This window comes from Mercenaria mercenaria, chromosome 7, assembly GCF_021730395.1.
Source record: "Mercenaria mercenaria strain notata chromosome 7, MADL_Memer_1, whole genome shotgun sequence".
NCBI classification, from domain to species: Eukaryota; Metazoa; Mollusca; class Bivalvia; order Venerida; family Veneridae; genus Mercenaria; species Mercenaria mercenaria.
Window position 1 is genome coordinate 83,783,354 of NC_069367.1, and position 139,311 is coordinate 83,922,664.

The 139,311-nt window shown below is 33.9% G+C and overlaps 3 protein-coding genes across 3 annotated transcripts; 1 reads left to right on the forward strand and 2 right to left on the reverse strand.

The window, feature by feature from the left end:
- The first annotated feature begins 8,061 nt into the window (after window positions 1–8,061).
- Window positions 8,062–17,038, forward strand: LOC123555257 (uncharacterized). The gene is made up of 5 exons (XM_053547303.1): window positions 8,062–8,168; window positions 10,409–10,578; window positions 12,401–12,547; window positions 13,761–14,017; window positions 17,027–17,038. The coding sequence occupies exons 1-5, from the start codon at window positions 8,062–8,064 to the stop codon at window positions 17,036–17,038; spliced, it is 693 nt and encodes a 230-aa protein (XP_053403278.1).
- A 4,111-nt stretch (window positions 17,039–21,149) lies between these two features.
- On the reverse strand, window positions 21,150–63,546 carry LOC123555193 (uncharacterized). The gene is made up of 24 exons (XM_053548829.1): window positions 63,472–63,546; window positions 61,232–61,369; window positions 60,566–60,675; window positions 59,330–59,459; window positions 58,629–58,691; window positions 58,123–58,358; window positions 57,184–57,273; window positions 55,929–56,064; window positions 54,892–55,097; window positions 54,302–54,411; window positions 51,027–51,096; window positions 44,376–44,582; window positions 43,869–44,077; window positions 43,211–43,358; window positions 41,164–41,284; window positions 40,279–40,445; window positions 36,880–37,136; window positions 30,326–30,446; window positions 28,597–28,705; window positions 25,980–26,110; window positions 25,514–25,619; window positions 23,749–23,845; window positions 21,617–21,753; window positions 21,150–21,438 (listed from the first exon to the last, which is right to left on the reverse strand). Exons 1-24 carry the CDS (start codon window positions 63,515–63,517, stop codon window positions 21,218–21,220), a joined length of 3,366 nt encoding a protein of 1,121 aa, XP_053404804.1. The 5' UTR covers window positions 63,518–63,546; the 3' UTR covers window positions 21,150–21,217.
- Window positions 63,547–103,369: 39,823 nt separating this feature from the next.
- LOC128558840 (uncharacterized protein ZK546.14-like) lies at window positions 103,370–110,830 on the reverse strand. The gene is made up of 2 exons (XM_053549056.1): window positions 110,774–110,830; window positions 103,370–104,731 (listed from the first exon to the last, which is right to left on the reverse strand). The coding sequence occupies exon 2, from the start codon at window positions 104,722–104,724 to the stop codon at window positions 103,813–103,815; it is 912 nt and encodes a 303-aa protein (XP_053405031.1). The 5' UTR covers window positions 104,725–104,731; window positions 110,774–110,830; the 3' UTR covers window positions 103,370–103,812.
- Window positions 110,831–139,311: the final 28,481 nt, after the last annotated feature.

Below are 139,311 nucleotides of genomic sequence, written 5' to 3' on the forward strand. Positions count from 1 at the left end.
ACAGCGTCATATTGACATGGGGTCGCCTGAGTGGTAGTGACAGTGCTTTAGAAATGGTAAATAAATATTGTTAACGTATTTAAATCAATCAGTATGTTCATATCTATCATGTTTTCGTATTTCATCAAAATAGAGTTAAAAATAAAGACATGACAACATTTTTCCAGAAATGACAATACTACACATTCAGATGTAACACTTTTATTTATTTTTCAATCAGTAATTGAACAAAAGTTCTTCTAATTCTTAGCGAATACATTCTTTGTAAATTTGCCGGGGATATTGCCTGCTGGCTTAACCACCATGATTTCCCTGGTTAATCCCACGCCAATCTTCTTAGTACCCTTCCAGACTATCTGTGTAATTTTTCTGAAAAAGAAGAGAATATGAAAAAAGAAGTATTTAGATATTTTGCATTTTGTAAGTTACATATGAATGTCGTTAATCACTATGACAACAGCCCGAACATGTGCTTGACAATGTTTCGTATTACATCAATAAAAATATTGACGGACAATGTTTTACATCAACGCTTTCAATACAATCTATGAAAAGATCATTGCAAGCAAGCAAAATGACTGCAGACTCTGTTCAAGTGCAGCACCCCAAACGCCCCCTCCCACAGCACGTCTTTATTACTACCAAACTGTTGATACTTATTAGTTAATTATTATCGCTTTTCATCTATATAGAGGATATTATATGGGTGTCTTTTCATGCTGAATTTATTAAACGAGTTTAATAAAATAATAGAATGCGAGGCTCTGTCGAGCATTCTATCAGTTATAATCAACGAGTATAATAAATTCAATGTGGAAAGACACAAAATGTAATATTCTTTTTATCATATGTAAGCTTTTCTGCTGAAACATCAAAACCTTTTTCTTTACAAGTGATTTGGACCATCCTAGACCTAAAACGACGTTTTACGTTAAAGCTATACGAGGGTTGTTCGATATGTAATGTGTATTGTACTACAGCACGATAAAAGTATGCACGATTTTAGCGACACTGATGCACATGTATAGCTCTATTCAATACGTTTACAATGGTATATACATGAATCTTTAGTTCAACACAGTTTTAAAATAATCTTCATTTCAGTAGAGCCAGTCGTTGACCACTGTTGTAAAAAATGGTAGGAAAACGTGTTGAGAATATTGAAGAAATTAGAGCCTACATAAAAGTTCGCACAAAACTCGGTCATTCGGTAAAGCAGACTTTTGATACTAGGATGAAGGGGGTTTTGTCCTCCTTGTAAAGAGCAAGAAGGGGGTTTTGTCCTCCCTATAAATAATGCGAAGGGGGTTTTGTCCTCCTTGTAAAATTCAGCAAGGGGGGTTTTGTCCTCCTTGTAAAAAACATGAAGGGTGTTTTGTCCGCCTATGCAAAAATGAGCGAAGGGGGTTTTGTCCGCAGCGGATTTTGTCCGGATCCCGTCCCATAACATATCTTATGAGACAGTTCGTAGGTGGAGAAAGAAATTTCATAGTGGCTTAGAGTCTGTTAAATCTGCTACAAAATCAGGTCGACCGGTGACTGCAACAGGCAAGATCATTGTCTCAAAAAGTTAGGGAAATAATTGAAAAAGATGGCATATATACGATTCGCGATATTGCAAAAGCTGTTGGCATATCACTATCGAGAGTACATTTCATTCTGAAGCGTATTTTGAAAGTAAGAAAGATTTCTGTCAGATGGATACCTCATCTATTGACAGATGAACAAAATAGGTATGCGTACAAATAGCCAAACAATTGCTCAAAAAGTTTCCGAAGTTCAACCAAGGGCAATTTGCTAACATTGGTACTGGTGACGAGACATGGGTGCACTACTTCGAACCAGTTAGGAAAATTGTAAACAAGATATGGCTAACCAAAAACGGTAGACGGCCTGTAGTTGCCAAAACGACAATGAGCACAAAAAAGGTCCTCTATGCTATATTCTTCTCATGCGACGGTATAGCCATACAAGTTCCGGTGCCGAAGGGCAAAAGTGTCACTGGTCGGTATTACCGTGATGTTGTACTAAAAAAGCTCAAGAACTATTATCAGAAAATACGTCCAGTGACAGGATTTCAACATGTTTGTCTACTGCATGATAATGCTCCAGCAAATACATCCGAAATTGTAAAGCAATTTCTGAAGTCGGAGAAGATAACCATCTTGCCATACCCACCGTACTCTCCAGATCTAGCCCCCTGCGACATTTCCCTTTTTCCAAAACTGAAAAAGTTCTTATCTGGTCGTTGATATAACTCCAGGCAAGCCCTTGGCTCAGCCGTCAGTCAGTGTCTCAGAGGTATACCCAAAACAGCATACCGTGACGCATTTCAGAAGTGGATTCACAGACTGAAGTTATGTATTTCCAATTGCGGAGAATACTTTAAAGGGATGTAAAGTTAATTTGATCATTTAAGTCTGTTCTTTCTAAGATAAAACACAATAATACACATTACATATCGAACAACTCTCGTATTTCACTATTTATATAATGGGTTTATTTCGCTCCCACGACGTCAAACATGTGATAAATAATTATATTTAAAGACAGATTCGGAGATTCATGTTTATATTCTCATACTGCACAAAGCCTCTAGCTTTAATAGTTTTCTGTTCATTTTCTTCTTTTCGAAAATGTTCAAGTTATTGACACACGCAAACAACTATATTGTTTTTAGCAATAAGATTAAAGATAAGTGATATAATAAACATTTGCATGTTCCAGGAAACGAAATTGAAACAAACATTTAATTCAATTGAAATGGCTAAATATGTCGAAACATTTATATTATGAAAATTAATCTTTTAATGTTCTTGCAATATTGTGCAATCACACTTTCTTTGTACGTCATCAATAACAAGTGGACATAGGTATATTTTAAGTTCTCAGTAAAACTTTCCTCTTTTGTCACTCTGTCAAGTGTTTCCAGGGGCAGCATGTGTCATAAAATGTTGACATCAGTCTAATAAATAGAAATTTTACCTTCCTTACAGATAATTACAGTGCACATTTTATAAACTGATGAACCAACTTGACTAGTCAAGTATATTCTGTAAACTTATTTCATGTATACAGATCTATGTATTATACGATTATTTATTTACAAATGCACTGAAGTTTGAATAAATTACAAGGCCAACCATACAATATCTTTGTTTCTCCTCGCACGAGCCATGCCAGTGGAAGGCCTGATAGGTAGATGGGTAGTATTTTTTTTGCGGGGGGGGGGGGGGTATATATTTTTATTGAACATATATTTAGAATTACATAAGTGTTGCAAGATGACTAGAATATTTTATTTTTTATATAGATAGACAAAATTTTTGTACATCAAATAAAATATAAAATAACCAATACATAATCTATGTCATACATGCAGCGAATTACATGACATATCAACAAATTGCTACCAATTACATGTAATCCCTTATTTACAATATTGGCCCATTTTTATCAATACAATACTATGATCGGCAGTGACGAATGCTTTTTGTAGGTCTGGAAAGATCACACCCCCAAATTGCCCCGATCAAATTGAAATCTTAAAACATCTGTTAAATGTATAGGGCACGTATCAGTAGAATACCTTATACAGAAACCATATTGCATATGAAATATATTTTTGGTATTTAACAGGCACAAAATGGTTTATTTATTTATACCAATGGAAACGACTGTTAAACAGATGAAAACATAGTGTAGTTTTCAAATAATTGTTTTCTCAAAACCTTACCATAATACTGCAGTGTACCCAGTGGTGGTTCTGATCCGTAGTAGCTGCTGTAGTAACTTTCATGAAAGAAATAAAGGTCGTCTACATGGTCTTTTGCTGAAAATCATCAATTATGTAGTTAAGTTAATTGAGTACACGCAAACACTTGTATAATGAACATTACACAACAGTCTTGGGACACCTTGCCTACTCACTCGGGTTGGTGATCATTTATTTGATGAAGCTATCCATCTGGCTTGTGAACTATCTGTGGTACTACCTTGAAGTAATGCTAAGAATGATACATGGGCCTGCCCCATCCATTACTGCCGGAAAGAAAACATAAACTGTGTCGGATTCAAATCCTTGCAAATATAAACACTATCTTCTATATAGAAAAACGTCATTGCCTCTCAATGACACCATGAAATAATAAGAGTAACAGCCTCAGTTGCTTGCGTTTAATGTACGTCAATTCAGATGCAATGATAACTTTCAGACAAATGTCATATCGCAGGTCACGGCAAAATGGGATACTTTTTAGTTTGTCAGAGGCTTTTATTTTTTAAAACAATTATAGCCTAATAAAAATGGTTTTCTATATCTATTGAACCTCTTGAATTATAAATAATGCATAATGAACTTTGCATGGTTCTGATAAAAAGATTTTATGACATTAAATTCACTAAATGTCTAATATAGGCTTTCTTCATATTTCATTTTTGTAAATGTTGATTTATATGCGGTTTAAATGTGTTCAATGTTTTATGAATAAGGCCTTTGCCATGATGGGCAAATTAATTCGGCACATGAATATATATACCTGTAGCTGGTCCACATCTGTAGGACATGAATATATATACCTGTAGCTGGTCCACATCTGTAGGACCTGAATATATATACCTGTAGCTGGTCCACATCTGTAGGACCTGAATATATATACCTGTAGCTGGTCCACATCTGTAGGAGAGGCTTTCACCGTACTTGCCGTCTGGCCGGCTCTCATATTTGTTATTTTTATTAAGGTAGTTTGCCCATTTCTGTGCATACTTGGACATTTTCTTGCTTTTTACCACTGGGTCGACCTAAAAATTTTAAGTATAGTAACTTGACACAGTTTACTGTTATTTTCTAAAAACAGAAAATGGTTTTATCTGAGTTAAGATACGATTGTTTTTGACAGTATATCTACTAAAATATTGGCATTTTGAAATATAAGGTAGAAAACCAACATCGTGATTCAAACACGTTTCACAATCTAGTTCTCTTTAATTATGCTGTGTGTGTTTTGACTAGTAATACTAAAAGAGAGATTTTATGTTGGCCTTTTTGTTCTATTTTACATCTGGTATGGAGTAAATATAATCATTCCACACCTATATATTTCTAACCATTTGGAAGATTTTCTTTCTATAACGTGACAATACAATAGAAACGCATTCGCATTACATTACAGATTATTTGATCTCAACAGACTTTGTAAGTGTTGAGATGAGCCTAGAGAGAAAATGTTTTTCTGAGAAAATATCAGTGTCAGTATGAAGAAATTAATATTATTACAGATTATTTGATCTCAACAGACTTTGTAAGTCTAAATTCGATAGTATATATCTCATTCGGTATATCGCATGGAGGGATCGATACCGATTTTCGTCGCTAAATCGGTAGGATCGATTTCATGTTACATGTATTTTGTTAAAACCAGAACAAAAATTCTACTTAAAGATACTCTGTAAAAATGTTTATATATTCTAGATTCTATGCGTACGTTTTGTATAAACAAATAAGAGTAAAGAGTAGACCTCGATGTCGGATACTAGTAATCTTATGTGTAGTCTAAAACATGCAAGATATTGTTGTATCATTGCAATATGTTGTACTAGCATGACTGAAAACAATTTTGTTCAGGTAATTTATCATCAGGATATTGTTTTGTACATGTATCTTGTGAAATAATACAGAATGTCATTTGGTAAGAGATTTGCATAGACACTGTTCTGTACGACTATATCGAGTTTCTAGGTTGTGTCGGAGTACAGTTTCTATTACCACTGGAGTATACAGAGTTCACCGTGGTTTCCAAGCTGGAGAAATAGTCTGCTACATAGTGCAGTTGGATCAATTTATGTGCGTATATTTTAAATATTTCATTTATTACCCCCGTTAACGAAACTTATAACTAAAATAATGACTGATGCCGGATTTTGCCTCTACGTATATATTCTGTAATTCATGAAAATAAAGAACAACAACATAAACATTAGAGAGATGATTTCACCAATGTTCGTAAAATTGAAGTATTAAGACTGTCGATATTTTTCTATAAATTAAGTATTTTTCGAAGTAACGTACGTCTGTATTATGGTTAACGAATAAAAAAATGTAGAATGCAAGGCTGATGACTTACAACATTTTACATCAGGCTTATAATTTTGAGTGCGGTTACAATACTTCGAGAATGTCTGTTGTATGAAAATTGGAAATGTTTGTCTGCCTATGCACAAACATGCTTTTGAACAAATATCGCTGTAACGATTCACATATGCAGTTTGTATTCAGTGTTGTTCTGAAAGCGGAACAAAATAAATATTGTACGTTGTCTTTAAAAAAACACGATGCATTTTTCTATACCTGAAATTTCACTTCCTTTCTAAGAGCAAACATGTTTCAATAATACAATCATTGTAAAACTTCACTGGATAAAAGAGCATTAGTACCAGGTGCGTTTTGTTTATTAACTCAAATTTTCAAAAAAGTAGTAAATTAGAATCTTGCCTATTTATCCACAAAATGTGTACGTCAGTCTGTCTGTCAAAGGCCAACAATATTTATGGATTACTTTGTTTTGACACTTAGATAGTAAAACTGTAATGCGGATGCATCCAGCATGTACCCGTCTTTAACTTATACTATCATACATTGGAGTATGACCTCTTCTAGCACCAAAAGCTACTGCAGATTTCAAACTGTATCAAGGAATATAACTGCATTTAATTTCATAGTATGTACTGAGTGTAGGTGCTAGAAATAGGTCGAAAACCTTTCAGATACGGTCATACGTTCCTACAATACCAAATCATCTCCTTCGACCATTCGTCAAAATCTAGAGCTACCCAATTACCCGCTCTTGGTAGGACTCATACTTACATGTTCATGCATTGTATGCCTATATTTCCTTGCAATTAAAAAGGTTTCTCAAAATAATCAAGAAATTACAGAGGAAAAACATTATAAGATAATTTAAGCGAAGTCTGTGCTAACAGTTTAACTAAACGATTAACATTTTAAACGAATACCTTAGTAAAATCACATTCAATGTCCAAAATTCTAAAATCCTAAATCTTGATCGGAGGGCGAATGAAAGTTTAAAGTAGACTGGCCATCCTGGCAGTTCTCTTTATTTTTTGTAAAGATCCGTAGTCGAAATAATCCGTTTTGTTTATGGCAAGAAGCCTCATGTCTTCGTATTAAGCCACTGTAAAATGTATCGTTAATTCTTGTAAATGTACCTAGTATCGCACACGTCAGCTACAAACATGTACAAATTTGCTACAGTAGTGTAGTACTCAAGGACAAGAAACTGTTACGAAAAATAACTAAAAGTTTACTTGATTTCTTTATGTAGCATGTTCACCAGGACTGCAAACCGCGGCTGTATCTCATACACGGAGAAAAACATGTTAAGCCATTACATGACGTTGGAGCTGCCAGGTGACACTGTTATGTGTGAATACATATGGGTTGACTATACAGGAGAAAGGGTCCTTTCAAAGTGCAAATTACTCGATTTTGAACCAAGCACAGCCGAAGGTATAAACTCTAAACACGTTTTGGTCGATTCATGTATTTAGTATACCGCGTACTGGGTTCATAATCATTTATTAATGTGAAAAGATCACACCGGTACACTGAAGGGACGTAAATATCAGATTTATCAACTGACATAGATGAGGACGACTTCTTCGTAAGTAATAAAATTCGCTTGAACACTTCCATTTGCATCAACTGAACGTCAGGTCTAGGCGTACACTGAACGTCAGGTCCCGGCGTCAACTGAACGTCACGTCCCGCGGTCAAATGAAGCATAACCCTTATATACTATATATTGTTCTATCACTCGAACACAGATAGCTCGAACTATAGAACCGTACCTGTGGTTCCGACGATTATATTAGTTCAACACATTTGAAGAGGATTTTCTCCTTTTGAAGTAAATATCTGGAGATAAAATATTTTACTAACAGGTAGTATGCGCATTGAATGTCTTTGAATAAGGAACAAGAGATTAAAAATGGCATATGCTATCCGCCCCCACCCCATGTCTAATTTATATATAGAGTAAAGGAATGACATGCACATATGTCATTAGTGCCAAGGGTGAAAGGATACATTTCTCGGAAGCACAGAGCAAGGCAAACATGGCTGCAGCCATGCATCACAAAGTAGTCCCGCGGCAAGTAGACACTGTAGTGGAAAGATATAGCAGACGCGATGATCCAAACGTTTAACGACAAACCTGTGTGAATCTTTTACTTGAATTAACAAATTTTATTAGATAAATAAACAACAACATCTTTGAAAAGGTGAAAATGTATGACAGAACTAAATTATCATCAAGCAAAGTTAAATCGAGTAGTACCATTGGAATGCATTTGATTTATTTATACACTCCAAAAAATTCCTAATTGGTCAGTTTATATTGTATTACTTTTTTGTTAATAATGCATGTATTTACAAGAAATTTCACATAACGACATTTGAATAGGTACTGCAGGAAATTATTGATTTATTTTTGGCCGACTCACGGCCAGCGTACCCGCATTAGGCGTTTTGACCAATATTGCATATTTTGCACGTGCAGGGCATGCGCACCAATATGCACTTGTTGGTGAACATTTTTGGCATAACTGACGAAAGTCCTACTAGAAAAACACATATCATTGTGAAATTGACACAAGAGCAACGCGCTCGGGCTCTCGGAATTTTACAACAAAACTCAAAATCGGTCACTTCAATGAATTGTCGAGTTAAATTTTGCCAAAAGAGCGCGAATGATACATAACCAACGACTGAAGGTTCTAGTAAACGGAAATAAGGTTAAAATGGAAATAACCATCAAAGTAACAGCTACAAACAAATTATATCAAAATTCCTTTGAAATTGCAAAAATATTTTCACACGTGTCGTAAATGTGCCCCGGCTAGCAACATTCCGACAGCTCGATCGCGTTGCTTTTGTGTCCATTTCACCATGATATGTGTTTTTCTAGTACAGTAGACGCAACTTGGCCGTGATGGTTGACCTTAGGCTGATTATTCATATCGGTTATTTCATTATAGAAATCAAGGGTGTTTAGGGTAGCCGTGTATATTTATATGGAATTAGTTTGTATACAGTGCAGTATCAAAGTATATATACTTTCATTTGATCAATTAAAACTTTCCAATACACTAATTTATATTTACACAAAATTATATTTCCTTTTTCTCGTGCAGCTCGTGTTTTACGTACACTCCTTTTCAATAATAGGTTGTGCCTTAATAGACCTTTCTAACGTAAACGTAATTACGAAACGGAATACTGAATTCGTAAAATTTTAGGCTAATTTGTGGTCTAGGGGAGACAATTTCATCCAATAGTAATGCAATAGTATCTCCCTTACACCATTATTTGAAAATAATATTTACGAATTCAGTATTCCGTTTCCGATTTACGTTTACGTTAGAAAGGTCTATTATGTATTATAATGCAAAGGTCAACCATCGGGGTCAAGTTGCGTCCACTTTTTTTATAGGACTTTCGTCAGTAATGCCAAAAATGTAAACAAACACGTGCATGTTAGTGCGCATGCCCTGCACGTGCAAAATATGTAATGTTAGTCAAAACGCCTAATGCAGTTATTTTGGCCGTGAATCGCCAAAAATAAATCAATAATTAACTGCAGTACCTATTCAAATGTCGGTATGTGAAATTTCGTGTGAATACATGCATTATTTACAAAATAGTAAAACAATATAAACTGACCAATTAGGAATTTTGTTGAGTGTATTTAGTCCAAACATCTGCTACAAGAACGATTATGACTATAAGTTTAATGTTTTCGAAATTATTTTAGGAATACATCAAAGTTTCTTGTCAGCTTTATAGTGAAATTATATACTGTTGAACAAGTGTTTTACTTCGAAATTCGGGATAACCGGAATTTTGAGGTACGCGAGTTTCAGACTGCTTATTAAGTGTGCAAGTCTTTAGATTTACATATTTCGTTATTATCGTAACTTTATTTATTTATGTTCCAGAATGCCCAGTAGGCAGACTGGCGGTCTAACTCAATGTAAAGCCATAATGGACTTTTACCTCTTCCCACGTGCAATCTTCAATGACCCATTCAGGCGTGGGAAAAATAAACTTGTTCTCTGTGAAATTTATAAAAACAACAAGGAACCGGCTGGTGAGTCGTTACGTACAGTCATACCCGTAGAAGATTCGGAATTTTGTGCTCTCTTAATCCTAGTAATTGTAACATATTCATTTGACTCTACTTTATGGATAGCTCATTGTTTTCTGACCTAGTTTTTAGACAATATGAAATTAGTTGTTTATATTCTACGATATTCTAGAATGTTCTACCACAATACTGACCTAGTTTTGAGGCATCATGTCACTAAGTTGTTTATATTTATTGTGTTCCAGAATGTTCTACCACAATATTGATAAACAGGGTGTTACAATTATTTGTTTAGTCTGGATTGCTGTTGGTTTTTCCAGAATCTTCTTTTTATTCTTGGTGATACTTGAAAGTTCTGGAAGCTTGCATAATACTTTAAATAGCAAGCTGTTTGAGGACCGGGTAGAACCTGAAAGTAAGAGCTCATTGAAAAACTGTCCTGTATTTCTTAATAACAAAAATTTTCCAGTTTGGATATTTAACATTTGAAGGATTTACACAAACATTGTGAATTTAAAAAATTAGTTTTGAAGACAGGATTTATATTCTTTGGGCATACTAAATTCAGTTCGGATTGATGATAATATGTTTGGATTTTAATTTGACTAGGACAGGATTTGGACTATTTTCTTTTGCATATTAGATTTGATTTTACGGCCATTTGACATTTTAAGGTATTTGAATTGTTACTTTTATCAATAAAGATTGTTATTGTAAATAGTTGCTGGTTTGTTTTTTCTGTTACTTTTACATACTGTAACAAGGAATTGTTACCCTTAGACGTAACACCTCATAATTATTTTCTGCATCACGATAGCTATTACCGTTACCCGTATCATCATCAACAGCAAAACCGTTATTGATGTCATCATAATTGTCAGATTTTTCTGTAACTTCCCTTGTCAGGACCATAACTTAAAAATGTCCAAACTGTTTTGTTAAGGCATCACGCAATGACAGACGACATTAAAAGAAAGTACAACGTACACGAATTATGACTTTTCATTGCTCACTTTTTCAATGATCTCCCTTTATTAAATTTACTTATCAGGAGCATAACTCTTTGAATACTGAAGATAATTTCTTTTCAAAGTGCATACTAAGATTGATGACAATAAAGAAAAGTGCATGAACCATAACTCCACCTAGCTTTATTTTCGAATTATCTCACACTGGTACTTTAACTTGAAATTTAATAACTTTTTTTCCCGATTATTTACTCCACAACTGTTGAAGGAATTTCGTTAAAACCATTTACAATGATAGGGAACAATAAGAGAAAGTGATATGTACAAGAGTCATAACTCTATTCTTACGTTTTGAATAATCTCCCAGAAGTAAATTTACTTGAAAGTGTTTATATAAAAGAATTTATCAAAGCTTCACGCACAATGTGAAGAATAAGAACCGTGTTGCATATAGACCATTATTGAACTCAGTAGATCTTGGTAACAATCTATCCTCTAATATGCACACGATTTATCATTTTGAAGTATTTCCTCTTGTTAATCACCTTTTACACTAAACACTTTCTTCGTTGGGGTATGGCCATGTCCAACATGCCTCTTCCTATTATCAAGCATTAACTTTGGTACACATTACTTTTTGTTAGCTCACCTGCGCAAAAAATGTTTGGGTTGAGCTATTTGGAACACAAACAATCTGTGGTGCGGTGTCCATCTTTCGTCAAACATATCCTTGAGACGACGTCTCCCCTACAACCGTCTGCTGGAAGAAACTTAGCTTGGACGTTCCTTGGATGGTCTTCTTCCAAAGCTGGTTTTGTTGCATTAGGGTCCACCAGAGATAAAACCAGAAAAAAAATCTTCAAGTGGTTTTCTCTCTTAAACCGCTTGTTTGATTTTAAAATAATTTCAATAACAAGCTACTGTAAAAATGTAAATATAAGAATGAATGCTATTTTTGTGTATTTATACGGATGTAAACCAAATTTAACCTTGGATGTCTTGCAAATCATCCAGCAAGAAGTCCCCATGCGGTTTATACCTGTATAACGCACAGAGTGTAGCATTTAAGTCTTAAATAACGAACATGGCGACATGCCCTAATGATGGCAATGTGTGTGTGCGTGTGTGTGTGCGCGCGCGTGTGTGTGATAAAAAAATATTTCCTTGGACAAAATCTGGTAATTGTCTTTAATCTTTTTATCCGTTGGTCAGTATAATATTTCAGTCACATTTAAACAAATAATTTAAAACGTTGTATTATTATTACAGAATTTAACAAGAGAAAGGCATGTGCTAAGGTTATGGAAGCAGCGAAGGATTATCAACCCTGGTTTGGTATAGAACAAGAATATACTTTACTGGACTTTGACGGCAAGCCGTTAGGGTGGCCGAAGAATGGTTCACCCTGGCCTGAAGGTAATGTTTTACCTCTCTTTCGGCACACGGCTACTTTGGCTTTTAATGCTCATCAAAGTGTTTCTTATATAACTGTTTTAATAATTGTTTATGCGCACCGTTAATGTTTGAAAATACAAGCGATCTTCATGGATTATGAATTCAAATTTGTGAAATTATTGCAGAAGTAATCGTAGAAATTAATGTGACATGTTTTCTCCATTTTTAAATGTTCTCCTTTATGTGTCGTGAATTGTAAATCTTAACAAGTGTAGTTTACTTCTCGCGAGCTTTTATCACAAAAACGGCTAAAATGCTTGAAGCAAGCCTTATTGTTAGGAACAGGTGATTAAGGCAGCGTCCTGGTGCCAGCAGAGAGCGTTAGATTTGTCCTACGTACGACTTACTATCTCCTACGTAGGAGATACTTCTATAAAGCTTATGGAATATCAATGATTTAAACAAAACGCAGTTATGTAGAGCAGTTTCATACCTAGGTATTTATTTAATGGGTTATCGCCCTTGCAGTCCCACCTACAGAACTGGGATTTGTTGTGAAAACCAATTTATCACTTAATTCACAATTCAGTTGTTGCAGCTCCAGAAGGCAATAATTGTACCATATTTTATCGTAATATTCAATTTGACAAACAAACGATAATGAGAGAAATCAACAGAAAACGTGTCATTGTTTATATGAAAATGGAAAATTTCTGGTATTGAGCGAAGTACAAAAATGTGTTTATGTTTTGATATATGAATGCTTTCAGTAAATATCAATAACCTAGATAAACTTGCGTACTTGATAAAGATTTAAGATCTGCGTTCATTGTTCCAAATTAACTTTTTTGATATAATGGATTTTCTATTTTCTGTTGTTGTTGTTGTTGTTGTTACTGATAAATAATGTGTAACTTCATTTTTGACATTTGCAAATACTTTATATAGAAAGTGTGTTATCAATGTGTTTGCTCATGTGTATTTTTTAACTTTAAAAGTTTCGTTTGAAGGAGGATAAAAAAAACGCCCCGATTAACCTCCCTTTTTAGGATATGTTCTAAATAAAGATATAACAACACATATTTAGTTATTTTACACACGATAAAGTAATTTAGCTATGTTTGCATAAAAAACTAGGATGAAGATCCAGTGGGTCAAAATATGTCAAACCTGCGCTTAGTTAATATTGTGTTTAGTGATATTTAGATATCTGACTCGTTTTCCTCTATTCAAGGTCCGAATTACTGTGGTATTGGTGCCAGCGTTGTATTTGGTCGTGACATTGTAGAAGCCCACAACAGAGCTTGTTTAAATGCAGGTGTTAAAATCGCAAGATCTAATGCTGAGGTCATGCCGAGTCAGGTAAGTGAAGAAAAACATTCCATACTGTATCATATTTTTTCTGCTGAAGATGTAATGAATTACAGCACTCCTTTTATCAACAGAAATTCAATAAATGATCTAACCCTATACTATAAGCCGAATTTTCTGGTTAAATATCGAAATGCACATCTATTTAATTCAAAATTTCAATATAGTAAAAACTAGATTTCCTTGAAGCACATGCATCGCAAAGTAGGCCCACAGCAAACAGTACCTGTAACTGGAAAAAATTTTGCAGACGGATTGCTTCAAAAATCCAGCATCAAGTACATTTTTAAACATATACAAATTACCAAAATGGGTAACAGGTAGATGAAACGCTGTTGGGGAAAGTTGAAAAGCCACGCTCCAAAACCGTGGTCTTTCTACACTGAAACAACAGCAGCGCAAACACGCGCACACGCACACACGCACACACACACATATATATAAGCAGAAAAAAAAACACAGCGGAGCACCGCCCAGTAAGTCAAAATTTCGAGCTAGTAGATCTAAGTCGAAATTTCCAATCCTTATCTCAAAAGTTCTACTTAATAGAATACGTGCACCTGATATTTATACTCTGTCGTAGGTACTGGAATCAGGTAGTGTAATTTATTTGCAAAAATACAGTATAAAAGAGAATTTATAGGCTTTCCTTTTCCTTCCCAGATACTTTAACTTTTGTATCAAATTTCATTGATTCGCTGCCATACCGTAGCTTTATATACCATATACATAGTATTAATAAATCTATATTCTATAGTCCATTTCATTGGCCTTGACGCAGTTAAAATTCGTTGTGACTCGTAGGCGGACCCAAAAGCACGTATTGTTCTCAAGCAGTGACATCATGACATTTTGACCTATAAACAATGTGACGTACACAGTGTAGGACAACCGCCTCCAATGTTTGAATTCGATTTCTTTTATCCAGTTAATTTTCAAGATGTTGATTTAACAATAAAACAATTGCTACCTTATAGGTTTCGGTCAGTATCTTGAAAAATGATAACCGCATTGGGCTACATCCTGGGTACACATCACTTTTTATACGCCCGTTTGAAAAACGGGACGTATTATGGGAACGCCCCTGGCGGGCGGGCGGATGGGCGGGCGGGCGGGCGGCGTCCACAGACCTTGTCCGGAGCATATCTTCAACATGCATGGAGGGATTTTGATGAAACTTGGCACAGTTGTTCACCATCATGAGACGGAGTGGCATGCGCAAGAACCAGGTCCCTAGGTCTAAGGTCAAGGTCACACTTAGAGGTCAAAGGTCAAATTCAAGAATGACTTTGTCCGGAGCATATCTTCTTCATGCATGGAGGGATTTTGATGAAAGTTGGCACAATTGTTCATCATCATGAGACGGAGTGTCATGCGCAAAACCAGGTCCCTAGGTCTAAGGTCAAGGTCACACTTAGAGGCCAAAGGATACAAGAATGAAAAATTCAAGAATGACTTTGTCCGGAGCATATCTTCTTCATGCATGGAAGGATTTTGATGTAGCTTGGCACAGTTGTTCACCATAATGAGAGGGAGTGTCATGTGCAAGAACCAGGTCCCTAGGTCTAAGGTCAAGGTCACACTTAGAGGTCAAAGGATACAAGAATGAAAACTTTGTCCGGAGCATATCTTCTTCATGCATGAAAGGACTTTGATGTATATTGGCACAATAGTTCACCATCATGAGACGGAGTGTCTTGCGCAAGAACCAGGTCCCTAGGGATAAGGTCAAGGTCACACTTAAAGGTCAAGGATACAAGAATAAAAACTTTGTCCAGAGCATTTCTTCCTCATGCATTGAGGGATTTTGATACAACTTGGCACAAATGTTCACAAGCATGAGACGGAGTGTCATGCACTGGTCCCTTCTTTTGAATTACTTCCCTTTGCTGTTACTATAAATAGCTTATATTATAACTTTTCATTACAAGTCGTAGGGAAAAATCGAGACCACTTTTCTGTAGTACAACATGCATGTTACATCCAATTCTGAGGTGTATTTTAAGCTACCTCTACCTGGTAAGGGTTTTTGTGTGGACTTGTAATTTTTTTTTTGATTTTTTTTTTCTTTAAAGATTAACTTCCCTTAGTTGTTACTATAAATAACTTACATTGTAACTTTTTTATAACTGACCGTAGGGAAAAACCAAGACCACTTTTCTGTGGTATAACATTGATGTTACTTTCAAATTTTGGGTGTATTTTAAGGTATCTCTACCTGGTAAGGATTTTTTTTGTGGACTTAGAAAAAAAAAAGAATTGCAATAATTTCTAAAAAAAAATATTGTAAACAACTAGAAAATTAAAATTCCATTTGCAAATACAGGTGCTAGTGTAAAGAAATTTGCTGTGACGGGCGTATATTGTGACATTCTGGCACCCTTGTTCAAGGTTGATATACTAAGTATCCTCATATTGACCTCACATTAAGAGAATAGTTTTATGTATTAGCTACCAGCAAGCCTTTTTGCCTATATCCTGTCATGTTGAAAAGCGAATCTCTTTTTATGTGGAATATTTCCAGCGCCTTTGAAGCTGACTTTATTTAGACGAATCAATGTATAAATTCTATGATAGATTCTACCTGTATCTCTAACAACAGTTAGGTACTATATCGTACAGCAATATATTATATAATAACTTATAAAAATTCTTAATTAATTTTAATAACTTAACCTTCTTTATGAAAGAAAATGTGCCCATCGTCCTAATTTTAGACTTTTAAACTGACAAGTGCAACGCAAAGGGATATTAACTTTTGATCCTTAACCTTGCAAAAAGATTGATACATGTCGATTCAACTGCAAGAGAGAATCTCGTATGTTTGAAGATTGAAAAAGGTTTCTCAGTATGATGACCATTTTTCATAATTGAATCAACATTGATTGAGCATTATGCTCCAGCTTGACGCATTGGCTTCCATTAGTCTGATAATTCATCCGTGAGCAAAATCAAGCAAATTTTCTAAGTATTGAAGGGTATGGGTAGTTATTTGTCAGGATATAGGTATGTAGATCTAGTCGGTAATATTTTAGAAAATGTAACACTTTAAAAAGGTTGTACAAACAGGTCGTACAGATTTCATTTATGTTGTATAATCTTAGAGAATTTAACAATGTTACATTTTAGGCTAAAGGTTGACACAATCTTTTGAGTTAAATATAATTCTATGACATATGTGGCTTCAGTAACAGTTGAAACGGATTCTTACCGTGTTTAATGTCAGCGGTTGATAAAAAGGTTGTACAAACAGGTCGTACAGATTCGCCTCTATCGCTGTGTGACTTTTATTAACACTGACCTGTTGTTTTAAAGTTCTGAGCCTTCTTTGTTTCAAATCAAAGGGTTAAATAATATCTCTTTAGTTGAAAGTTAGTAGAAAAAAATTAGTTGTAAATGGTTACCTTTAAACCAATGCTATTTATATAAACGTTTCTTTATGCCTGACTTTCTTTCAAAATCAAACAGAACAATTTGTATGAGAACCACCTTTGAAATTTTGAGCAGTTTAGAAATCTTTATAAAATGTACATTTTTTTTTCTTTCATATCTTTATGTACTTTGTTGAAATTTGGTAGGGTGGAAGACTTAATGTAGGGATAATACACGATTTTTTGTTTTTTAACGTCTGCAGAAACCCGCGGGATTGTTTGTGACCGAGACCGAAGGTCGCTATTTAAAGCATTGTTTTCATATGTGATGACTTTACGATTCCGGTACATTTTTAGTTACCATTCGGTTGTTTTTGGAAACGGGAAACATGTTTTAAATATCCATAACCAGGGCATACATATCAAAAACACCACCAAACGCGTGATTTGAAGGTTTTTGAGCATCTTATTTTTATTTCTAGTTATTACAAACGTTATGTTACCCATAATTTTGCATATAACTTAAAAATTTGATTAACAGGAACACAATTTTAAGAATAATAAATTTACATTCGAATTATTTTGAGTACGAACACATTTAGAGTACGGATGAGTACGAGGGTAGTGACTAGCTTTCAAGGTTTATTATATGAATTCTGCGAAAAATCAGGTAAAAACATACCAACTGATACTAACAAAAATCATAAATATAATACCTAAAAACGAGCAATAGCACAAGTTACAGGCGATACTTATTTATTCACAGTTATTGACAATATCTGAACAGACGCTTTGTAAAGGGAGTGAACTCTAAGAGAAGCTAGTGCGTACATTGATGGGGGCAGTACGTTTGGGGTTGGAAACTGATACAGCTAAACATACTATGGATTACATTGTATCTATAATGCTACAAGAAGAGGTTGTTATGGAAGAAACAAGACGCAGATGCCAAATATCAGTGTGCGCAAAAATACATACATATGTCCCTGGCAAAGCATTTCAAAAATAACAAGAAATATCTTTAAAAATGATGGTCGGCGAATTGTAATAAGGAAAGAAGTTTATAAATTTTTCATCTAACATTCATCTTTCATCTAACATTTTTCAAATTGCAAAACTAAACACCGCACTTTAACAATTTAAATGGTTCTCTTTTAATTTTTTGCAAAGGTTTCGTAGGGTTGCAATTTTGTTTCGTTTATCCTTAGACGAATAATTACAGCAGTAGTTCGATGAAGATTCATAAAGCGGTTCATGAGAAGAGGTCATTAAACGTGTTTATATTTTTAGCTAAATTGGTCCCTATCCCCATTTGTAACAAAATAGCAGGAGACCTTACGATATTGTTACACATAGAGTTTGATAAAAATCCATTACATTTTAGTGGTTAATGCGAAGAAAGGCATATCTACTTTTAGCTATAGTGGTCCCTAATAGGGCCCAAGTTCCTATATAAATAAATTTGGAAGAGGACCTTATAATGATGCTCCAGACCAAGTATGACAAAGATCCACCAAGCTGTTCATGAGACGCTGTATAAAGGCATTTCTAGTTTTAGCTCTAGCAGCCCCTAAAAGGGGTCAAATGTCCCAGCTGAACAAAGTTGGCTGCGGGCCTAATAAAGATGCTACAAATCAAGTTTGATTAGAATACATGAGAAAAAATCAATTAAAGGACTTTTTTATTTATCATTCTTATTTATTTCTAAAATAGGCCAACTGATCCCGCTTTAACAAATGCATATTCGCTATTCGTGAATCTTTGGACAATGACGTCACACCTATAAAAAGTGAAGGTCAAGCAAAACATACAATTGTTATTATTTCAATATTTCTGTTTCATAAGCAAATTTTGACCGCATAAGCAAAGTTTGACCGTAGTTATATCACATAGATAAACTGTATGCAACGTACCTTCATTTCAGTGTAAAATGAGATTCAGTCATTATAAAGCATATATATAATGAAACAGATTTCAACTGAGTTCAATACTTTCATACAATACTAAAAAAATATTCATATATAACAAATCAGTTAAATAATTTGTAACAAATATATCAAAGCAAACAAGTATTCATTTTAATATGCAAACTGAATAAGTCACAAAAGCAAGAAACCTTTTCATATACAGACGACAATTGTTACATGGAAAATCTTTTAAAAGCACTTCTCTACATAAAAGACTCTTATCACACCCTTATTCATGTGATACGCAGACCGTATTCAGCTCTTTCTTTAATTTGATATATGTTGGTATTTGAACAGGTTTTTATCATATTTATTAAACTTACTTATTATTTTGAGATATATCAATATTCTTGCTAAATATACTGAGCCAAAGTTGGCTTTAAAACTGTGAGCAGCGTCGTTTAGGATAAACGCTTTGTCTACATTTCACTCAGCGTAGCACAGTCAACAGAGTGAAAGAAATTGACACTCTCGTCCAATCAGGCAGAGTGTTGCATAAATCTTCCGTTTTGATAAACTATCTATAATGCGTTATCAAGTAGTTTGATTGGCAAACTGGTCACGTGGCATAGGAAAACGAAAACGAATTTAGACGGCGTCGCCGAAAAATCATGTATTAACAGCACGTGGATTGCCTTGTTTGCACACGATTTTTTCTCCCGTTTATACATGAGCGGACCCAGTGAAAAAAGTAGTTTTTATGCAAGAATGTATACTTTAGCCATGGACTTTGGTATTTTTGTAAGAATAACTAGAAGGATGAAAAACAGATTTTTATATTAAGAGAAAATATGCATTTTACGATTTCTGTCAATGGAGGCTATTGCACCATGACTATACATAAGATAGCAAACATCTTTCCTTTTTAACTAATACATGTACATGTTTGTTGTAAGCAACATGGTTGAATTGACCAACAGATAATGTAAATTAGCCCACCCTCTCAGACCACCTCAAAATATTTCGATGTGTCTCTAGGTACATTGAAGATGCCATTGAGAAAATGTCGAAGAAACATAAAGAACATATTCTTGTGTACGACCCGCATCAAGGCAAGGACAACGAAAGACGCCTGACGGGACTCCACGATACGTCAAATTTCCACGTTTTTTCGGCTGGTGTCGAAAAACGAGGTGTTAGTATAAGAATTCCCCTTCATGTGGCGGAAGCTGGATGTGGTTATTTTGAAGACAGACGTCCTTCTTCCAATTGTGATCCGTACTCGGTAGCTGAGGTCATTGTACAGACAACATTATTAGAGTAACTTTCGACATTGTGTGATCGCGCCAGTCTTAAAGCAGTTTCTATTCTGCAAACTTCTTGAATAGCAGCTTACATACATTTTGTTACGAAATAGCTTTATTTGAATGTTTCTGTATCGGTGCAAGCAAGTTTCATTTTACATTTTACTGTGCTCCCGGATTCTGTACCAGTACTTACTTGTTCTCCACAAGTAACTGCCAACTTCTCCACATGGAACAAAGGTAGCACGGTGTTGTGGAGACCCCTTTCATATTGCACCTAATACAGAATTTTGGGGACCTCTTTCATTTTGCACTTAGCAACATATTGTGGGGATTTTTTTCAAATATTGCGCGTAGTATCGTTTTCTGGTAATCTTTTTCATATTGCATTTACCGTGTTGTAGGAAACCTTTTCATCTTGAACTAGTACTGTCTTGTTGGACATTTTTTCACATTTGCACCTAGTACCCTGTTGTGGAGACCCCTTTCATAAATTGTACGTTAACACTGTTTTGTAAAGGTGTTGCGCCTAGTAGCGTTTTTGTGGGGGTCTCTCATATTACTTTTAGCAAGGTGATGTGGAAACCTTTTACATATTTAATCAATAAATCTTTATTAAAATACTCCCGTTAATTTTTTAAACATCATATACCCAAGTTCATAAAAAAAATTATTTCAAAATTTTATTTTCAGCGGAAGCTGGGTTTGAAAACAATACATTTTTCTCTGTTTTTATTCCTAATCTTGAAGTGGTATCGGTGGTCCAAAGAGCCATGGCTTTTTTCCACACTGATCCATGTGTTTGCAGTCAACACACTGGTTTTTGTGCTCAGCGCCACACTGACAACTTTCATGGTTTTGACAACATGCGCAGTTGTACAGGGTGGTGTCATACATGCACGTGCAGTCTGCTAGAGCAAGGGTGTAACCATCTAATCCCATTTCCGGGGAAGGTTGAGCTGAAGCATACAAATATTGAGAAAGGTTAATGATATGCTTTTTTCATTTGATCACTTTGACAGGGGTATATTAAATGATTGAAAGAATATTTGATTCCATTTTCTATTTTGAAAATTTGTGCTTCAATAGCGACCATTTGCATCAATATGTACATATTTGTATCGAATGTTTACTTACGAGTTCCGCACGTAGTCATGTTTCCACAAACAGCGCACTGATGTTGATTTGGAGCTGGACATGGACATCCGCCCTCGTCGCAACACGCACAATTACTTTGTGTTTGGTCATGCCCACATTTACATCCGGTTTTCGATCTAGAATAAACAAAAGCATCTACGTCGACTTAATAAAAAGTCTAATGTGGTATACCGGTAAAAAACTGACTCAATGTGTAACAATTGTTTGTCGCATTAGTGTTAAGAAATAATATGCATTTAATATTCTGTTTCGGCAGTTTTAAGTAAGAAAACTGATCATTTTGACCAGTTCATATTTTCCTCGAACGTATTTGACTAGGAAAGGTGTAATATGATTGGTAAGTTCTTTCAAATATTGCACACCATATGTATAAAATTGTGCTTACAACACAATGCATTTTCTTAATTTAAAAAAATAACTGTCGGATCGATTTTCGCGTCAGACAGCAACAAAGTAAAAAGATAAGGAAGGTCAAGGCAGCAATCTAAAAGCAGAAAACTAGAAGGAACTCTCGGATATCTTTGATTCTTAGCAGAATTCGTCTCAAATGTTCCCACAAAATAATGTAATGTACTAGTTAAGGACATACTAATGAGTAAACTGGCATTTTTTCGTCACTTTTGTTTATATCTTACATAAATTCATCATACTTTCCTCTATCAGAAACAAAACTAAGTTAAAGGTTTAAATATAAAGGATTTATTTGCTGAATTTGCAGGATAAAGTGTGAACTTTTGACATGGGTTTACTATGAACGCCTTTCTGAAAAGACCAAGCAGGCTATAAATTTATTCATGGTATTTCTCGACCATCAGCTTATCATCTAATTATAATGAGGTTATCCAAGACTCTAGAAGGAACGTTAATGACGGTTATATTTCTGTAATGGAACCCATATTATAAGTTTGATAATTTTTTAAATATAACTTATTCTAATGTTAAAACACGCTTACGCTAGAATGACGTCACGTTAACGTGTTGTGACGTCAATGTTGTTCTTGCGACAAAGAAAGAGCGCTACAGTAACTATATTTTATCTACTTTTTTAGATTAAAGGCATATTAGAACCGAAATAATTTATAGCAAAACGGTGTTTTAACGCTATTTTTACACTCATGCGATAATAGTCAGGTCAAGTCAAAGTTTATTCGGCAAAAACATATATATATGTACATGTTCATCGCCAATTACAATTACAATGTCGCGGTACATGGCCTACACATATTACAGAAAAGTATGAGTCACAATACGCCGTACAAATAACGACCATCGTGTATAAATAGTGTTAAAACACTCTTGCTATAATTTATTATTTAATTCTGTTTTGCTGCCTCGGTAAAGAGGCCTAATTATTTGTAAATAAGTGTTAATTATGTTCAAACTGTCGACCTATCAAGGCATGGAATCAAAAAATGATTTAGTCTGGTTCTTTGACACAAAAAGAAAGGATCCAGGAGTAGTATAAGGATAGAAATTATATAATTAATTTTCGTTTTTTTAGAACATAAATTTACAACGTGGTGAAGGGTTTAAAGTGATTCGATTCCTTTATTTATGTAGGAAATTACAAAGAAATTGGCAGTTTGTTTCTTTGAATCTGTAAAAGTGTTTGTATCACAATTTTATAATAAAACATTCTTAAATTATACCACTTTGAATTCAATGGGGGAAGACATTGGAGGCTAAAAATAAATAATTTCTTAGTAACTCTTTTTTCTGACAATTTCGGGAAAAGTTTACTCTCTGGTAGGTTATCGGGCTCCCACACTGCACAATACTTTGAATAATTCGCAGTTAAATATGTTTAAAAACGATAAGTTGAGATTTATATATCATGTCATCTAAACAGATTGATGCATCAAATATCATTGGTACCGTGGCATAACTTAATTGTTCTCTTTTATTGTAGTATGCTACAGTGTATGCTTTTTCTTTGTAAATATGGTAGAAAACCGTGTTAAAGCAATACACTCCGTTGCAGTGTGTCCTTATAACTTGAAGAAACATTTCCTGAGATAATTCACACATTTTAATATTTCATCCGAGTTTTCTTTTTCATTATGCGACCGATAATGATTTTATTTTGTAAACAATCTTGAAATAGAACATACATTGTCCAAATGTCGAACCGTTCCAGGTCTATACCTCCAAGTGGTGCGGTGGGTAGTGAGTCTGGCTTTTGTACAATCGGCGAAGTGTCAGTGGCAACTATATAATGAAATATAGACAGTGTTTTTAAACTGGTATCTATATTATGTGATATTAATAAAATTGTATCATCGATATTTGTGTTATGGAATAAACTACACAAAATGTGACCTATGCGTCACTGGTAGTTGTATTATGTAAAACAGAAAATAGACGGGAAACATATCACAGCTGTCCGGATACGACAATATACTATTAGGTTATTTAACATTGTTCTGTACAATACGGAGATATATTTGGACGAGTACCCAGCTGAGAAAGTCGAGTCCAATATGGTTTTCTCAGCTGGTTACGCGTCCAAATATATCTCGTATTGTACTGTTCAGTGTTAAATAACCTTTTTATTCTATATCTTTTTTATTTTAGTTTAAATTAAAGATTATTCACTGAATATTGTATTTCTGCCTTCCTGATTTCAAGACGCATAATCAAACTCTGTACATAGAGCGCCTACTTTACCCGATTTACATTCAGAACACGTTTACGCGTTTCGGGCTTTACCGTATGTTAAAGGTGATTCTGCACGTTTTGATAAACCGGAAGCGATGGCGTAACGTCATTTATCCGGAAAACGTAGAATAAAGCCTGGATTCGGCGTACGGAAATGAAAATCATTTTATGAATTAATTACAACTTGCGAGTAAGTTTAACAAAATGGCACTGTTACTATATATATCTAAAGTCAAAATATGGTATTAAAACATATGACACGTTAAATAATTCAAAATAATGTCTTAAAATTAGCGTGAAATATTCGGTTCACTTTTAATCATGGTCGAATATCTGAAAAATAAGCACACGGACCTATACATTTTATTTTACCACATTATAGGCCATATGTTTATATACAATTGTGAGAAGTTCATCAAAATCTACATTGTAGAAAATTTTCTATTCACGAAAATGTTTTGAAAGTTATGATTTTCCTATACACTTACATTACGAAAAATTGCGTGAGGTCCAAATTTTTCAAATCAGTCTAGCAAAAACTTAAGCACACGACCCTATTCTTTTTTGCTGAATTTTCTAGGTATATTCTGAAGTTTTTTTATAATCAGAGTTTAATCAAATTCTGCATTATAGAAAACATTTCGATCCAGACGTGCAGAAATACCTTAACATGGGACTTCTTGAACCGTCCAAGTACGAAATAATACAGGTTTTTTTTGTACGCACGTGCGTCAAATAAGGTAATACCTTGTACGGTCACGTGTTGCAAATGGACGTTCACCATTTGGTAGATAAAATAGATATAGAATAATACACAATTAATTGATTCTGTATACGGTAATAAAGTTAACAATAGGTAGACTTTGTGTCACCGGTATCTGTTTCCATCAATATACTACAGAGTAAATGGACAGTGACTGTTGTTCAATACGGCAATATACTACACAATAAGTGGACAGTGTGTCATTTTTTCATGGTATTTTTTCCACCAATATACTACTTAATAGTGTAGCAAGCGTTTTGTATACTGTGATATACTTAACAATAGATAGACTTTGTGTCTACTGGCATTTGATATTGTTTGCTACATTTGTATCAAACGTACAAGTTTGTGCTTTTAATTTACCCTCTATTTAACGACTTCGGTCTATAAATGGTAGAAATTCGTTTACATTATACAGGTGAAACCAGAATTTTTGTATTTGAAAGTTTTCATACTTGTCCAAGACTCTTTATTCTTTGACGGGACACAAATCTGGTTCATACTTCCCGTCTTAAATTCTCCCGCGCGGCGACAATTTCCGTCAATCATACAAGCATGGTCCTAGAAATGAAAGCTTGTAATTGTAATATGATTATATAAATTTATATTCAAACAGTCAGATTAGGGTCACAGAACTTTATTTTAATATAATGCTACCCATTCTGTGGCGACCAATGAATACAGGCTATTTCCAACATAACCCTGCACATTGTCTAAAAACATGTGTCACGGTACGGACTGGGTCACGATAGGGGAGAAGATGTGTCAGGCAGTCTGTTAGCTCGGTCGGTAGAGCACTTGCCCTGTAAGCAAGGGGTTCGGGTTCGAGCCCCGGGGATTCGGGTTCGAGTCCCGGACTGACTGCATATTTTCCCACCCTGTGACACATATATAACTAGAACTTATTTTATATTAAGTTACCATAATTTTACAGGAAACACCAAGATCATCACATGTCATACAGGACGAGTCGATTTTGATGACCTTGACCTCATTGCTGTAAAACCTTCCATCATTAGAAATAGAAACGTTGTAGCCTATCACTGTGTGTCCTAAATAAAGAATAACGAAGTTTAGATTAGAAGCACAAACTTTAAACGGAAAAGTACCTTTTATATTTGCATTTTACATTTTTCAAAATCTGATGTCACAGGACTGCTCTGGAACATTAAACAAAAAATCACTGTTACACTACACAACTTCTTAGCCTTCAATAATTTCATACACTAGTAATCATGCTGATTGCCATTTTGTATTATTTTCACTTATTTGTCCGCTCTGTTGTTTTGCTTTATTTGGGTTTAACGCCGTTTTTCAACAGTATTATTAACAGTGGGCAGAAAAGATAACCATTCCTGGATTCTGTAACAGTACAAGCCTGTCATGAATCAGAGATGGAGGACAAATGATGTCAGACACTCTATCTTTTACCAAATCGCAGAGAATATACGCCTCGCTCGACGGTCGAACTAACGATCCTGCGATCCGTACGTAAATAAACACGCTCCCTCTTGAGCTAAGCAGGCGGGCTTCTGTCACCTCTCGCTTGGGGTGTCATTATGAGAAGTAACCCAGATCCTTTGCATAAGGCTGGTGGTTCTACCAAGTTGCCTGAACTAACGCCCAGGGAAGCACGTTGGGATTTTCCTCCCCAATTAAGGACAAGAACTTACAGAGGTGTAAAATAAATAAATATAGTGCAAAATAGACTGGCTGGAAACTTATTTTGACCAGTACGTATATCAACCAACTTGATAAACAATTAATTCGCAATCATACTGTTGTATAATTTTGCAAAAGCTATTTAGTTAGGCAATTATACACGTTATTGTAGACTTAACCTAGAAATGATAATAACGTGTTAATTCCTACATTAGATTACATCCGACCTTATACATGTTACTGTACAACTCATCAATACTGCATTTACCTCCTACAGAAGATTTCAATTGCAGTTTACAACCAACATTATGTTAATGTATAACTCACCTAGAAGTCAGTTATAATAATGTATTTACCTCCTACTGAAGATTTCATGTTAATGTACAACTCACCTTGAAGTCAGTTATAATATATCCATTGAAAAATTACGCACCTAGAAGTCAGTTACAATAACGTATTTACCTCCTACTGAAGATTTCATTGGCAGTTTACAAACATTATACATGTTACTGTACAACTCACCTAGAAGTCAGTTATAATATTGTATCTACCTCCTACTGAAGATTTCAGTGGCAGTTTACAACCAACATTATACATGTTACTGTATACATGTTACTGCATAACTCACCTAGAAGTATAATATTGTATTTACCTCCTACTGAAGATTTCAGTGGCAGTTTACAACCAACATTATACATGTTACTGTATACATGTTACTGCATAACTCACCTAGAAGTCAGTTATAATATTGTATTTACCTCCTACTAAAGGTTTCAGTGGCAGTTTACAATCAACATTATACATGTTACTGCATAACACACCCAGAAGTCAGTTATAATATTGTATTTACCTCCTACTGAAGATTTCAGTGGCAGTTTACAAAAATTATACATGTTAATGTACAACTCACCTAGAAGTCAGTCATAACACTGTAATTACCTCCTACTGAAGATTTCAGTGGCAGTTTACAACCAACATTATACATGTTACTGTATACATGTAACTGCATAACTCACCTAGAAGTCAGTTATAATATTATATTTACCTCCTACTGAAGATTTCAGTGGCAGTTTACAACCAACATTATACGTGTTACTGCATAACTCACCTAGAAGTCAGTTATAATATTGTATTTACCTCCTACTGAAGATTTCAGTGCCAGTTTACAATCAACATTATACATGTTACTGTATAACTCACCTAGAAGTCAGTTATAATATCGTATTTGCCTCCTACTGAAGATTTCAGTGGTAGTTTACAACCAACATTATACATGTTACTGTATACATGTTACTGCATAACTCACCTAGAAGTCAGTTATAATATTGTATTTACCCCCTTCTGAAGATTTCAGTGGCAGTTTAAAACCAACATTATATATGTTACTGCATAACTCACCTAGAAGTCAGTTATAATATTGTATTTACCTCCTACTGAAGATTTCAGTGGCAGTTTACAATCAACATTATACATGTTACTGTATAACTCACCTAGAAGTCAGTTATAATATTGTGTTTACCTCCTACTGAAGATTTCAGTGGCAGTTTACAAACATTATACATGTTACTGTATAACTCACCTAGAAGTCAGTTATAATATTGTATTTACCTCCTATTGAAGATTTCAGTGCCAGTTTACAACCAACATTATACATGTTACTGTATAACTCACCTAGAAGTATAATATTGTATTTACCTCCTACTGAAGATTTCAGTGGCAGTTTACAAACAGTATACATGTTACTGTATAACTCACCTAGAAGTCAGTTATAACACTGTAATTACCTCCTACTGAAGATTTCAGTGGCAGTTTACAACCGATATTATACATGTTACTGTATAACTCACCTAGAAGTCAGTTATAACTCTGTAATTACCTCCTACTGAAGATTTCAGTGGCAGTTTACAACCGATATTATACATGTTATTGTAAATCACACCAGTGGTATATTGATTCCCTGTTACAACAAATGCCGTGCCGTTGAACTACAAAAAGCAACAGCTATAAGCAATAAGATCAATATCTTTTTACAAAAAAGTAAACCAACAACAACAAAACAGAACTTTCATGTTTATATATGAAATAAAAGATTTCCCACGAGTGTTTTTTCATACTAAATTCATTAAACGATTTGAATAAAATAAGAAAATGCGAGACTGTGCCAAGCATTTTATCATTTTTGTACCTCAACGAGTTTAATAGATTCAATGTAGAAAAATTCTTCATGTAATCATGTAAGGAAGCCACCCAGCTTACGGACGGTCGGTGGTTCTACCCAGGGGACTGCTTAAGATTAAATAATATATGGAGAGGCAACTAGGTCACCTTCCACCATGAAAGCTGGAAAATTGCCGTATGACCTATAACTGTGTCGGTTAACATGACACCAAACAAAATAAATGAATCAAACAAATGAAATATTCTGTTCATCACCTATTAACATTTTTTCTGCAGAAGCATTAAGCTTTCGTCATTCTTAATCTGTAATAGACAATGTCATTGCGGCCAAAGAAACGCGGTCAATGCGGTCAAAGTCAATATGCTATTACATTTATGTTATATAAAATATGGCGATTGATCCCCATGAGGTCAAACGTGAGATTATGATTGTACGACTATTTTCCCTCAGTATCTCTTGTATTGCCTGAACAATCACACTCGTTAGAAGAAAGAATTTACAGGTTCATAATAGTTTCAGATAATACTTCTCTCTAAATACAAAATCGTATAATTGTATGCATATTACAATCCTACATCATTTTCGGAAGTCCGAAAGCATTCAAAAAAACTTTTTGCATTTATTAAATGAACGAATCGCATTTTTAGGTATCGAAAGAGTCAATGTTGACCTTTCATCTCAACTGCATTAGTTTGTATTGCTTTTAATACACAATGACATAGCTCGAAAAAAGTCCATAAAAATTCAAAGAATTTGTAGGAAAACAACATTCATTAAATCTAATGCTTTCACATTATATCTCAGTGAGTATTGTCGTTAGGCAGTTAAAAGGTACAAAGGCGGTTATTATATGGCTAAGTTATCTGGCACAAACCCTATATACGTGTGCATATATAAAGGCATTGACTTTATAATAAGAAATGTTTGCGACGGACAGTATTAATACAGATTAATTTAATATAAGGTATTACCAAAGAAGTATAAAATACATCAAAGAAGTATAAAATACACATAATGGCAACTAGCTTTAATCTCGTGTGATCTCGTGTCAGATCGTGAATCAGCGTTATCTTAGTAAAACCAAACATCGGCAAGCATGTACTTACAATTTGATGTGAAATAGTCTTAAGACACAAAGTACACGTTTCTTGCCATCAAAAGAAGCGTGGTCATACGGTGATAATTAATTTACCGATGAATAATTGCTTTCGCATACAAAATGGCGAGTGGAGAAAGTGTCACTTCCGGTAAACGAGATCTCATTCAGTTATTACGGGATGTTGGCGAGATTTGCTCTATATGCCTTTCAAGTTGCCAGTCTATTTATTTTTATAGCTCTTTGGTAGTACGGAACAATTTGTTTAGATATAAACTGATTGGCTGGAATGAGGCAGCTTCAGACTGGGGATTACAGTTTAACACTAACCTTCAATTCCATAACTTTACACGATAAGCGTGAATTGTTGAAGAAATTATCCCCTGCCATATAAGCGACCTCACATGGTCTCATAGTAACGTCACATAATACCGAGTCCTCGGCTACAGCGCTGTTGATACAATGAATATGACGTTGCACAACAAAATACAAGGGGCAGGACGTGAAGTGGTTGCACACTTGGTTCAAGCGAGCGAAATGGTTGCAAACTTACAAAATGGCGGATATTTTCTGAAATCATCGCGTGTTCCTTGTTTTTTTTATCAGGTAAGTGGGTTTCTATGGTATTTTGAACTCTATGGATATGTGCATGCATCAGTTCTAAGTCTACTTCACACTCGGTTTTGCGTTTCAGCGTTGTAGATTTCGAATTCTCGAAGTTATTGAAATTATAAAATGGTCATGTCCATGTTTTGAAATTTGATCTGCGTCGTTTCCTGCCGTTTTTAACATTCTAATGATCAAACTAGCCTGTTTTGGGGCACTTAAACAAGACAAAACAATTAATTGTGAAGAATTTTATAAACATTTGACTCTGCATGTTTTCGGGATAGTGCTATACCCAAATAAATTTTGTTCAAGCTAGTTTTTGTTGCAAACTTGTACTTCAAGTAATTTCTGTTGCAAACTTTTTCTAAAAAAAATAGTGTCCGACTCTCAGAGAACGTTTATTGTGCAACTGGTTGAACAGGCAAATCATAAATTTCCTCAAAGTTGCAGCAGATAGCGCAAAATTTCATAATTCTATTTCTAATCACGTATAACGACGTTTGGGCACAAAACAAAGACTTCTTTTTAGCTTTTTGTGATTTTGAAAGATCTGTGAAATAATATGGTTGATGTTTTGCTATGGTGTGCACTAGCCTTGTGTGTATCTTGCCCAAGAAATTACTTAATGCAAACCGTGTTATCTGACAAGTTCACGTCTCAATTCTTAGTCCCAATTCTAAGTTTCCATCTCCATTGAACTGTATTTATAATTGACAGAAAATTTGTTAAAGATATTTTACATAAAAGAAATATTATAATCGAACTATAATAGCAAACTTATGTTTTAAGTTCAATTGATCTGAAATCTACAGTATTGTATTTCCTTGTTCAATTTATTTTTCAGGCAAAAACGCAAGACTGAGACAGCGATGGGAATTCTCCTCTGGAATGTGGTATTTGCGAAAAATCCCGTCCACGGTTTGTGCTTCAACGCATTTGTCGTCACATGAAACAACAAACTACCAGGATACATAATTTGTTCACAGAAACTGTTTTTCGTAAAATATTAGTACATGTAGTTTTAATAGAAAAAAACAACACATTTATATACAACAGTGATGTAATAACATAATGACATAAATGCATACGTTATGTTTCATTTCTAGATTAAATGTACTAAAATATATCCCAGTCTTAAGTCTCGAACCGCCTCGATAGCCTAGTGGTAGAACGTCCGCTTCGAGTGCGGGAGGTCGTGGGTTCGCTCCCCGGCCGCGTCATACCAAAGACGTGAAAAATGGTACCAGTAGCTCCCTTGCTTGGCGCTCAGCATTAAAAGGGAAACTGGCCTCTTCTCTCATACCCTCATGGCGATGGTTTCCATCAGGAATGAGGTGTCGAGAATGATTAATGTAAGTTGTAGAACTTCCTTCACAATCGACCTAAAATAAATTCTGTATAAACTTAAGAAATGATTATGATGCAAACTGTTTTGAACTCATTAGAAGTTACAGTATTAACAAAACGCGATAACTGTGGCCTTTATTTACTAATACCGGATCAACCCATAACAATGAAATAGGGGATCGGGTGAACACATTATGTGACAAATATCTGGTCTAGTGGTTAACATGTATGATTTGTAAGCTTACGATACTGGTTGGAATACAGGACGAGCAACTTTTTTTTCTAGTTTTTCCAGCAAGTTTTTACCTGGAGAAGGAATACAGGTAAAACTATTTGTGTCATGATTTTCTCGTGCACATATTTCTCATGACACTGAGTACTTATTGTCATTTTTTAGAGGATCTCATATTACAAAAGACATTGACATGGAAATGTTTTAAAAAAAGAATAAAAGAAACAAAATAAATACTAAAGACGATATAAAAAGGACCTGAATAAAAAATAGAATAAGTAAAAATCGTTTAAAAAAGAAGGGCTCGAACCTACACCATACAAACATAAAAAGAATAGATGTCCGAGACTGTATCCGCTAGACTAGAAATCGTTTATGGTATAACGCACCCTATTTAGAGTTAAAATACTACAATATACAAATTAACACCACTTATCGGATAATACACCTGCTTTACCTGTTTTTGGTTTTTACCAAGTACCGTTAAAATAAAATTATCGCGATCCATTAATAGTTGTTTATCCACCTGCGCAATCTTGTGTCGATATAACATGTCAGATCATAATACGAAACAAGGCTATTGAGTGTTGGTGATAAGATACATGTAAAATACCCATTTGCGGACATGCGGCATAGTTCATATTTTGTTTCTTAAACATAAATCGTCGTCTTTGAAAATCTTATAGGTCATACTACTGTGTATCAAAACAACAAATAATTCGATACTAACACTAAAACACACGGACGGTGTACAATGAGAGTAAAACTGAGATAAAATGTTTAACTCATCTATGTTACAGTGTAAAATCTGCTGAAACATGAATGTAGTTTCCATCATTTTATCACGTGGTTAATTTTGTCGTTTAAAGTTTCTGATTGGAAAATTGAATGGTTTTGAACAGAAAGAAGAAGTACCACAAACAACTTCGGAAAAGGCAAAACCCAAGTCGCACGGTATCCAAAAAGATGTTATCTTGGACACAAGCAACTTTATTAAGGCAAAATTGAAAACAGTAGAGTTGGCATTTAAATTTGTGGTGGCAGTCAACAGAAAACATCATAATTATGTTTGTTCATTTTCAGAGAAGACGGATTTAATCGCAGCCGAACATTTTTTTGTTATAGTTTATCAATTTCAATCCACTGTATACAGCGTAACTGTTGCGCTGTATTTTAATTTGTGAGTTCGCTCAAAATATAGTCTTAGTGGACTCGTCAACTCTGTAATGTGACTTAACTGGTCGAACACCTCTTGATATATCATTCAATGTTCCATACTTTGGTACGCTTCCATTTTCTTCGGTTAAACTCGTGGTCTCTGCAATAAAAAGTAACACTGGTAATTTGTGTAATATATTGCAATGTAATGCAAAATTAACAATATATAATATAAATAATTGCACATTCAACATTATACACTGTTGCACTTGACGCTTTTGTTTTGTTTCTAACAATTAAAGTAAATTTTGCAAGTAACGGCATTTCAATGTTTGTCCTTGCCATTCATTTCTGAGGCAATACTTATATGTCTTCTGTATTATGGCACTACAATTAATTTACTTTTCATTACTGGTTGGTAACCAACATTGCTTGTGTGTACTATAATATTACCCAAAAATGTATCTGACTTTAGGTTGCTAAAATTGTTGGTTCAGAATAGGAATAGAAAAAAAGAATAGGCTTACAAAATTTTATAAATTGTCTTTGATACCAATAACACTTACCTAACTGTTATTTCTGATATACGTGTTTGTTCAACTAATGAAGAATCATGTTCATGCTCTCGGGTCATAATAGCATCTGATGTTTATAGCATCTAGACCTGAAAAGATCTGAAAGAAAACAACTGCATGTTAAAGTCGTTGTCTGTATAGTGTGTATAGATGGACAAGATCCAAAAGACAAAATGTACCTATAGATAATGTCTCCCAAAGTTTAATTTTATTTCTGCTTGCAGTCTAGACAGCTGAATCTATAAACAGGAAAGATGTTAAAATTATGTAGAAACACTAACCCTAATCCTACCAGGTTTCATGAAAACATGATATGGTTTTTTATCAACAGTTATATTAAAATATCAAAGAGCCATTTGATGCTATAAAAATGTACGACCCTAAACAGAAAAGAAATGTACACGAGTTGCACAATACGCATTCTCTGATAGTCGGACACTATTTTTTCAGAAAAAATGTTTGCAACAGAAATTGCTTGAAGTACAAGTTTGCAGCAAAAACTAGCTTGAACAAGATTTATTTGGGTATAGCACTATCCCGAAAACATGCAGAGCCAAACGATTATAGAATTCTTCACAATTAGTTGTTTTGTCTCGTTTAAGTGTCCTAAAACAGGCTAGTTTGATCATTAGAATGTTAAAAACGGCAGGAAACGACGCAATTCAAATATTAAAACATGAACATGACCATTTTATAACTTCAATAACTTCGAGAATTCGAAATCTACAACGCTGAAACGCAAAACCGGGTGTGACGTAGACATAGAACTGATGCATGCACATATCCATAGAGTTTAAAATACCATAGAAACCCACTTACCTGATAAAAAAACAAGGAACACGCGATGATTTCAGAAAATATCCGCCATTTTGTAAGTTTGCAACCATTTTGCTCGCTTGAACCAAGTGTGCAACCACTTCACGTCCTGCCCGTTGAAAATGTATCTAGTTGCTCATGTACACAGATCTATACGAATACACTGTGAAACATAGCGTACCCGGAAAACGTTGAGGATACCGCTTTGAAATGTTGACATCATGACCTTTAAAATAGTGAACTGAGTTGTGCACTCAGCATGTCGACTGGATGATGTTAGTAATTAATACTAGTTTTATGGAAATCATTAGATATGGAGCGGCCACAAATATCGAATTTTTGATCTCGAAATGTGTCCTTTACCTTGGGCCTAGTGACTCAGTCATGCACTCTGCACACGTCTTGATGAGGTAGAAACCTGATGCTAGTTGACGGACAGATATAGACGGACGGACATTAATTGACTCAAATATAGTCCCATATACTTCGGGGGCCGGGAGTGTGTGTGTGTGTGTGTGTGTGTGGTGGGGGGGGGGGGGGTGTGGGCGGGTGCAGTGCGGTTAATATTAGCAGACTTGGTTTGATTGTGTCTATTCATAGTAACAATGGAAATTGCAACACTCTATCACCGGCTGAAGCGGAATCTTATGATCCTGAGAGATTAAATATACTCCATGATTCCCCCCAGGACAAGAAAATATAACAACAGTGAGTCCAAACACAGGGAGACTGTACTTGATAGATGGTGACTTGCACGGTGAGAGTGTACTTGGTAGATGGTGACCTGCACGGTGAGAGTGTACTTGGTAGATGGTGACCTGCACGGTGAGAGTGTACTTGGTAGACGGTGACCTGCACGGTGAGTGTACTTGGTAGACGGTGACCTGCACGGAGAGTGTACTTGGTAGATGGTGACCTGCACGGTGAGAGTGTACTTGGTAGATGGTGACCTGCACGGTGAGAGTGTACTTGGTAGATGGTGACCTGCACGGTGAGAGTGTACTTGGTAGATGGTGACCTGCACGGTGAGAGTGTACTTGGTAGATGGTGACCTGCACGGAGAGTGTACTTGGTAGATGGTGACCTGCACGGTGAGAGTGTACTTGGTAGATGGTGACCTGCACGGAGAGTGTACTTGGTAGATGGTGACCTGCACGGTGAGTGTACTTGGTAGATGGTGACCTGCACGGTGAGTGTACTTGGTAGATGGTGTGACCTGCACGGTGAGTGTACTTGGTAGATGGTGTGACCTGCACGGTGAGTGTACTTGGTAGATGGTGACCTGCAACAGCTACTTGTAAAATATGCGTTTATAAGCCTTGCTAATTTGGAGACAATGTCCTTGCGTATCCGTTTGAACTTTTTCAATTTTGGGCCTAGAGGACCAAGCTTAAACAGTCATGATATGGGACCATTATGTACATTCAAAACTTACCCATAAGCCTCGCATTTTGAAATAGTTCCTTAAAAATAATGACAGTGCAGAACTAAACTGACCACTTTGATAGAATGCTGCACAGTAAGTTTCATAAAACATAAGAGCAACAGTTTGGAAGGAGAAGTGATCTGAATCTAAAAATTGACAACAGACGACAGAATCCCAATGAAAATTCTAAAACGTTTAGACCAATTCGTTTTAGTTCACAGGATCATCAAAGAATATTTTCACGGATTTATTTACTATCACAACAGCAGTATTTAAGTATCGCTTACCTCCAGGTACTCGAACTCAGTGTTGTTACATTTTCTGGGCCTTTGGGATCATACAATACATTCATTTTTACTATAATAAAATTTCGTTTAAGCCGGTCCTTTGGGAGTGAGAAGTGTTGCACATTTAATTACCTCTCATGAACAGACTCAATCAAGCCGAGTCTGCTATTACGTTGCTTGGTTGCGTTCTATGCTTCCAAAGAATCTTTTTACAATTCTTTTTTTTTTCTACTATTGCAAGGTAAATGTATATGTAAAGTTTGAGAAACCACCATAAAATATCTCTATTTTACCGGGAAACTTTGTATCATCTAAACCGTAGAGAAACAGTCATAAGCAATAGTTCTAAATACAATTTGAGAAACTCTTTGACATTTATAAAATTTAACCGTATTGTTTCATAGAACATGAACAGTAACTTTTAAATGTAATACCTCGCATAATAGTACAGATGTGATGGATCACGAGCATCAATTTCACAACTGTCCCCATAGTAGCCAAAGTCACAAAGACATGTTCCACTCTTGCAAGTCCCGTGTCCAGAACAGTCACCCGGACATAGTTCAGTGGTGATGAATGCTGGTGGTTTCCCATGGCTATCATACAATGTTACGTTCTTGAGTATTTGTGAACTACAAGATGTTACAGCAGCATCCAAAGCCATCCGAATGAACGATTTATCGTCAGAATACTGAAATAGTTATGCCATACCGGCATTGTTACAGAAATAAAGGGTAATTGCAAGTTTCCGTTAGCGAGTTGTCGGAGTATACAATATAAATATGGCGACTGATAAAATTATTTAAGTGAAATTTCATACGTATGCCAAATTTCAATATGAAATATACTTCCAGCAACATTCTAAATGCTGAAAAAAATTTATGAGACAAAATGTTAAGTAGTCAAGGTATATTATATAACGAAAACCTTTGACTGAATGTTTATAGCGGAATCTAGATATTTTGTTGATTTAGCTTAATACATTAGTGCTACGGGTGTTGTACTAGTTCCATCTTATACTAACTTACATATTTACCTGCAAATATCCTCATTCAGGGATAGAACTAGCGGTATGTATGTTTTTAACTTTTATATCTGTCTAATGAATCAGCCATGCAGGTTGGTATACATCCACATGTTTTTGATTCAAAATAGAGTTATTTCATTTTATTGAATATTTTTATTTCTCTATGTTCATAATATATATATATGTTCACAAAGAAATATTTTCATTTTCCACACACACATACACACATGTATACCTGAACAAAAACAACAGCAACATAAAAAGCATACACACATCCATACATATATGCATATGCACACACCCACACACGACTGTATTCACAAAAAATATGCATATGCAGATATCAGCAGATATAATAATAAAAAAAAAGAATTATAAAAAAAAGAAAAAAAGAAACATCTACCGCAACTCTTGAAGTGTTGTTTTTTTAATTTTCATTTAAATTGACCGCATAGGATAGGATTTCTATCCATTTCTGAAAATGTTTTTCTATTTTGTCGTGCTGCAATGCTATACAGCTTTCGATTTCAAGTATACTCCAAAGATAGTTTAGAAAGAAATTTAAGCTTGGTGTACATTTTCTTACTTTACAACTATAAATATAATATTTTGCTACTAGAAGAATAAAATTTTTCGCGTCTTTTTGTTTGTCTTTTTATGTGATTAAGAAAGAACCAGTAGAGCAATTAAGATCTAAATGGAAGTTTCGTTCATGAAAGTAACTTTTAAGCTCCCCTCCAGAATTTTTGTGCGCATGGACATTCCCAAAAATCAGTGTTCGATAGATTCAACATTCATTGATCAGAAGTCACATATATTCGATACGACCTTTTTTTTTTTGTTTTAGCATACTTCTATTTGTCGCGATTATTCTGTGCAGATATTTAAACTGAAAATTTCTATATTTACTATCTATACTTGATGTTAGTATATTTTTATATATTTCTTTCCATTTTAACTCTGCATTTGGTATGATGTTTTTTATTTATTTTCTGCCGTGTTCGGAGATATCTTACCATTTTTCATTTTGATGTTCATACAAGTATTTATTTGTTTTCTCTACATTCAATTTTTTTTTCAAAATGTCTTTGTTTGGTGTATCATTTCTAATATTGTCTGTTTTAATTATACTTTTTATTGCCTGTGGTATGCATCTAACTAAAGTCATATACTTAAGATAATCTCCACTTGGAATATTATATAACTCTTTGAAATTGTCAATGAATACATCTGATTAATTCTAATATCATATAAATGTTCTAGGTATAGAATTCCCCTTTCAAACCAATATTTATAAAAAAGGGTTTTGCTGTTCGATTTTACTTTGCAGTTATACCATATTATTTCCTTGTTTGGGTTTTTGCATTCGGGAATTAAGTTGACTTTATTCCATGATAAAATGATATCTCTTAGAAACGGACAATGTTTAAAATTTTCTTGTATATCCTTTTCATTTATTTGACACTCAAATATTAAGTTTCCACCAAGTTTTTCCAACTTAGATTATAGATTTTATAAAAAAGATTCATGTTCATTATTTATAAGTTTATTTACCCAACTAGCTTTTGTAGAGTATATAAATTTATTAAGGTCAATCATTTTTATGCCACCATTTAAGTAGTCTTTTTTCAATGTATCTCTTTTTATTTTGTCCGGATTTCCATCCCATATAAAGTCAAACATACATTTTTCTAAAGATGTTATTCTCTTCATATTTGGGGATGGTAAAACAGAAATATAGTATATCAATTTTGGGAGAGCAAAAGATTTAATAACTGTAACTTTACCAAGCAGGGTTAATTTTCTGTGTTGCCATTGCTTAAGACAAGTTTTAAATGAGTCAATTTGTGGTTCAAGATTTTTTTGATATGATAGGTTTGTGTTTGTGTAGAATGTTATTCCTAATGCTTTTGCGCTATCTGATGTCCAGTGAAAGTTTCGATTTTGACAGTATCTAACATCAGAGTTGCATAAAGAGCCTGCTTTTAGCACATGGCATTTGTTTTCGTTTAGTTTAAGTCCTGAAATTTTGCCAAAATCATCTAATACTGCTATTTGGGTTTTAAAAGACCTTTTTGACCCGTCTGTGACAAAAGTTGCGTCGTCTGCAAATAAAACGTTCTTGATTTTAGTTGTGTTATATCAATGCCTTTAAGATTTTTGTTTTTCCAAATACAGTTAGATAGCAATTCAATACAGACAATAAATAGGTAAGGAGAGAGTGGGCACCCTTGGCGAACGCCTCTTTTAATTTTAAAAAAGTCCGACATATGAATAGAGTTATTTGTATACATGACTTTGCTGCGTATGAAAAGCAACCATTTTCAGTGTTGGTCATTTTGATTCATAGAACCTGTTTTTCAGACGACTGAATTTCATACCGTAAACCAATTGTCAAATTGCAAAACTTCATTTTGTAAGTTTCTCCTGTTTCTATATATGACTACGTATGAATATGACATTCCGTGTTTGTCATTATGTTGACCACGTCTTACAACGAAATGTTGTAAATTTAACACTGAACATTATGTCCAAATTCTAAGCAATTAAACTGATATCAGTATTTGATGTTGCATTCTTTCATTATTGAATGATGTACTTTTTAAAAGCATGTCACATTATGCTATAATTATTATTTTACAATTTACTTGAGACTTGTATTATAGTTTCAAAATGTTTTATTCAGTGGATCTAGATTATATCATTTTATTAAGAACAGAAACTTATGGTCCTGAACTATGTACTAATATTTAGAATAATTCTAGACTCATATACGTGAACTACTTACAAATAATTAAGTACAAACCTTAAGGTCTTCTATACACATTTTGATATGGGGATCCGACGCAATACCATGTGCCTGGCACTGGTTAATTGTTGAGCTTTGATTAAATGCCATTTTACACGACTTCTCTGCATCCGCTCGTGTAATACCGCTTGATGTTGGAAAGTAGTTTCTCTTTACTTGACGACCTTCAGTAAAGCAGTTTACAGGTAAGACTTTTATGAAAATGCAAAATATAAACAACTTGTATTTGTAACACTCTTATTCAATTATATGAAAGTTACACAACATTCTTACAATTCTTATCATGTTAAAGCTACATAACGCCACAAATGATGTCAAAACGCATTTGTTTGCATTTAAAATATGAAGTTTAGTATTTATTCTTCAGTTACAGCAGATGTACAAAACTGAAGATAAACTGTTTCAGATATACATAAATAAAATCTGTAAAACGAACCCTTTTGGCAGCATAGAATGCAAACAAGCTAAAAAAATAGCACACTCGATTTGATTGAGTCTGTTCAGGAAAGGTAGTAATAATAACAACATGTTTTTGTGAGTAGATGGTTACTGTATACGGCCATAACACGTCACTTAAAGACTGCAGTTCTGATAGTTAATCAAGTCGAGAAGGAGAACGTTTGAAAGCGTAGAACGCCACCAAGCAAATTAAGAATAGACATGGTTACAGTGTGTAAATGAGAGCGTACATGGTTACAGTGTGTAAATGAGAGCGTACATGGTTACAGTGTGTAAATGAGAGCTTATGGAAAGTGCAACACCCCTAACATACCCTAGCACCGGCTTTAGTGGAACTATATTATAATCTAACGTTGAATAGACTCTATGATCCCATATGACCAAAACTTAAAATGTAAGAACCAAATACCATGTCGCACTTACCAAGACCATAGTCGAAGAAATAGTTTACAGGTGCGTTATCAGTTTGAATTGCTGCTCGCTTCTTTTTTCCGCTTTGTTTATGATTTTGTGTAGTTGTCACGGTACATGATGGACAGCGGGCCTGAATAAGTAGAAGGACGACCTCACTTGTCGTGCCGGAATTACCATAATTTTATCATATACAGAAATGTTATTTCAAAGGATTACATTAAATCGTGTTGTAGATGCAACACGATTGACATGTTTATTTTTGTTTCAAAATACGAAATATGTACAATTATGATAAAAAAAAAAACATTCTGCAATCTTCGTGTTATTTTGCCTTTGTGTTACAATACGCTTTTTTGTATTTAGCTACCTAAATAAAGTTGACTCAAGAATATATCAAGGAAATAGCTATTTCAATGTATTAAAACAAGACTATATTTGAGTGTGCAACTGAACACTGAATACTTTACTCAAAGGAGACACAAATTTCAAGTCATCAATCAAACAGCTTTCAATGTTTTACTGACTTGTGCCATTTAAAAGCTTTACTTGATTCCCTTCTTTGAATGGAGTGTCAATAAAGATGTAGTCAACAGAATAGTTTCAAAGTTACTGAAACGCAACTGTTAATAGTACTGTGTGTCAAAAATGCAACACACCTGAATTTACTTTTCGCTGTGCATCCAAGTATTCAAAGTACATGACCATCTAAGACCTTTTATATTAAGACAAAAGGGTAAACACAGATATTTTCTTTTTCAGCTTGTTTGGGTCTTAGTCTTATCCGTATAGAAGTCAGCGTAGTTGATAATTTTATTGATGTATGTATTAGACTTCTAATAAACTTGAAAGATATATGCTGAAGGGCCCGCGTTTCCACGGTAATGCATTTTCTTCTATTTTTAAGCAAGTTGAATAACTTTGAGTTTCCGACGACTTCAGTGCCATTTTTCTGTATGACCTAAATGGAATATATTTATGAATTAAACACTCAACATTGTACGCTACCGTATATCGGTTTTCAGTAACCATGGCAACAGGGATAGTTGATTGAAGAATCTTGTATTTTGCATTTTATTTACAATTTCTTCAAAATTATCAAATATTTTGTTGTTTCAGATTCATGTTGCTTTTTAACATTTTATTAATATAATTGTTTCATTTCATTCATTTAGATAAAGTACCTATAGCAGTAACAGACATATGAATTTTTATAGAAAAGTCATGCGTACTGGCAATTATTATTCTCATAAACCATTTTGAAATACCTCTAAATGCTAAAACTTTGTTCAATGAATAAATCTGTGACAGAGGTTTTGAATTTTAAAGTGTGATAATATGGGTTGAGCGATTCGTTTCCATTGTTATATTAATTCAGTTTACAATGTCAGAGTTTTACTGAAATATGAACTATTATAGGTACAGCAGACACTGCCACCACTTATGAATTGGGCTGAATTTCGGCCGAGTTATATTTTCATTAATTAAATCTTGTTGTATAAAGTTTTTATCTATTATACATTTTGTTTGTAAGTTTGTAAAACGAGGGAAAAAAAATAATAATGCAGTATTACTAAAATTACTTCTTTTTCCGGTGTTGTGACGCGCACCTGCTAAAAATGTAAACAATGAAATTACAGTTAGAGAATTTGACGAGTGACATACTGCAAAATATAAATATATCAAATACTTTCATTATGTTCTAAAACGTTGTGACATAAATGTGACATAAATGTCAATTTGACTGTCGATTAAGTCAAGCATTTGATTTACCCGGCGTTGCCAAGCGCGCTGCCATTTTAGGATCACATGGTTGTACCATCGTCACATGATTTACTTGAAGGCAGGGATGATTGTTTGACAATATTCCTGCGCGGAGGTTGCTGTTTACCTAATTTGTAAGTTATATGAAAGATTATTGGTTATTTCATGTTTGCAACTGAAATACAAACGGAAAGGAGCGTCTAAAGCAGACACATAACATAAACATGACTGTGGTACAGTGCATATTTGCGGCAATTTAGATTGCATAATGTATTAGAATTTTACATCGACTCACCTGAACAGCAGGCAATGATCCCTTACTTATTCGGCAGTCCACTTGATGTTTGTTGTTTTTACAGTTACAGTAATAAATGCTGTTGTCATACCTTGGATCTGTATGAATGTTGTATTTATTGTCAAAAATGGACGATCCTATTGGAATTCTACAATAGATATAACAAGTATGATATTAAGTAGTTTTGCCTTGTATGTAATGATTCACAGACATCAAAGATCAAAAAAGACATTCGGAGATTGGATCGTCTTTTACAAATATCGGTTCAAAAAGCAAGCGTAGTAAGAACTGCCTTGTCTTATAACTTTAACATAACTTTTGTTAGAGGGTTGTTTGATGTGATTTTAATTCATCAAAAATAGCCTGACGGATGAACAATGACGGCCGAAAGCGTAAAAAAGATATTACCGCGTGGTTGTGGTTGTCTTTAACAGAATAAAAACCTAAAAAGACGTTAAAAAGCACTTACTGATTAAGAAATTGAAGGTACTAGATATAACATTTGTATATGATAGGCAAAACACCACATTATTAGTATTCCAAAGACTGCCTATATAAAATAAATAGAATAATACTATTAGGAAAGTTAACGATGGGACAGAGCATTCAAAAATTACTGTTGTAAAATAAATACATAATTCACTGTAAATCAAATTACCTCCAAGACTCAATGAAATTATCCGGATAGTATGAAAAAGTATCAACTTGGCCATTTTTATGTTGGAAATCATTATCAAAGTTTTTGTCAAACGTTCCACAGAGCCCTGCAGTGGCTGCGTAATCATCCTCTGGTGCTGTAACTGAAACCGTTAAAGATGTCCCGTGATAAACTTTAGCATGAACTTGAGCTCCGGATGGAAAATCAACCTGTCAGAGAGTAAATAAGGCATTTTACATTTCATCAAGATTGAAAACGTTGTTTTATGTATAATTTTAGACAATAACTATTACTTTGATGCCAATTTTCTAAATGAGCCAACCTATAGATAAAATAGGGGATAAATGTAAGGTTCTTTAGAGCTTTTCCTATCTAGAAATTAATACCTTTCCGGAGAAAATAAAGCTTGTACTTCTGATGCCAACAGACTAATTTAGTCTGCAACATATTTGTTACAGTTCATCGTTAGTTGTTCATTAGTTATTCATTAAATTTTGTTCTATTCACCAGATACTCCGTGCCGGCCGTGTTTCTGTTCACTACCATTCCCTGGTTTTTATTCGGGATTGTCACTTGTGGATACGAATGTCCGAAATGGCTGTGACACATGTCAATTACAATAACATCGTTTCCTTCCTGAGCTGCCACTGCACATATACATGATCCATATCCAAAACTTTTATTCCGACCACATGTCCTTGTTCGAATTTCTGTCTGTAAAGTTACAAAAATGAACTGTAAGAATTATTCTGCTATAAAACAACTTCTATATTTCTTTAAAACTTAACTCACAATCAACAATGGTCGTGATACGTTTTTAAATCACTAATAATAGCAGCAGATTTAAATAAACAATTTGCATTTTATTTAACACTGAAGGGGCAAGTGATTTTTCATGATATTAGGCAAGTCATTCTATCAAAAATATAGGCCCTACCTTAAACAAATTCCAACAGAAACTTTCTTCATTTCCTTACAATCTTTAGACATTGTAGTATTGTAGAAAAAAAGTCCTCAAAAAAAATCCTGTCGGAAACTCAGAAAATGCATCATGTTTAATGGCATCCTTTATTCCTTGAATGATTCTCATAAATTCTTAGTTGTACTGTCAAAATAATAAGCATGCAAGAAAAACAAACATTTTTGTGTGATTTATAATTTTTATATAATACTTATGCTATTCTGATATTTCTATAACATATTTTTCAACAAGAAATACATTTATCTCCAGGAAATTTTATACCAGTGGGGTCAAAATACCCCACCCACTTGCATTTACATTGCAACTCAAAGAGCACCAAATAATTTGCCCAGTAAAACTAGCACATCAGTAACAGTTCCAGGTTGCTGTATAAAAGACTAAACAAAAAGTATGCATGTGTACTTAAATAGATAACAAATCACTATAAGATGAACCACATCATAGCAAAATGGGCCATATGATATGATATTTCCTTAACAATGGGAAGTGTTAAAAATAGTTATTTTCGCATCATCTTTATCATGTTACAATAGCAACCGGTGTTCAAAAAACATTATTATAATCATAAAGGAAACCCCTTAGTATATTCACTGTTCTTTACTATGCGCTTTTAAATGTATTATGCATAGTGTATCATTGTGACGAAAACACAAGAGCAGCCCAACAATCTAACCTGCTTAGCCTGTATTATAGAATAATTAGATAAAATATGTATAAAATTTCATATCTGAACATTCCATTGTCAAAAAAATATATTAATACGTACATATGTATTAACTTTTATGAATTATATATAAATTACAATGCATTTAAATATAATGATGCTGCTTGTCATATCAGGCTCACGTAGGAGTATGTCGGAATATTATCCACGTTCAATTCAATCTCAAAGTTAAAATATTTCTAGATCTACATTTAGTTCTCGTTTTCTTTTGATTACAACAGTTGGCAAATAACGTTCACTTAAGTAAATACAACTGTATCAGCTAATAATTTTCGAACAGTTAAGCGTACTTAAACACCACCAACATGCTCGAATTCTTCACTGCCAACCTTCATACTGTTTGAACAACAGATGCCTCTACATCCTCCACATCCTAAAGAACAGGAAAGTCCATGTTTCCTGCAAGAACATCTTTTTGTATCACAATTGATTTTACAATTACATTTAATGATGTTAAGCAACCTTTCTGGTGCAGCGGACAAATGTGTTTTAAATGGAACAAGTTTATCACCGGTTGAACACCAGCCCCATTCCAGAGGGTTTATTGTATTGCCAATCCACGTTTGAACTTGATGGTACACTCTATAGCTATGGTACTTCGCGGCTGCTTCTGTCGGGGGTAATGTCTGTACCTGAACTACACATGTGCTTGTAGCTGCTTTAGTTATAAATTTTCTGTACCTTAAACTGTTCAGTGGTGTTTCAATTAATCCATTATACAAACACTTAAATGAATTTTCTCCAGCTTTCGCTACCTGTTCATGGGATGAACCATTATTTACAAAAACATGTGCCTGTTGTCTAAAATAAGCATCTGTTGCTATCTTCTTAAACACCGCACCTTTACCAGTGCCATATATTCGTGATGTTGTATCACACCCGCTGAAAGCATGAACAAATGGTAATAATCTGCACGTTTCTGAACCTAATGCACATTTTGTCTCTTTTATATCCCATATTCTCTTCTTTTTCATACAATTCTTCGAGTCGGATGTGAAGTACAAGCTGTTGTCTGATTCGTTTGCATGATAAAGAAGTAAAACGAGTAGATCGGTGCCCTCACCAACAACAATAGTTGGAAAATCTTTCGCTAATTTTACTCCTGTTTCAGCTATCAGAACATCAGCATCACCACCAGCGTTTAAAACACAAATTTCCCGGTCTTGCATATGCTTTGTTAGAAGATTGATAAATCTTTGTTTGTTTTCTTTGTTTGACAAAACTGACTCCTTTTTTTTTTTAAATGGTGTTTTCCCATCAAATTTTACTTCTGTTCCAACGACCCCCCTTGTTCTTCGCTCATGAGTTACGTCTTTTGTTGACGGACCGTTGCAGTAGCCATCAAACACTACATGTGCTTTACCATAGCTCCTCTCGACGTAATCTGTATATCTTGAACAAATTGAATCAAACGATGATCCACATGACCAAGGAATTCTTTGAATTAACGAGCCACCATCTAAGACATAATGAACATTTTCATCTGATATAATGTCTGTACCACATTTGCTATGGTCCCATATAGCCTTGGCCAATAATGGTTTTTGTGGTTCGCGCAAAAGTCCAGCAGAATCAAACAGAGATGATGGGTTGCCACAAAGTTCATTACTGGAAAATATCTTCCTTCTCATCTAATGTTATGTCAGCAACAGCAATAAGACGTTGGAATAGAAGTTGTGAATCAACATGTATTTCCGCTCCATCAACTTTCACACTGTTCTTTTTTCCTAACGTTACAGCTTCATTCTTCCTTTTAAATGTATACTCGATAACTTTTTGATCTGTCATCCCCTTTATAATACCCTCACCAACTTCTTTTGCTGTATCCGCATTTACAATTTTTATCTGCAATAACTCCTGTTTCAATGTTTCTTAACTCTACTTCTTCTGCGAATGGATTTCTTTCTTTTAAAAAGTCTATAAATGTATTTCTGTCCAGTTCGTCTCTTTTAATTCTTGATTCTGTACTTTCCTTATACTGCTCACTTGTTATTAATCTATGCTCTGTAAATTCCTGCATTGCATTATTAATCTCAGCCATTGCAGGGACAGAAAGTAACCAGTGTGCTCTTTGTGCTTCTGTCATCCCTCTTCTTCTAGTTAGACCACCGACCGACTTAACACTTCGCATTAAGACCTGCTCTATCGCCAAATCCGTTGAAAGACCTCCCCAGTAGCGATCGCTCCTGCGTACAACATGAAACCCATTGCAAAATGCGTTATGAAGCTGTGGGTTGCTATCAGGAAGACTTATCATCTGTTGGAGATACAGATAAGCTGATTTCAGGTACAAGTTGTGACCGGCTGCTGCAAAGAATGGCAGCATTTTCTGCATGGATTTCAGATGTAGACACCAGTTTCCAGTTCACTCTGCTTTGATAAATGATTTTAGTATATCTATCATTTCCATATATTGCAGCCAAAGCCTTGCAGTTTTATATTTCAAAAGGTCCAACTTCATTTGTTCATAGCTTTCCATCAATTCAAGTATTGTTTTGTTATTTTGCAGAGATTCCGGGGCTCGTCTCTTATTCAATATATCATGAAGGATGTCTTCTACTTTAGGAATGTCACTGTGTTCTGTGCTTTTTTCTTTGTTAATGTCACTTTGTCCCCTTTCTTCTACCTTGCGAATGTCATTTTGTTCTGTGTGTTCCACTTCGTGGATGTCACATTGTTCTGTGTCTTCTTCTTTGAGAATGTCACTTCCAGTTTCTGGTTCAATGTTATCATTTGTATCGTCTTTAGTTTGGATAGAATTGTTTAACATAGGTATATCATACTGTACTACCACCAATAACATCAGTACTGCATCTAGAGCTAACCTAAACTTTGCAGACGCTTTGTTTACGTCAGAACCGGAAGTAGGAAAACGAGCGATATGGTGTATGGTAATGGACATCGTCAGAAAACGAACAAAACATAAACTTTCCGACGTTGTATCTGAAAACCCTGTCGCCCGATTTTTGAGGACTTTTTTTTAGTGTTTCACTTCATATTAAAGAACATATTTATCATAAGAAAGTTTCTGTTGGAATTAGTTTAACGTTGACATTCAGAATAACCGGCCTATATAGCTGCCTTTATGGTAGTCAAATGTTACAGACAATAGCATAATATAAGCTAAGCATCGAGATTCAGCTGTTATAAGTGAAGTACAGTCAGAGCACCGTGGTCAGGCTTTAATTAAGAAGACTAGGCTTGAACATAAATACATTAGGACCTGCTTGTTGTTGATTTAAAGACACCCTTTGACAGTAACTTCAACAAAAAAGCGAGTCATGTATAGAAGATACCGGCCTTTAGGTAGCTGAACAGTATTATTTTCTTGTTTATCAATGGTTTAAACTTTGGAGTGATTTGCCTGATCCTTGAAGCTATTGGGCTCACAATCTGAATATTCTGAAAATCACTGGTATACGAATAATTAAGGCTAGGTAGCCATATGGGACACTTAAGTCTCACTAGTTGTGCTTCTGTCAGTTAGCCTAAGATATCTCATTGTCAACTTGATCCATTTTATTAGTCAAAATATATAAAGGCGTAGGTACTTGCCTGGATCAAATATCTTGACAATATTTGTTGAATTCATTTAAATATGTGAAGTCGTTTGAGTATGTATACTGACATCTAAAAAATAGAAATCAAGTGATAAAACTAAAATACCCGTTTTTGCTAATTCAAAGTGACTTACATCCTTTCAGTTGCAAATCATTTATGACTTATTCTTTGTTGAAATCACACTTTAACGGTGTACCTTTGAAGGCGGTTGGCCATTGCCGTATACTGTGAGCTCAAAACAACGATACGGTGATGTTGAAAAGTAGTAAACGGAACCACGATGGAGAAAAGTCGAAACCACAATGATGAAAATACGAAACTACGATGGTGATAGATCGAACAACGAAACTACGACGGTGAATGGTCGTCGAAATTATTTCGTATTTTCAACATCGTACTTTTGACTTCACCATCGTGGTTGCGTTGTTTCAACTTTTCACCATCGTGGTTTCGCTGTTCATTTTTTCGCCATCGTGGTTTTGACTTTTAACCAACGTACTTTCGATCTTTCACCATCGTAGTGTCGAGTTTTCAACATCGCATTCTTGACATTTCATCATCGTTCTTTCGATATTTTACCATCGTACTTTCGTCTTTCGATTTTCAACACCGTAGTATCGCATTCCTGTCGCCCATGCGCACAGGTCTGTTTGCCATTACACGAGGTTGAACATAATCGTGTTGTCTGAAGATGGTTTTGTACATGTATTAAATATACAATTGTTTCGGTAGATATTTCGATCTTCATGAATAGGAGACTGAACGGCACTATAAAATATATTTATTTAGAATCTCATTTATAAAGAGTTTTTTTTTTGCTGTCAATGATTTGAAACTGAGGTCTGGGATAGAAAAATAAGGCATATAACACAAGCGGGAATTTTTTCTGCAAGAACTTGTGCATAATATTTTAGCTTTTAAATTTGGACACACACTTTTTGTTTTTGGGCCCTATTTTTACCAAATAAACTCTATACATGCACTACTAATACACTAGTTTAAAGCCCAGTCTTGTGTAGGCTCTATACTAAAATTATAGGCTGAGGGCGAGTCAGGTCAAGAGAATCAACTGACTGACACTTCAAAAAGATACTACCGGTAACAGAGTGTAGATCAGTTACACACTTATATCGTCAAGGTCAGGAAAAGGATTTACTGCTGCAATTTAGTTGATTGAAGAAATGGAACATACATACTGTAAAACCGAATTACAATTGAATTCTATAAAAGCACTATTAAATTATCGTGACTTGCATCTGCAGACTTTTCTAGTTAATGCAAAGAATCACTTTGCAGGATTTATTTACATTATTTTATTGAGGATACAATTGTGACATACATTGCATTTAACTTGATCAAGCAACTAACAACAACTAACAAACTATCTACCTACACAATTGCATGTACAAAAGGAGTAATGAATTACGTTTATATTTAGACGACATGATTACGTTCTACTCCGTGAAATGGTAATCTGTGTGCATGGGCATCAGGAAGGCGATACTATGATGTTAAGTCGAAAGTTCGAAGGTGAAATGTCGAAACTACTATAGTGAAATGTCGAAACAACGAAACCACAATGGTGAAAAGTCAAAAGTACGATGATGAAAGTAAAAAATAATTTGGACTATTAAGTATCGTTCGTTCGATTTATCACCATCGTAGCTTTGTGTTTTCGTCATCGTACTTTCGACTTTTCACTGTCGTAGTTTCATTATTTCGACTTTTCAACACCGCAATATCGTTGTTTCACTGTTTCGAGCCCATGCATGCGGCGATGGTCCTAACGGGACACTGTACACTCCGGTCTATAAAATATCTTTTCTACCTGTTTTGTTTAGATAAAAAGACAAAACTGTTTATTCATATATGAAGTGTGTAAGTTACTCACTTTGAACAAACGATTTGGAGCATTACTTTTATACATGGTAAACTCTCCAGCTTGTTGTAGCATGAAGTAACTGAAATAGTAATCATAACAATACAGTATGTGCAAAAGGAAAATAAACCTTTTCTGATTAGATATTGTACTAGTGAACAAAGAAATTATATTCAAACTGCATTAAAATGAGGCACTTGTAGAACATATTTTCATTAGGAAGTACAAAATTACCCATTATATGAATCGCATAAAAACACGTGAATTGTATCTAAATGATACTGTAACGCTATTCCGTTGATCTATGAATTATCGAAATCTAAAACTATTAATCATTGTTGCTAATTCGCATTAGATTACCACCGGAGACAGTATATCATAAAGGCTTTAAGACACCTAGTACCAATAAGACGAGCTATCATTTTTGCAAGTTGTATAAAACTATTGTTATCCATGACATGTTGATCTAAGCATCAATTTTTTTCTTTTGTGCTACTAGAGGTATGAACAAACGTTTTGTTACACCTTAAGTCGTGCTTTTATCTATAAATATTATTGTTCTACTTAATGCATAGCGTGTGGCTACTGAAATCACCAATTCGATACAATAAATTCTAATTTAATTAAACAACTGCACTTTAGATGTGCTAACTTCTTACCTTAAAATTTATTTAAAAACAAGATATAGGCCTATCTTAAAAAAAAAAGATGCATGGACAGCGCATTTCAATCATGCATCCTGATGTGTTCCTTCTTCGTATATGTTTGTGTCTGCTTAATGTGGTATAATGACTTTAAGAATTCATTATACGTATTAGATAAGCATGATTTTCGCTCAGTTATAAAAGTCACACATAAAAGAATTTCGGAATGCTTCTTAAAATAATTTCAACGAAAAGATTGATGATTCTCATGGAGAAGTTATTTTGTATTTTAGAACACTTTCTTGAACAGGACCAACGGTACCACATTCCAATCTTCGGGCTTCTCAAATTTAATAAAATGAAACAAAAATGCTTTAACAGACTGGTATGGGAATATGATCGGGGAGACTATGACAGCCTCAGAGCAAAAACCGACAATTTCAACTGGAATAGCTGTATCGACCAAGATATCAATATATACGCCTCCAGTATATAACCAAGCAAATCACAGTCTTTTCAAAAATAATAATATAAAGAAGACCATACAAAAGCGTAAGCGTTTTTACAGATAAGCTAAGAGACCAAACTCAACCCATCACTGGCACAAATTTCGACAAGTCCGAAATGAGACTCTTTTGCTCATTCGTGAAGCCAAATCACAATACTTTATCAAACTTTCAGATAAACTTAAAAACGGATAATTCTCTTCCAAAGGCTGGTGTACTAATTTAAAATCCTTCATCTCTAAAACAAATAACAATGTTATTTCTCTACTATATAAATCCAACACACGGCAAACAACGTCTTCTTATTTTGAAAAAGCTAACCTTTTAAATGATTACTTCCAAGAGCAGACATACACTGAGGAATAAAATATAATGGTACCTAATCTTGGTCCTATGAATTCTACCACTATTTTAAATGAAATTCATCTTTCTCCGGATGAAACTGAAGATGTCTTGAAGTCTCTACCAGTTCACAAGGCCGCAGGTCCTGGTGTTATAAGTAACATAATTCTACTTGAGGCTTCTCATGAACTATCTTTTCCTCTTTGTGACCTTTTCAATGCTTCACTTCAATCTTCTACTGTGCCAGCCTCGCGGAAAGTAGCCCATGTTAGCGCAATCTTCAAGAAAGACGATGCAACTCTTCCGAATAACTATCGTCCAATATCACACTTAAACACTACTGAAAAAGTTCTTGAACGCCTCATTTTCAAGTATGTTTATAACCATCTTCATGATTCTCGCTTTCTAACTCCTCTACAGTCTTTTTTTCATTCCGGGTGACTCCACAGTTAATCAGCTTGTTTTCATATACGATACTTTCTGTAAAGCTCTAGACAACGGTCCAGATGTTCGTGCGGTATTTTCCGATATAAGGCCTTCGAGAAAGTCTGGCATAACGGTTTACTATGTAAACTAAAATACGCAGGATTCTCACTCAATACTCGGACAATAGAATATGTAAAGTTTGTTGAGTAAATGGAAATGTGTTTACACTACATTTGTTAGGCTGATGGTTAGGAAAGTGTGGTTAATTTGCATAAACTATAGAGATTGGATTTTTAGGATATGATTTAACATATTTAGATTGCCATGACCTGTAGCTCACAAAACATTGCTCACAATAAAAAGGACACTAATTATAACTGATCTGAATTTTGACTTGTTTTGCTTTGCATGTAGAAGTGATTGCTTATACCAGTCCTTCTAATCAAATGAAGTTTGCTTCACACGGAGAGGCTAGCAGTGGTCAATAGAGTCTCTTAATGAGACATAGTAAATCACGCTCCTCCCCGCCACCCCCACCCAACAACGGCTTAAGTCGAATTCTTTTGTAGTACAAAATGAAACTACTTCCAAGATCCAAAAAGGATGAGAAAATATAGCAAAACTGAATTCAAGTACTGGAAGACTTTTTACAGCCATGGCACGGCAATCATAGACTGCTGTAGGAATAGTTTATACAATCTGTCTGCAAGAAGAATCTATAGAAGCATAGAACATAACCAAGAAAATATAAACAGAAACGGGTTGATTGTAGATTTTTAACAACCCACATGCTTTTTATTTTGGTGAAATGAGGGACTTTGGTGAGTGTCAAATTGTCTCCCTTATTGCATTATGTCCAAGATAATAAAATTGCACGTAGGTCCCATCATTGGGAATCCTCTGACTTTATGGCTATTTTGCCTATGAGATATCTCAGTTCTAAGGTATGAGATATCTTGCATTTTTGTTAAATTAAATGTCTGAAATGTCAAAATTAGACACTGGAGTGTTTATAGAATATGTTGCTGAAGGCATCTTTAAATGAACAGTCATGAAGATCAATAACCTAGCTTCATTTACATCATATTGTTACAAATAACATAGCGATAACAACAGAGTAATCCAAATGAAAGGACCTACTTACTATAATAGAGTATGAAAGGGAGATAACTGACCAAAGTCTCCCATTGAATGAACTCCACGATCCCAAAGAAACAGAAAATATTACAACACCGAACCCAAATACGCGGATACTTTTTACAGCAAATAAAGCGATTTACAGGGATCGAGGGTATGAAAAATACAAAGATAAAACTTCTACGGGCGTGTGACAATGTTACATTATAATTTAATCAAGACAAATTTTTACTCGCGTAAAGTCCCGTTCAGTCCTAAAGTCTGGAACTGGGAATCAAATGTCCGACACCATGGATCATTGGTACATTGGCACATTGCTGTTTCCTTGTCAATGGTGTGTATCTGTAATAGTTTATGACCAAAGCATTGGTAAAAATTAATAGTTCCTATTATAAATATTTGAAACCTCTACGCATGTTGTGTTATCAACTCAAAAGGTTACTGATTACTAGATATTCTTGACAAAAACAAGAAAAAGCGGAATCTCCACAGGTCGCCTAACACAGCAAAAATGAAAATGTTGCATGTTCGGTTCGCGGACGGTACAGGAAATACATGCTTCCGCCTTCTCCGCCTTATTCAAGCTGCTAATACAATGTACTGTATATGTCTTAAAATAACAAAAAATAAACAGTTTTATTTAGTAGCAGGTCAGAGTTATACAGTTAAATCTAAATGTAAATATCACTTAATTTGTTGACCTGAGCCCTTGACAACTTAAAGGTCGCATCTATCCTTTCATCGATTTTATTATTTTTAGCAAAATAAAACTTTCATTCTTAATATCTATCGTGTATCATTTTGATATAAAAACATAACTACCAAGAGATTAGGCAGTGTGTAGTTATTGAAAGTTTCTGGCCCGTCCCCCGTATCGATCATTGCAAAATGTACAGCTAGATTTTTGTCACCATCATTTTTTGAATCTCTCTCAGCAAGGACTTCAAATTCTGTAACTGCTAGGTTGGTCCTATTGTTCCAGTCAGACGGTCTGAGGATCTGGGTGCATTCGGTAAATACAGCATCACCTTGGAATATACCATATTAGTAGGTAATTCCAATTAATTATAATGAATTCGAATGTTTACAGTGTTGAAGATGTATATTTGCAAACAACATTAGAAAACTCTGGCCAAACGTGTTATTACATAGATGTTAGATTAACACATCTCTTATTTTCTTAAAAGCTGAATTTGAAATCAAACAAGGAAAACTCGCCATTTGACCTTAATTCTGTCGCTGTGACTCTGAATCAAACACAAAAAAATAAAAGTACTTTGCCAATTGTATTTAATGTTGCGGTGTAATCTTTTGTCTGTTGCGTTTTGTTTTATTTCTGAATTCCTACCTTGAAAGAAGAAATTACGAAATAGCGATAAAAATGTCGAAACCATGGTTGTGAAAGTCGAATTACAATAGTGAAAGTTCGAAGCTTTGATGATGGAAGTCGGAATCACAAAGCTACGATGATGTAAAAAAAGATTTTATTTCGCGCGTTTTCACCATTGTGATTACGCGTTTTCAGCATCTTGGTTTCGACTTTCACTATCTTGGATTGCAATTCAACAATCGTAGTTTTAATTTTTGACTTCGGTCATCGTAGTTTCCACTCCACCATCGTAGTTTCGACTTTCAACATCGTGTCTTCGATTTTCACATTTTAACATTCATCAACGTAGTTTCGGCTTTCATCATCGTGATTTCGACTTTCATCATCGTAGTTTCGCCTTTCATCATCGTGATTTTGACTTTCATCATAATAATTTTCATCTTCTCTATCGTAGTTTCGACTTTCACTATCGTGGTTTCGTGGTAATGTTTTATTCATTTATTTATTATTTTCATAATATAAAGCGAACCTTTGTTGTTTTTCAAATAAATTTCAACTTTGCAAGACGGCTGTGACTTTTTGGAGCAAACTATTGGGATGGTCGATATAACTTGAACTTTTTTCGATTGCTCGTTTTCTCTTACCGTCAGGCTCGTGTTCGAGAACTAAAATATGATACAAGATAAATTTAATGAACTTCTGTTTAAGAAATAATAAATCTGTTCCCATATTTTATCAGTTAATAAAATATGGGCAGGAGTTTGGATGCGTAATAATTAAATCACGAGTGCGTAGCACGAGTGATTTAATCATTCGCATCCAAACGACTGCCCATGTTTTATTAATTGATAAAATTATTGGAACATATTTATTATTTCGATTCTAACAACGCAAATAATTCGCATTTTACAGTACTACATTTTCAGCGTAATACGTCATTCGGGTCATATGCTGTTACAATTCACCCCCTATGGTTAGAACGAGTTGCATAGCCAATGGAACGTATAGATATTTGTTTCTTTTTATCAGAATTTTGAGTAGTATTCATAAATTAGTAATCTTACAGCTCGCAAACTAATTATGAACAGAATCATCAAATTAGGCGAGTTGACCCTGTGTTACAAGTTACGAGCTTAAATTTATATGACGTCACATCATTATGACGTCATACTTTATGTCATACATTTATGACGTCACCGCTGAATCTTAATTAAGCTAATTGAATTCGCTCGTAGAGATCGAAACGTGTTTTACGGTCCTACACATAAGTCAGTATGACTTTTTATCATATTTATGTTTTTGAAATGCTGTTTTCAACCGTTTGGCCCTGAAATAATTTGTATGTAATGGAACTGAAGTAGAATCTCTTATGCCACAATCATAGGGGGTGAAATGTAATAGCCAACCATATTTTATCGTAGATTCATGTATAGGCGATTCCGCTATATGTTTATATAGCAATTGTTGCAGATCGTGTTAGAATAAGCAGTCAAGCACACCATCCTTGTTTGTATTGTCCGGACTGAGAATAATTCAGTGCATCCTGAAGATTTGAATAATCAGGGGTTTAATCAAATTTCAGTATTGTCGAAAACATGTGCCTAAAGCACATTGGTAGAATGTAGATGTCATAATCTGGATTTTGGATATCTTTTATATTTGAACACTGCTAAATGAATATATTTATTTAGTTTGAGGTTGCTTTGATTATTTGTGCATAAAAGTAAATTTGTAAACACATCATGTATTTCATGGTTACCGTACATTTCAATTAAGTTACCTACCTTTATTCCACACCAATACCCATTGCTAGTCAAATAAGGCCCTTTATTCAATGGTGTTGTTAGAAAGAATGGTTCCGCAATACAGCTAAGCTATAAGATCAAAATAAGTATATATTCTATCAGTGCATGACCATATCTGAAAAATATCTACAGTAAATTTGTAATACAGATCTAGAGCCGCTTGAACACTAAAATTCTGTGTAATATGTCAAAACGTTGAATTTAAATTTAGCAGTCTTAAGTAACAAGAGCTGTCTGTCTGTTGACAGCGCGCTCGACTAACCAAATAATTGATGTAGGTATTGGGTCAAAATATTTCCAGGGAGTTTAAGACAAAAAAATAACAAAAGATAAGACAAATAGGCTACTTGTACTTGCAGAACTGAATAAGTCTTGCACTATATGGCAATGTGTGACAATAATGGTAAGCAAGTGTTCAAAGTTTCAAAGCCGCATATCAAACAGTAAGAGCAGGTGTCACGGTACAGAACTTGAGTATTAAAACGGGGAGAAATTGTGTAGGCGGCAGGGTGGCTCAATCGGTAGAGCATCGGAACGGTAGTCCGAGGCCCCGGGTTCGAGTTCCGGTCTGGCTGCACATTTTTCTCACCCAGTAACATTTGGCGCACAACGTGGGGCCGTGACGGCATTACACTGGTTAGTTTTCGACGCATGTAATTGCTTATATATAAAGTAACCACTGAAATTCGAGGACGAATTTCAAAATGGTGCGGAAATATGTATAGAACCTGAATATTAAAACGGGGAGAAAATGTGTAGACGGCCGGGAAGCTCAGTCGGCAGAGCATCGGAGCGGTATCCCGAGGCCCCGAGTTCGAGTCAAGATCTGGCTGCACATTTTGCTCACCCTGTGGCTGAGATAATTTGAAAATGAATTAGATTATTTTGGTATGAAGCACCAGTGTAAATGTGACTTACAGTTTTTCCTAGATTATTATGTAAGTACTTTTGGTCGAGTTGAACATCACGAGTTATTCCATTTATTTCAGTAACAGGTACTTTAGGATCAGTTTTGTTGTCAAATAACCAACTGACTTTGAAGCCGACTTGAGAATTCGACGGATCAAAATTGATATGGCAGTTGAATTCGAACGTATCCGGTTTAACGATTGGATTTGAAAGCGTTGGTGACTGTGTCATCTTTGGATACATATCTGAAAATATGGGATATAATGAAACTTCGAATTGCCTCTGAACACTGTGCAGGATAATTTATTTGTTGATAAAGTCATAAGGATTGTAATGTTTTGATTAAACTGATAATATTCTTGAGTAATAGAGTCTAGTGAATCCATACATTCAGTTTTATTTAACCACTGAAAAACTTTTTTTTACAACAGTTTTTATCTATTTTATTATTATTATTATTGCGAAGAGGAAACTTTGTTCCATTTTATAGTTAGAATAACGTATAGATTTTTGACCTCTACAACCCGGCTGAAATCCTGTTGGTGACCACTGTCCGATAGGGCATGTGTTCCCAGTACCTGATTTAGTACAAAAAGAACAATTTAATTTATTATCCAATTCTGTTGCGTAATGCATTACACTTCACTTGTCAATTCGGTTTTTATCGTTGTAGTCAGTGTTTTATTCTGTGGTTCAGATTAGTACTGGTTGGACAACATATCTTTAATAATAAGATATATGCTACTAGTAAAAGGTGTATAAATTATATCTCGATTCTCAGGATATTTAATGCAGACACATACTGATGATCCGACTTCCTTTGAATCTTTCAGGCCTTGAAAATATCTTCATAAAAACCAAGGCTCAGTGAATAAAACTTCTTCTTGTTTTCAATGTTTTAACTAAATTTTAGGCGAATCAGAAGATGTGTAAATTGTCTGACAAGTTTAAAATCTGTGGAAGGATCCTTTGAAAGCATAGAATGCAACCAAGCAACATAATAGCAGACGTAATTTGATTGTCCACGATAGGAAATGAAATACGCAATAATTTCTGCGCCTCCTAGCACCGGTTTATGCATAAATTTTCTCCATGATCCAAAAGGACCAGAAACGCAAGCAACACGGAGTCGCACCTACAATATAGGTAAGAAATCCAAGAAACCCTCTAAATACCTACGTAGATTGGTTTTGTATTATTTTAGGACATTATATACCTGCACAATATGCCCTAGAACAACCCCGTGTCGACTTAAGTTCATACACAAAGAACGATCCACAATTCTTCACCCGAATTGTATCTTTGTACTGACAACAGTCGCTATCATCTGCACTGGCACCGCAAACCTGTAAAGTAATAGAAAGCTAATGGTATTTTTGCCGGAAGTATAAAGCACCCCAAACACAGCCATAGAACCAAGCAGTGAAAAGTAGGCCAACAACAAAAAGAAACTGTAACAAAAATGAAGCAGACGGGTTGCTTCAAAAATCAAACAACAAATGTATTTCAATTATATTCAAAATACAAAAATGGGTAAGGTAAGATAAAAGACACAGTGTACAATGTACAACATACCTGCAAAACAAATAATACCATGAAACAAAATGTCTCGCATATTTGTAACACCTAAATGACACACAAAACACGTTTAATTTATGTTCGAATTGTCGATAACGCAAAAAACCACGCTCGAAGCATCAACTTTCACAAAAACTATTACATGTATCAGCATCATATTCCGACTGTAATATATATAGACAAAACTCAATACCTAACACACAAAGTCATGATTCAAAGATGAGCAACTTCTTTTTTGTTGTGGGCCTACTTTGCGGATGCGTGACTGAGGCTGTGTTTTTGTGCTCTGTGCTTCCGGGAAATCTACCCTTACCTTTTATCTGTAGTAACGTTACACAAGCAAACGAGGCACAACGTCACGATTTCACCAGTGAAAAGTATGTTAATAATGATATTTATATTTTACACTGACAGAATGCTACTGCAGGTCACACTATTTTGAAACATGTGTCTGCAATTTTAACGTAATATCGTAACTGCGCGAGATATACATGACGTTACTGTAGACGCAGTTTTGCAGCAATAAACAGAAATTCAGTCTTAATTTTTATATCTAAAATAGTATGTAGTAATTAATATCATATGTAAACATCCGGAATTTGTCTTAGGATTTTAAGTGTTCATCTCATAACCGAACAATTAAAGGATAATGTACATGTAAAAGTATAAACATATTTTAATGGACAGACATTTCAATTTTCGATTTTATTGAAAATAATGACATTCATTGATATAAATAACAAAGTTTTCCGTTTGTTGCCACATGTTTCAGTAGATGATATCCCTTCCGACACTTGTATAAATTCAAAGTAACTGTTTGCCCCCCCCCCCCCCCCCCCCACCCCGTAAGATTTAATAAATGATATAAACGTACCTCTCTGGTAACAATACCATCCGACTGACTAGGAGGTGTCCCTTTAAGCCATAATGGGATATGGGTTCCGCAATGATATGTTTGTACACAGTGGTTTGCCATTGTCCTACCTTGAAACATACGATATAAATTGAAAAAAAAGCGGAGCCTCATTTACTGAGAAAAATTTTCTAGCTAGAGTTACAATCTACTGGTTAAATCAATATAATTCATCCTGTTTATTCACCAGATCTTAGTCCGTGTGACTTTTTCAAGGTTGAAAAAGATACTGGCTGAGCGCAAATATTTATCAAATAAAGCACTTGGGTCAGCTTGGAGTGGTATTTTTTTTAAGTCTATACAAATACTGTGTACTATTTTCCTACACGATTTTCATTATGTTTGGAATGGCCTTCGTATTTCATCTATTCATTCGTTTTACACGCAAAAGGTGATAACCAATGTTTTATCCCTGAAATAGATAAAAACACAACAAACATTGGGAGGAAAAATATTCCTAGCTTTTCATTTTTTATTGACATGGACTATCTGCTTTGCAGTGAAAGTTTAGGCCCCGGAGCACAAAATAGTATCTCCTTATTCAAGATTAAAGCTCATACGTGAAGTCCTACTTCACCTTCAGTACTGTCACTTACCCGGAAGTATCTAATAAATCCATGTACATACCTTGGCTAAACTTATACCATGTTTGCTTAATACGCCGGTCACATATCAAAAGGTCGTACTGACGATCTTTTACTTGATAGTCTACACTTCGATGCAAATCATTTATTTCTTCCATTGTTGTGCATGGGTCTCCTAGCACTGAAATAAACATAAGAATAGCACTAATGCTTAACATTGATGCAGACAGGTAATAAAAAGTTATGCAAACGTTCAAAGTTATACACATTACCAAATCTACCTTTAGTAAAGTATCATTAATAAAGAATGAAAAAGATGAATAAAGTAGGTTACGTGTATGCGTATGGAGTCCCAGCCGATTCCACAAGGAATTTCTGGTGATTAAAAAATCAAAGTGAATATTCAGTTCTTTCCAAAAATCATTATGTTATGATTCAACCAAATAGTTTTCTTTTCCCACCAGAAAGGAACAATTCTTATATCTTAATATCGAGGTTTGATGCCTTTATTACAGACAATAAATTAAAACAATAGAAATTCTTACGTGACTTCAATAAGCTCAACAAAGCAAATTCAAGTATAATATTAATATTAATGTGGAATGTAAAGGAAGTTGCACACTACAATGTCGTACCAATTTACTTGCAGAATGGAGAGATAAGACAATTTTGACAGATCGTGAAAACTAATGACAAATTTTGACAGGTGTATGGTGACTCGTAATCTAATTAAACGTTTGCTGATATTTCCATCTTCTAGTTTGATTTTCTGAAAATAGCTCTTCTATAGTGTAGCTTATAAAGAATATATTGTTAACTTACTGTCGTTTTGTCTATCCAAATCAGGTAAGAATTCCTTTTGTTTGTCACTAATTAAGCAACTCGCAGTGTTGCAATCATACAAATCACATCCCTTCTTTTCAAATAGATATTGAGGATTTATATAGAAATGAGCAAATGTATACAATTTTAATACCAATTGTGTATTGCAATAATGCTAAAATATCTCAGCCGTGACGTGTCCTTAACAAACGGGTAAGCCCTAGTAAAATTGTAAATATCGTCGTTAAAGAACTTTTATAAGCGACGACATGCATGAAACTGACGTCACAAATGACGTCACGCACCCGATATGAAATTTGAACGTCAATATGGAAAAATATTGACGTTTCAGGTTCCACAGTAATTTAACGGAGTTTATAAATGATATGTGACGTCAGTTTCATGCATGTCGCCGCTTATAAAAGTTCTTTAAGACGATATTTACAATTTTACTCAGGCTAAAGAACAAATCAATATCATTATCAATATACGTGTGTATGATATAAAATGATTATTAGATTTGACCTATAATTACACGTCATAACGTAAAAAAAACATACATTAGATCTCTATATCCTGGGTGCGCTAATACACATCTCGTCGGCAACAGAAAAACTGAAAATATTCTTGGTGTAATTAATAAAATTATATTAATTCATTTCATTTTATGATACATATTCTGTATCTACACACATATTTCCCAATTAATAGTTGTATTATAATAAGTTTATAAGTCTATGGAAAAATCATAATTTTCATAACATTTTCGCGAATAGAATTTTTTGCACAATGTAGATTTTAATGTAACTTCTCACACTTAAAAAATCAAATGACCTATGATGTATTGAAATAAAATGTATACGTCCGTGTGCTTATTTTTGGTTATTTGACCATGATTAAAGTGAACCGCATATTTCACGCTAATTTTAAGACTTTATTAATTATTTTTTATTTTTTAACGTGTCAGATGTTTTGATATCATAGGTTAACTTTAGAAAGATAGTAACAGTGCTAGTGCATATTTACTCACAAGTTGCCATTAATTCATAAACTGTTATTCCGAGAAATAACGTACCATTAGGTTGTTATTAAAATCTTCTTTCGACTGTTTAAAGTCAGATCATGTCAATATTTTTACAGAAAACAGTGACTTTATTAGGACTTTTTACATGGCTCCTTATATAAATTCCCAGTCAATATGTGCTATTGATCAAGCAATATTTCAGCAGTAAACAACGCTGGATTAAATGGAAGAAAACAGCAGAATTGAATAAATTTTTGATGTCATGTAATAAATGTCGGTCAATATTCAAAATTATAGGTCTGAAGGATCAAGGGTCAATTCAACAAATGAATAATATCATATCATTTCATTTCAGTAACCTACTGAAAACATAAATTAGTCTTATTTCTGAGAATAAATAGATATCTGGTTAACTAGATTTTTATTCTTTTACTTACCAACCCCAGTTACTGCTAGCCAGATAACACATACCGCCCTGCTCATTTCAACGCGAGAAGCAATATTGACACAATAATGCTATAGTTCACCTCATATAGATATCTGTAGATAAGGACAAAAGGAAGAAGGTCAAAAGGCCTCCAATGTGGACGTCAAACCTTATCGCATACATTTCCTTAAAACTGTTAAAATATGGTGACTGATTTCTGCCATGTCGTGTTGGTATTCCTGGTGTGGTTGTAACAGGAAGTCTTTACTATACAATGTATAATTGATAATTATTATAAAACACAATGTATGACTGATGACAGTGCAACTTTTGTATATATAATATTTCGACGAAGTTCGACAGTATCTAAGTAGTTTATTAAATACCGCAGCGGAGCCCTATTTCACCTAATTTAACATTCAGTCCCCGGTCCAGACTGACCAATGCCGGACAATTTAAAATCCACAGATTTTAAACCCAGCAATTAACCCAACCCTAAACTTATAATACTAACTCGCGAAGCTAAAACCTTCGGGGTCTTTGACCCAGTCAGACCTACAGTCTTCGGTTGCACTCGGTACACTTGTACCCTCAAAATCTAACGACACCGGTGTCGTTTTCTTTAACAAGTTTATCAATCAATATCGTTTGTAAAGCGACACCGGTGTCGCTTTATTGGTATTTACTTTCATTCATAAAGTTAACCGATATGTTTACATTTGTAGTACAATTCGTTTAAACTTCCTTGTGATCGATTTACGTTTTACAGCTGATTTAATATAAGTGTCAAAGGTAAATCAAGTGCATTTTTTAAAAATGATAATGCGGGAAACCACAAATTCAACCAATCAAAAGCCTGCCATTTTTCTGCCAACTTGGCAGACACTGCCACATTCCTGCCACTTGGCAAAACTTTGGCAAAACTTTGGCAGATTATATTTATTAATAAAATATAAAGTATTTGATCTTATTCTCAATTAGTAAGTATATTATCAGGGTACACATAGTAATTAAAACTTTAATTAAACTTTTAATCCGAAAGTCTCTTTCCATCATAAGATACAGGTTCATCCGATATGTAGAATCTGATGTAACTACCCATCAAAAGCATAAATGTTACTTCTGTAGATGCTGAATCGTCATAAGGATGAATGTCAAACATTGTTCCTTGTTTTAGATAAATTTTATTTTTTTTCTTGTACATAGATATTAACAGATCAGTGTCAAAGTTCTCAGCTGCCTCAGCTGCTATATTTACATTATCAAATATATCAAAAAATAAAGCATCATCCTGAGGCCTATAATTCCGCCACCTAAATATAAAATTTGATATTGGGCTTTTAGTCGGTTTATCCGGTTCACCTATAGGACTCGCACCCTTTAATAAAATCTTAATATCTATTATATAAGTTCCGGTTTTTCTAACTATAAACACACCACTCAAAAGCATATCTAGTACATCTATTTTATATTTTTGGTCTATGTGTATAAAATCTTTATAATCTACGATAATTCCATATCCAGTTTCAAATATATTTAAATAGTTCAAACCGGCCATATTTTTATATGTTGAATATATCCAGGCACCACGACGGTCAAAATACTTTTTCATTTGTATGTAATCAAAAGTATGATTATAATAGTATTCAAAGAGAAACACTTCACGTCCCACTTCCTCTAGCCTTTTTTCTATTTTTTTATCTTTCTTTTTAAGTTTAAGAATTATTTCAGCTAAATCATCAAGTCGTTTTGTTGTAGCAACTTCAGAAGCAGATAGATTGTCAACAGTATTCTTTGTTCTAGCTAATTGTGTTTCTTGTTTTAAGAAAACATTTTTTACTTTTGTAATTTCTTGAGTATTAGTGGTAATTTCTTCGACATTAGCGGTTATTGCTTTAGTATTAGCAGTAGTTACTTGGGTATTAGCAGTGATTGATTCTCCTTGTTTAGCTGATATTTCAACTACAGAGTCTAAATCATTTATTATTTTTTTAATTTGATCATTAAATTTATCACTAAATTCATTAATATCTTTTTGTAATAAACCTTTAAGTTTACTTAACTCTTCGTACTTTGTATTGTGACGTGCATCAACATTATTAATCAGGTCTACAAGTTGTTTCTTCAAATTTTCTAGCTGATTATTAAATATGTTAATTGCTTCAGTATTAGCAGTAATTAACTCTCCTTGTTTAACTGATTTTTCAACTACAAAGTCCAGTTCATTTTTATGTTCTTCAAGTTTAGCATTAAACTCATTAATATCATCTTGTAATTTTTTTGTAATATTACTTAAGTCTGCATACTTTAAATTGTGACGGTTGTCAACAATACTAATCCAATTTCGAATTTGTTTTTTAAAATCATCTATTTTAGAATTGAGCTCTTTTTTAAAGTCCTCTAATGCTGTGTCATGATCATCACCTCTTTGTGAAGCTGCCTTTTCCAATTCAGATTTATATTCTGCAAGTTTATTTGAAATTAATTCTAATAAATCTTTATGCTTATTTTCAGTTTCAGTATTTAGTTTATTTATTTCTGTTCTAATTTCTAACTGATACATATTTTGTAACTTTTTCTCAGCTTCAATAATCTTGTCTTTTAGTTCTTCATGTTTAATCATACTATCTTTTAATTCTTGAATTTGGGTGAATAAAATGTTTAAATTAACTCGAAATACTTCTTTTATGTTATCATCTGTCAAATCAGATTTCTCTTCAAGTTCTTTAATAGAATCAACCATAGCTTTCATTTCTTCTTCAATTTTACCTTGTAATTCAACTATTAATAATGAATTCTTTTTAAAATCTTTTGTTAATTCTTCAATATTCTTTACTTCTGCTTCTAGTGTTTGTTTTATACTTTTAACATCTTCAAGATTATAGTCATCTATTACATTTTGAATTTTTTTATACACAAACCGTCTTGGAACTACATCGGGGGATTTATCTGGATTTCCTAGGTTGATTATTTTATTACCTCCCATATCTAATGCTCTGTTCATTGTGTTATCAAGTTCCTTATTTCTGTGAAGATATAATTCCATGTCCTTTCTAAGCTTTTTGTATTGTTTTTAGTAGCATAATCACTTAAATCAGTATCAAATTTAACTTTACTTATACTTTCAGGTTCACTTATTTGTTTTGCATCATTAAAAACTCCCATCTATATAATTCCTGTAAAGTTTTTTCTTAAAAACTTCCTTGGTTTGTCAATATATAAGAAATCATATTTTTGATTTGTTGCATTAGCAAAAGAGTTAGGGTTAATATTTTGTTCATTACAAATCATATCATTTTCTCGTTTACCTGGACTTTCAAATAAAATATAATGTGAACAGTTAATTCGAATATCTTTTGGTGTTTTATAGTAAGACTGACTTAAATAAATAACACAACAGTTTTTGTGTCGTCCTTGAATAAAGTATTTTGTTATTTCATTTTGAACTTTTTTATCTTCACAAACAAAATCATCAAATATTACTACTTTTTGTTTTTCTGATTCAAGATTCTCACAAGGTTCAATTTGGTTGGAATCAGCCGAATATTCAAGTATTTCATTTGGATCTACTTTAATTTTTTTTGCAATTTGGTTTAAGTTGTTAATTAAATCTTGATATTTAGATTGTTCTAGGTTTTTAGCATACAAGTATAATTTATCATAATATATAAGAGGTTTTCGAAGTATATGCATTAATGTATTTGTTTTTCCAGATCCAGAAGATCCACATATTAACATTCTAAAACATGAATCTGGCATAAAAGGATAAAATTGTGTAAAGTTATTGGATTTATCACTTTTTGTATCATAATTTGGAATTTCCATTTATATAATATTACATTATTTTACATTATTTTACATTATCTTACATTATCTTACATTATTATATAAATGCAATCAAAACTTAATGAAATAAGAATAAGAAAAAAATTAGTCGGACAAAAGATGAGAGCTCTTAGAGAAGAAATAATGAGAGAAAAAATAAGAAAAGCTACAAATCGGGATATGTATACTGAAATTTATAAACCAATTACTGAAGGAATAGAAAGTCAAAAAGAACAATTATCAAGTCAGTTAAAAGCATTACCTGGAATTAAAGAACAACTGGCATTAATTCCAGAACAGTTTGCTGATAAGATACATGAAATAGAAAATCTAAAAAGTTTGGAAGAGCTATTCCGAGAACCACCACCAATTACAGAGTCTCCTGAAGATAAAGACCTGTTGAGGGAATTTGACAAATGGGAGAAAACTATACATGAAGTAAATTTGGATGCTGGTTTGGATACTGATGTTTTAAAGAATATGGATATTCCAAACCATCTGAAATGTTTGACTTTTTTACTGCAGATGAATCTAATCCTGATAAAATATATGAAGACACAATTCAAAATACAATAGGTAATGTTACTACGAATATCGTAAAGCTAAACGGTCTGATAGCTAGCAAATCAAGATCAAAAGATCTAAATAAACAAGAAAAAGCAAAAGAATTAAAACATGAACAAGACGAACTGATAAAGTACAAAAAACGGTTGATAAATACTTTTAATTTAGCTCCTACATACGGAAAAGGAATAAAACATCATAATCCATATAAAGTTTCACCAAATGGGCAATATGATAATTTATTGATCGATCTTAATAAACTTTATGGTCAAAACAAATTAATTGCTAAGGATAGAATAACTGGAAAAGAAGTAATTAACACTAAAGTAGATAATGATTTGATTGATTTGATTAATAAAAGATATAACAATAATAAAAAGCATTCAATTCATTCAAGAAAAATATTCAAAGAATTAACAGAAAAATCAGGATTGCCTATCAATAAAAGATCTATGAAATTTAAAAAAGTAATTAGAGGTGAAGGTTATGACGTATGTCCATGTAATCCGAAAGAATTGGTTAATGACTTGGAGTTAATTTGTGGTTCAATTGATGCTGGAAATAATAATGAAGAACTAAAAAATGAAGTATTAGAAATAATTGATGAACTATTAAAAATGAATTCACTCTTACCAGAACAACATGAAATGTTATATAAAAATATTTTTCTTGAATTTACACTTTTATTAAAGTTTTTAAAACTTTAGTTTTTAATTAAAAAGATATGTTTAATAATTATATAAATGGAACAAAAAATAGTATTTAAGTTCTGAAACAGTTAAAGATAATAACAAAAATACTCCGAGTGATTTTACAATCAGATTTAGTCGTTCTTTAATTTTAGATAAAAATAAAACTTAGTTGTTGGTTTGGATAGTATTAACACTATGACCTACTCTTGGCATAATATTAGTGATGAATATGACAAAAAAAGAATTCGTTATCTTAATGGTATGGATTGGAATGATATTATATTTACAAATGGTTCTTACAGTTACACAATATTAATAATTATATTAGGGAAAACAATAATAAGTAATGGTGATTATGAATTGATAAATCAGAAATTGTCTCCAATTATTTTGAATTTGATTTTAAGTAGTTTTTACGATTTTGATTTCAATTGACAGATAATTTTAAGTTGGATTGAAACATCAAATTTTCATACAATGCTTGGATTTGAGAAAAAAAAATTAACAATACTGAATTTGGGGAACTACAACACCAAATATACTAACTCTGTGAATACAATTTATATTCTTGTGATCGTAATGATAATTCACTTGTTGATGTATTTCAGTGTATTATCTATGCTTTAAAAGTACTGCAGAGTAACAAAGCTTATCCGTTTACAAAAGAACCACAAGAGTGGATATTCTGAATTAATAAATAATTATAAATCAATTAGAATATATATTACAGATTATTTGGTTAATACTAATTTTAATGAGGGTTGAAAACAAGTTGACACTAATGTTAAAGAAATAATTCAACTTTTATTAAAATTTCGTTTTATATAATGTACAAGAAAGTTATTACAATAATAAAGAAATATTTATTTATGTGATGCTCACACAGAAAAAATCAACACGGATACAGGTATCTTTGACACTTAAACGAAATTGGTTTCAAGCGAGTTGCATCTTCATACACAGCTGGAAAAAAAGCTCTGGAAACACAGAAAACTGCACTAGAAAAGTGGAACAAATAAGTTGAACAGAAGTTGGAAATTTACTGCATGCAAAGCTTAGTGGAAGCTTCAACTGGAGATACAAATAAAATTGTGATAAATGTAAAAAGAAACCTGCTCCGCAGTTTGGTAATTTTAATTGCCAAGAATTACAAGAAAAGAATAAAAAGTAAAAATATAAGGAGGAGGATATTCCAGAATGAAAGAAATAGAATATTGTCTGATCTGGATCTTCACTCACACAAACGTATTAACAGATAATTTAATAAATAACTAAAAACTAAAATATAATCCTAAAGTTTTAAGCTTTAATAAAAATTAATAGAATAAAAAATAAATAATAATATTATATACATGTTTTAGAACAAAACAATATTGTGAAAGAATATGAATAACCCTATTTCATTTAGATACCAGCTTTAATATCGGTCCCTGGGAAATATTGTTAAACAACAAAAAAACGATATCCACTTTACAATTAATGATAGATAGTTCCAATTTGAGTGGTTAATGGTTATTTTGAAAGTAAGTTTTAAAGTAAATAAGCTTAACTAATGTGGTGATTATGGTGCTGATGGAGATGAATATTCAAATTGCTTAATTAATAAGGCCAGCTTCATAATGATCATTAGTGGTTAAACAAAAGGGAATAAAATTGTTTATGATTGTAATAATTTATACAAAGTAACAATGTAAAGAGTTTGGTTGAACTATCTGAAGATTATGCTAAATCACTGGAACCAAATGAAGTGATTTTTTTAGATACCTACTGCTGTTTGCTGAAAGTAGGGATGACCAAGCTGGATATAATAGTGGTTTTGCTATTAGAAAGAAATTAATCCAGGGTAATAAAGAGGTAAATGCTAAAATTCCATTAAATAATTATTCATTTTTTCAGGGTTTAGAAACTAATATTTTACCTCCAAGTCAAATTCAAATAACACTACAGCTGACAGATGATGATGAATTAATTTTTAGAGCTAATGCTGCTGCTGGTAGAGTAATTGTAACAAAATTAATTCTATGGGTTCCACGTTTGATTTTTAATGAATTTGGGTTTGATCTAATTACTACTGAAAGATTTAAAAAAGCAAGATGGTCATACCTTAGGGAAATGGTGACACAATCAACTGATACACAACAAAATAATATAACCTTTAGAATAACAGCTGGTGTAACAAAACCACAACATGTATTTGTTTATTTACAACGACCTGACAAAAGTAATTCACAACAACATAACCCGCATTTATTAGATACATTTAAAGTTAATGCAGCAAATGAAAATTGCACTTTGAGCTCCTGTCGTCTTGAAGTTGGTAATGGTGTTTTTTATCCAGAAACAGAATACACAAGTATATCAAGAATATATGATGATGTAATTAATTATTATTATAAACAAAATAATAAGACTACTGGAAGTCTTTTAAATAGATCAAATTTTTATAATTATTTTGGATTTGTTCATTTTAACTTAGAATATAAAAAGGAAGTAACTACAGAAGATCCTAAGCATATTACATTAACAGCTAAATTAAATATTCCACCAGCAGCTAATATTCGTGTTTACGCAATTGTATTATATGAGGAAACAGTTGAAATAAATACTATTGGAAATGAACTTGTTATTGTTTAAATAAAATAAATATAATTTATATATAATGACATCAAATTATATTGAATATAAAATTAACCTTACAGATGGACAAAAGAAAAATTTAGCACAAGCTTATAATAATAAAATTCCACATACTTTTAGATTAAAACATGAACAATTACGTGGAAACTTCCCTTTACTTTTAACAAAAACACAAATTAATCAAATTAAAAAAGCTGTTGCAAATAAGAAGGGATTAGAAATTACAATTTCAAAAAAAACAGATGTCCAGTCAAGGTCAAAATGGTGGATTTTTAGGAGCTTTAGCTGTTTGTTAGGAAAAACAATTCTTCCAATGCAGAAAAAATAGCTCCAAAAATATTAGCCCCCTCTAGGCATTGGCGCTTTGTCTGGGCTAACCAGTACTGGTGTTAGTAAAAATACTTGGAAATGGTATGATTTCAGTAGCTAATGATAAGAGAAATATGATACCCAACCAAAATCTTACACCTAATCAAAGAAAGCAACTAGTGGGAACGGGAGTGATTAAATTAACACAAAAACAAAAACAAAATGGCGGCTTTTTAGGTATTTTGGGCTGCTAGTCTAGGATACCTTTGATTACATCTTTGTTAAGGGGAAAAGGACTACAAAATTGATTCACAAGGGAGACCTTACAGACGAATTCCCTATAGTAAAAAAAAATTAAAAATTTATAAACAAACCAATATCTAACTTTGAAATTGAACAATGGGTAAAACAATTAAAAATTAAAAACTTTAGGGGTTTGTTTAGTAGAAAAAATTTTTTAAAATTAAAGAAAAAGGACGAGTGTGGAATTATAAATTTAGACGACCTTTTGGGTCCTGGAACACATTGGTTTGTTACTTAAATACTTTGTACTTTGATCCATTTGGACTTCCTCCACCAAAAGAAGTAATTCAGTATATACCAAATGTAAAATACAAAAATGTTCAATATCAAGACAAAAAAGTATGTTTTGTGGATATTTTTGTTTATTTTCATTAAAATGTTACAAAAATAAAGTACCGTTGTATGATTTATTGTATAAAATACTAAAAATTAATAATCAAATAGTAAATAAAACAAACAAATTAAATTACTTTAACCAAAAGGGACATGTAAATTAAACTTATTAAAACTGTGTTTTTATTTAACTGGAATAATTAATAAAAATGGGAATATTCAATGATATAAATGAAAAAGTAAAAAAAAATAAAAGACAATTAATAAGAAAACCTCCATTGTTTTTAACATGTTATACCCAAGATACCGAGGTGGATTATTTCAATGGAAACTGTAAATGCTAGTCCTGGTTTAGTTCAAAATGGTAATAATGTAAGAATTAATTTTAATTGCATCTTAATTATTCTTGTTGATGCAATTAAATTAGATAAAGGAGAAGCTAAATTACAACTAAAAAATAAAGAAAATGTAATTCTTCAAAGTTACAATGTAAAAAATAACAGAAAAAATGAATCTATTTCTATTAATTATGCTAATAAATTTAAAATAAATGATGTTAATTTCTATTATTCTTTAAATGTTAAAAATATTCAGTTAAAAATTTTAGGTTCTATAATTTAAGTTTTAATTTAAGAATTAATTTAAGAGTTAATTTAAGAGTTAATTTAAGTTTTAATTTAAGAATAAGCTAATGTATCAATACCATTATCAAGAATATATCTTTTAATCGTCATTACATGATAAAGATTTTTTAAAATTTAACATAACTGGAAAAAATTGTGTTTATCAGAACGAATAACTTTAAAGGTGTGTTTACTTTGGGTTGAATTAAACAAAGTATCTTTGTAATTTTTATGAACTATTGTTTTCTTAACAACAAGTTTTTTAATTCCTTTACATTTTTTAACATTTACTTCGTTTTCTAATAAATATGAATACATTTTACTTCTTAATCCGACAAATTCAACAATGGGAATGCCGGCAGCTTCATCTTTAAATTTTCCAATTACTTTTTTATTATTATCAAATAAAAATTTTGAATTACTATCGTAATCACTATTATCAAGTAAATCTTTGTCCTTATAAAAATCCTCATATGCATCTTTGGTTTTTATTTCATAACATAATGAATCAGTGTCATGAATAGTAATTTACAATTACCCTCGTACTTTTCCTTAATGTAATTATAATGAAATCATACATTAAATATTTGATAAATCTAGAATGCACATTCCAACATAAACAAGGTCTGTTTAATAACAAACTTTCTTTTATTCTATGAATGCCAAAAAGGTTAGAGTTAAACATCGTTGAACTAACAAATGAAGGTTTGGTTATGTATTTTAATAAAATATTTTCATCATGAGTTAATTTAATATTAACCCTTTTTTCGTAAATTCTCCATCGTCTTACCGAATACAGAATTGTTCATTAACTTAAAAAAGTCCTTTCAAATAAATTTTTTTTGCTTTAGATCTTTTTTGAGTATTAAAATCAATATACTTTTTAAACCAAGGAGATGAATCAAAAGTTAATATTTTATGTATTTTTGTTACTTTTAACCCTAATTGGTTATATAGTTCAAGATTTTAAAATGAACTACATAATTTTGTTTTTTCATTAAAGTTGGAACTAATTTTTTTACGTTACTTTTTCCTATTTCAAATTCGTTTTAATAGTTTTACTATATCAGAAAGCCATTGATCGGGTATTTTAATTTTTTCAGGAGCTAAAGGATAATCGTTGTGGGTTTTATGTAATTTTTTTGGATATTCAAGATCCCCATTCAACTATAAAGTTAGTTTACCTTTTGCAATTAATTTCTTGAATTGTTTTTCGGATATAAATTTAAATTTTCCAGAGGGTAAAGGTTGACACATAGCCCAACCGTAAAGGTTATGGCGTCGAGGACATAATGTAATTTGCTTTCTTCTTTTGAATTATAATCTTTCATATATTTATTGTTGCTTTACTGTATCTGTTTGAAATATAACTTATTCCTCCTCTCAGTCCCTTTTCAATAAAAAGATACAAAACAAAAACAGTTATTAAATCTAACTTAATTCCAGTCATTTTTAACATTGCATCCCAAGCAAACCAGGACTACTAAAATAATGAAAAGGGAAATCTAATTTGTAGTACTCAAAACTAGTTTTCCAAAATTTTTCGAATACATCAGCTAAAAGTTAAACGTCAGTTTTTAAATATAATCATGATATTCTCCCATTGTTTTAATTTTAAATTTATTCCAAATATTTTTAGCATGTTCATATTCGTTGTCAGATATGTGTGTTTTCATTTAAAATTGAATAAAATTCTTTTTTTAGAAGGAAATTCTGTTTCTTTGAATTTTTTAAATGAATCCATGTAATCATATGGATAAACACCTTTTGTTTTTAATAAATTAATGTAATCAAATTCTTGAGATAAAAAATTTAAATTCTGGAATATTTTTACTAGGTTATCCAATGATTGAGACATAAATTGGAATAAAACAATAAAAACCAAGTCAGAAATCATAAATGCCATATATCTTTCCAAAATTGTTAGAATAACATTAATTTCTTTTTTGAATTTTTCCCCTATTTGTTGCATAATAAAATGACCGTCATAACCTCTTAAATTATGAAAAAAACAGGAATTTATTGTTAGTTTAAAATTAATATTACATTCTGAGTGAGCACTTCCTCTAAATTTTCCTGTTACTTGCCCAATGGTCTCTTACTTGATTAAAATCTTCTATATATTCTTTTTCACAGATATGACAAAACTTTTGTTTTTTAAATTTCACTTTCATCTTTTTTAGACTTTCTTAGTTTCTTTGTTAAAGTGCTCTTTAAATTTTTTCTTTACATATTCCTCTTCCTCAAGCATTTTTTCAATAAATTTATAACTGCATTAGGACCTCTATAAATCTGGTTGGTTTAGTATATTTATCGTCATAAACAAACAACTTTATAGCCTGTAACCACAATCTATATGATTTTGATATGGTTCAGTAAATGAAGATTCATTTGATGGTAAAGCAGTTAAAACTTTTTTGGGTTTATTGATTCAAAATCAGCATAAATTACAAAGGTACTGCTAAACCTTTATGATAATTTTTAAATTGTACTTTACTTCCCTCTTTTGGCATTTTTACGCCTTGGAACCATTAATAGCTAAACAATTTGGAATATGTTCATTAAATATTCTTTCTTGTGAAAAATTCTGTAGACATGTTTTAAACAAAAATTTTTTTTAATGTTGATCTTTGGTTTTATTAAACATTAATCTATTAAAGTTTTTTAAATCCAAACATATTTTTGTTGTTTTTCGTTGGTAATAATAACATGCCCACATCTTTCAGATAATGATATTTTGATATGTACAATGGATAAATACTATTTTCTTCATAACCAAATATATTAAATGATATTAAATTAAAATTTCAATTTTAGGTATTTGATTAATGTAAAAAGGAAATTTTAAATTTCCAGTATAATCAAGATCGTTATAAGTTTTTTATAATTTGAAACTCTTCAGAAAGTTTTGTTACAGGAAATTTGTAAGCTAAATGACACCATCTAAAACATTCGTTATCAAACATTCTTTATATTTATTAATCCTTTCATTGAATTTTGTAATGGTTTTGGTAATTCTAAATAACTTGAAGCAGCCAATGGACTATATTTATATCTATTTATATAATGAGCATCAACTGAACTCTATTCTCCAGCCACTTCCTTCAGAAATCCAATACCAATTCTATTTATTATTTCATCAACAGCTTGATGTAAAGTTTTTTTATTCGTTTGTGTTAATAATTTCTAAAGCCTTTGATTGAAAATAAGCTGATTTATATATTGTATCAGTTTTTATCCATTTTTGCAAAAGTTATTTTTAAAAACAACGTTTATTTTTATACCTTTTAAAGTTTTAAGTTCAATTTAATTATTTCATAAGAGTCGTTTATAGTTAAATATAATTGATTTTTTGGATCTTGTCTATATGTAATTTTAAAATTTCAAATTTCTTATAATATGTTTTGTAGATCTCTCGAAATTTTCCCTCTATATAATTATATTTAGAAAATAAAATTCGTTAAGCAAAAAAGGATTAAAAAAATAATTAAAAAAAAAAATAAAATAAAAAAAAGTTTTAAATTTTCTTTAAGAAGAAAAAAATATTTAAATTTATATCTTTTTCCATTAGTTTTTGATATTCCACATTTTACTCGGTTTTCCCCCTTTGCAGCACATTGTTATTAACCCAAATTAATACCAAGGTCTTTAGAAAGCTGCAAAAATTTCTTTTATAGTTTTTTCTTCATTAGTATCACAGTCGGTTACAATAACTTTTTTAGGATTGTTTCGAATATTTTTTGGTCTGGACAATCACATAATCTTTCAGCATTTTCTTCTTCAGTTAATAGACACCACAGTTCCATTCAAATAAATTATTTTTTAAAAGATAGGATCTATAACATTTTGTAATTTATCAATGACATGATTTTTATATTCAAACGCTAACTATTTGATTAAGTTTTGATTTAATAACATTTCTTCTTTTAAGAACTTTCTTTTATGAATTTTTGTCTGGATTCATTATTTTTCCTAAAGTGCTAGAAAAATTTTGGCATAATCATTCTATCTACCTTTCTATTAACCATCTATAAATAATATACTTATAGAAAAAAATCTTTAAAAACGCACCCAATGAAATTATATGATTTAAGAAATTTGTTTTATATTATCTATATCTTTTGAATAAGATTTTAAAGTCATTTTTTCTAAATTGTATCAACGTTAAAATTTTAATACCTTCTTGAAACATTCTGTTTAAACCATTCTCCGTGTAATTTGTGTAGTTTTTCTAAATAATCTAAACCAACTTTGTTTTCTTCCGTTCTGTTTCTTTTTGGAGTCTTTTAAAAATATTTCTGGTCGGTTTTAACATAAAAAAATCCATCAATTGGGTTTTTTTCCGTATGGTTTTTTTAATATGATCATTAAGAAAAGATTGTATACTGCCCACTCGGGGGCATTTATAACACCGTTGTCGTGATGTTGTTTTGTAAAACGTTACTGTTAGTTAAATAACAACGTTCAAGGACAGAAACACCATCAAACTGTTTTAGCAGAAGATAACATTTTTATATGACTGTTTAAAGTTGTTAGCTGAAAAGAAAATAAATATTTGGAAGGTTCTTGAGCAGCAAGTTCAAAAAGGTTATATTAATTATAATCAGAGTCCATAACATTTTGCCATTCGTGAATTGGTTCTGGAATTATATTTAAAAATTTGGATTAAAATCTTTAATAAACTAAAAACGTACTTTTTCCTGATTGCAATATTACCTTCAACTGATATAATATTTCTCATTTATATAAAAACTTATAGAAAAAATCTTTAATTAAAGTTAAAACAACTCTTCTTCTTTTTTACTTTTAAAATCCTTAAGTTTAAATTCCTTTTTGTACGTATCAAAAGGCATTGAATATTTTTTTCTTTCTGCATTTCAAAAGTATTGTAAAAATATCCTGAATAACTTGTTTAAACTTCTTCTTTTTTTTACTTTTCCAGGATCATAAGGTCATGAACAGCTAAAGCTGCAATCCGTGCTTTTGTTATTAGTTGTTTTAATTTTTTTGATGATGTGTTTTTTAAAATAAATTTCTTGTCGTCAAGTTTTAGTCTGTTAGTAAATATGGTAATTTCTGATGGAACAGCGCCAGCAACTGCTACAAATATAGGAATAGCTGGAACAATGGGTAATGCAGCTGAACAACCAAAGACACCTGCTGTAATATATAATCCGGGAAATTACTCTCCCACAAAATTTATAACTTTTTCTGTAAGCAGCAGCTAGTTTTAGTTAAGTGAATAATTAATTGATCTATTGTTTCTTTCCCCTTATTATTAGAAATAAGATTTTTATTACTCATTTATATAATTTAAACTTTATTTTCTAAATTAAATTTGTTCAAGATCGCTAAACGGAACCCAACTATTAAATTTTTCATTGTAACCTTTCCATTTTACTAAAGCTGTTTTTTCTTATAGTCTCGTCAAAAAACTTTTTCTATTCTAAAAACTTCTTGTGTAGTAGGTAAAAGTTCTTGTTCATAAAATGAACCCTTGAATTGTTCATCATTTAAAAACTTTAATAGTGTATGTTCTGGGATTTGTATTATTAATTTTATAAATTATAAATATTTCCTCTGTCCAGTTTGGTGTATATCCTTTTCAAATTCTTTTAAGTTTGCTTAAGCGAACTCGATCACCAATTTTAAATTTTGCTTTACTCTTTGGTATCTTTAAATCACCATATAAATTAAAGTAAACCGTACCTTTATTTAAGTTTTTACTAGCTTCGGTTGGTGTCATTTTTATACTAGAATGTTTTGTTTTGTTATATTTATCAACCATATCCTGCAAATTATTCAAATAAGTATAAGTATTATTTGCTGTAAAATATTTCCACATTATTCTTTTTAAACTTCTATTAAATCTTTCTATTACTACAGCCTTTCCTTCATTAAATGTATGATACATATTAATCTTATTTTTATTCAAAAATGATTCAAACTTTTATTATAAAATTCTTTTCCCTTCTCACCCATAAATTTACTGGGAATCGTCCTTCTAAAATTATTTTTTCAAATGCTCAGTAAAAAGATTTTCCGTTTTATTCTTTAATGGAATAACCCAAGCATATTTACTAAATATATCAATAACGGTTAACAAGTATTTTACTCCTTTATTATATTTTGAAAAGCTTGCATGTCAACTAAATCACTGACCAAGTATCATCAATATCATTAACTAATCACTCTTTCGTTTCCTAAATTTTCTTTAATGGTTTGTGTAATTCTTCTGCTAAAATTTATCGCTCCATGGATTCCGGGGTATACTCTACCCCCTCCTTTTTCCCGTTTTTGACTTTTGTTTTTGTCCAAAACCAAGTGTGTATTTCGTTTTGATAGCTGGTTTACAACTAAATCTTTGCAACTTTTTCTCCAAATTGTTTTTGATTTAGTTTTTATTTAAATTGGAAAGCATTGTTTATCACATTCACTTTTACTTAGTCCTGAGTCGTAGCAAAAAACATGGGCCATACATACTGCATCCATTCATTGACAGGGGGTCCATTATCTAGGGGATTTCCGGGCCCCCAATAATTATAATCCTGAAGTGTTAAACCTTTCTTAGGGAATAAAGGTAACATTGGGTTTGTGAATATCTAAATTTCCCCTGTACTTTTAACAAACTTTGATTTCATTTTTTCCCCAAGATGAACAAGTAGCCCTTATCATTTTCTTCCCGTTTTTTGTTGTAACATAATGAGGATTTATATTATCAGTAAATCTTCTTTCTTTCAAACAATATATTTTATTCTGTAAACCCATCTATATCATATGTATTTAAAACTTTTTAGTTGGTTTTTACTTGGTTTAAAACCTGTGGATTTTAAATTGTCCGGCATTGGTCAGTCTGGACCGGGGACTGAATGTTAAATTAGGTGAAATAGGGCTCCGCTGCGGTATTTAATAAACTACTTATCTACAATTGTTGAAAACTGAATCACATATTTTTCCCGACAAATAATGATTACGCTAATACCATGGTGTTTTCAACTGTTTAACAAAATTGTGCTACATTGTTGTTAAAGTCATTGAGTTCAGACACTGTTTCATTGTGTGTCAGTATTGCCGCGCGCATATTATATGCCTTGATGTGAAAAATAATTCAGAGTGTATGATACAGAAATGCTGTAGCTTAACATATCATGACATTTGAATTTCAAAGGCAGATATTATTTACTGATCTTTACAACAAATGCTAAAAAAGGACCATCTTGGAACTACAATAAAGAAAATGATTTTGAAAACTCTTATTTATGTTATATATGCTGATAAGACAAGGGTAGGACAATTACTCTGTTTTATTTTGAAATAATCGGCTTTTTATGTAAATGCTTTGAAGTAGAAAATTCTTTCAGATTTTTGTATTTGTTTCAGAGAAAGAAAGTAACTCCCTTAATATTTTTCAATGGTCAGATTTATCATTTTATTAATTTTCCAAATGGAAGAAAGGTTTCTGAGTTTAAAATAAATAAAGTTAAAGTTGACAATTAAGACAACTAGATGCACACGGTCAGCATGCCGTGCTCATCCTTAGACCCATAAGTATGACCTTCACCTTTGAGATAGAGTCAGTCCCATTGAGTAAAACATTCATGCAAAATATAAACAAGATTCCTCAATGCATGTCAAAGTTATGGGCCGGATAAGATCTGACATGACCATTTTCTTTATTGTAGTTTCAAGATGATCCTTTTTCAGCATTTGTTGTAAAGATCAACACAAACCACATGTCTATCTGGAATATTTTTGCTCTGCTGCAATATGATGAAATGATATTCTCCGGTTTTTGTTAGAATAGTCGTGTCCTTCCTTGTATTTAAGACCTATGGTGTAAAATGATGAATGAATGAATAAATGAATGAATTCTAACAATGACACAAAAATGTATCTAACTATGTTCATACCCAAAAGCAAGGCAATGCATTGAAACTTATTTCTTTCTTTTTTTGTCTTGTTAGAGAGTGATATTTAGTTAATGTTAAATGAAAACAAAAAAAAGATAATGGTGTAAGTTTCCTTTAAACCTCTTACACCTACAGCAACGCGTAATTGTTCTATCAGACTACACTTCATCTTCCCCTTTTAATTGAAATAGTTTATTTTAGAATCTCTTGCACAATTTTTCTTAGACTATCAATCAAATCGTAATTGTAGTTTGAAAGCATCAAAGTAACATGTGGTTTGGGTTGAACAATTACTTCTTGATTATTCAGTTTGCGAATCATACTACTGAAATTCAAATCTAAACACGAAGTCCTACTTTTCTTTCAAATTTTCTTCACCATAAAAATCATATCTTGATTAATAAATGATGACTATATGACAACGACAACGTCCAAATGTTATCTATTTATGATTTTCCATAAAGGAATTTCAGCGTGTCATCTTTCTACATAATGTCCTGCCCGTTCTTCTAGAAGTTAATGCATCTATAAATCGGCCTTCTTGTTCCATATATTGACCGAACAAGTTTAATGAAGCTTCACTAGCACAGATGTGGTTCTCTTTTGCAAGTTTACAGGTGCTTTATTTTGATCTCAAGAAGTCGTCCATAAGCTAGGCACTGAAGGTAGTTAAGTTAGAGAGAAAATCTACGACTATCCAGTTCGTAATTATAGTAATATATCAAATCGTTCCTCGTGACTCTTTCTGTATATCTGAACACCAAGAGAAAATGCATAACCTCAAGCGCGAGCAACACGAAATTTACATGCAGTACACAGCGCATTTTCACGAAAATAGTGTTTTTAAAATAGTAATTTTAAATACAGAAAATGCTCATTAAATGAACTTTACTTGACTAGACTTATAAATTAATTGTCTTTGTACAGAATTAAATGCTCAGATTTTAATTGTAATACAAAAGGGTTATTTTCCGCGCCCTCAGTCGCGTAGTATTTGTGATGACTTTTTGTGAGTGCAGTGGGCAGTGTATGTCGTAAATGACGATTTTTTCCCTTTCGATTTGCAAAATTTCAAATCTTTGAAAAGAAGTGAAAGAGAAAAAAAGCGAATTGTGTCGGACATCACGTGGAAAATTCCTTTCGTTTTCAGTTTGGGGAATGCGCTGAAAAGAAGGTTACATTTTTCGTGTGTAATAATGCTTTTGTTTGTTTCATTTTAAATATTCATTTATTATATTGTAATCATTGTTATTTACCACATATATTTCATATGATATATACCAGGTAGGCATTTTATTGAAATCCCGTGTACTGCTTTGTAAAGTTAATTTACTAGTAATATGCTTATTTGTAAACCCATTTTATTGTGCTACTTTTATTGAATTGTATGTAAGTAAGATTTATACTGCTACTTCTGTATAAGCATTAGTTAAGGATTGTTGTGTGTATCGCTGTATTAAGTGAGGTTAAGTATACGCAATCCCCATACCTCTTTCGGTTATCAACACCAAACATATAACACAGTACGTACGTCTGGAATAAACAGTGTCTTACATTTTAGTTTTATAATTGATCGTTACATTTAATATTTGATATGCATAATTAAAGTCAAACTTCTACAAATGTCACCTAACAATAAGGCAAAAAGTGGCCTTTGAACCAAGAATACTTGCATTTTAAAGTATCTTTGCTATGTTATCTCAATGTAGGTTTCTTATAGGCCTATAATGCCTTTAGCATTAACAGAACAATCAGTGTCTTTCTCCAGAGGTTGCTGATTGCATAACATTGGACGTGTGTCCTTCCAGAATACCAGTTGATCAGTATATGACTGTATATAGTGGTAAAGGTGTTTAGAACAGTACTCTTTAGTCAATAATCAGAAGTTGTTCTCCCAAGGAGGAGGTGAAGAAAACAACAACAACAACAATACCCTCTAAGTAAATATACCAACTTTATCGTCAACATGTATCACTTGGGCTGTAATTTTCTTGTTCCTTTTCAAACTGTGTGTTCCACGCCCCTAGGCGGAAAAATGGTGTTTATTGTGTTTCAATACTTTTATTGTACATTTTTAATCTTTCCTCATCATTTAACTTGAAAGTATCATATAGAACCCACATTCCTGGTTAGACATTAATTAGAATAATGGTCTTGATAACATCTGAGCTAAGTTTGAAACTCAGTCATTTCGAAAGAACAACTTCGTAAGTCTAAATTTAAGCACACCTATGTGTATGCAATACATTTCATTCCATAAACCTAAAATTAGAGGTCGATTTTGCATATGGGTATGATCAGTCAATAATTAGGTCACCAAATACAACAATAAAAATCCTGCTCACAATACAAAGGCAATGTTCTTCCTCCAACATTCATGAAACCCATTCAGACTGTCGTCTACAACAAAGATCATTATATTATCGCGTGTTCTATCAGTACTATGTACATTGCTTTGTTTGGCGCGAGGCTTTCTTTAGCAAATTTTGCATCAACTTTCGTACTTGTTGTAACAGTAGCTAGATCTGGGATGTTTTATTCGGCTCGAGTTGATTTCCGTCCTTGCAAAATCCACGACAGCCGAATACAAAATCCCAGATCAAGTTATTGTTGTAATGACCCTTTTATCATACACCTCCGTCTTTTTGTTTGTTGTACGTATCGAACGAACTCTTTATTGTTTGTCGATGTTAAAATAGAAATGAGTAAAGATTTGAAGTTTTTGTGTGCGCTATTTATAGGACTGTGTTAGGTCATGAATATTAAATGAAAATAGTCCGTAAACATACAATATAAATTGTACAATACGGATTTTTTTCTGCCTGTTCATAATTACTTGTGATTTACAAGCAGTGTTTTCGACAGAATTTATACAGGTACATTTGTATATAATAAACATTTATGCTGTGTTATTTTAAACAAACATTCCGGTGACCGGATAACATACATTCCAGTGATCGTTCAGGGATAACATACATTCCGGTGATCGTTCAGGGATAACATACATTCCGTTCAGGGATAACATACATTTCTGTTGATCGAATAACATACATTCCGGTGATCGTTCAGGGATAACGAACATTACGGTGATCGTTCAGGGATATCATACATTCCGTTCAGAGATAATATACATTCTGTTGATCGGATAACATACATTCCGGTGACTGTTCAGGGATAACAAACATTTCAGTGATAGTTCAGGGATAACAAACATTCCGTGCAGGGATAACATATGTTCCGGTGATCGTTCAGGGATAAGATACATTTAGATGATCGTTCAAGGATAACATACATTCCGGTGATCGTTAAGGGAAAACAAACATTCCGTTCAGGAATAACATACATTCCGTTGATCGGATAACATACATTCCGGTGATCGTTCAGGGATAACACACATTACGGTTATCGTTTAGGGATAACATACATTCCGGTGATCGTTCAGGGATAACAAACATTTCGTGCAGGGATAACATATATTCCGGTGATCGTTCAGGGATAACATACATTTAGATGATCGTTCAAGGATAACATACATTCCGGTGATCGTTAAGGGAAAACAAACATTCCGTTTAGGAATAACATACATTCCGTTGATCGTTCAGGGATAACATACATTCCGTTCAGGAATAACATAAATTCCGTTCAGAAATAACATACATTCCGGTGATCGTTCAGGGATAACATACATTCCGTTCAGGTATAACATAAATTCCGTTCAGGAGTAACATACATTCCAGTGAAACATAAATTCTGTTCATGAATAACATACATTCCGGTGATCGTTCAGAGATAACATACATTCTTGTGACCGTTCAGGGATAAAATACATTCCGTTTTGGAAGAACAATTTAGCATTTTCATCAACGTTTTAACTGTCAAAAGTAATGTGATTACGGTTAACTATCGCTGTCTTCGTAAATGGAATCACTACATCTGCCAATCTGGCCTCTTGTCAAAAAGGGCAGGTTCTGTCCATTTTCAGCTGGTTATAAAATTGAATATGTTATAATATTTGTATCGAAGAAATATGCTTGACATATTGTGCGACTTAAGTTTAAACAGATTTTTTATTAAAATATGCATAACATGATACATCATTTCTACAGATGAATGAGGATTAGGAAAAAAATTGCAGTATGACTTATCGTGTCCTTCTCCTATAGTTACTACACATATCAAACTGCTCGTTATGACAGATTGAACATACAAGTACACAACAAAAATGAAATCAAAAGAAAAATATGTATAACCAGAAAGAAAGAATATGAAAATGTGTAAAAAAAGTAGCCAGGAGTGGGTAGGGGAGAGAGAAAGAGAAAAATAAGAAGCAGAAAAAAGAACGAAAAAATTGTGCGACTTTAGGAGCGCAATATTATTCCAAGAAAGAAAGAACGCATATTTCTCGATGCAAGTCTAATAATTCTTTTATAACATACCACCTACTTAACTTATAATTATTACATTAATGATATAACTTTGTGCTTTAGAGGGAATTCTTATAATTTTTTATGCGCATCTTTCTGCGCAGCCGACACTTTCTATGGAAAATTGAAGTGAAGCCTTTTTAACGCGACGACCCGCACGAAACTGGCGCTACAAATGACGTCACGCATTAAATATGAAATAGAAAAAAGTACTTCCAGGTTCCGTTGTAACTTAACGTAGATTATAATTTAGTATGTAATAAGATCTCAATTCGGTTGTCCCTTTGATATTATAAGAGCAAACAATCCTGGCACAGCCAATACCTTATTTGCTTACATGTAGGAAACCGGATTTTTTCCAATAAACTGCTCGGATATACCGATGGAGAAAGTGCTGCCGCATAAAAAGGAGGGACAAAGATGACTGGTTCCATTAGGCTGCTAGACAGCAGGTTCCCTCCTTTACCTTTACTACTTTCAGTACTTATTGTATGGAAATATTGTTAGACATAAAACATTGGACAAACTTGCTTTGATATGCCTACTAAAACAAAACTTGTTTTACACAGAAGCTACAGTTTGGTCAGTAAACGGAAAAGAACCACAGTTACAGAACTGAATTACTGTTGAAAAAATGTGCGTGAAATTAGCCAGAGCAGCCAGAGTAGCCAGAGTTCAGCCAGAGTTTAGCCAGAGTAGCCCGAGTCCAGCCAGAGTTTAGCCAGAGTAGCCAGAGAAGTCAGAACTCTGGTTACTCTGGCTATCCAGAGTAGCCAGAGTTCAGCCAGAGAAGTCATAACTGGTTACTCTGGCTGGCCAGAGTAGCCAGAGTTCAGCAAGAGTAGCCAGAGTTAATCCAGTATCCAGAACTCTGGTTACTCTGGCTGGCCAGAGTAGCCAGAATTCAACCGAGTTTCTAGATTTTTAACATGTTCCGGCTACTCTGGTCAGCCAAAGTAGTCACAGTAGCTCGAGTCACCAGGATATCATTTGCTCTGGTTACTCCAGCTGTTTCTAACAGAGTAGTCAAAGTTCAGCCAGAGTAGCCAGAGTTTCTAGGACTTTAACATGATCTGGTTACTCTGGTCAGCCAGAGTAGCCAGAGTAACCAGGTCCCGTGTTCGCAAAATATTTTCAGTCTTAGCTGAGTTTGATTATGAAACTTAATATGTCATTTCTATGTAAATAGCATATTCAAAACTGAATTTCAAGTTAATAACTATTTTAGAGTTCAGCCAGAGTAACAAGACTTTATTAGGATTTTAACATGTTCTGGCTACATATACCAAAGCAGCGTAACATCAATGCTTGAAACTTAAATGGCATACACTAGAACATAGAAGAATACATGCATCCTAAATAATGTTCTACAAATAACCATTAATCAAATCATTAAGTTTCAGTTTTAATATTGCATATGCCATGTTTTGTGATTTTCCTACATATCTGCGTTATGTCACATGTTTAATTGTTAAGCGCCCTTGAACGTATATTTTATTTTAAATGGGCGCTCAACAAATCTGGATTAATAATAATAATAATAATAATAATGATGATGCTGATGATGATGATAATATAATAATGATAATAATATCATATACTAACTTTTTTGGATTCTGCAATGGATGCAATATGCTGTTACAGTATTCTAATTGTGGGCGAACGTATGTTTTAGGCAGTTTCTTTAATATTATTGTTATCACATTGTACATATTTTTTTTTATAAATCTTAGTGTGTTACTAGCTTTTGAAGATGTAATTTCAGTATGTGTTTCCAAGTTAAGACATCACTAATAGTAATCCCAAGATATTTAGCATTTCCTGTAGTTTTTAGTTCTTGATTAAGTAATTTATATGGAAAGATGATATTTTTTCTCTTTTTTTCTGAGATTTCTATTACTTCGCATTTATCAGGATTGAATTACATAGACCAGTTACGTTCCCATTCTTCTAATTTTGTCAAATCCTATTAACTTTGTTAGAGTCTATTAACGAGTCTATGTTGAGGTATATGATAGTGTCATCAGCAAATAAGCTTATTCCACCTTTAACAGAGTCAGGAAGGTCATTGATAAAACAAAGGAAGAGACAAGGACCCAACACTGAACCTTTTGGAACCCTTGATAGAACTAGTAAACAGTGTGAGCCTTCAACTACTACAGATTGAAAACGGTTACTAAGGAAAGATTGAATCCAGGATAGGGAGATTCTGTAGACACAAAGTTTCACAATTTTATAGAGAAGGAGTTGATGATCGATCTTGTCGAAAGCTTTCGAGAAATCCATTACAATGAGACCTGTTTGTTTCAAGATTGGAGATTTTCAAAAGTTTCTTGTGTAAAGAATAATAGTTGAGCCTCACAGCTATATTTGGAACTGAAGCTATATTAGAAGTGTGAGAAGATTGTTGACTATTTTGGTTCTCTCAGGGTTGATTTTTTTGTGTTTTATGTATCAAGTGATTCATAAAACGGACTTCTGCCAGAGTAGCCAGAGTTTCTAGGGTTTAACATGTTGCGAAATGACCCTTTTGTACCCTCGGGTTTTTTAAGTGTTTCATGTATCAAGTGATTCATCAAACGGACTTCAAAGAATTGTCTTACTTATCAGTTAGCAGTCCTATAACTGTTTAATCCAAACACAGTCAATATCGTTTCATGCGCGAACACAAGTAATACCGGGTTAATACAACATGGAATGTTGACTGACTGATGGCATAAGGTGGCCACAATCAATTTTTAAATAACCTTTTGCGTTTTGATTGGCATGTCACAGGTACCTACCTTTTTCAAAGGGTTTAGATGAAATACCGTTATTAAGCCGCTTTAATGTATGTGTTTACATGTCAACATTTCGTCAACTTCCATTACTTTAATATGCACATTTCAGGAATCGGTTGCTGTTAACAAGTATAAAAACTTTATTTTCCATTTTTTTATGTTATGTCTTCAGAATTTATTTGGTACAAATTCAAGGCAAACACTAAGTTAAATAAAAACAAAACCAGAAGCCTTCAAATAAATATTCTTTATTTTTACACTCAAAGTTATATGGAATTCGCTGCAATTTTTTATGATATCAATATAAACAAGAGGACCCATATGGTCCTGAATAAGGTCCTGAATCGCTTACCTGGACCATGTGGGTTACGACAGTCATAGTAAAAATTCACAATTTGTAATTGTTAACTCTAAATTCTGGGCATTCTGGAAATTTTAAAATTATATTGTATAAGATTAGAAGTATATTGGTAATCCACAGAGAGAGACTAATATTGCCCTGGGGGTGGTGATTCAATAAAGTTTGAAAGACAACAAACACACATGCGCACTTGCGATCTATTTATCTTACTTATCATTACTTTTCCTTGCCAATCTTTTCCCCTACTTTCTTTTCTTTCTTTTTTGATAGGTCACTTAAGATTATGGATTACTTCGCCCTATAGTATATTCTGTCCGGGTATAACTTAATGTCTGTAGATTTAGTTCTATACAGGGCGAGGGTAGGACTTTTTGTTGGACTCCAAATGAAGACAAAGGGTCTAAGGCGCTTTACAACCTTTGAGCTGATAACCTGGATGGCTCTGATTCTTCTTTTAGCGGGCGATGTTCATGAGAACCCAGGACCTAGCTCAAACGGTAGCCAACCTTCTTCTTCACTGTCATCATCTTCCTTGTCGTCTACTCTTGACATCGTTGATGGTTTTAAGAAGTCATTATCTTTCGTACATTATAATGTTCAGAGTTTTTTCCATAAACGAGATATACTACAAGGAGAACTCCAGCATTTCGATGTCATCTCTTTTACTGAAACCTGGCTGAGTAATGACACTGAGTCTGATTGTATCACGTTTGATAATTATGCTACACCTTTCAGAAAGGACAGACCAGGTGATTCCCATGGTGGCGTTCTTGTTTATGTTAAAAGTCATATCCCTGCTCTCAGGAGACCTGATCTAGAGATTGCTGGAGTCGAATGTATATGGATTGAACTTAGAATCATGCGTAAAAAATTTCTTTATGGTACGTTTTATCGCCCTCCAAACTCATCCCCCCTCCTTTTGTCAAACATAGAAAACTCTATTGGACTTGCCTTTGATACAAACATCAATAGTGTAATCGTCACAGGAGACTTTAATTTAGATATGTTAAAACCGGCAACATATAGAAAATTAAATGACATAGCATCACAATACAACATGATTTAGCTCATAAATGAACCAACTCACTTTACTGAAACATCTCACTCTCTTATTGACCTTTTTCTAGTATCTTCTGCATGTAGTGTTCACACATCTGGAGTAGGAGATCCCTTTCTTGACCAGAATCTTAGATTCCATTGCCCCGTCTATTGTTGTCTTAATTGCTCCAAACCTTATTCGAAAAAGTATAAGCGCAATATATGGAAATTCGACCAGGGGGATTATGACAACCTTAGATGAGAAGCGGCAACTATTAATTGGGACTCCCTAGCTGACGATGATATTAATACATACGTAGAAAATATTACTGATACAATTCTATCTATCTCTAAAAAGCACATTCCAAACAAAATAGCAGCAATAAGACAATCAGACCCGGCATGGATGCATAACGACATAAGAAAACATATAAGAAAGAGAAAGAGAGCTTATGACAGGGCCAAACGAACCCAAAATGAACATCACTGGTACATTTACAAACAAATAAGGAACAAAACTACACAATTATTACGAAATGCAAAAACACAACTTTCAGAAAAATTATCAAATAAACTAAAGTCTGAAAATCTTAAAATATCTGACTATTGGAAGATACTAAAACAGTTTATATCACCATCCAAAAACACACCAGTTCCATTATTAAATGACAATGGTACTCTTGTAACAGAAGATACAGATAAAGCAAACTTGCTTAACAATTTCTTTCAGTCCCAAACATTATTAGATGTCAATAACAAAACACTGCCACACATGCAAACAAATACAAATCATCCAAAACTTGAGACAATTGTCATCACAGAGGAAGAAGTAACAGAAACAATCAAATCACTTACAGTAGGTAAAGCTGCAGGACCTGACAACGTGAACAACACAATCCTGAAGGAACTCTCTCAGGAACTTGCAAAACCACTCTGTCAACTTTTTAACATATCTATCAGCACTGGTCAAATGCCATCCAAATGGAAATTGGCACATGTATGTGCTGTTTTCAAGAAGAATGACCCACAGCTAGTCTCAAACTACAGGCCTATATCACTTCTAAGCACAATCAGCAAAGTACTGGAAAAAATCATTCACAAGCATATTTTCAACTTCTTTTTAGCAAATAACACTATCTCAGCTCTCCAGTCTGGATTTGTTCCCAATGACTCAACTACCAACCAACTAGTTTCTATATACAATACTTTTTGCAAAGCATTAGATGAAGGTAAAGAAGTTCGTGCAGTTTTTTGTGATATATCCAAAGCTTTTGACCGTGTATGGCACAAAGGTCTTTTGTTCAAGCTGGAATCTGCAGGTGTATCTGGAAGTCTGTTAAAATGGTTTCGTGACTACTTATCTGAGAGAAAGCAGAAAGTTGTTCTTCCTGGAGGTTCTTCTCAAACAGTTTTTATCTCAGCAGGTGTGCCACAAGGTTCTATCCTTGGTCCTCTTCTTTTCATTGTCTTTATTAATGACATTGTTCTCAATATCAGTTCAAATATCAGACTCTTCGCTGATGATACTAGCTTGTACATTGTTGTTGACAACCCGGTCACTGCAGCCGAAACCCTTAATTGAGACCTCATGAAAATAGACGAGTGGGCAAATGAGTGGCTTGTCGATTTCAACCCTAAAAAAACAGAATCACTTCTTATTTCTCGTAAAAATAACAAACCCCTGCATCCTTCTCTGTATATGCATGGTGTTCCAATCAACGAGGTGACGTCTCACAAACATCTTGGTGTTGTTTTTTCAAATGACGGAAACTGGCACGAACATGTAGATAGTATTAAAGAAAAGGCATGGAAAAGAATCAACATAATGAGAACCTTGAAATTTATTCTTGACCGCAAGTCTCTTGAAACTATCTATTTGTCTTTTATTCGGCCTCTCCTGGAGTATTCTGATGTCGTCTGGGATAATATAACCCAGCACGATGAATTTGAACTTGAGAAAATCCAACTTGAAGCATGCAGAATTATTACAGGAGCCACCAAACTTGTTTCTTTTGCCAATCTTTATAAAGAGACTGGCTTCCAACCCCTTAAAGTTAGAAGGCAAAAACATAAACTCACTCTTTTCTACAAAATGAAAAATCATTTAACTCCATAGTATCTTTCTTCATTGGTACCTGACACTGTTTCACAAACATCCGTATACAATCTTAGAAATGCTGGTGATTCCAGAAACCTGCTTTGTCACACACAGCTCTTTGCAAACTCCTTTCTTCCATCAACTGTTAGTGACTGGAACCAACTTCCGCTAGACCACAGAGATTCTCCAACATTGGGCATCTTCACAAGACGACTTTATTCTGATGTAACGAAAGTTCCAACTCATTATTATGTAGGTGAACGTAAATTCCAAATTCTTCATGGCAGACTTAGGACACATTGTAGTTCTCTTAATGAACATCTATTCTCTAAAAATATCGTAGACAGTCCACTGTGTGTATGTGGCGAGGTGGAAAGTACACACCATTTCTTTTTTAGCTGTCCTAATTATCAGAGAGAGCGCACAGAACTACTTAACTGTATTAGGCCAATTACCACTGTTACACTAAAACACTGTTACATGGTCAATAAAATACTGTTTAAACCAAAGTTTGAAAGAACTCCATTATAAATTTTGCTAATTTACATGCAAAATATTTCAGCTCTTACCTTGTGGCTCTGAAAAAGATATTTGCTATGTATATCATGTTTTTTCTATATGAAACTTAAATATGAACCATTTTGACTCTGGGGTATTGATTTGAACATGTAAAATATCTTAACTCTTGTCATTGCAATTCCTTTGAGAAGATCTTCTTCCTGTAAGACTTTGCAAGCTCATTAGCACAAGCGGGGACAATTTTGACATCAGGGGACATGATTTGCTCAATTTTAAGAAAGGCATTCACTAGGACATGCTACATACAAAAGCTCTGGGTCTTGTGATACGTGAGAAGATTTTTAAGGTTTTACAATATAAAATGGAATAAGTACTGAGTTCAGTCAAAGAGCCTGACTCAATCTGATAGACAAGACAAAAGTTGATAACAAAACCTCACCTTGTCACACAGTGACACGAGCTAAAAAAATCAAGTATACTGTATGAGGTCATTCAATATATAATGGTAACTATTAAATATAATCTAATTTGACTTAGTCTCACCTTTCAATTTTGTTCAGTAATATAAATTGACTTTTCACCATTTTCACACTGTTATGTACGGCGTTCCGTTTGGACAATCGTGACTTTTTATTTAATACTAAACCGCGATGCACGATGGTACAATGATACACTTGATATATATAAAACACTAAAAAATAAAATCTGAGAATACCAAAAGGGTCATTTCGCAATAGGTATTACAATATTTTCTCTAGCTACTCTGGCCAGCAAGGGCAGCTAGAACCAATGGACATCTCGGAAATTCTGGTTGTTCTGGCTGGCCAAAGTAGCCAGAGCAATTGACATCCTGGTAACTTGGTTACTCTGGCCAGCCAGAGTAACTAGATTTCTGGCTACTCTGGCTGAACTCTGGCTACTCTGGCTAAACTCTTGCTGAACTCTGGCTACTCTGGCCAGCCATAAAATAGCCACTTGAAAATAGTTATTAACTTGAAATTCAGTTTTAAACATAGTATTTAGATAGAAATGACATATGAGTCGCACCATGAGAAAACCATCATAGTGGGTTTGAGACCAGAATGGATTCAGAACAGCCTGCGCATCCGTGCAGGCTGGTCAGGATCCGTGCTGTTCGCTAACAGTTTCTCCAAGTCCAATACGCTTTAAAAGCGAACAGCATGGATCCTGACCAGACTGCGCGGATGCGCAGTCTGGTCTTGATCCATGCTGCTCGCAAAGCCACTGTGTTTGTTTATTCATGACACGGCTCAATTATTAGATTACATAATCAAATTAAGCTAAGACTGAAAAACGTTTGTGAACATGGGACCTGGTTACTCCGGCCACACTGGCTGACCAGAGTAGCAAAAACAGGTTAAAATCCTAAAAACTCTGGCTACTCTGGCCAGCCAAAGTAACCAGAGCAAATGAAATCCTGGTGACTCGGTCAGAACATGTTAAAATCCTAGAAACTTTTGCTACTATGGCTGAACTCTGGCTACTCTGGCTGAACTCTGGCTACTCTGACTGAACTCTGGCTACCCTGGCCAACCAGAGTAACAAGAGTTCTGGCTACTCTGGCTACTCTAAATAGCCACTTGAAAATAGTAATTAACTTGAAATTCAGTTTAAGCATGCTATTTAGATAGAAATGACATATAAAGTTTCATAATCAAACCCAGCTAAGACGGAAAATATTTTGTGAACCAGGTTACTCTGGCTACTCTTAAAATCCTAAAAACTCTGGCTACTCTGGCCAGCCAGACTAACCAGAGCAAATAAAATCCAGGTGACTTGGGCTATTCTGGATACTATGGCTGACCAGAGTAGCCAGAACATTTTAACATCCTAGAAACTCTAGCTTTTCTTGCTGAACTCTGGCTACTGTGCATGAAATTAGCCAGAGCAGCCAGAGTAGCCAGAGTTCAGCCAGAGTTTAGCTCGAGTTCAGCCAGAGTAGCCAGAGTTCAACCAGAGAAGTCATAACTCTGGTTACTCTGGCTGGCCAAACGGCGTTAAACCCAAGACTTACAAACAAAAGTAAACGGAAAAAGAAAGCAGACCATAAACGTTATACCTGTATGCGTCTAAGAAAACGTTTCTTAAGATATTAATGTATTTTGTTTTACGTTTCTCAATAAATTTAGAGCTTTCTAAAATAGAGATGTTTGAATACGCCATATTCCAACAGTTGTGTACTGTATCATTATTTCAGAAAATTTGTACTTTACATTTTCACATTAACGAAGATCAACAACTTATTAGTCCGTATTTTCTTTAAAAAATCTGTTTATTTTGCTAGTTTGGAGCGGACATATTAATATTGCAGGTAGCTTCCTGCTTTTTGTACAGCTAAAATGTGAATATATACTGGAAATCCGCCTGTCTTTTTTCTGTTCTAAATCAAGGAAGTTCTGCACGATTGATAAGCAGGAAGTTATATAGTAACGTCAACCAATAAGTAAAACAACAATATTAGGCTACTATCTTTTTGAAGATAAATGTCAAAGCGTTTGAATGGTGAAAGTGGTAAAAGATCATCTTGACCTCTTATATATTTATATGTTAAAATCAAGAGATCTAAGAGTTCTTATCTTTTCTCTTAATCTAATACTTCATTTCTGTACAATGCCAAAATTAAATGATGAGATAGATGAGAAGAAACCAAAGAGAGAAAACACAAGTTAAGTGATGAGGAAGGGCTAAGATGAACAATGGCTGAAATATAGCAAACATCATTTAATCCCGCCTAGGGACGTGAAACTCACAGTTTAAAAGGAACAAGAAAATTATAACCCCAAGTGTTATATGTTGAAGATTACGGTGGTGTATTTACTTACATGGTATTGTTGTTGTTGTTGTTGTTTTCTTCACCTCCTCATTAAGAGATCGGCTTATGAATACGCAGCAATAAATAATGAATAAACAGTTTACTACTATAAACACCTTTACACTTTATACAGTCATATACTGTTCAACTGGTATTTTGGAAGGACAAACTGTCAATGATATGCAATCTGCCACCTTTCAAGAAAGACCATTGTTCTGTTATTGGTAAAGGTCAGCCTGTAAGAAACCTACATTGAGATAATAGAGAAAAGATACCTTAAAATGCAAGTCACCTTGGTTCAAACTGAATAATCAAAGTATAAAACTAAAAATATAAGACATTTTTAACTTAATACAAGTAAAAAATTGCTGAAAGATGCAGCAAATAGATGGTCGCACGGCCCAAAAAACAAAGTGTTTGACCCAAGGCGTCTGGTCCGGATCAACTGTCGCCAAGATTACTTAGAGAACTTTCTCTCGAAACAGCTCCTTTTCTCACTAAAGTCTTCCAGAACTCACTGAAAACTGGCTTGTATAGTTCCAGAGGATTGGAAGGTCGAAAGCAGCTCAATTTTCATGTGTTCGCCTTTCGCACTCCAAGGCGAATACACGAAATAACGAAACATCGAAGGCAAAATAACGAAGTTTTAACACCCGCCGATACGAAAAGTGATTAATTTAAATGTTCATGTGTTCGCTCTGAAAGTTCGTTATTTCGCCATCAATGTTTCGTTACTTCGTGTATTCGCCTCGAGAGACGAAAGGCGAACACACGACAAATAAGCATTATTTCGAACACACGAAATGGCAAAAATCAGCCACCATACCGGAGTAAGAAATTGTTTATCTCTTTTAATAAAGCATGCCAGTAAAATATATGAAGCATCCAATCCGAAGTAATAAAGAAATTTTACCTATTTATTTACTATTTCTTCCGTGAATCATTTTCAGTTGACATAATTAAAATGACCGGAAATGTAGGGATAACTAAGATAGTTTTCCTGTCCTATTTTTTTAGTTGGATAACAAAGGGCTGGTAACTGTAGTTACCATATTATCACATGCAAACCATGCAATTTTAACCTATAGGCAGGAAAAAATTCATGCATAACTACTGCAACAGTCCGCACTTTGCACAGCAAATTACGTAAAGATCAAATTATTTAATGTCCTAAGGAAAGTACGACATTTATTTTGATGAAATTTGTCAACGAACAGACGATTTTTAAAAAAGTTAAAACCCACAGAATTTCACAAGTTAAAGTGTGTTGAGAAAGCTGGCTGGAAAAAGAACAATTTCTGCTACCAATATATATGCGTCAAATTATATGTCAGGATACGAGTTATATGAGAAGTGCCTACACCTTTAAGTATCTTGAACAATGAAATGGGTCCAATCGCTAAAGTGACTATTCTTAGACCAGCTTACAAACTATATAGAATGTCCTTTTGTTAAAACGTGTAGCTGGTGAGACCAAGTATCTCATACAGTCTAAAACCTGTCTATAAAGACCACCCTTGGGAGAGCCAAACTGTGGTCTTTATTGGGAGATGGTCTTTATTTACAGGTTTAAATATACTGTACATGTTAAAATGGGAAACAAAATATGTGGTCTTTAGAGCCAGATAATCTCTGTTCAGAGGTGGTCTTTAAAACAGGTTTGACTGTATATAGAATTTTCCTCTGGCTACCTTGCCTAAATGATTTTCGTACCAGCGATTCGTAAATGATTTCAATCAGGAGCTAAATAATTTCAGGGATCAGGCAAATAACTAAATATTTCAAACTAATAATTTTCAATTAACGATAATCATCTCAAACTCATATAAGCCGGAGATACTACACTTAAATGTTTTGTTGTTGTTGTTGTTGTTGTTGAAACTCCCGTCTTTGAATCAACAACATACGAGTCCTATCGCATAGATGCTCAGCCTATGTCCTTTTAATTGAAGTTGTAACTCATTAAGATTGCCCTGACTCCTGCATGCTCAGCACCTATATCACATATAGCATTCAACTACCATATAGGTATAACCCCGTTGCATTAGCTTTACTTCGCCAATAACGCTGAACCTCGTCCATAAGCTGGAAATCTCCTACTGTCTTAGTAGATTACCAAAACCTATGTCTCTACCTCACCTTTCCGATGCTCAACCTATATTTGCTATCATCTATAGCACTCATCTTCCCTTAAGGTATAACTCCTATGCGCTTGCCTCATAGTTCAAAACCTTGTTGAAATTCTGAAACTCTTCTTTATGTTATGAACTTCAAACGTTTTCTTTTTAATAACTTATCCGCCCTGACAGGTTAGTTGCAATAACTTCTTTATCAAGGTACTGGGATAAATTATTAGTTAAATCCTTGATGTTTCTTCTTCGATCGCTGGATACAGAATGATCTCTCCCAGTCAGTCAGTGTTTAAGTTTAAAAACGGTCCTTCCGCCCTTTCAGACACAATGAAGCATAGAAATGCCACGTAGAATATGACCGCGAACATGACCATTTTCATGTTCTCAAAGTGTAATTTTTGTTCGAATATAGGGGTGTAGATAACCTCTCTGTAATTACCGGAGAGTTTAGTCCAAAAAGAATTCTGTAGTCAAATTATGACTATAAGTACAGCAGCCAATGAGACCTAAACTTACTCAAGTCCGAGTTTCTTTAGAGTCTGGGTGGAAAAGCTAACACATCGGACCGGACCGGACACGCGTTCCTAGCGTTGACAATATAGAAGGAGTAGGAGCATGTAGACCGCTTTGTTGGTCGGGCTCTGGAAACCCCAGCGGAGTAATGCCAAGCAGGAACCTGGATTGCGCCGCCGATGCCACACCTGTCGTTGTCGTCGAATCCTCTTCGCCGTGCTATTTTAACCAGTCAGCAGTGTTTCAACCAGTCTTCACCCTCCCCCCTAAGAGAAGCACAATGAGTCTACCTTCCCTTTTGAGGCTTGGGCCGTGTCGTCTGTTAGTCGTCGTTCACGGCCCTTAGCAGGTGTGGATGGGACGTCGTCGCCAGACGATCACACAAACAAACGTCCCTTTCGGGGTGCCACTGAATTTTGAATTTGGAAAATGATCTAAATTGCATGCCAAATGAGAAGATAACCAAAGATTTGCCAAAATGTTTAAAAAGTTTTAGGGAGATTCCCTTCACCCCCCCCCCCCCCCCCCCCGCCCACACCTTTTAAACTTAACTTTAAAATCATCAAGATTTATTTACAAGGTATATGTGTTTTATAAAAGATTGAAAACAACATGAGAACTTACCTTGAAACAAAAATTTGCTAGATTTTATTTTGTCAATTTAGGCAAATAGGAGCTTGTTTTACCGTCTTAATAATTGTTTTAATCTTTTCATATTTGTTTTCTGTTATGATTTTTGTAATGTAATTCTATTTCAAAATGATCATGAACTATAAACATGATGTCTATCACTTTTCTTCTTTTTGATACTTATCTATGAAAAAAAACTTAAAGCAGCATGCCCACGGGTGGTAAACGCGCAATCCAATTCCCACTGGGAATACGCTATAAATGGGTTGCGCGACTTCCGGTGCTGGTGTTGCGCATCAATATATACAAAATCGAGGAAGGTGTTTTTTTGTTTTTGTAAATAATGACACATTTACGAGTGCTTTCGAAAAAAAGCAAAATGCTATTCGACACAATAATGAATAACGATCATATGTGTGATATACCAACTTATAAATTTAAGAATCAGCTCTGTTATTACGAAAACACTGCTGGCTCGAGCTGTCAAAAAAGCATGGAATCATGAAAAATGCAAATTTTCTAACTCTTGTGCCTTCTCTCTGGAAATGTGACGCTTCTAATGATCAAACACGTGTAAAACAGTCATTAATATTACCTACACTTGAATGAAATGTTGCTTTTGGGGGAAAGATTGGCAAAAAATAATCGGGAATGGGGTTGCGCCCCGGGAATGGAGTTGCGCGTATACATTATATACATTATGATGTATACGAGCAACTCCATTCACGGTGCGCAATCCCATTCCCGATTATTTTTTTGTCAATTATGTCCCAGTAAGCAGGATTTGAAGCAAATAATTTTGATATTCGTTACTTTATAACAGTTGAGTTATCATAAAAAGCATCAGATGTCCTCAGATTAGGCATATGAGGTCAGAAACTTCCATTTTTGTTGATTTCATATTTTTTTCACGCTTCGTGTCGCCTGAGTTTTTGTGATAATAGAGCCGAATCATAAATTACAAATCAGATATTTTACACATATGATGTATTACCATATTTGTGTCGAATAGCATTTTGCTTTTTTCGAGAAAATTTATTCTTGTCTCATACTAAGCAAAATCATAACTTCACATACCTCAATTTCGTCTTTTTTTACGCGCAACACCAGCACCGGACGTTGCACAACCCATTTTAAGCGTATTCCCGGCGGGAATTGGATTGCGCGTTTACCACCCGTGATGCCTACAGATTTGACTAAAAATAATTTTTCTTTCAAATTGAAGTTTGGTCATATTATGAACATTAGAATATGAATTTTTGTTTCTAAAATAGTCTAAAAGTTCTAAATCAAGAAATAATGATGACCGCGTCGGGAATCGAACCCCGGACCGCCGCGGCAATAAAGACATTTTCCTGCCGTCATAGCCAATAGCGCTATAGCTGAAGTAGCGAATAATGACTTCAAAATATAGATATTTATAATCGAGACAGTTTACAAAGCGTGACAAACACTTTTCGATTTCTATCGTAAAAAGTAGTAAAAACAGCAAATTCTCATGTGTTTCCGTAGCATAAAGCTTGTCAATAATTAAGTTTTAAAGCCTTCTTAATTTTTTTTTATTTATACCATAGCAAAAGTGCGCTTTGATTAGTGCTATTTATAGAACTTGTATCTGATTGGTTCAAATTCGTACACGGTGTTCTACAGAGTACTTACGCTAACAAAGAGCTGGTTTCCTTCAACTAATGCATGGTGTCACCCCGGTATCGAAGTACTTCCGGGTCGTTGTATCTTAGGAAGTAGTTCTTGAAATTTTGAAGTTCCCAATTTAACGCTATCCCTACTTTGACATGTTAAATTCCAAATGTATTTATTGATACTGTGTACATTTTTTGTCATTTCTGATGTCTTTAACAGTTGTTTTATGTGTGTTTTTTCAGAACTACATTTCTGTGCGGAATGATTAAATAATTACACCAGACTGGCCAAAGTGTGGAATAGTGATATTGCTGCTTCTTTAAAGTTACTGCGTGAAAACTTCTCTTGTTGGACTCAAGCTGGTAAACCAAAAGACCCTAACAACCAAATGTTACTTGAAGTTAAGGACGCTAAGCGTCGTTTTCGGAGGGAATGTAGACAAGAACACGCTCGGCGAACCCCAACCTTTAGACTCAGTATTATGGAAAACAGAACGAGAGATCCGAAACTGTTTTGTTTTTCAAACTTGTCAACAGACACAGGAAAAAGTCAAAGTCTTTTATTGAGGACCTTCATGTGGGTAATTGTTAATATAAAGGGATTCAAGTAATCTTGGATGGCTTTAATGAACACTTCTCTAATTAGCACAGGAAGCTTAAAACTCCAACTTAGATGATGACTATAATAACATGGTGGAGATGGAGCTCGAGCACATAAAGGCCATGGCCTTATCTCGAAACATTCAGGAAGCCTCTATGACAGAATTGAAGAAGGCAATGGCGTCTATTAATAAAGGTAAAGCAGCGGATATTTATGGGTTAACCATTGAAAGTCTACTCAACTCATAGAGCAATACTCATCCTAGTCAGCCTGGTTTTTGAGACCGGAGAAGTTCCACAGTCCCTTAAGGTCAGTCTATTGACACCAGTCTTTAAGAACAAAGGTGATACTTGTTCAGCCTTAAACTATAGAGGCATTACAGTTCTGCCGGTGCTTGAAAAAGTTATAGAAACCATTGTAAAAAAACAGAGTATCTGCAACTTTCCAAGAAAATCAACACCCTTACCAACGCGACTTTACTGCAGATACTTCACTCCTTCACGCATCTTTAATTCTTGAAGAGCTGATTAGGGAAAGCAAAGACCAATCTGAAGATCTGGAGATAATTTTTCTTGATCCCAAGCAGGCCTTTGACGTTGTCAGCCATCGCATTTACTTCGCAGAGTTTACCAGTCCGGAATAATGGACAAACACTGGGCGCTTATTTACAGTATTCATCAACAGACCGAGAGTGTTGTCAAGTGGGACTCTCAGTTGTCTGAACCATTTCCAGTGTATCAGGGGGTTCGTCAAGGTGGGGTTATGAATACAGATCTTTATAACTTATATGTCAATCCCCTATACTCCATAGGCTTGCAGATGCTCCATATGGATGCAGAATTGGTAATATAAAATGTAATGCTACAGCTTATGCTGATGACATTACAATCAACTCCAAAAAGTCTGATGACTCCAGAATTTTACTGTCAATGGCCGAAGGTTACTCCAACCTTGAAAGATACATTCTTCAACCAAAGAAAACGGAAGCGCTTAAAGTCTTTCCAATAAAGTCTAATCAAACTCATAATGAAATATATAAAATATACGACAATGAAATAGCCATGTTAATTCAAGTACCCATCTAGGTCTTAAGGGAGCCAGTTCTATTAAAGTCAATGTGGAAGAGAATGTTGACAGAAACATACAGAAGGCTAGACGCACAGTGTACAGTTTCTTGCCAGTGAGTGGGAATGCACGCCTCAGGAGGACTTGATAGTCTATTTTACACTTGTTCCGAATGTATGTTACACCCATTCTTTTGTATGGTCTGGAAATCATCCTCCCAAGGACAAAATAACTTGATAAGCTGGAACTGTTCCAGAAAAAATTTTTTAAACAGCTTTTTGTCTTACCATCGAATACAGCAAACGCAGCAGTCTACTTTTTGACCGGTTTTTGCCCATAGAAGCTCAGATCCATAAAAGAGCTTTAATAATGTACACTAATTTTTTACAACTTGATTCAAGATCACAGAGTTTCTGTATAGCCTTCTTATCATATTTGTCAACATTCAACACTCTCGAACAGTCAATTATCAAAGAAACTTTTTGAAAATCCTCCAAGTGATTCCAGTTGAGTTCCCTGATTGCAGACAGTTCGTAGCTCATGTGATCATTGTTTACGGCTGTACACATGCAAATTTAAGCTTTAAAAACTATTCGTTTTCATCACAAACAAAGCTTAAGTGAGTTTGCATCGGTGACAACCGGGCTTGGCTTCTAAAATCTTTGATAAACCTCAAAACCACCACTTTAGTTTACACGTTTGTACCGTGTGCCTTTGCAGTGAGCTATTTCTTTCCCTTAGTTTAGGTTAACTCCGGGGTAGTATCAAAGAAATATCTAGAAAAACGCTATACCTTAAGCTTCAAAGTGTTCCGCGAAATACCACAATTTAGCAACTTACATGTTTTTCTGACTCTCCTCTACAATTTTACCCGTGTCTTTCATTTTTGACAGATGTTTATATGCGTATAGAAACTGGCGCATTTTCGTATAGAAGCAGCGGAACGCAAAAGAAGAAAAATCGTATAGAAGCCTTTTTGATTAACCACCGTGTATTTTTCAGAAATAAATTTTGCTATTTCTTACACTGTGCTATTGGGAATTTATTGTTTTATGTATGTTTATATTTTGTTTCACAAGATTATTTTTCTAAGTACCTAAGTAAGTGTTCGAGATTTCGACGAATAAAAAAGTACATCAGGCCCGAAATCCACGAAGAAGCTTAAGTAATTACTTTAATTACTTAAGTATTTTTCGTGACATTGGGGCCTGGCAGATCTTTTCAAAATGTTGAAATGACAAACCCTGTCAACTGTAAGTCTAACATGCAGATAAATGTTAAGCCTCTTAACACTGTATGATATGTACTATAAATGAATTCCTGCTGTATACGTTTAATGTAATAATTATAAAACAGATTATTTTCAGGAACTAAATAGGAATGGATAATGTATCAGATTGTAGCGTGAAACAGGAGCGTGCCTTATTCCTAATATCTAAATATGTATAATAATAATTTTTCTTGGGCTACTTTGCCTAATGATTTTAACTTTTCAAATATATAAATTTTCCTCAGGTTTCCTAACCTTATGATTGGCTTATATTCTAAGAAATGATTTTCAATCTCAAAACAACTGAACAATTTAAATCACAAAATATGAAATAGTTCAAACTCTCAAAATAGTTTCAACTCTCAAACAACTCTTCGTTCGAATGCTTATTTAAGGAATCTTAAATAGATCTCCTCTATTTAAGAACTCTAAATATATTTCTATATAATATATCTCTATATATATTCTAAACACTTTCATACATTTGCCCATGAGTTTTACTGGAACAGTAAAATATTTTTAATGCCAGATATCTGAGATTTCTGTGCATCAGTAAATATAAGTACTGCTCCGATCCGACACTTACATGGACAACAAGCAGACTGACTCTACAGCATTGAACAGATCTATTTATACCCCAGTCATATCCCGCAGCAAATAATTCGACTATTCTGATTGGCTAAAATTCTCAATCATACCCCGCAACAAATATTAAAGCTATTCTGATTGGTTAAAACTCTCAGCCTTCATAATTCATAGAGCGCCTTCTAACTCAATATACTTTTATAAGCATCTAACGTCTAAGACCGATTCCCGCATTCAAAACAACAAATACTTCATAAATGCATTCCAGAAAACATATATCAATTCATACCGTTTAAATAACTTATTCTAAATGCAAGATCACAAAATACGTACAGTAAATACACAGCTTTATCAATGTAATGTACCGTGTTTTCTTTCTAACGGGTAGAGACGGCAAATGGCGGAGAAGCAGATAAGGGAAGTAACTATGTTACGACTCCTATATAAAAGTATTTGGTAAGTATCCGTCACATTACCCACGCCTCCGTCTACATGCGTCCCGCATGTTTCAAAACACTTTGATTAACCACTGTATAGGAAAAATATCAACAACAACTGACATTTAACAGATTTTTAAAATACACATTTCTTCATGAGTGAACAATTAAAAATAACAACTGAACAACATCTCCAAGTCTCTCTTACTGTTAGAAACATCTTTGTTTCTTATTTTCTTAGCTCCTCTATTTCAATTTCAAATACACATTTTCCCTCTGACGTTTTCTTCTTCAACGTAATGTTTCTAGGTTCAATCTTTATATCTTCTGGTATATAATCACCTAAGTTTATGGTTTCTTCTCTTTCATACTTTCTTCCTTTAACTTTTTCAAAACTCTGAAAAACTTTCTTTGAACCATATTTCACAGACATATCTTGCACTGCAGTATTGTCTTGCTCAATAGCCATTTCACACTCTATGTTAATCTTATTAACATTCTTCTCAACCTTAGGAAGGTTAGTTTGCTTATCTACTGGTAGTCTTTTCTCAGGCTTAATAGTATTGTCAAATTTTTGCTTCTTATACATCTCCTTGGATTTCTCCATCAGTGGAAAAGCTTTTCGTTTCGGCACGAATATCTTTGGCTTTGTTCCTAGTCTCTCAAGACGTCCCTTCATAATATCTTTAGCTTCAGACTGCTTCTGTGTTTCCAATTCTTTGTTCATTAGGGCTTTGTCTTCTATTTCTGACTGTTCCTTGATTTCGGACTTTGCACCTATTACATTAACTTCACTTTCACTTAAACTGCTTCCATCACTATCATCACTTTCCTGACTGTTTTCACCCTTGCTCTCCTTTTCATCCCTTTCCGTATCTTCATCATCTTGAATACTGATGTCTGGGTCTACGTCCCAATCACTTTCGTCTTCACTTGTATCTACACTTATTGTTTGAGCTGCATTTTCACTTTTCTTCTCAAATGTAGCTTTTTCTTCTACTTTCTTATGATACTTCTTCCTTTGAATTTTCAGATAGGAAATTTTCTTGAAAGTGACACCGCACACTGCACATGGTATTCTGATATTCTCTGTATCCTTTTCAGGCACTTCTTTTCTTTTGGTCGTTTTGGTGTTTGGCATTTTAGATCTGAAAATAGAACGTATATAGTCATTTAACCATGCAGGTTTCTTTCTCTCTCTACCATATCTACTCTTATCTGGTATAACTTCTTCTAAACTTTCATCATCTGATATTCTGTTATTCTGATCTGAGTCTATCTGAAATGAATCTGACATTACTGGGCTATCATCAAATGTCATCTGTTTTGGCGCCTTTCGCATCCTGTTAGCATGGATAACCTGAAATGTGCTTAATTTACCACAATTGACTTTATATAATACATCTGAAACTACTTCTGCTACTATATATGGACCTCTCCAAAATGATGTTAGTTTCGAAGAACAGCCTACTTTTTTAACAGGAAAATATACAAAAACTTTATCACCAACAGTAAATTTGTCAAAAGATAATTTTGTATCATGAAAAATCTTTTGTCGTTTCATAGCTTTTTCAGTAGTTTGTCTAACTAAATTGTGAGCTGATTCTAAATTTTCTTGCAATTCCCAAACCCACTGTGATGCTGGTATTTTCTTAATGCTAGGGGGCATTTCAAACGCTAAATCTAAAGGAGTACTTAATTCTCGACCTAACATTAACATATTTGGTGTCATTCCTGTAGTTTCGTGTTCAGTCGACCTGTAGGCCATCATAACATAGGGAAGAAGTTCATCCCAGTTTCTATGATGTTCTTCAACATACATACTCAACATTGTAGCCAAAGTTTTGTTAAACCTTTCCACCATTCCATCAGATTGAGCATGGTATGGTGTCGTTCTGGTTTTCTTAATTTGCAATAAAGAACACATTTCTTTGAAAAGTTTACTTTCAAATTGAGAACCTTGATCTGAATGAATGGTATTTGGAATACCAAACCTAGTAATTACATTTTCAATTAAAATCTTAGCAACTGTTCGAGCTTCCATATTTGCCATCGGAAAACATTCCGTCCATTTTGTAAAATAATCTGCAATTACTAAAATATATTTGTTTCCTGACTCAGTTTGGGGAAGTTCACCTAGTATGTCAATAGCAATTCTTTCAAACGGATAACCACTTCTTACAATTTGCATAGGAGCTTTTCTTGTTTGTGTGGGTCCTTTCCGTTTAAGACATGCTTCACAACTCGATACGTAACCTCTGACATCATTTTGAAGCCCTGGCCAGTAAAATCTGTGTCTTATTTTACTCAAAGTTTTTCGAATACCCAAGTGTCCAGAAGCTTTTATATCATGTGAATATTTTAAAACTGTTTGTCTCAACTTAAGCGGTACTATTGCTTGCCAATACACAACATCAGTACCTAAAACATCCCATTTCCTAACTATCAAATTATCTCTAATGGCTAATCTAGACCACTGACCCCATAATGATTTCACAAAATAATTTTGACTTAAAATGTCCTTATATTCTGGTCTATTTCCCTTAACTAACCACGCCTTTACAATCTGGATATTGTCATCTGCTTCCTGTGCACTTTGTAAATCTATATCAGTGCAATTTTCAGATTTCTGATCACATGAATTGACCATGAAAGCTTTTTCTTTAAATTCAGGGTGATTATCAATGCCACATTGTCTACAAGGTATTCTACTTAAACTATCGGCATTTTTGTGAAGTCTACCTGGTCTATGCTCAATTGTCATATCATATGCTGACAAAATCTCTAACCACCGGGCAACTTGACCTTCGGGGTTTTTAAAATTCATCAGCCAACGGAGTGAACCATGATCAGTTCTTATAACAAATTTCTGGCCATATAAATAATGTCTAAAATATTTCACGAAATAAACCAAAGCCAACAGCTCTTTCCTGGTAACACAATATTTACGTTCAGCTTTACTTAAAGTTCTGCTGGCATAAGCTACAACACGTTCTGAATTATTCACCTTTTGTGAAAGAACTGCTCCAATAGCAAAATTACTAGCATCTACATCTAAGATGAATGGCTTTGTAAAATCAGGATGTGCTAAAATCGGAGCTTGAACTAGCATTTGCTTTAAAGTCGTGAACGATTTTTCGCATTCCTGATTCCATAAAAATGACTGATGTTTTTCTGTTAACTTAAACAAAGGTTTTGCGATTTCAGAAAAGTTCAAAATAAATTTTCTATAATATCCACAAAGACCTAAGAAAGATCTAATTTCGTGAACATTAGTTGGTGTTGGCCACGTTTTTATGCTCTCAATTTTCTTTGGGTCTGTTCTTATTCCAGAAGCCGATACGATATGTCCTAAAAATTCGACCTCTTTAGCAAATAGAAAACATTTTTTCGGTTTAAGTTTTAGATTTGCTTCATTTAATCGTTCAAAAACTGTCTCTAAATTTTTGACCATTTCCTCGAATGTTTTGCCGAAAACAATTATATCGTCTAAATAGATTAAACAAATTTGCCAATGTAAGCCTGCTAGAACAGTTTCCATAAGCCTTTCAAAGGTTGCAGGCGCGTTACATAATCCAAATGCCATGACCTTAAATTCAAATAAACCGAACCTTGCTGAAAATGCTGTTTTCTTTTGGTCTTCTTTTTCTACTTCTACTTGCCAGTAGCCCGAAGATAGATCTAGACTACTGAACCATTGTGCATTAGCTAACTGATCGAGAGATTCGTCTACTCTAGGAAGTGGATATGCATCTTTAATCGTAAGATCATTGACTTTTCTATAATCAATACAAAAGCGATGTGTACCGTCTTTCTTTTTAACCATTACCACACCACTTGACCATGGGCTTGATGAAGGTTCAATTATATTTCTGTCCAACATATCTTTAATTTGTTTTTCAATTTCCTTGTTCAAGTGTTCTGGAACTCTACGCAATGGTTGTTTAACTGGTCTAGCATCTCCAGTTGGAATTTGATGTCTTACAATACCAGTTCTACCTATATCAGTTTCTGACTCAGAGAAGATATTTGAATACTTAATCAACAATTTAGCTACCTGTTTTCTTTGTATTTCAGTAAGACCTGTAGTAGATCTTGCATAAAGATCTTTCAAATGTTCAGGTATTTTGGAAGGAACATTACATTTCTTTGACGTGGAACTAACACTAGAAACAGGACTTAAAGTTGCTAAATTTGTTCCAGGATATAAAGTTTGTTCTTCATGCGAAAGGTTCATTATCCTAAGTGGAACAGTACTATTTCCACGTACTAAAGATTTGCGATCAGCCTATTATCATAGGTGTGTTGGTTCTCCATAGGTTCTACAATATATAGGCCATGTTTATGTATCATTTCAGGATTCGAAACTTTTCCCTCAATGATTGTTTCGGACCTTGGTGGAACAACCGATTTTTCTTTAACAAGAATTCTGTAACACCCTATGTTTCCCTGACAGCTTAATTTACATGTTTTGCCTTGAAGCAGCATTGTCTCGTCTAACACATTTACAACTACATTATGAGTTTTCATAAAATCAAGTCCTAAGACAATATCAAGATCAATATCTGAGATAACAACGTTAGCAAGACATTTACATTTATTTATCTCAATATTAATTTCTGTTTTAACCTTTTGTATTCAAAGGTGAACCTGATGCAGTCAAAATGTCATGCTCAAATATTTCTAAATCTTTATTATGTTCAAGCATCTCAAAGAACTGTGTTGAAACCATAGTTAGAGTTGCTCCTGTGTCAATTAAACAATTTGCCTCTCTTCCGTTAACTATTCCAGTAACATACAACCCGGAACCTTGTTTTGAATTCGAAGAACTATTCCTAGAAGATGAATTAAAGTTATGTTTCGATTTTGGTCCTACTGAATTTTTGTCATTATTTTGTCGCCTTTTCGGACAATAATACTGAGTGTGACCTTCTTCACCACAGTTAAAACATGTAAACCTATTGTTAGGTTTTCTATTCTGATTCGAAAATGTCCTAGATGTGTCTGTATTCTTAGGCATGTTTGTTTTGTCTTTATAGTTATATTTCCCTTCAAGAAAGCTATCTGATCTTCTTGACCTATTTTTGTTTTGAAATGTATCAAACTTAGTCTTCAGTTCTTCAACTGATTTGGCCAACATCTCTATTGTTCTGTTTTGCTTTCTTATTTCATTTTGTTCTGATGAATTAAAACTTCTTACATATCCCTGGCCTTCTAGACGTTTGCGCTCAGCCTTATTAAATGCTTCGAGCTCTACTGCATGGCGTACTGCATCATTTAGATTTATAGGCCTAGCTTGTTTTATTCTTAAACGTATTTCTGAATTCGAAAGCGAATCAATAAATTGTTCTTTTGCTAAGGTCTCTTTTACATCTCCAGGGGCTGAAGGGTATGCTAAATTAGTCAAACGTCTTATTTCTTGAGCCATTTCAGATAAAGTTTCTGTGGCTTTCTGTCGTCTTTCCCTAAGTTGCGCTCGGTATAGCTCAGTCTGGTTCGGGGTGCAAACCTTTCTTGAAGTGCATTTACTAAATCAGTATAACTACTACTAGACTTTCCTAAATTTCCAAATACACCCTGAGCTTGCCCTCTTAACGATACAGCGAGATACAAACCTTTCTGTTCATCTGACCAATTATTTATTTTTGAACAAGCCTCAAAATGTGCTTTATAGTCTATCCAAGACCCTGTACCATCATATGTCGCTGGTTTCATTAATACAGAAGGCTTACTTTGAATAAATTTAACACTAGATTCTGCAAATGTATCTGAACTTGTAGATTTATCACTACTAGATATATTTCTATTATGATCCGAAAGTTCGTTTTCAGATTTATTTTTGTTTGAACTTGAAACTGTATCTTTAGTCTTAACGGACATTTCAGACTTCTTATCACTGCTTATTTGATCTGAGCTTTCCTTTGGTTTTGAAAATATTTTTCTCCTAGCTTCTGCATTTTCATTTTGTGATTCATTTCTTAACCCTAAATAAGGTATCTCAAACTTTGGCGTTGAATGTTTAACATTCGGGTCATAACCAGGTGAAACGGTCGAATGTTGCCCTTGACTCAAAATTTCACGTGTTATACTAGGTATCTTTGGCAACTGCCGTTTTGGTTTTGAGTATATAGGGATACTAGTCATATCATATTTAGCATTCTCCAGGCCTGAAGCCTGTAACTCGGCCAACTGTCTTTCTAACAGTTCAATTTCATACTTCATTCTTAAACTCTCATTCTCTTTCTGTAACCTATCTATCTTTTCAAAATAGAAAGAAAAATCTTCCGTATCCCTTGCCTCGGCTATAACTCAAAAATATGTGTGTATTTAAGCTTTAAAATACGTAGGTAAGTGATAAAGATATATTTATCAATGATATCCCACCGCTGCCACCAATTTTGTAGCGTGAAACAGGAGCGTGCCTTATTCCTAATATCTAAATATGTATAATAATAATTTTTCTTGGGCTACTTTGCCTAATGATTTTAACTTTTCAAATATATAAATTTTCCTCAGGTTTCCTAACCTTATGATTGGCTTATATTCTAAGAAATGATTTTCAATCTCAAAACAACTGAACAATTTAAATCACAAAATATGAAATAGTTCAAACTCTCAAAATAGTTTCAACTCTCAAACAACTCTTCGTTCGAATGCTTATTTAAGGAATCTTAAATAGATCTCCTCTATTTAAGAACTCTAAATATATTTCTATATAATATATCTCTATATATATTCTAAACACTTTCATACATTTGCCCATGAGGTTTTACTGGAACAGTAAAATATTTTTAATGCCAGATATCTGAGATTTCTGTGCATCAGTAAATATAAGTACTGCTCCGATCCGACACTTACATGGACAACAAGCAGACTGACTCTACAGCATTGAACAGATCTATTTATACCCCAGTCATATCCCGCAGCAAATAATTCGACTATTCTGATTGGCTAAAATTCTCAATCATACCCCGCAACAAATATTAAAGCTATTCTGATTGGTTAAAACTCTCAGCCTTCATAATTCATAGAGCGCCTTCTAACTCAATATACTTTTATAAGCATCTAACGTCTAAGACCGATTCCCGCATTCAAAACAACAAATACTTCATAAATGCATTCCAGAAAACATATATCAATTCATACCGTTTAAATAACTTATTCTAAATGCAAGATCACAAAATACGTACAGTAAATACACAGCTTTATCAATGTAATGTACCGTGTTTTTCTTTCTAACGGGTAGAGACGGCAAATGGCGGAGAAGCAGATAAGGGAAGTTACTATGTTACGACTCCTATATAAAAGTATTTGGTAAGTATCCGTCACAAGATTATTGCCCTCAATATTTCATTCCCGGAAACAATCTGATGGCAGGAAAGTTTGATGTTAGATCCAGACAACAATTTATTGTTGCTTTTGAGCATATTATATGTAAATTTGGTCGCGCTTTACTTGGGATAGAAATAGACAATGTCGGAGCTCGTCTGAGAGACAAATGCAGTTTACTGCTTATACGATTTAATTATCAGACACCTGATCAAAATCATCATAATATATATAGTAGATTATACTACAGAATGATGCAAACAATGTTTGCGGTTAATTTAGCAATAAAGAAAAGTATAAATCAGTTAGATATACCGAGGATATTTTCTGAGATGAAAACCCGATTATCAGCTATGTTACAGGTATACAGGAACGGTGGAGGTATAGAACGTAAGGCTATTTTGTTGATGATACCGTCACTTTGTACAGCAAATGGATCATCGCTAGCATCTTACTACATTTCACAAGGACAAAGTGTTTCTAACACAGCATTGTCCTTATTTTCACAGGGAATTGATTCTGATATTGCAGCTGGAAGAAGAAAACTGGCATCAGCGTTATTTTGTGCCGGGGATCTGGAGAGGACCGTGATTGTACTTCGTGACGTGGAAGAAAGATATAATCCTCGTTTCATTGAACCACTATGTGATTGTACGAGTACCGATATACAAGACTCTACATGGAAATTTCCTATTGATATTCTTCATCGTGAAAATTTCAATTTATTAACATTTTACTTTGCATTTGGAGTTTCATTTACACGTAGAGAGGTACACTGCGTTCCTCGCTCTCTTCAACATGAAATGTTTAGATGTACAGAAGAAGAAAAAGCCATGCGTGATGAGGTGTATGACCACTGGATGGACTGGGCTGTCGTAGATCCTCTCCCTTACCTGTACTACCTTCAGTATCTGATCTATGGTCAACTAGGCAGACAAAGAGATCAACAGAGAGCTCTTAACAAACTATTTATAACCGTGTCTACAGAACCAAAACTCTTCCACAGGGAAACTGCTCTTAATTTACTCGGTCAATGCATGGAACAAGAAAGCAGGTTAATGGACGCTCTATTACAGATGTTCATTAATGCACTACCGACACACAACGTTGCAAGATGGCATATTGTTGGTCTTCTTGGAAGGATATATCATTGATTATATATGTGCACTAATTACATTTACAAGTCAAATGGTTTATCGCGGCCAGAAATTTGTACAAACCGGACAGAAGTTGCGAAATTGTCATTTGTGCAGGAAAGAAGCGTTTACCATAATGTCCAGTACTGGACAGGTATAGTGACCATGCACGGACACAGCCAATTTTCTCAGAGGGGTTCTGATCCACTGCTCCCCCCCCCCCCCCCCCCCCGGAAATTTTGAAACTTAGCACTTATTTTTTTTGCATTCTGGGACAGTTTTATGGACTAACCTGTTAAATTTGGGAAAATGATAAAATCAAGCTTTCTTGAAGGTAAAATTCTTAGTTTCTTTTAGATAAATAATATGAATTATGTCGGGGTCGTATGTAGCAGCAGCCGCATTTACTTTACATGCAGTCCTAATGTTGCCTTTTTCGAAAGCATTTTCTTTCTATTTTAAAGATTTTCCAGGGAGGTCCGGACCCCCGGCCCCCCCCCCCCCCCCCCCCCCCCCCACACACACACACACTCTGGATCCGCGCATGGTGATATATCATGCTTTCTGTTTATGCAGGTAAACTTGTGTTTGGTTAAATTTCAACAGAGCACAATTGTCTGAACAGTGTACAAACTCATTACTGTTTTTTTCAGGCAAGGGTAGAAAAAAGTGGTAGACAATGAAAGCAGTAACAGTTTTGTTAAAAAAAATAAACAATGAGACAAACATTTCCAACATCTTTGGACGGTTCAAAAATCCCATGTTAAACATACGATAAAGCCCGAAACGCGTGAAAATGTTCCGAATGTAAATCGGGTGAAATAGGCGCTCTATTGTATAGAGTTAGATTATGCGTCTAGATCGATTAAACTGGGCGAGTCTACTTACTTATTACTTGAGGATACTGGGTGAGTCAACTTACTTATTACTTGAGGATGAAAAAAAAAATGTGTTTTTTAAATGTTGCTCTTAAACAAGGGTGGCGGTTGAACTACTAAAAGTACAACAACAGTTAATTCACAACAAATCGTACGGTATGTTTTAATATGAATTAAGGCACCACCTAGCATTGGGGATTTATCTTTTTATATCCGCTTAGAAAGAAATATTCAACGCTCAAGAAAGTGAAACTTTGCTCTAAACTGTAGTTCACATTTAGTGTCATCATACCCCTTATAGCGAATATCATACTTTGCAAAATTTACGGAAGCCGTGACGGTGACGTCATTCAGCGTTCTCGCACTAGCTTTTAGGATTTTTTTGTTTGTTTGCACTCCACGCAGAAACTTGACGGCCTTTACACTTCCTTACTGTTTTAAAAGTTTTTTTCAGTTGCATGTACAGTTTTCATTACGAAAAAGAAGTAAAATAATCATGTTAGCACGGTTTACGAGTTTCTATGACTGATTCGGGGTGCTCGGATGTTCATGCAGACAACCAGTCTGCGGTGTGTATATAAACCGGAACCGGAAAACATCGAAAAAATTGTCTCAGTATATGCAGACAACAAAGACGAATAACTATATACGGACGTTACCGTCTCGGGGATTTTCATCCCCTATAATCAGTAGAAGCTAGTCGTATTTACGCTTATGAGACCTGTTTCACCCATAAGTAAAGAATTCACAGGTCCATCATGAAATATTTTCCCCAGCGCGCATATACTTGTCCTATTCAATATGATAGGCCGCGATCAATAACAGCGATTGAATTTATGAGAAGACATCTGTTTTGGCGCAGGGAAAATACAAACTACTGTCATGAGAATACTAATGAATTATGTTTTTTAATAAATATGATTTCTCCATATCAAGACCTTGTTTACTATATATATTGATGCATCTGTGGCAAACGTGTATAATACTATATATTGATACTTCCGTGGCTAATATTTCTATTAAAATAGACTTGTACTGCCACTACACTGCAAGTTCAAACTTTCCAAGCTTTTTTTCCCTTCCATCAACGTCCGTTTTTGTAGACATTTCTAACTAGAACCCTATAACTTTGTTATCAATTAACCCCAAGACATTATAATTCCTGAAAAAAATTGAAAACAGTTAAATTGTCACATTACATAAGAATATAATTTCATTTCAACAATGTTTAGATCAAGAATAACCAAATTTCAATTATATTAAAATTATATAAATCCCGATGAATCCCTTGTCCTAAGATAACGCATGATGTGGTTGACAAATATTCGCGCAATAAAGCTATTCTTAATAACTCATCTTGAAAACCTGAAAAGAATGATTGCATCATTTCAAACACATGATCGTGTCAAACCATTTTATTGTTTAAATAACAAGCTCTTGTATGCGACAATCCGAATTTGATCATCCTAACTGCTTGCACTTGCTTTTTAGAGGCAGAAATGTATTAGTCAATCACACAGTTACAGATTCATGCGATTATTCAACTCCTACTACGCAGACAGAAACTGGGAAGCGAAGAAGGTTGTTAATAAGTCCTTATCTTCTTCGTAATAATAATAATGATCATAATCATAATCATAATCATAATAAGAATAATGACGATGATTATGATGATTACTGCAGTATCAACAGTAATAAAAGTTTGGACAGTTAGCATTTATATTTTTCACAGATCCAATAGATTCAGATTTCGTACTCGATAGCGAAGTCGGCAATTTTTCACATTAAACTTAAAATCTACTGTAGTGTAGCTCATATTAGAAGTAAGTTCTACTTCCCCAAATTCAACCTCATTCCTTATTGTTTCTAGAAATATATCAGAATACATAAACAATGAAACGCTCATGTAATAAGTCTGTAATCTGTCTGCCATTATACGGTGATTCCTTTAACTCCTTGAGGTCTGTCGTATCCGCCATAGGCCTGTAGCAACATCAGTTCTGGAGTTATTACAGGGCCATGAAGAAAACTATGTTGATGAATATGACAGTTTGTTTAATGACTTACGGGTCTATGATCGATTTGATAGGCTTCACTGCAGTACTAAAGTTGATTTTTTTCCTTATGTTTTACGTAAATGTTAATAAGTTAGAAACCCGAGTGTTTTAGTTTGAGATAACCGAAATTTGACTGAAAATATGCCTGATACAGGTATTTTTCGCTAAGTATTGTCACAGCTTCATGCATATACATGTGAACACGACAAGTAAATTGTTTAAAATTCTCACTTTGAATCTTGATTTTCACACTATTTTATTTATTTTATATTTGCATAGAATGGTCTCACCCTGAAAAGGCTGCGTTCTGAGATAACCCATAACAAAAACTTTACAATCAAACTAAAACTCTGGATAAGACATTTAGAGATATCTTTTTCTTAAGAAAATGGATCTTATATATGTTAAATAAAAACTAAGCTTTCTCCTGATTTATGAGATACATGTATTAGTAAGTTGTTGAAGGTGCTAAAAGTCTGCGTGTGTGTATTAACTCCGGAGATATCAACTGACTTGCTAATCAGTGCCTTCCTCAAATATCGTTTCTATGGCATTTTTCACAAAGTCATAGAAATACGATAAAGGGATTTGTAATTCAAGAACTGAATTGCGTATTGAGGAATTTGTAATTTATTTTGGGCATACAATCAGACCGATTTTTTAAAAATTATTTGTTTGATATAAAAGAAAGTCTTCGGTATTAACAGAAAAAAGTGCTAGCATTACACAGCTAATTTACTGAAACAGTTTAAATTGAACTGACCTGATCTATCAAGCAATAAACATATCAGAGTTTCGAATAAAATCTTTCGGAATAAAAAAGGCAGAGGAACGAAAACTCAATGAAAGTAGCACACACATGATGGCATCCAACAGCCAACCGGAAGTTTTCCAACAAAGAAGTGGCAGAAGTTTCGATGGAGAACCAAGAGAAGCTACACGCCGGAGAGGTAAGAGAATTTTACCTCGTTTGAGAAGCAGTCTCCCTGTGTAAGCATCTGACACGTTAATTCTCGGCTGTGATTTTAAAATGGACCAATGGTAAAGTTTCATTTTAACAATGCTTTCCAAATTCATCCGTATCATTTTTTGTCAGAACAGGGTTACTGGGTTATCTTGAAAAGTGCTCGTTTAAGAAATGTTGACGCCATGTACTGATGTCTGTTTTATTTGTATTACACTCAGAAGTTTGTAAGTTATGTTACGGTAGTTAGTTCATCTCAAACGATTTCTTAAATTTTTTTTGCCCAAAATTACAACTTTCTCGCATGAATTTGAAGTCGGCGACATGCGAGTTATTCGGACTGCATGTGTTTGCCAGTCCGCATGGAGTATATACGCCTTGCTCAGAGATCAAACTGAACTTACCAGGCATTACATAATTACAGGACTAAGACAAGACTGAAAAACAGGCCGGACGTTAGTTATTATCATAAACAATAACATGGTGTTGCCTCAGTGATAAATATCTTGCCTTCATGGTGCCTCACCCAACATCAGTATTCATTTCAGAGACAGTTGCGGTATCGATTATGTAGATTCTCCGAAAGCATTTTTTGTATTGCCCGGATGGTACGAAAGTGATGCGCTAGTATGAGCTATATGAACGACCGAAGTTTCAAAGGATACAAAAATATTTAATAGCACGTTAAAAGTACCGATTGACATTGGCCTCTTAATGGAAAATACATCTTACATGCATTTTTGACAATCTAGTTAGAAATGAAAACCATAGTTATTATTATTATGAGTTTTATTATTCTACATTTTTTTCAGCCATTGGCATGCGACGTCAAGTTGGCTTCCAGCGGCTCAATCAGCTCAGCTTTATGCAAATTATTACGTCATGTCCGCTGTTCATAGCAGGGGTGGTTACTCTTGTGATGGCACTTCCGCATGTCGAGTACCCAGTTTTCAATTTCGGGCCAGTTTTCGTGTCTATACTGGTAAGTATGTAAATCAAGCTTTGTGTCATTTTGACATTACGCAATTCTTTATTTATATCATGTTTTTTTTGTTTTTGTTTTTGAAAAGTATTTTGACTTTGATGACGCCAACTACACTTATACAGACAGAAAAAAATATTACCGAAAGTATAAAATCTACGTTAAGTTTGATAATCTGTCAGTTTGGACCAATATCTCTAGAGTTATGGCCCTTCAATAGGTCATTGCTAAATTGCCTAAACTAGGTAACTAGTGTACCTTTTTAGGTCACCCATACTTTTACAAACGAAGCATTTCTATCATCTTGGCCAAGTTTGTCAACCAGCAGAATTGTCCCGGTAGTTAAGGATTTATGTCTTTTGAATTTATTAAGCAAAGAATAGAAAAGTATGCAAATTGTGTATCTCTGTAAAATTAGTTCAGATTATAGATATTTAGCCAGTTAGTTTGAAGTTTTCAAACTGCGGATATTGACAGTGTCCTTTCAAATTCTATGGTATTTTATTTGATTTCAACTCGTCATCCTTACTGTATATAGAATGTGTATCTCTATAAAATATAGGCCAAATTTGTTGACCAATCAGTTTGTGTAAGTATATAAGTAGTCAAAATTGCGTATATTGACAATGTCCTCTCTATAATTAGAGTACTTTAAAATTCAAAGCTCATTTGCTATGACGGGCTGTGTTGGTTCTCTGTGTCTTCTTTAAATGTCTGATACATTGAGTTAAAACCATACATGGAATTGGTATATTTCAAACTAACTGAAACTACTGCGGTGACATGGCTTACACTTCCTTGTTTGGAACTAGTCAGTTAAGAGTCGAGATATTATTGAGAACAGCTTATATCATTTTTGCGGTAGGGAAGATCCTTTGGAAGCACATTATGTCACCAGATTATCGGAGTTTGTTCATTAAAGGAAATGAAAATTCTCATCCCCTTCCCTCTAATACGCAAACTCACAAACACACACAAACTTCCTGTTAGTTCTCAGTGTTTTTTTTACTTGTGCTGAAATCGTAAAGTATGTATATGCGTCTTAGTGGCTGACAGTGTATGCGATTCAGTGGCTGACAGTATCAGTGCGTCTCAGTGGCTGACAGTATCAGTGCGTCTCAGTGCCTGACAATATCAGTGAGTCTCAGTGCCTGACAGTATCAGTGTGTCTCAGTGCCTGACAGTGTATGCGACTCAGTGGCTGACAGTATCAGTGTGTCTCAGTGCCTGACAGTATCAGTGTGTCTCAGTGCCTGACAGTGTCAGTGCGTCTCAGTGCCTGACAGTATCAGTGCGTCTCAGTGCCTGACAGTATCAGTGCGTTTCAGTGCCTAACAGTATCAGTGCGTCTCAGTGCCTGACAGTATCAGTGCGTCTCAGTGCCTGACAGTGTCAGTGTGTCTCAGTGCCTGACAGTATATGCGTCTCAGTGCCTGACAGTATATGCGTCTAAGTGCCTGACATTATATGCGTCTCAGTGCCTGACAGTATATGCGTCTCAGTGCATGACAGTATTGTTAGTTGTATGTAGTATGGAGAAAGCTACTTATGCAGTTTGTGTGTTCTGGTGCGGGAAGTTATGTATACTCTTTATTAAACGTACTAAGAAAAATGCATTTTGCCATGGAAATACTATTTTTTCCTTTCAAACAATAGTTTTCGTTTTAGCATGTTTTCTTGATTTTGATGGAAAACAGAAAAACAAATAATAATAGATTATGTTTTCGCTATTTAAATAGATATATATTTGTTTTGAAAATCTAGCCATATTTTTATTCATTCTTATAGAATTGATAATATATTGACTCACTGAATACTTACGGTATATACGCTAATCGTCTGTCCGATTTGTGTCATAACTTTCATAAAGACAACACTGTTGATGACATAATCAGACAGACAGACAGATAACTTTATTCACCCAAGGTATTATATAATACTACATGAGGATATACAAATAAATTTGAATAAAGCCAAAACTAGTTCCGGTAGTAACCTGCAAAAAAAAAAAAGAGTGCAATCAATTGTTAACAAATACATGTATATATGTATTGAGGGGGAACTCATTTACTCCTTTAACACAAATACATGATAAACTCACGTTTAATAACAACTTCTAAAGAACAAATATGGAAAAAAAGATGTTTAGTTAATTGACAAACACACACACACACAAGGGAGATTACGAAATATATAAGTTCAGTAGGAACTACATAATACGTCGCAATGATTTAAAGTAAAGCGTGGGAGTATGTGATTAGGCTTTAATGACCTGTCATTCTATATTTAGACAAAAATAAGTGTTTGCTTATATGGATCAATAACAGCGAATTACGGATAGGTTACACGTGCTCGGATTTACTCTATGAGGTTTGTAGGTCATATATATTTACTATCTTAAGTGTTTTGTATTTTAGTTACTAACTTGAGAAAAAAGGAAGGTTATTTGCGTATCTGCAACCATCAGTTAAATAATAAAATCTTATAATTATATTAAATCCAATGCGTTATGATTGGAAGTAATTGTCAAAATTAGATATATATATATATTGACTAAACACATTTAAAACTATTTCAAGGTGTTCCCTATGGCACTGATTGGTCTGCTTGCGACAAGGTCAGCAACCGAGAATGTAAACGCAATCGAGACTACTGGGGGTGTAAAATGCATGGTAAGTTACACGTGTATTTCTACCAGCATTTTAACAGAATCCTTTGTTTATTGAGAAAATGGAAGTTAATTCATTAGATTTTTTTCTGAAATTTTGAAAGTGTGTGAAGCTGGCTTAGAAACTAGATTTGATCAAGTTTTGTGGCATATTTATCACCTAGCGAAATCCTTTTTATACAGAACCACTAAATTGAGTATGGCAGATCTGAGAAAAAGATATGAACCAAAATTGTAACATCCTCGTTACCATTGTTTACAGTACCGTAACGCTTGTCAGTGACGTCACTCTCAGTTATGCTCGAGGTGAGCTGTTGTGAAAAACATAAATGGTCTTTTAGTATGACATGTCTTCTTATAAAAAAAATAGAAAACTATTGACATGTTATGTTACATATAAGAAACAATCTGTTCTGAGAAACACCACTCTCGAAAAATGCTCCCATGAAAAAAGCCGGTCTGTAGCATCATTATAATGTCCTGTCCCAAGTTTATGCAAATGGAGCAATTGGTCTCTTTTAGGAGCCGCTAGGGTAAGAATATATCCATAATTAAGAGAACTTCCAAAATATCCTGAGCCTGTTCCAGTTGTCTGTGCGTGTTTTCCACCTAAAAGTCAAACAGTACTTGGACTGTTTGTCATCTCTCACTCACACTTATTTAAGTAATCAACCTCTACTATCTCTAGAACTTTTGTCACCTGGAATATACTATGGTCCTCTTTCAAACATATGGGAAAATTAGACCCATCGTGAAAATCACCGCAAAAGCCGATAATAAGGCAAAAACGCAAGACTGAGACAGCGATGGGAATTCTCCTCTGGAATGTGGTATTTGTGAAAAGAAATCCCGTTCACGGTTTGTGCTTCAACGTCATTTGTCGTCACATGAAACAACAAACTACCAGGATACATGATATGTTCATAAAAGCTGTTTTTCGTAAAATATTAGTACTTATTACATACTCATTTCTATTCCCCGTTAAGTTACACTGGTACCGGAAACGTCAATATTTTTCTATACACTAACGCCTGAATTTCATATCTGGTGCGTGACGTAATTCAGTGTGTGCTGTTGCACTATATTTTTCTATTTAGTTCAGTATTGTCAATCCTATTTAGACTATTGAACATATTTATGATATTTACATAATATTTATACGTGTAGATACGTATGTAATAAAAAGGTTTCTATCTTTGCATCGGGAAATATGCACTCGTTCTTCAGCGGAAGAATATTGCGCTCCTAAAGTCGCGCAATATTTCCACTAAAGAACTCGTGCATATTTCCCGATACAAAGCTAAGAACCTATAAATGTAGTTTTGATAGAAAAAAACAAACAACACATTTATATACAACAGTGATGTTATAACATAATGACATAAATGCATACGTTATGTTTCATTTCTAGATTAAATGTACAAAAATATATCCCAGTCTTAAGATATGATTATGATGTAAAATGTTTTGAACTCATTAGAAGTTATAGTAGTTGTTTATCCACCTGCGCAATCTTGTGTCGATATAACATGATCATAATACGAAACAAGGCTATTGAGTGTTGGTGATAAGATACATGTAAAATACCCCTTTACGGACATGCGGCATAGTTCATATTTTATTTCTGAAACATAAATCGCCGTCTTTGAATATCTTGTAAGTCATACTACTGTGTATCAAAACAATAAATAATTCGATACTAACACTAAAACACACGGACGCTGTACTATGTTACAGTGTAACATCAGCTCAAACATGAATGTAGTTCCCACCATTTTGTCACGTGCTTAATTTTGTCGTTTAAAGTTTCTGATTGGAAAATTGATTGGTTTTAAACAGAAAGAAGAAGTACCACAAACAACTTAGGAAAATGCAAAACCGAAGTTGCACGGTATCCAAAACGATGTAATCTTGGACACAAGCAACTTTATTAAGGAAAAATTGAAAACAGTAGAGTTGGCATTTAAATTTGTGACGGCAATCAACAGAAAACATCATAATTATGTTTGTCCATTTTCAGAGAAGACGGATTTAATCGCAGCCGAACATTTTCTTGTTACAGTTTATCAATTTCAATCCACTGTAAACAGGGTAACTGTTGCGCTGTATTTAATTTGTGAGTTCGCTCAAAATATAGTCTTAGTGAACTGAACTCGTCAACTCTGTAATGTGGCTTATCTGGTCAAACACCTGTTGATATATCATTCAATTTTCTTAATGTTCCATACTTTGGTACGCTTCCTTTCCTTCGGTTAAACTCGTGGTCTCTGCAATAAAAAGTAAGACTGGTAATTTGTGTAATATACTGCAATGTAATGCAAAATTAATATAATATAAAGAACTGAACATACAACATTATACACTGTTGCACTTGACGCTTTTGTTTTGTTTCTAACAATTAAAATAAGCAACGGCTACGTGATCAGTAAATACAAAATTGGAAAGCGTCTATTCAAAATGTATCGAAACTTGAATAATAATTATAGAAAATATAAACTTGAATTTTGTTATGAAAAATATTTAGATATTTTACCAAACAATTTACTGAGAAAACAATATGCAAGTTTTAGAACTGCATCACATAGCTTAGAAATCGAAGTAGGCCGGTATACTGGTATTGATAGACAAGATCGTATCTGAAAAATATGCCCTAGTCAGTTTGTTGAATCTGAATACCATTTTATGCTTTGTTGCAATAAGTATTCACATGTTAGACAGAAATATTGTATCAATACAGCTTGGCTGTCTGTTAATAAATTCATATATATCATGTCCTCTACTAGCAAGAAAAGATCGATAAGAAATGCGAAATATATAAGTGAAGCTTTTAAACTACGTGAACAATCTTTTGAAGATTTAACTGCTCTTTAGATTTTCATATATTGTTTAGCTGAATTTATGACTACACGGTATAAATGTTTTATTGAATTGATATTTTTTGTGTATTTGTGTATATTATATATAAATCCAAACAGAACATCAGTTTCACAACTTCACATGCTAGATAAAAATCTCCCGGTAACATTTTATGACTCTAAGTCAAATACTTTTTTGGTTACTTGCGACATAAGCTTGTATTGCCTTTATGCATATTTTTGATAATCAGTGGCCTTAAATATGGTCTGACTGATAAAAGTGCGGTTCTGGGTCACACTTACACACTATTTGGGATACATGTAATACAAACTTTATCCATTTCTTTGCATAGTTTTGACTAAGTCAAGGGCCATAAATCTTGTCTGGTTGTATGAGCTTCAAGTTAAAACATCAGCGGGTGAGAAAAAGACCATTCGGTCATCATCGCAGAGACTTTTAATTGGTGCATTCTTGATATCTGGATTTTTCAAAATATGAAAACCCTTGTTACGGACAGTTAGTCATTATTTGTTTCTAGGTACGCTAGAACAAAGTTTGGAAAAGTCTAATTTTGAGAAAAGTAAGCGATTCAGACAGCCATTCATAAACACGTGTTTTTTCTTCGTACAATAATACGATGGAACAAATTGCATTCTAAAATAAACACCGACAGCGTCAAAACAGAAAAATATTTACACTTGTACTGGAACATATTTTGAATATTTCAATGGGACTTAAACACTATCAGGCATAACAAAAATTAAGTTGTCGACTTTCACTTCTAAAGAGAGAAGGTTCTTGTGGACCGGCTTTCACTGCTAAAGAGAGAAGGTTCTTGTGGAAAAAAACAACTAATTAATAGTATCGAAAGCAATCTGGTGCAGTTTTCTCACTTCCTAATATTTACATATATGGCCAAAAATGTGCACCACAACAAAAAAAATAATAATTTCAGTCATCTCTATATATTAATGGTATCTCTTGTTACTCCATATACGTCTTTTGTAACCGAAGCCATATATAAGCCTGGATATGACTCATAAGGCCTTTGGGAGGACTGGATTCAACCAAGCAAACTAATAGTACACTCGTTTAAAATGAGTCTGTCCATAAAGGTAGAGAAATGTGAAAATGCTTCAAAAAGTAAATCTCTAAACGATTGGTGAATAGTCCACAGGCTCCTACATATACTGCCCTTGGTCAGTATTTCAGTTGACGGTGTAGATAAACTCCACAGTGGTCATAGTCCAAACCAACCAGGTATCACCTTAATCGTTTCCGAAAAGAAGTTCACACTATGTGAGTACATTTTTGCATCTTTTGAAGAAAAAAAAAAAGATGGTATGGTGGCATATATATGGTGGCATATTTCTGCATACGATAATCATAATGTTTTCATGAAAAGTTAATGAACTTTCGCGAAAAATTGAACAAACTTTCGTGAAAGTAAGAGAAAGTTTTCGTGAACATTTTGTCTGGTTAACGAGACAATATGTCAAAGTAGTGCCCTGAACTGCATAAAGATAACCCAATAGTCCCCTCTACGGAATGAAGTGTGTTATATCCACCTCAAACCCCGACCACCACCCTTAAGAGTGTCTTGAATTTATAGATATTTAATTATAACATTCAGATGGGTTTAAAAATCAACGTATTTTTTAACTCCCTTTATTATTTCTGTTCATTCCGTATCTGTTATCGTATGCAGTAGTTGGCACTATCGTGAATTTTTTCCACTTAGAACAAAAGATTCTTTTCGTGAAAAGTTTGAAAATTTTCACGAAAACTGTACGAATTTTCTCGAAAACTATCTGATTATCGTATGCAGAAATATGCCACCATACATATAGAATTTTTAATGAAAATTTTATTATTTTTGTATGCAGAAATATGCGATAAGAACTTCATGAAGATAACTCTGTAAAGACAGCTTCTGTTGAAAGTTTCGCGAAAACATTTCATTTCCATGAAAACAAACGTTTTGTTGCCACATTTCTGCATGAAATTTTTATTATTATCGTGTGCAAATGGTGACACAAAACTGCCGCCACTAGGTTTCATGAAAACTTTCGCGAAAATAAAGAAGGTTTTCATGAAAACTAAATATATCGTGACAACAGATTAATTTTTCATGAATGTAAGGTAAACATCCTAACATGAAAATTTACCAGTGCTTTGTTGGTGCTTTAAACTGTCACAACATACCAGATAAACTTACAAGATACCAGATAACTTTTCATGACAGTAAACTTTTCAGGGCATTAAGAGCAAGTACAGTGAACAAGAACCGTAACTACCCTACCATTTTTATTATCTCCCTTTACTTAGTTAAGTTGTCCTGGGGCTTAACTCTGAAAGTACTAGAGGAACTTTATTCCAACTCCATACATTAATAGAGAACAATAATAAACAAGAGAGTCATGATGGCCCTATATCGCTCACCTGTTATCATTGCACTTGAGGACAAGAAGGTCCTCAGAAAAAATATCTAAGTCTAAAGGACAGGAACAACAAAGGAAAGAAATTTAACCAAAAAGAAAAACAAAATTCTTCCAAGGTACAGATATGTCAAAATACACCTAAAAATTGGAGGTACCATCCATGTTGTACCACAGACAAGTGGTCTCGGTTTTTCCCTCCGGCCAATAATAAAAAAGTTACTAAAAATAGGCTATTTATAGTAACGTAAAAGGGAAGTAATTCATAAGAAAATTATTGTAAGTTAACAAAAGAAGGATCTGCCAAATAAATCTGTTAACATAAATGAAATTTCAGATCAGTATCTTCATTAGTTACGGAGATATACACATTTTAATTTCAAAAATAAAGGGAGGTAATTTTGACATAAAATCAGTCCATAGTTATCTACCCTGATTGGCTCGGTCCAACTAATGACAATAATGAAATTTCAAATAAGTCCTGTAAGTACTTACTGATATAAATCCATTTTGACTACAATCAGGGGAGGTAATCAGATATAAAATAACTCTGGAAACTACGAATGGATCTGATTTGTCATGGAATCCAAGATTTATTGTTGTTGAAGATATTTTGGAAGTTTGTATCAAATAAAACCATAAATGAAGTCTCTATATGGCTGCAAAAGCCAAAATAGCTAATTTTGGACATTTAAGGGGCCATAACTCTGGAACCCATGACGGAATCTGTCCAGTTTAAGAAAGGAACCAAGATCTTATGGTGATACAAGTTGTGTGCAAGTTTGGTTAAAATCAAATCATAAATGAAGTTGCTATTGTGCAGACAAGGTCAAAATAGCTAATTTTGGCCCTTTCAGGGGCCATAACTCTGGAACCCATTAGGGGATCTGGCCGGTTCAACAAAGGAACTGAGATCTTATGGCAACACAAGTTTTGTGCAAGTTTGATTAAATTCAAATCATAAATAAAGCTGCTATTGTGCAGACAATGTCAAAATAGCTGATTTTGGCCCTTTCAGGGGCCATAACTCTGGAACCCATGACGGGATCTGACCAGTTAAAGAAAGGAACCGAGATCTTATGGTGATACAAGTTGTGTGCAAGTTTGGTTAAAATCAAATCATAAATGAAGTTGCTATTGTGCAGACAAGGTCAAAATAGCTAATTTTGGCCCTTTCAGGGGCCATAACTCTGGAACCCATTAGGGGATCTGGCCGGTTCAACAAAGGAACTGAGATCTTATGGCAACACAAGTTTTGTGCAAGTTTGAATAAATTCAAATCATAAATAAAGCTGCTATTGTGCAGACAAGGTCAAAATAGCTGATTTTGGCCCTTTCAGGGGCCATAACTCTGGAACCCATGATGGGATCTGGCCAGTTCAAGAAAGGAACCGAGATCTTATGGTGATACAAGTTGTGTGTAAGTTTGGTTAAAATAAAATCATAAATGAAACCACTATCGTGCAGACAAGAAATTGTTGACGCACGGACGCACGGACGCACACACGACGGACGACGGACGAAGGGTGATCACAAAAGCTCACCTTGTCACTATGTGACAGGTGAGCTAAAAAGGGGAATTGCAGAGTACCAGAACATAAACTCTACCGTACCTATGTTTTTCCATCATCTCTTTTTATTAACTTAATACTTCACACAATGATAGAGGACATTAAGTTTATGACCATGAATAGACCAGTTCCTTTAACTTATATGTGTATACTTCAGTACCAAAAATTAATTGTTTCACAACATTCGGAAGAAAAGTTTGCTTCGGCGGGGGAATCGGCCATGTCCAACGTGGCTCTTTTTCTTATAGGGACAGTAACTACGTATCCTTCGAATTTACAGCTGTAAATTTGTGACTGTTTTTTTGAGTCACAGGTCTTTTGCACAGCCAGGTCTTTTATGGCCATTTTACACTTAAACACATGTCTTTATTTCGTTCAGGCGGTGCTACGGGAATATTGTTTAGTTTGCCAAATCATTGGGGTAAAGATTTTTTTTCATGGACTACTTGACTTGTATAAATTTGAACACAAGGTTACCTGTATGAAGCTGGAGGTCAGTGGGCTCGATGTTAAGGGCAAATCTGTCATGGGTAGGCCTAAAGTGCGAAGATAAGGTTGTTTTTTTTCTTTTTTTTGCGAAAATAAGATTTTAATGGGATTAAGCTATTTATCTAATTTAAATATATTTTATATCATTATACAGATACGATCAATAGACACTTCCAAAGCAAAAATAAATGATTTTAGTCCAACAAAAAGGAAATTAGTAACGATTTTAATTTTTTTTTACATTTCGTTATAACTGTATTTTTTTAGAACTTCAGAATTTTATAGAACATGTTTGCACAAACTTATATAAGAAAAAAAAAGAAATTGACTTGTACCAATAACAATGAAATGAACCTGGAAAGTTGTAAACTGTTTGCATATAATAGAAATTGTCATTACTTTCCTGTTCGGGAAAGTATATGTTCAAAACGGGAACGCTGAAAATGGTAAGTTTTCTTAAATATCCTTCAACTTTGAGCTTGAATATCTCACAAACGATAATGTTTTAAATATTTGCCCTCGGTAGAATTTTAGATACTTGTTTTAAGAATGGATTCAAGCATTATACTCCAACGTATTCTGTGATGCCCGGAACCCATACACCAAGGTATATAAAAATTGGGCATTTTCTTTCCCGATCGGGCAATTTTTCAATCAATATTTCCCGATCGGGAAAGTGAAAAGGGGAATCCCCAACTTTCCCGAATGTGAAAGTTCCCCGACTGAAAACAGGTTAGTTTGATCATTAGAATGTATAAAAACGGCAAGAAACCACCCAATTCAAATGTCAAAACATGAACATGACCATTTTATAACTTCAATAACCTCGAGAATTCGAAATCTACAACGCTGAAACGCATAACCGAGTCTGATGTAGACATAGAACTGATGCATGCACCTATCCATAGAGTTCAAAATACCATAGAAACCCACATACCTGATGAAAAACAAGCGAACACGCGATGATTTCAGAAAATATCCGCCATTTTGTAAGTTTGCAACCATTTCGCTCGCTTGAACCAAGTGTGCAACAACTTCACGTCCTGTCCCCTGTCTTTGTGCCATACCGTGACTCAACCTGTAGTCTGACATGCTATATATGGATTATCTGAAACGACGTTTAATGACATTAAATAAAAAAAATCAGTCAACTGTAAAAAATCTTATGACTGTAGAACTGATAAAATATTTTGCTATATTTCAGATCGTGTGTAATTTTATCCTGTCGTTGTTATGCAGTGTCCTTGCAGGGGCCTCCAGTTTCTTTTCATTCTACATAGTTGAGCAGTGTTCGGACAACCTATCTTTTAATCATATATGTAAAGTTGAGAAGTTTTTTGAAATGTTTTACTGAATTGTCTTTCCGGTTAAGAATATGTAATTTATGTATACATGACAATCTTGACATGTCTCTAAAAAACTATGCCTACTCTCGATGTAGATCTGTTTTCATTTGTAAAGAGATTCGAACGGTAACATTTAGCCAGCATTTTGTGCACAGTCAAAGAATGTGATGTTTTGCTTATAGCTACTAGGGAAAACACAAACAAAATTATGGCAAGCGTTCGATTTACCAGACGTTGCCTGTTGAAATATATTTTTGGTGGAGTTAAAGTCATACTGTTGCAATTTAGATCATATAGCGACTTTTAAAAGGAAAACCCAGATGTCTCTCCATGTAATATTTCAACTTGAGCATTTACAGGCACGCACCCGGATAGAGCCATTCATGCATAGTTTCTTCTCATGAGGAATACTTCACCCCAAGTAAGGGGCAAAAGATTCGAAGTCAGTGACAGTAACTCAGCCACGGAGTTCTCACTGAAGTGTTGTATAGGCAATGCAACAGATTATTGTGCTCTCTGATTGAAACATTTCGTGAAAGTTACAATCAGTAAATAAGAAGAACTAAACCGCCAGTAAAACATATTTTTTTTTTGAAGATCAGACTACTTCTTAGTTATCATTATCGTTTACTAAAAGAATTGTTATTTCTTTCAGATTATTACGAACTTTGTCTGCCAAACAGCCGGGCCAATATAGGGTTGTCATTGGTCGATGGTGTCGTGTGCATAATTCTCCTAATTCTCTCCGTTCTTGGCATAGCCCATTTCTGCACACACGGCTTCAAGCTATGTTTCAGCTCTGACCCTAATAAAGGAAACTTGGAACTGGCTGCTGTAATGCCAGGACGGTCATCGGGACAAAACCAATTACATGGCAACTTTAAACAGCACAACGCAGGCGCTCATATAGTCAAAATGTGAATAGTGAATATCTATGTGGCGTGTAAACATGTAGGTACTTTAAATGCGCCGTTTTGCAACACAGTACAAGTGCAATGCAAATGGGAATAGTGAATATTTATGTATTGTAATTTCCACGTGCGTAATGTATATGCATTTTTATCTTGATATTTCTTCTATCCAGATATTGTTCTATAGAGGTATTGTACTTTCCAGGTATTACTTCCCGGGTATGATGGCTGAAGCATGCCTACCCTGGTTTTTATTCTTCAGTATTTTTATATTGGTGTCTGCATTGTGTTTGTTTGAAAAAGATTGTAATACGAAATATACATTTTACGTAGGTGCTACGAGAGAGGATTGATACTGGATTTGATACCGGAAAGAATATAATTATAGGATTATAATAACAGTAACTTGGTTTGCAATGTTGTATTCGGTTTGAGTGATTTTTGCCAGGCCTGTATTCCACGTGACGCTTGCGCAGTGTGCTCTGGCTTGGCAAACTCCACGACAGCCGAATACATCACTGCATGTCAAGGAACAATTTTAATGACCCATTTATTATAATACATAATGTAATTAACCGTGGTATATCAGCCAAAACTGACTTTAATTTTAGTCGGTGAACTTTTTGACTCATGGTATGTCGAGGCACCATTTCTGTTTCGAATCCGATAGCAGTTTTTTTTTTGTTGTTGTTGTTGAATTTAACGTCGCACCGACACAATTATAGGTCATATGGCGACTTTCCAGCTTTGACAGAGGAAGACCTCAGGTGCCCATCCGTGCATTATTCATCACGAGCGGGCACCTGGGTAGAACCACCGACCTTCCGTAAGCCAGCTGGATGGCTTCCTCACATGAAGAATTCGACGCCCCGATAGCAGTTGAATAGTGTTTTGTATTTGTCAGAGAAATATATATCATTTGTATTTCAGAGTAAAATTTCGTAGGTATTTAATAAATGAAAATTAAGATAAATATCCACAGGGATTTTTATTTATAAATTTTGTTACCACCCTTTGCAACAACACATCGGTCTCAGTGTTGACAAAATGTACAGCTGCATGCAGTAACTTCAAGACGACAGGAAAGGAGACACGTGCAACAATTCTGTTCCCAGCTTCCTATTGTAATAGAATCAAACTGGTGTGGTTAACAAATGTACTCATACAAAACTAATAACAGGGGGTCGAACGTAAAGTGTTGTTGTGGGAGTCTTTACGTGAGGAGTTGTTGTTGTGGGAGACAAAATGGCGGAAAATGACGTGATGTGTCGATAATTTTCTGAAAACTTTGTTTGCAGTTTTCTGCTAATTTCAATATGGCCAGTCCAGAGAGCTATGTTTTGGCTATAATCGGCATCAATCGTTGGCTAAATAGATTTAAGAACAAAACAGTTATTGAAGGCACCAGTTGGCTGATTGGGGTAATATTTTGAAAGACCTTCACTTTTTTTCTCTATTTTAACGTATCTAAACCCTACTCAGGCTTTTATGTTATTAACTATGATTAATCACTTGCTAATTAAGAAATTCATCCAATTTTAACGCTCATAAATACATTTATCGCCGATTTTTTCACTTTATGCATGTTATGTTGAACATTGTGGGGATGACTTTATGACAATTTTTTGTTGTGGGTAAACATTGATGGGAATTTAACAAGGGGGGTATTCGATCTACTCCTTACCACCGAAACAAAATGGCGGCCAAAACTGAAAATGTGAGTTTTTCTTACTTTTTATCTTTTTCAAAGATTTCTAGACCATGACACATGGCTATCAACCTGCTCCACTGTTTTTTCTATCTATCAGTACCTTTAACTTTGGAAACAGTGCTGTAATTTGTCTGGAATGCTGGTCATGGGATTTGAATCGATAGAAAATATTCCTGAAAACACGGGATAAGGAATAGTGCGATTAGCAAAAATGGTCTTTTTCCCTAATTATTCAAATAGTTGTGAGCTAGTTTTCTGATAAGAAGTAAAATTTCAATATATATTTCCATCATGGTTAGTCTGGAGCCGATTAAAAGTCATAATTTTAAATTACACAGTTTTTTGTCTGATGGTAAGGAACAGTGTACAAAAATAAGAAGATAAGGTGCAGTTCACTTCTTCAAGCGACTTTTTTCTTTCGCTCTTTTCAGAGACAATCAAGTAAAATTCTGTTACAATAATATTTTGGTGATCATTTATAACTATCTCTTGCTCAATGTAGGAAGATTTAAAAGGTATACGCCTGTCTATCAGACACGTGATGTACTGAAAGCCAAAAGTTTAGCAAGTACTTAATATAGTATCCCTCGCCAACATTTAAGTAACTATAAATTTCTGTTTGGTATAGCGCCCAAAGTCGTTAATAACAAGCAATTGCCTTACAAAAATGTTGAAATATTTTTGTCTTAAAAAGTTAAACCTACTTAAAATACAATGTGTTCTACTAAAGATAGTAAAAAATGAGCAACACCACTTAACTTGTTTAGGCATTATGCATTGTTGAAATATACCGCTCTTCTTTGTAATTTTGCGTTAAGATACATACGTTATGCGACATTTAGGCGCACTAATTCACGATTTTATGGATACATACAGACAAGAAATTATTCGTGGTTGAAGCTTTAACTATGCATACGATTTTTCATAATTATGGTTAACTCTTACATTATAAGTTAACGTTGGCTTAGAGTTATTAACAGTTACAATACATATTTAAAAAAAATTGACAAAAGGCAAATCGCAAACATAATTAGCTCATAAAATCATATATATACTCTTATGATGCCATTAACATATACATTTGGAAGAGCAATTTGAACATTTTATGTGTCCTGCTTGTATCTTAAGCTGCACTACCAAAGAAACGTATCATTACACTGAATTACATGGGTATGAGAAAAAATACATTCAAGTAAGGCTTAATATGTGGCAAATATGATTGTTATTTACCAACATTATGCATCTTATACCACGAATTTAAGTTCATTTAATCATCAAGCTTTTCTTGGAAACATTTATGTCAATCAACTAGAACATGTATTAAACTTGTCAAAACATAAAATATTGCAACTTTACAATAATACTTTTAAACAACAAATATTGTGATTATTCCTTTGCAGTAAAACCGTTGACATGTAATCAGCATAATCTTATGCACAATATGGCTATACAATCTTGGTAACCATCTGATCAGAAATATGCTGATGGTAACGTATGTATCCCAAATTAAGAATAACGAATCAATTCATTTTCGGGCACCAAAATTCGTGTTCAAGATTGCCATCAAATTGAAGCCGACCATTGTAAATCAAAAGCACAACTACTTAATTATTCAAATTAATTATTTCTTACGATTGTCAAGTTAATTATTCGTAATTTCAAAGGCGGCGTTGATAATCTCGTTCTCTTGTATATTTGTAAGGTGGCAGCCCTTATAACAAGTGCTTTTGTCATTGAATCCATGAATCACACAACATTAAGCTGTATATAAGAAGATAAAGTGCTTATTCAAATATTAAAAATGAAATGTAACCACAAGTCACCGTGTCGGAACTTTTCAAAAAAAAAAATAAAAAAAAGATCATTTTATTTGAGTACAACCACATTCAAGAACCAAGCATCAACAGAAACCGACAATTCTACATATAAAATTTCATTCAGAATTAACAGTTCTATTAAGTCTGTCTTTACTGTAAAGACTTTTTCAAATATATTTACAGTCTTGTAAAAAATATTTCAAGATATATCACGGTTGGAACAAAATTTTATGCCCTTTAACTGTTAGATTTTTACCTTAACAATAACCCCAGGTCAACAGTGAGTTATTATTACTGATATACGCACACATCCACCAATAACCTTTTTATTGATACATACGTTACCGATCACTGTGCTATGGGTACCACGGGTATGCTGTTTCCATTCATTTTGTATTTAAAAAAATGTCAAACATCTATCTTTATGATAAAAATGCTATGACCTACGACCAATTCTGTAAACAAACCTTTTTAACAAGAAATTAATATTAAAGCATATATTATCAGATTTTAAAAATAGAATTTGCATGCCGTTTTGAACAAAAATAGTGATAAAAACAAAACTTTTCAGCAAATTAAAATGCCCGAGCGTTTTATCTTGGAACCTTGACTTCAAAAAATAAAAGAAGCCTCATGTTGTATAAAATGGTCTGTCAGTAAGATATCAAGTATGAAATGATACATACGTTACCATACGTAACGTATGTATCAATAGTTTGTACTGTGTTCATGGCGTACTCAAAATGTATAACAACATAAATTTAATTGAAACAAAAAATATAATTGTCATATAATCACAAATAGGTTTTATAGGTTTAAAATATATTTGTAAATATCAAATTAGCTTCCTATATAAACCAAACATTACCAGCGGAGCCCGTTGAACATTTTCAGAAATAGAAAACACGTCTTCAGGGACAAATGTGCGACTTTACATGTGTGAAATCTGCATCTTATGACGTAGACGATACAAACTGATGACACTGTCAATTAAAACTGACTGACACTTTCTTGTTTATGTTATTTTAAATAAGACTGGTAACGCTTGTATCGATCACGTATCATTTTGCCATTTCTTATGCCAAAAAAAACTACTCTTAGCTCAACATGAATTGCTGTGATTTTCAATGTCTTAGAATAAAGGTAACATTTGTATCACAGAAAGTGGAATCTTTAAGGCAGGTTTAAGTGAAAAATATATCACTACTAAGTGTATCTTGTATCAAATGTTATAACATGTAGTTGAAACAAACTAGAAATAACCTCTAAAGACATAAAAACGCTATTCTTTGTATGTCAAGCTCATATATTCATAGTAGGAATTAGATCCATAACATACGTATCCCTTCATCGGCGTCATATCTATTTTATTGTTTAGGGATCGTAATAACACAAACATACATATTATGATGCAGTTATTAGTAATTAGGGAATATGTATTCTTTGCATTTACTAAAAAAATCCGTCATTAACTATAAAAGCGATCGAGCGTTGAGAAGTTTTGTACAAAACTTGCGCATGGCATCAGTAACGTATGTATTATTTTAAATTGTCTCTAGACTAGTACATGTTTTGGATTATGGATCAGATAAATCCATTTGACATTAGGTAACAAGTATAAACACATATTCATTGAAATTATAGTATGTTTAATTTGCTTCTGGAGCCTATTTTTAAACGACCACAATAATGAACACTCGATTGTTTGTCATGACTTTTAACGAGGGAATGGTTTACACTATGGTTCACCTGCAGTATTAATGTAGTTTAACAGCAAGGGTCACGATTTAGACTTCTTTAATTATTACATGGTAGAGAAATGTCGATTGGTTAACTCAGAAACGATGAGAGAAAACTGTAAATTCCGTTTGAAAAAAATTTGCTCTGCACCTTATCCTCTAATTTTCGCACACTGTTCCTTATCATCAGACAAAAATTGTGTTTTTTTGAAAATACGAATTGTGATCTGCTCAAAACCAACAGTATTAGATAAGTATGTGGAAATATTCCTTCAACTCGGAAAACAGCTTACAACCTGCGGTATCTTAGGTAAAAAAGATCATTTTTGCAAGTCGCACTATTCCTTATCCCGTGTTTACCGGAGAATTTTCCATCGATTCGAATCTCATGACCAGCATTCCAGACAAATTACAGTACTGTTTCCAAAGTGAAAGGTACCGGTAGATAGAGAAAACAGTGGAGCAGGTTGATAGACATGTGTTATTGTCTAGATATCCTTGAAAAAGAAAAAATGTAAGAAAAACTCACATTTTCAGTTTTGGCCGCCATTTTTTTTCCATGGTAAGGAGTAGATCGAATACCCCCCTTGTTTAAGGTCCTGGGTTCAGGTCTGGCGAGAATGAGTCAGACTAATTAATGAGTCTGGGTATCATTGAAAAGTGTAAGCTGATTCCAAATTAAGCAGTGTTATGCACATATTGGTGTGAATATGTCTATGACATTTTTCTGGTAGATGGGTAGAATTTTAAAAAAAGCCCGGAAGGATAAAATATCTTATCTCCGGAATTCAAAACATATATGAATAAATTGACAATGGTTTTGTACAATAATATAAATGTTTTATATGCTGTTATGTTTTCATGTAAAACAATGCTTTCTTTCAATGATCTGATGACGTTCGAACTTTTTTCTCCGAAACATGGACCTATACCATAATAAGTAATAAGAGAGATAAATATAAGTGTATCAAAACATTAAATAAGTATTAAAGGGACATGGTGAAAAGGCACCAAAATTGAACTACTGAAATTCAAAGCAAAAAGGGGCATAATTCATGTATATTCATCATATATTGGTGCAAGAGTTATGGTCCTTGAGTTAAAATGATAATCAAATCCTCTCTGTAATAACTGAGATAGAGTGAAAGTGCACCAGAATTCATGATGAGGTTGATGAACTGGAAAAACTAATTTAAATTTTAATCAAATTCATTAAGTAATGACAAAGATATAATGAAAAGTCACCACAATTAACCTAAAAATCTGAGTAAAAGGGGGCATAACTCATGAAGTACTAGTGCAAGAATTATGGACCTTGTGTCACATGATGTGTGTGTGTGTGAGGGGGGTGGGGGTGATATGGAACAACTACTTTGTTTGAATCAAATCTGTTTAGTAATAACTGAGATGGTGTGAAAGTGCATCAAAGCCTTTACCTGAAACCCTAAGTAACAAGAGGGTTATGATGATCCTGAATCGCTCACCTGAGTTATATGAGCCACATGCTTAAAATGCCAAACTGATGCTAAAATATTAGAAAGTAGGTCAGAAAGTCACATTCATGGTCACTGAAAGTCAGTTTTAAGATCGGTGTGCAAAACTGTACAGGTCATCCAAATTTCAAGGCTGTATCTTAAAAAACAAGATCAGTAGGTCAAGGTCACGGTCAAGTGACCCCTAATCACTTGAGGTCATCAGGTAATTATAATTAAACAGTCTAGGAAATATGATCTGATAATTTTTTAAGTATTTATTCCTATATAACTCATATAACAATTGACCCCCAGGGCGGAGCCTCTTTTCACCCCAGGGGCATAATTTGAACAATCTTGTTAGAGATCCACTAGCCAATGCTACATACCAAATATCAAAGGCATAGGCCTTGAACTTTCAGACAAGAAGATTTTCTTTCCCTATATAAGTCTATGTTAAATTTGGGACCCCCAGGGCAGGGCCTATTTTCACCACAGGGGCATAATTTGAACAACTTTGGTAGAGGACCACAAGGCAATGCAACATACCAAATATCAAAAGCCTAGGCCTTGCAGTTTAAGGCAAGAAGATTTTTAAAGTTTTTTTTTCTATATAAGTCTATGTAAAACTTGAGACCTCCCTTGGCTGGGCCTCTTTTCACCCCAGGGGCATAATTTGAACAATTTTGGTAGAGAACCATGAGGTAATGCAACATACCAAATATCAAAGGCCTAGGTCTTGTGGTTTTAGACAAGACGATTTTTAAAGTTTTTTCCTATATAAGTCTATGTAAAACTTGTGAACCCCGGGGAAGGGCCTCTTTTCACCCCAGGGGCATAATTTGAACAATTTTGATAGAGGACCATAAGATGATGTCACATGCTAAATATCGAGGCTGTACGCCTTGCGGTTTTGGACAAGAAGATTTTTAAAGTTTTTGGTTGCGGGTTTTATCCCGCTACCAAAGTTAAGTGTATTTCTGACAATCATGTAGCATCTTTATTTGATTCCAAATCACACATCCAAAGGATGTTCATGTGCTACACAAAGTAGGCCCATTCATGAACAATGCGGATGAATTATCAATGATTAAGCAGTTCCTATTCATCCTCTTTCCATTCACACTGGCCATTTAGATTATATAAGATTTGTCAGTGATTAGGTTTTCCAGTCCAAGGTTACATCACTGACCTCTAGCTGTTCATATAAGGTCAGGCAGAGTTTATCTTAGATATTGAGGCACATTAGTATTTGTTTCTTATACATGTATATTTAAATGTCGGCATTTAAAATGAAAATAAATCTAGCAAAACCCGCAACCACCAGACATCTCAAGGCTTTGATTCCTTTCAGTTGCCATGATAACCAGAGTTCTGTAGGGAATTCAATTCTTTGACCAATTTTGAAAGGGGGCCACCCAAGGATCATTCCTGTGAAGTTTGATGTAATTCTGCTCAATGGTTTTCAAAAAGATTTTTTTTTTTAGAAATTATTGACGGCTGCACGCCGCACGACAGACATTAAGCGGTCACAAAATATAACCATGGGCCTTTGGCTCAGGTGAGCTAAAATGGTATTATAATTCATGAAATACTGGTGCGAGAGTTATGACTCTTGTGTCATATGATGTAGTGATGATGAGGAATAACTATTTCAAGTTTGAAACAAATCCATTAAGTTGTTAAAATGATAAAGTGCATCAAAACTTGAACCAAGGTGCAGACGCAGGACACAGAAGCTGGGTCGAGTAGGTCAACTGTCCATACCTCGTATAGTGGACCTAAAAAGTATTTGTAGATATCTGTCCATTACAGCCATGCATGAACAGTACCTTAATCAGAGTATACTTTTCTAAAGTGAGGTAATAAATAGAATAAACTAAAATCAAATAATGTTTACAGTTTACTAACAGAAATCTCAGAGACAAAACACAAAGACAATGTACTATTTGCATCATGAGAGCATAAAGTGTAACAAGTTTCAACTACATTTGATTTTACTTCTTAAAAGTTTCAAGCCACAATATAATAAGACCGAGACATTCATATTTTATGGGTGCATGAGGAAGACTTTGGTAGAATCATCAAACTTTTGTAACAAAGTAAACGAGTTCTTCACATGAAAGAATTCTACATGTATATTTTAGATACAGTCCAACTTGCTCAAGAGGCCACTTCTATTTACAGACTACCGTACATTTTCGCTTATAAGACACATTATTAGGAGTCATATTTCCAGTTCAGAGAGTGGGGAGCATCTTATTAGCTTGTACTACAAGGAAATTAAAAGAAAAAGAAACCCCAGATTGCATGTCCGACGTCTTATAAGCGAGTGCGTCTTATAAGCGAAAATATACGGTACATGCAGTGCCAAAGAACAATTTATGCTGTCTTAAGAGACATGTTTTTGCCTTCCCATTGGTGGTCCTGTATGCAAGTTGTACTGTAGTATTTCACCCAACTATAAGAGAGGGCACCTGTTCTCATGCCAGTGACAATAACCATTTGGCCACACAATGTACTATAGTAAATGCTGAATGTTTTTTTTTCTAGCTGAATTGATTTCCACAATTATATTTACAAACACAAGTAGTATATTTAAGTTAACAAAGTTTGATAAAAACATACATCAATCAAAATACATGTTTTACAAAGAAAATATTGATGGAATGGATTGGAAAACAAGTTACTTAAATAAAATAAATTCCGCTTCATTAACTTCACAGAAACATCCATAAACCATAATATCATCACAGTGAAAAATTCTAAGAAAGAAAAAAAGTGAAAGTTACATATTAATGTGTTACTTATCATATCATATAAATATTATAAATTTAAATTTATCAAAATTTGATAGAAAAATGTAAATAAATACATAAAAACACCAACCATAACATTATTGTTCTGATTTTGAAATTTGTGAAATGAAACTATTTGTCCCATACTCCACCCACTTCAGTTCATGTAATCATTGGTTGAAAAATGCTGCCAAATTTGGAATGACATCTACCTCTTTACATTTGTAACCCTTGGTAGGCCTTCAGTTTTTCATAGTTATAGAATATCTTTTATTTTCAGTTTCGGGCCCTCTCGGGCATGACAATTTTGATATATGCACAAAGTTTCAAACACTACAAATCAACAGAAAAAATATAATAGTAATAAGTAAAAAATAATGTAATACTGGCAGAAAATTATAATATAATATTAGGACTAGTTATGTCACAGAATATAATTATGACTAGTACACTATTATATCATGACTAGTAATATCAAGGATTCTAACACGATCCGATTCATTTTCCTATTAAACAAAGAAGGCTGGAGACAGTGATTTATTAAACAACAATTCACTGTTCTGACG

What these genes read in the sequence shown, in the direction of transcription:
- LOC123555257 (XM_053547303.1), top strand. Translation starts at nt 8,062, where the DNA reads ATGACATGCACATATGTCATTAGTGCCAAGGGTGAAAGGATACATTTC. An exon ending in GGACCGGGTAGAACCTGAAA is followed by an intron (nt 10,579 to 12,400) that starts GTAAGAGCTCAT and finishes TTATTATTACAG; the next exon opens with AATTTAACAAGAGAAAGGCA. An exon ending in TGGTTCACCCTGGCCTGAAG is followed by an intron (nt 12,548 to 13,760) that starts GTAATGTTTTAC and finishes CCTCTATTCAAG; the next exon opens with GTCCGAATTACTGTGGTATT.
- LOC123555193 (XM_053548829.1), bottom strand. Translation starts at nt 63,517, where the DNA reads ATGAGCAGGGCGGTATGTGTTATCTGGCTAGCAGTAACTGGGGTTG. An exon ending in CTGAACGGGACTTTACGCGA is followed by an intron (nt 51,097 to 54,301) that starts GTAAAAATTTGT and finishes TTACTATTTCAG; the next exon opens with TTACTTCATGCTACAACAAG. An exon ending in TGTGTATAGAAGACCTTAAG is followed by an intron (nt 37,137 to 40,278) that starts GTTTGTACTTAA and finishes TAACTATTTCAG; the next exon opens with TATTCTGACGATAAATCGTT.
- LOC128558840 (XM_053549056.1), bottom strand. Translation starts at nt 104,724, where the DNA reads ATGCCAAACACCAAAACGACCAAAAGAAAAGAAGTGCCTGAAAAGGAT.